Source organism: Mytilus galloprovincialis, chromosome 7 (genome assembly GCF_965363235.1).
Source record: "Mytilus galloprovincialis chromosome 7, xbMytGall1.hap1.1, whole genome shotgun sequence".
In the NCBI taxonomy this organism is placed as follows: domain Eukaryota; kingdom Metazoa; phylum Mollusca; class Bivalvia; order Mytilida; family Mytilidae; genus Mytilus; species Mytilus galloprovincialis.
This window is the reverse complement of record NC_134844.1, coordinates 33,549,896-33,694,074: the sequence shown is the minus strand read 5'-3', so window position 1 is coordinate 33,694,074 and position 144,179 is coordinate 33,549,896. Positions and strand designations below refer to the sequence as shown.

Genomic DNA, 144,179 nt, shown 5'->3' with positions numbered 1-144,179 from the left:
AAGCATAGTCCATGCATTGTGTGCGTATTTGATCATTTAAAGGAAAAGAATGTCTACATTGACAGTGAAACATAGGTAAATCATTTGAATGACTGCTTCGAACTAAATAAACATCATTCTTATACAGGTTAAACTGATGATTAAAATATATGTTTTTAATGAATGAAATTAAAAGAATCCGATTGCACGAGTTGCGCTATCTATTTATATCTTTATTTATGTTTATATTCCTTATAAGGATGGGCATAGGTGATCTGCGAGAGGTCAACTCGACAGTTAGTAGGATGGCGTCTAGACTAAAAAGTAAAATCACAAAAATACTGAACTCAGAGGAAAATCAATTCGGAAAGTCCATAATAACATGGCAAAATCAAACAACAAAACGCATAAAAAACGAATAGACAAGAACTGTAATATTCGGATTCCTGACTTGGTACAGGCATTTTCAAATGTAGAAATTACACACGAAACGAAGTTACATATTATTGACCTCTTGGCCTGTAAATTTAGACTTTTTAAAATTTGGATAAATGTTTTATATTATTTCAAAAAAAGATGTGAGAATTTGAGTCAAATCGGTGAACCTGAATTTGACAGCTAGAGCCCCTTTTATTACTATCACAATTCCATATAAATCTTCTTGTAATTGTCATGAAATACATCAAATGACATAGTATCAAAGTATCAAAGTTTTTAGATATTTACCTGTGACGTCACTTTTGTGGCGTTGATTCAGTCGTGTAAAAGACAGTTCGTGGTTTTTGTGTGATGTTCTATGTTGTTTTACGTATTCGTTTTATTCTGTGATTAGCATATCGAAATATACTTTTGTATTGTTTATTTGTGTATATCTCTGACTTGGATGTTCTAAGATATAGGAAGATGTGGTGTGAGTGCCAATGAGACAACTCTCTGAATGTTCTTGCATCTATTTGTACTGTATTCCTGTCATGTAATGTTGTCATTTTAGTGTTATATTTAACATTGCCATAAAAGTGCGAGTTCTGGCTAACAACAAAACCAGGTTCAACCAACCAGGAAAAAAGTCAGGAAAATGGCAGTTGTTATCTTATAGTTAGGTTCTGTGTGTTTTTGTCGTTTGATTTTTGTCACTTCAGTGTTTCTGTTGTTTCGTTGTTATCCTCTTATAGTTGATGTGTTTCCCTCGGTTTTAGTTAACCGGATTTGTTTTCTCTCGATCGATTTATGACTTTCGAACAGCGTTATACTACTGTTGCCTTTATTTGGATAAAGTACAGTTTCATATAGAACCCATGATCAATAACTTCCAGCCTGATAACTTGTCAACCTGCAAACGAAAAAGTCTTGACCTTAGGTAGAAGTGACGATTCCTCCAATACAGGAACAACTGCAGACAAAAATATTAAGGAGTACCTAAAACATTAGAAGCATTTAGATGTATTGAAGATGATAAAGCCTTCTCACAAGAAAGTTCTTACTTAACCAAAAAATAGAATCAATGTTATCTTTATCTTCAGAACGAAAATGATCATTAAATGTCGCAAGTACGGGGCGCCTTATGTGACTCTTGTGGTTTTGTACTCGAAACTCAATTTTGTACGGACAAAAGTGAGTTTTGTCCAACAAAAATGAGTCCAGTTTAACAAAATTTGTAGCATGCTACAAATTTAAATTTTATCATACAAAATTATCTTTCAGTGGATAAAAACTTTGGTCATGACAAAATTCATTTTTGTAACACAGACTATATTTTTGTTACCTAATTTGAAAATTGGGCGACAAAAGTCAAATTTGTATGCAAATTAGTTTAGTTTGGATTATGTGAACTAATTTGCATACAAAACTGAGATTTTGTCACGAAATTTAATTTTGTGTTTATTTTTGTGAAGACAAAATTGAGTTTTGTTAAACAGAAATGAAAATTTAACACAAACGTCGATTTTGTGCTACACAAGTCATTTTTGTCACACACGTCAATTTTGTCTACACAAAAATAAACACAAAATTCATGACAAAGTTCAATTTTGTGCTTTATATTTTTGTGCAGACAAAATTGACTTTTGTAACACAAAATTGACTTTTTGTCACAAAAGTCAGTTTTTTGTTCAATTTTCACTTCTGTCTTACAATACTCAATTTTGTCTACCCAAAAAATTATTTTAATTACAAAATCACAAGATGCTAATTTAATCAACATGCTAATTGCGTACAAATTCAATTTTGTCCTTAAATTTCCATATCAGGTAACAAAAGTCAATTTTGTATGCAAATAAGTTTATATTTGCATACCTATTTGAACAAAATTGAATTTTATCATGACAAAAATGAATTTTATCCACAGAAATGAATTTTGCCATCACAAAATTGAAGTTCTCATAAAATAAGTCTGTATCACATAGTTTTGTAAGACAAAAATGATTTTATTGTGACAGAATTAAATTTTGTGTACACAAAATTGATTTTGATTACAGAAAGTTTAAGTCCCATTCGGCGCCCCGAAGCAAGACCAAAACCACTTACTTTCAAAAATTTAGACTCTTTTGCCACAATCCTGTCATTAAAAGATCTAAAGAAACATATGGTTAGATGTGGGAAATTAGTATGTGACTTAATATCTTTTAAATCTCTCATACTAGTGTAAATAAAATCTCTATAAGATCCATCAAAGACGAAGGGGTATCTTCAGTCTCATGATCCTTTCTAAAATTGGTACAACACCAACCAATTTCAGAAGTAGAATGGCTAGAAAAAAGTAAAATCACAAAAATACCGAACTCAGAGGAAAATCAAATCGGAAAGTCCATAATCACATGGCAAAACCAAATGACAAAACACATCAAAAACGAATGGACAAGAACTGTCATATTCCTGACTTGGAGTCAGAAACAGAAACAGAAGGTTGTGGAACATGCTGAGAGCAATAAACTGAAGTATCGCCTTCTTCGACAGAAGAAAAACCTTCTTCCTCACTATCTTGGACCACTGATAAGCATCAAGAAACCAAATATTTCTGTATTAAATACCATATTTGTTTAAGTAAATAAACAATAGATATTAAATTTCTAATTTCAAATATGTTCATAAAATACTGGATTTTGTTTGACATTTAACATTTTGACAGCCTTTACAAAATGATTAATAAAGAAAGAACCGTCTGTTCAATAAATTAAGAACATACTAAATTAAAACATACTCGCAGATATTCAATAAACTAACTTTTTATCCGTTTTACACATTTTTTACACATTTATTCAGACATTTTCGGAAATTAATAAATTATTTATACGGTCGGAGAAGTTAATCGAAAGGGAAATTGGTTGGAACAATCCTGTATACATGTACATCTTAAAGTCAATAATTCGGTTTTGACATTATTTATAACATACTTTTTTTAAATTCATTGTTTTATTTATCACTAAATTATCAACTTCTTAGTAAGGTTTCAATTCCCTAAAGCAAAATTGACATCAGATGAAACAAGCTACGCTTAACATGTGCCTTTTGTTCTTATAGATCTAAGACAATTTACGTATTTACATATCCCTGGTTTTCAGGTGTATTTATTTGAGAGTTCTTGATGTAGGTATACCCAGTTAAGCAATTAGGAAGCATGCAATTCATAATTACAAAAACTGGGTTGATACCATCCCTGGAGGACTGTTTGTCCCGAATCTTCTTATCGGTTTTGTAGTCAGCGTTTTTGTGATGATAGTTTTTAATACATACCATTTTAAAATAACCTTATGTTTAAATAAATTAACTATGACTCAAGTTGTGATCCTTCTTCAAAGTTCATTGACCAGAAATGACATGTACATTGCCTTAACATGAAGAACAATGTGTCTTTTACATAGACGACCACCAAACTCCGCAGCCAAATCACTAAACCTGTTGCAATCTGAAACTGATTTTTATGTGAAATTCGATCTTGAAAATAAAAACTGGGTTGATACCATCCCTGGAGGACTGTTTGTCCCGAATCTTCTTATCGGTTTTGTAGTCAGCGTTTTTGTGATGATAGTTTTTAATACATACCATTTTAAAATAACCTTATGTTTAAATAAATTAACTATGACTCAAGTTGTGATCCTTCTTCAAAGTTCATTGACCAGAAATGACATGTACATTGCCTTAACATGAAGAACAATGTGTCTTTTACATAGACGACCACCAAACTCCGCAGCCAAATCACTAAACCTGTTGCAATCTGAAACTGATTTTTATGTGAAATTCGATCTTGAAAATAAAATGCACATTTCACCATTATATATATATATATATATATTAGACATCATATAAAACATGTGAATTTTTGAAGATTTAAGCATTTGCATTATGTATAATTCAATGTCTAATTTAATAAACGATCAAAATTAAAATTGAAATAATTGAGCATGAAAACTATGAAATCTATGAACCATTACTGGGGAGGAAAAATAATTTCCATGGAAATGAGATGTGCCAATACTTATACATTTTCATACTTAATATCATTGACCTCATCACAAACTAATTCATGTAAACTAATCAAAAGACTATTTCTGATCTGTAATTGTACACGACTACTTTTGATTCGGGTATTGATCTGAAAAAGTCTCATTGATATCTAACATGATGTATAAAAGAGGGACGAAAGATTCCAAAGGGACAGTCAAACTCATAAATCTAAAACAAACTGACAACGCCATGGCTAAAAATGAAAAAGACAAACAGAAAAACAATAGTACACATGACACAACATAGAAAACTAAAGAATAAACAACACGAACCCCACCAAAAACTAGGGGTGATCTCAGGTGCTCCGGAAGGGTAAGCAGATCCTGCTCCACATGTGGCACCCGTCGTGTTGCTTATGTGATTACAAATCTGGTAAATAGTCTAATTCGGTAGGTCACATTCATGAAAGGGAGGGGATTGTAGTTACGACGTAAGGAACATATCCGATATCATTTGTGAAACGGTTAAAGTTCAAATTATAATGATGAAAGCTTCTCAAGCTTTAGTCAGAAATCCCTCAAATTTGCCATGTTTGCATAATTATTGTTAGAACAGAATTCCTGTGTTTAGTGATTCCAAAACGTATTCAGAAATATCAGTTAATTTTGTTCAATGAATAAAGACAGACGTATACTGTGGTTCAATATTCATGAATCGATAAAGAGAAAATAAACCCGGGTCACAAAAAAAAACACAAAAAAACGAGGGAACACATCAACTATAAGAGGTCAACAACGGCACAACAGAAACATTTAGCTGCGACAAAAAAATCCAACATACACAGAGAAGAACTATTTGATAACAACTGCTATGTTTCTGACTGGGTACAGGACATTTTAAGAAAAAAATGGGGGGTGAGGGTAAATCTGGTTTAATGGCTAGCTAAATCTCCCCCTTATATGACAATACGAAAAATAACGCTATAATAACAACATAACGTGACAGGAATACAGTACAAATAAACGCAAGAACACCCAGGACAGTGAAATACATAATATCATAATATACATGTAATAGCACATTACAACATGCAAACCGCAGAATAACAACGGACACCTCCTATTAATGGTTATCAAAGTTACCAGGATTATTACTTAGTACGCAAGACGCACGTTTCGTCTACATAAGACTCATTAGTGACGCTAAGATCAAAATTGTTATAAAGTCAAACAAATTTACGACAGTACACCAGTACACCACAACAGATATATCAACAACTCTGCGTCACATCCATGTATCAAAGCTACAAAAAGTTACGTCACAGGTATATTTTAAAGAATAAAATATAACATTGAGATAAAGTTTGTAATGATGTTATTTCATATATTTTCTAACCATTAAAAGAATCATTAATAAATAATTGTGATAGAATTGGGTAATTATTTATATTTTCTAACTATGTCGATTTTTTTCCAAGTCAAAACTATGTAAAAACAAATAAATCCTGAAAAAAAAAGATGGGTGAATGGATCTCTTTAAATACAAAATCATTAAATAAATGAAATTGTTTATACTTTTCGCTCATTATAAGTTTTGATAACGCATTCATTGTGATGTCATTGGGACATTACCTCGTGTTAACAGTTCAAATGATCCAGACGAAGCCAAAATAGTGTCGCTTTGTGTCGAGCCGCCGATATTTTATTATATTTGAACGCCAAAAAACACGATAATTTTTAGAGTTCTTTTTTTTCTATCTTACTATTTACCGCTCCGCTAAACGAAAAAAAGCTTGAAAACGTTTCCTCGAATTTTATCAGACTTCGCTGGTTATTTCTACTCAACACATTGTGGCGTTGCTGACAAGCTCTGTTCACGTCTCAAAGCCGTCATTGCGCAGTAACTGAGCAAGATAATATAACCTTAGGAGAAAAAGAGGGGTCCATAAAATTACACATTCATATATTTCACTTCCAATGTAAACCACTTAACTGATATGTTTAATGGGCTTCAATGTTCGTTGTAAATTGTATAACAGCTCATTAGGTTGCAACTCTCTCTCGTCCTATATGATATTTAATTTAGAATTTGACTGTTTTTTGTTATATGTGAATTTTCAATGTACTTCGACATTTAGCTCTTTTCAGTGTTCATCAATTTTACATATATTATATAACGCACGTCAAGTTGTTTACCTAAGATATGATTAAGTTTCTGATTGTATTCAAAATCAAAAGGACAGTTCAAATCAAGTTTAGCAAATATCATACTATTATGAACCTAATTACAAAGCATATACCGTTTCCACCAGTGAAAAAATATCTGAAATCAGAAGTCTGGTATATAACAATAATATTTCAGCCTCTGAATGTTTTGAAAAATAAATATTCCAAATCGCCTGTGAGAATATACACACACTCGTCCCCACTCCATTCCACGACCGTCAACAACGTTGACATTTTATTGTTTGTGGACAGATTAAGTAAACATGGTCTAATTACAAATTAGCTCTCAGTTTAATCAAAACGGTTCTTATGTTTATTCACTAAACTGGAAAACATAATCTTTTTCATATTAACCTGTATATTTTCCAGACACAAGAAAGGTTACAGAAACGTTTAATTTCCGTGTGATTAATTCATGAAAAAATCATTTAGCCGAAGACTGTCACATATTGATTGTAATGTTGCTATAGTTTGATTTATACCTAGTTCACATGATAATCAATATCAAAACAAATACGAACTTTATTTTTATCATAAAAAGGTAAAGGGACATAATCATTGTATTTTTTTTCTAGCGTGGCATCCCGGTCCGATATAACTGCCCGTCGCAAGTAATGTATAGTAACAAGTTGAGCTAGGACACAGGCACTTTTTTCTCCAGGACATGGATTAAGTGGCAGCAGATGTACATCTCGTACAATGATTTCGGTCCCGATTGTTAGTAATTTTCTACTTTGGCCACTATATAAATATTAGTACAGATGAACTAAAATAACTCTATTATTATACTTGTTAACTTGTATATCCTTTAATTTTCCTTGACCACGTCAAATTTAGAGAATAGGTAAAATGCATACACACAAATACACCTTTGTGCCTCATTACCAGTTATCTTTCTTCGCCGGACTTTCAGCAGAGTAGAACAGGAATCCTGTGTTGTTTATTTGTTTTTCTTGGGGGTTATAGTGTTGTTCAAACTTTTGTTTTCTGTGTAGTGTATTGAGTATGTTGTATATTGTTTGTTTGTTCCAATCTTTGTTTTACCATGATGTTATATAACTTTGTTCAACTTATGGTTTTTTATTGGTGTCTTCTCTCCTTTAAAACAAATAGTTATAAACATCTGACAAAAAACTACGTAATAAACCAAACAGTTAGGAAATATACACGCACCAAATGTTAAGGCATCAATATGATAACAATTTCGATATCTGGTCGTATATTATTATTTATTCAAAATAATATTAATTTTTATGAAAGTCGAAAAATACAAATATATGTGTTAAATAAATGTAAATTAGTAAATGTAGCACTCGTTGCATATTGCTGCAGTTTATTGATTCGGTCAAGGAACAGTTGTTTTCATATTTTGTATATACTACCATAAGGAGGTCTAACTAGTTTAGCTCTTGGTGCCATAAAATAGTTAGGACGATATGAGTTGAAATAGTGCTCTGGCCAGTACCTAGGAGGTTGTGATCGAGGACGATCGTCATGTTCTGGACAGTAAGGAGGTAATGGTCGATAACGGTCATCGTGTTCTGGACAATAGCGACAACAATCACGGTTATGATCGGTTTGCGGCATCGAAGGCTTCTCACTGATGTCAGACACTAAGAAATTATAAAAACAAAACATACATTATTTATGTAACGTTGAAGTGAACTATCATGAGATTCAAAAGCCTTACTTAAATGAATTTAAATACAAATGATTGACAAAATATTAATAATACACATATTTAAAAAACAAAATAGTTACTAAATAAAAATTAAAATTTTGGTGATGTTGAATCGCCTTTTTGCTAGATTTTCTATCACAAAAATAGTCAGATACATTCTTACAAGCAAGTTGATTATTAATATCAAGAATGCTTTTAACTCGAATTGCCAAAAATATCCCAAGTCATTTTTTTTTCTTATTCAATACATGAAACATTATTACATAAAGAAATTAACTATCATTCATATACGACATACTTTCAAAAACTTCATACTGAGTGTATCAAGCAGTCTGGCATTACTTTTACTATGATTATGTCAATTGTAACCCGAATTTATATTTTCTCAATCGATTTATTGCTTTTGAACACCGTTATACTACTGCTGCCTTTATTTTCCATCATCAACAAAACAGTTGACATAATAGAAAAAATGATCCCTTTAGCAGCGGCTTATATTTCTTTCGGGTATTCTGAGGTTTTTCAGTTATTTAAATATAATATATACTATAATTACCATCGTCCTGCATTTGGAACTTTTCTTCAAACGGTGCTCTTTTCCAAGCTTCGATGGGATAAGCAAATTCTTGAAAAGCATCTGCATCAACACCTGGTCAAAAATGATTTTGAAGAAATTACAAATTAAGCTACTAACATGTGCAAGTTCAAGAATATTTTAACATAGAATATATATGTATATCAATGTGTTAACTAGTATGTTTCTTCTTTTCCCAAGTTTTAGTTTGCAGTTTTGTTTTCAAGTGAGTACTGATAAGAAGTTATTAAGAGCTCGTCTGCATTGAGTACTTTGTTTCTCTTGTTTTTTCATCTTCTATCGGTGGGTGGGAAATTATAAAAAACTGTGAAATTTCCCGGACATTGTTTGGTAAAAAAGAAAATACGTCTTGGACATTACAGACATAACATATCGTTTGATCATCTTCGTTTTAGATAAAATAGAATACTCTACAATTTCGCATAAATGTATATATTTCAGAGAAGATTTATGACTTTTGAACAGCGGTATATTACTGTTACCTTTATTTAAATGCGAAAAATAAATGTACTACCTTCACATTCTATATCCTTTTTTACTCTCAGTTTTCCACTTAGCAGCACAATCAGGAGAATAATTAGAACTAACACAAAACACCATGCCGTTATAACTATCGCTCCAATTAAATTCCATGCAAATATCTGGAAAAAATGTTAACTATTGTTTTATCTGTTCATTTTTTGGTTAACTCATAATTCTTTATTTTATACATTTCAAAATAATTATTATTTGTATTACAGCTGAGTATCTATTCTCTCAAATTATTACTAAGCTATTTTAATTTTTAAGAATTAACTATTCGGGTTTTTGTAAAACGAAACATTTTGCGACTTCGTGAACAATTTTATTTATAAATAAATACCTTTCTGGGTTGTGCTAAAATAATCAACAATTTATTTCTTTATTTTAGTTTAGGGGGAAGCTGAAACCCGTCTTCATGTGCAGAATTCGCTCACTGTATTGAAGACCTATTGGTGGCTTTCGGCTGTTTTCTACTCTTTAGTCGGTATGTTGTCTCTTCGACACATTCCCTATTTCGATTATTCTCAATTCATTCTTATTTGGAATACTGATATACAATACTGAAGTATTTATACTTACAAGGTATGGTGTCTCTTCGTAAGTCCCGTTAACTTTAGTCTGATAAGCTGCACCATATGTCCGTGAAAAAATAGCAGCGGCCAACACTCCCCAAAAGCCTGGACCAAAATGGACTGAAAAGAAAAAGGATAATTGCCTGTTTTCAATTTTGAAATGAATGCTTAACATAAACATTTTTTTATTTTTATTTTATTATCTTCTAAAATTTGAACTGCATTGAGTAGCTCGAATAAGACGAAAACAATGTCATAAAAGCTTAACAATTAAATATATCTAATAAAGAAATAACATAAAAATAGTCTGACACAGTTATTTAACAGTATTATCAATTATCGTATAAAAGACACAAAATATAGAACAAATGTATTTTAGAGTTTCTATATTCAATATATTCATACAGTTAATTAATTGGGTAATCAGTTTTATACAAGCGTAATATATTATATAACTTTTTCTACTGTTTCGATTTCCTGTAAAAATGAGGGGGATTGGTGTTTGTTTTGCCAATGAGAAAAATATCCACCAAAGTTCAAATGATGACATAAACGGTACCAATTTTTTGTACCATATGCGCATTTCGACTTTGAATGTATTTTCAGTGATGCTCGATGCTAACATATTTGAAAATGCAAAGATTATTTAAAAAAGGGCTCTCAAGAGCCTGAATCGCTTGCTGAACATTCTTGCTGTTTACAGTTTATATCTATCTATAATAATATTCAAGATAATAACAAAAAACTGCAAAATTTCCTTAAAACTACTAATTTAGTGGCAGCAACCCAACAATGGGTTGTTCGATTATTCTGAAAATTTAAGGGCTGATAGATCTTGACTAATTGAACAAGTTTACCCCATGTCAGATTTACTCTAAAAGCTTTAGTTTTTTTTAGATATAAGCCAAAAACTGCATTTGATTCGTATGTTCTATTTTTAGCCATAGTGGCCATGTTCGTAGATGGATCGAAACTTCGGATACATAGTATGAACTAGATACCCTAAGGAACATTAAGTTAAAGTTTGAAGGTATTTGGCCCATTAGGTTTAGAGGAGAAGATTTTTGAAATAGTTTACGACGACAGACGGGCCCCGTTGAGCTTAAGATGAAGAGCTTTAAACCAAAAAGGAAAAAAAAAAGTATTGTCGAAGCCGGACAAAGAATCAGAGCTTTGCATGAGTGAAACTGTAAGCAAGTATAGGCAACCATACGATATTCAACTATGAGAAAAAAACATACCGTTTGGTCGGCTGTAAAAGTTACCGACATGAGAATTGAATTGTGAAAACTAATGTTCTAATTTATAACAAAACAATGTATGAATTCCTATTTCAAAAACGGCAATTGATAAAATTACGTTTTTCTAGATCTTACTAAATTCCCAGTATATCAGTTCAACGTTTGTATGCTTTTAAAACACCTTTTGAAGTTTATTTATAGTAAAGTATTAACTAATACCTGCAAATGTCTCTGCTGGATCGTCAACCATACAAAGGTATACCACAAAGCTGTAGAACATATAGACAAGACCTCCTATCAAGCCAACAACGAATGATATATAAGGGTAGTAACTATCACACCCAGCGGCAACCGACACCTATAACAACGAGTCAGAAAAAAGACTTCCTTTAAAATTTAGCAATAACATTTTTTATACTGAAACAAATTTTGTTTATTTGAGGAAAAATCCTCAAAACACTTGAATTGTTTTGAAGATAATAGAGCAACCATCTGAAGAAGGAATAAAATTTGTTCTTTTCACGATTTTTTTTTACTTATTTCAGTCAAGCGGGAATTTCTACATTCTTGTAATTTCTGACATAAATTTCAATTTAGATTAGTTTTATACTGAAATATATTAAGTCAATCAAGGTAATACTCGTTGTGAATAGCACGACTCTAAAAAAGACTTTCTATTTAACAATATGAGATTTGTCCATTGCAACTTTTAATAAACAATATATGTAACCTTCTAATCAATTATGTATGTTGTCTTATTCTTTGTACAAAACAGGTCTTGAAGCAGTTGCCTTCAAACAGTCTGTTATTATAGACTGTCATATTTACATAGAAATTTGATCTTTATATGCTATAAAAATTCGAGTGAGAAAACAAGATATTTTATTCAAAACAACTATATTTCATATCATAAAACTTAAAAACAAACAGGTTAATGTTTCACTCGTGTGTTATCAATAACTTGAATGACGAATTATCATAATAATACCATGATTGTATTGGCTATAAGTAAATTGTTTAAACACTTCAAGTAAACAATCAGAGATCGACTTTGTACACCAGTACTGAACAACGACACTATAATCTACTCACAGAACCAACTAATGCAGCATTGACGACAGCTTGTATCATTGGCCAGTGGAATTTACTTTTCGACTGGAAAAAGGTTAAAACTGAAGGCTTTAGAATGGTTTATTTTTATGACATTAGAAAAACCTTCACGTTCCCAAACTCGACAGTATTTCTTGAAAATACAGTCATATTTGTTTATCCTTACTATCATTAAAATACTACATGTTCATATATAAAAAATACTAATGATTACAATAAACATGCATATACATATTCGTGGATCTACAATCTGTCGATACCTGTAACTTGGCATTGCACAAGGTCATGTTTTTTCTCTGGCTGTTTATGACGTCTTTACACTAAATCAATTGGATGTTGGATGTGTATGGATTGATAGTTTAGTCTTAGTTGCATGATTTTTGTATGAGTTGTTAGTGTCTTTGAACTAGCTGTCAAATAACTGCGAGTACTCTCAGATCTGTTCATTGTGTCTTTTTGTGTCGGGATGTATAAGTACCGGGCCACTTCCACTTGTATTTTTGTCCATCTGATGAGTTAAGCCTTTTTCAACTGATTTTTATAGTTCGTTCTTATGTTGTACTGTTATACCACTGTCCCAGGTTAGGGTCAGGGTTGGGATCCCGCTAACATGTTTAACCCCGCCACATTATCTATGTATGCGCCTGTCCCAAGTCAGGAGCCTGTAATTCAGTGGTTGTCGTTTGTTTATATGTTATATATTTGTTTTTCGTTCATTTTTTTTTTTACATAAACAAGGCCGTTAGTTTTCTCGTTTGAATTGTTTTACATTATCTTATCGGGGCCTATTATAGCTGACTATGCGGTATGGGCTTTGCTCATTGTTGAAGGCCGTACGGTGATCTATAGTTGTTAATGTCTGTGTCATTTTGGTCTTTTGTGGATAGTTGTCTCATTGGCAATCATACCACATCTTCTTTTTTATATTTACTATTTAAAAATATTTTTTGACAACTAGAATATTGTCTGCTATAGTGATTTGTTTTATTCCGATGTTTAAAACTCATTAATCGACTTACCATGTCGACGCATTCGGGTGTGTTTTTTTTTCCTTGTAGCATTCTCTTGATTTTTATTTTTACCTTATTTGTATCATATTAATGAATTCGTAAATTGTATATTGGCATTATAAAACCAGGTTCAATCCACCATTTTCTACATTTGAAAATGCCTGTTCCAAGTCATGAATATAGCAGTTGTTGTCTATTCGTTTGATGTGTTTTGTCATTTGGTTTTGCCATGTGATTAGGGACTTTCCGATTGAATTTTCCTCGGAGTTCAGTATTTTTGTGATTTTACTTTTAACACTACTGATGCCCTTAATTCAATCAGATTTTTTATAGATAAAATATTAGGAAGCTGCGTAGTTTACACAAAAAAGTGAGACCGGGTGCATTGAGGAAGTGAGTGTCTCCAGTTTTAAATGCACGATCCTCCATGCAAATTCACTTATTCAATACAATAGGAAATAAAACACAATTGGTAAATCTAAATATCAGACAACTGATTTTTTTATAAATAAAAAATTAGAAAGCCGCGTAATTTCCACAAAAAAGCGAGACCGGGTGCATTGAGGAGGTGAGTGTCTCCAGTTTTAAATGCACCATCATCCATGCAAATTCACTTATTCAATACAATAGGAAATAAAACACAATTGGTAAATATAAATATCAGACAACCATTCAGGTGTTTTAAGATCTAGGACCAGATAACCCCGTCTTTAATTGAGTTGAGTTAACAGACATGTTGTACATGTATATGTAAACCAATTCGATAATGATGTCCGTGAAACTTGTGTATGATTGTGTCGTTAATCTAAATAACACTTGTTAGGTGAGATTTTATGTTAGCACACACATGTTACTGAAGTCGTTATAATGTGAACACACACACACATGTGCAGCGTATCAATCGAGATACGAAAATTCCATATGAAGAGGCAGATGGTATGTTTTACTCAGAAATGGGAAGTTGACAATAACAAAACTCAATCATAGTTCCAAAATTGAAGTTGTTCATATGTGTCTATTTCTAGAGAGATATTTTGATATGAAGTTGATCTTCAAGTTTCTGAAGCATCCTTACCGTTCACTAGAATATGACAGAAGCAAACTCTTAGTGAAATGGGAATTATTGAGTGACAGGACATACCACTGAACGCTTATATTTGCAAAACACTCATTTGCAAATCCGGCGCCGCATTTGTAGATAATTAAATATGTATGGAAATATGAGAATCATTGAATACAAAGTTTTAAAGCTCATCATGAATATATAAAATCGTGAAATTAAAGACATTTGTAAAATGTTAATTTGTTTCCATTTTTTTGTCTTTAAGAAAGTGCATATGAAAACCAAAACAATTCCGAATTAGGTTTCACATTAAGTACCCATTGGAATATTAACTGTTTATTGGTCGATCAAAAATCCCTGCATTTTTATAATATGGTCTTTGGCGTATTTGATGTTGGAATTGGAATTAACTTTGTTCTTAACAAATTAAGATTTTTCGTGTTCTAAATCAAAACATTTGTATCTGCGATACCCAATTTTGTAAAAATAAAACATGCTTAATAGAGATATGTAATCGATCTTTCCATTGAGCATGAGACATATTCGTGAAGGGTGTAAAATATTTCTATTTCATTCCAAAATTCTAATGATTGGGATTGAAGATTTTTGGACAAATAGTAAAATAACAAAAATACCGAACTCCAATGGACATTCAAAACGTAAAATCATTTCAAAAATGGTTAAATCAAACGCTCAAAACATCTAATAAATAGAAAACAACTGTCTTATTCCTTACATGGTACAGTAAAATAACAAAAAATACCGAACTCCTAGGAAAATTCAAAACGGAAAGTTCTTAATCAAATGGCAAAATCAAAAGCGAATGGTTAACATCTGTCATACTCCTGACTTGGTACAGACATTTCGTTATGTAAGAAATGGTGGATTTGTCCTGTTTTTAAAGCTAGCTTAACCTCTCACTTATATGACAGTCGCAAAAAAATTCATCATATTGACAACAATGTGTGAACAATGTGTAGATTATTAAAACCTGCATGAACATCTGACAGTTTACTGAAAATAATATAGTGAAGACGATTTTTAATCGTAGAAAGAAAATTATTGACAATTTTGTGATAGATGGTTAGTTGAAAATATGAATTAGTCTTAATATATCGTTCATTAACGGATTTTTGTAAAGTTTTGGTATCTAATAAAATGAAGGTAGATTGTCATCGTCCTTTTTTATGAGAGGAGGGATTTGTATATAACTATAGTGAAATATATATATTTGTATATAAATATAGTGAAATATATATATTTGTAGATATATAATATTTGTATATATAATATAGTGAAGGGATTTGTATATAAATATAGTGAAATATATATATAATTTTATACATATAATATTTGCATATATAATATAGTGAAGACGATTTTTAATCGTAGAAAGAAAATTATTGACAATTTTGTGATAGATGGTTAGTTGAAAATATGAATTACTCTTAATATATCGTTCATTAACGGATTTTTGTAAAAGTTTTGGTGTCTAATAAAATGAAGGTAGATTGTCATCGTCCTTTTTTATGAGAGGAGGGATTTGTAATTTTCCAACAATCACTAGTGTGTATGATGAAGGCGTATAAGTAGAATTATGAGAGTTGTTTTTATCTCAAGTTATTTGGTTTTGAATCTACAGCCTCAAACTTCTTTTGATGTTTGCGCATAGTTCATCGTAGACTTTGAATGTGCTTATAAATGTAGGACTATAGCTTTGGTCCATTTAGATCAACTGTCTTGTGTAGGTTAATCTAGCCTTTTTCATGGTCTTAAACTTCATCCATCGGAAACCTAAAGTTCTTGTTTCCATCTGATACAATGGGGAACACAATATATCTCTTAAGTTGTTCTTAGTTTATGGTGCCAATGTACCCGGTTATATCATGACCGGCATTATTATACTGAATGTGGAAAATGAATAAAAGGAATTGGGAGGATATAAATTTCATTCTTTAACGAAAACAAAAATTCTGTGATAAAAGATTCAATAGTGATTTTCCTGTATATTATCATTGAAGTACAGGGAATAACTTTTAAACTTCTTCTACATTAAAGTGATGGTGTACATGAAATATTTTAAATAAAGGAAAATATGCCTTAATGATTGAAAACAAAGAACTTAATAAGTTGATTCGCAGTGCAAACATTCACTCGTAATTCAAAGTATTGGGAAACTGGATGTAGATAGGTGACAGATCAGATGTTACAAACACCTCTGTCAAACAGCTCACTAAATACTATTTTTTTTTTCTTTATGAGATAAAATTAGAAAGGAAATATATGTTGAACGTGAATACAACAAAGCCCCCAATGTGTAGTGTCGGTGTATAGTGAATTTTTTACTGATTATGATATGTGCTTTCATGTCTAGTGGACTTGTCTTACTGTTCAGCAACCATAATACATCTTTATTACTTGAATAAAGCTGGTAAGATAATTTATCTTAGCGACTATCTTCACATGTGGTATTTTGACTAGCGGCCTTTCAAAGTGATCAAGACTTCAATACTTAGTATTAAGATCCTACTTCCATTTGTCTATACAGAAAACAAATGCCAACAATAGCAACTTTTAAGCTTTAAATATATCGTATTAGGTCACTAACACATCATGTAACTAATAAAATAGTACAATGTATATGTTCGTGTTATCCAGTTAACCTAATAAGTATAAAATAATCTGTGGAATGGCAGTTGTACCTACCGAACTTTGGTTAAGGTTATTTAAAGCCCAAGTCAGCAGCAAAACCACGAATGAAGATCCTAAGCTAGCGACAAAATTATTGATGATAGCAATAGCTAACAAGTCTGAATTGGCCTGACTATTGGTTGCAATGACTCTGGTTAGCTGCAATGTTATCAAACCACAGTATATAACTATACCACCAAAGCCTGTCATCTACAATATATCAAACAGATGGGAATAGTTATTACTTCTACATTATTTCCTTTAGATAGGTACATTTACATAATATTTACTAAGTTATGTGCTTGTCATCAATTTGGTAAAAAAACGTGTCTGATTGTCAAGTGAAATTAACTTTAAAAATAATAAAACTGCACTTCATACATGAACCAATAACACTGACCGAAATAAAGTTAAGATTGTCCATTGTCAAGGATTTAGGATTAAAAAAATCAGGATGAACTTTTAAGGGTATGCGAAAGTAGTGTTTAAAATTTCAGTACAAACAAACTAAACATTTAAATCTTATATGTATAGTAAATTAGAAAAAAAAACTAGGCATTTTGGAGTACCTATACAGTTTTTTAATAATTTCATACCGGAGCTGAATGCGAATGCAAAATTTTAAAGGCAGACACTTTTCTGGTCCTTTCTTGTCGTGGTCTACAGAGTAAGGCGCCAACAAATCCAGATATTCCACCAGCTACATGTATAACACAGCTACCACCTGTATCCTGTAACAATTTAGTTTTTTAGTAATAAAATCTGTTTTATTTTCTTTTTCGTTGTTCTGTTGGTCCTTTTCAATTGAATAATATTCATTTACAAAAGTATAATGACAATGAGTTATAATTATTTTATAGCCATGGTAACCAATAACACTTCTGCTGACTATCTGGCAAAATCATTAGCTCATAATGGTATTTATTTCAATTTGGACCATGAACTTTAATACCATTAAAATTACATTATAGTCATGTTGGTTGGTACAACAGCATAGAAAACTGTTGTCTACATTTCAAAAACTATCAGTTTGCTTACATCTTTCATGAAAAATAAGTGTATATGGTTTGGCTGCTTTAACCTTGCTAACTGTGACGGGATTGCTTCCCTCGAATAATAGATACTAAGTCAGTCGTACGCGGTTGAGCTAATGCAGTTCTTCTTTAGCTCAGTCGGTTATAGCGTTGCTTTGTAATACAGAAAGGGGTTCTAATTCTGGATGAGACAAAGTGAATTCGTAATAAGATTTATGCTCTCCGGTTAAACAACTTTTAAGACTCCATGACCAAACTGATAGGGTAAAAGTGCAAAATTCATAGAATCCTTAAACTCTGTTCATCCAGTTGCTTCATTATGTATCCGTCAACTCGTGTTGAACTGTAGCTTATTATAAAAAATAAATAAAAAGAGAAATTATCTTTTTAACCTCGGGCACGGTAGATGTTCACGAGGACATAGTATATGATCGATTGAAGGCAAGCCTGCCAATATAAACACACACACAAACACAACACAAAAAATATCATGCTACAATAACATAAAAGATGGAAATTAATGGAAATAAAAAAATCCATAGATAGTGCAGAACGGTGCAATTAATGAGCACCGTTCTGCACTAAGATTTAATAAAGAGATTAATCTGGAACAGACAGATTATATGAACAATTCAACATGGCATAGTGATAACGAAATCATATTAACTATGATAATCGTTATCTTAATATGATTTGACGATATTGTATGATAGCTAACATATATATATGTTCCTTTGGGTTATTCAACTGGTGGAAATTCACATTGGATTTTAATTCTTACTTTTCTAATCATTTATAGGCGTATATTTCTATTTTTTCTCATTTTTTATGTCTTTCATTTATTGTTCCTGAGTTGTGTTAATTTCTCATATATATTAATGAGATCGAAATATCTTTTATCAGATCTGCCTACTACGAAATGTTAGTCTGACCTTGAAAACTACATCTGTTTTGTCTCGTAAATGAACTGTTTGTAACCATCCTTCCTCGTCCCAAGCCCAATGAACAACGACTGGATGAATGAAAACTAAACAAAAATAAACATTTGTATGATACGTATTATAGTATTATGTATTTCCTTCAAAACGTATCCAATACAGGTTATTTACTGAATATAAAATGTTTTAATTAAAACTTACGTCAAATTCTTATAAATATAAAGCATTTTTATCTAGGAAAAGTATGAACAAGTAGTTTGGTCATTTTTGCATATTGGTGTTGATATCCACCTAATGCAGTTCAAAATTCTGACCTAATTGCAATTTGTTTAATTAAGTTTTCAATCAAAACCTATAGTTGTTAACTTCGATATCATGTTGGTCTCTGAAGGAGAGTTGTCTCATTGGCAATCATACCACTTCTTATTATTTGTATAACCAACTGATGTAGAAGAAAGAAGTACAAAGTGATAAAATAATTTAAGTATATTAAAGTCATATGAAACCTCAAATTAAAAAAAAATATGCATATGTTTTTTAAAACTAAATGGATAGTTTTTATTATACAACTTATGTACATATACTTTTTTTCTGGGGAAAATTCTTTAATTTATCCACATTTAGAAGAAGTTTACTTATTTTTAATTGCTTGCTGCCAGGAAGCAATTCGCCGACATATTTTCCGTATGCATAGTGACCTAAGCGTGACCCTCTTCGTAAAAATCCGGTCATTAAAATAAACAATTACCTGATTGTATATGTTAAACACGTGCTAAATACCCATGCTTTTTGTTGATTATTTGCTATAAGGTGATGATCGGTAAACTTCGGCTTCAAAACACGGTATTTAATGAGTAGCCATATTTGTTAAATCATAACAGACAGAGATAAAAAACAAAAATTGACGATTATATATATTTGCGTAAAAAAATGATAAAATCGTGCACAGAGGACTAAGTTTATGATATATACATGCATTGGTTCAAGAATTGGATAAACATTATTTTTCACCAGTCACTCGTTTCTTATGACTTTAACAATCATCAAAGATATGTATTTCACTTCATGGTTACAGAAAGGGTTACGTACACTTATTAAGGAAGTATTTTTTTGTAATTGGTCATTTGAAATGTACGATAGTAATTTTGGAATTGCTAAACAAAATGTCCTACTTGAGGATTTGAATCATATGTCTTCTAAAATGTTGTTTTCTATACATATCTTTAAATTGAAATCTTTAATACGCGGTTCAAAGCTAAAACATCTTTTAAAGAGGCAATTGCTGTCAAATTCATTTTCACCGTCTCATATTTGATTATAACATACTTAACCGTGTATGCAAATTGTGAAAAGTTTAAAATAAACCATTTACAATGCATGGAGAATTTCGTCTGTATTTTGGTCTAGACGTCATAAAACTAACAATCGATATATGACATCAGGAGACTGCCGACGGTCATATAACCCAATACAAACATAAATATAGATATAAATAGATATATAGATAGATAGCAACATCGTGCAATGGGATTTTTCTAGGTCTGTTTGATTTTATATTATAGGTTAGTAATAAATGTTAATCGGAGTCTTTACCTTATAAGAAAGAGTTTTTGTGGATCAAATCAGTCAATCAAATGGTTAACCCTTGTTTCACTTTCAATGTTAACATTTCTTCCCTTTTAATAACTGGACATGTCTTATTCAGGCGCAACACTTCTAAAACTTAAGGGTTGAATTGAAGGTCACATGAATACGGATTCAATGAAGTCAAATTATTCACTTGCAAGTGAATAATACATTAGCAATGTTTCTTATCCTATTTTAATAAATTTGACCCATCTGGTTTCTAAGAGTTTCTTAAAATTTCACTCTCATTAGTTATTAATCAAAACAAATCATTTTTTTAATATCTCGTAGCTAATGCCATCATAATTGTGACTTCACAGATAATTTACTGAATATAACATGTTTTTGTTCAAACTTACGTCAAATTCTAATAAATATAGAAGAATTTTTAAAGGAATCGTATGAAAGCGTAGTTTGAACATTTTTGTAGCAATGTAAAAATAACCACCTCTCACCTTTCGAAAGACTCATTAGCAACAATTACACAAATCCATGAAGTGGAATTAAAATCGTAATTGATTGTAAATATGCTTTATGGGGATATGGATGAGAGTCCGTCGTTTCTGTATCCTTAATTTATGTCATTTATCTCTATTCTTTATATTTCTGCCCATCATTTTCTATTCTTTGCATTTGGATTCTCGTTATTCTCAATTCTTTATTTCAAACCTATTTTTCTCTACTATTTTATTCTGTACTTTTTGTCCATTATTATATGTTATTTTTATACCCCAACCAGACCCTCTTTTATTTTATTACTTGGCACTTAAATACAGTTAACAAATCATGTTATACAATAATTATTGGAAATAATAACGTGTCAATAATAATTAATCAAAAGTTCAAAGAATTGCAATGAATGAAATTAAAAATTATATTTCATTATCATTTCTAATGCACCCAGAAATGTTCGTTCTTATATTTCTATTTTTTTTATTTATTTTTTTTTTTTTTGGTTTTCTAAATTGAGATTCTATATAACTGGTTTTAAAAATGCTGAATTCAGAGTAGATTTTCTGTTTAAGTACTATATTTTTGGTGACGTACGACAATAGATGTGACGCAGGAATTACTATGCAAAGTGCCATGGAAGTATTATATTGATACTAAAATACTTCCGTGAAACTGCTATCTTAATGTTTTCATATCTAAATATATTGCATTTGCTTTCCAACTCTAAGTCATGAAAATAGCTAATGTGGGTTAATAAAAAAATGGTAAATTTAGATTCTGTAATTTTAACATCATATTCTATTTATAATTATACTCGTATCTTTATTAATAAGAATACGTACAGGCAAGAAACATTGATAACACAAAGTAGGTAATTGGTCTTCCTCGCTCTAGGATTCCTCCGCAAGCTATATTAGCTACAAACATCGTATAGCAGGCATGCAGTGCCCAAGGAATGTAATCCGTGGACACCATTTCTGATCCAAACCATTTCCTCCTATGTCCAATGAACTTATTGCCCGACATCCATGCAAAGGTGTAACCGACACCCCATACACAAAACAAAACTATGACTTTGAAAAACAATTAAAAAAATGCAAGGTTAATTTAAGTAGAAACGCGTTTATTCTAAGTTAAATCTGTAATTTCTTTAATGAAAGATTTAAAAATTTAAAGTAAATTAAGTTTAGTTATTAAAATAGTAAATATTTCATGCTCTAAGAGCATTTATACAAAACTATAACATGTCAAATGCAGAGAATAACATGTTAACTTCTAGCTGTGTGTCTGGTTTTTATTCTATTTCGGTCCATTGTATGTTTCGGTTCCAGTTGAAGCCCGATTTATAAGGATGCGAAATTTTCTTACTGTATCTCATTGGTCAAGATCTTGTCTCTTTTATGCATTCCCAGTTTCCATTCTTACACTTTTGTTCTTTGGTTGCTTTATTGTATTTTTCTCTTATTTTAAGTTTCTATTCCCTGTAATACTGTCCTTTTTGACACAGGAAATGTTTTAATATTTAAAAAGGGAGAATAAGGTCATTATCTAACCCTTGAATCATAAAATCAAAAACAGTATTATAATGATGCACGATAAAACTTACACATGTTGATAAAAACAGCAATGTATGGTGTCAACGCATTTCTGGCTCGGGATAAACCAGAGTAAAGCAATCCAAAACCACCTTGTGACACTGAAATAACAAACATGTCAAATAAACTCAAGATCTAAATTGGGTTTGGCCAGACAAATACCTTACAGTTCTAAATATACACGACAAATGTAAAATAAAGTTTGTCTGTATAGGCTGTATGTCTATCACTAGTATTTTATTAATCCATGTAACTGCAGTTGCAATATTGGCCAAGCGGCAGACAATTGCATTATTTCAAAATTAGCAATGATAAAAATGTAGATTTGGGACATCGTCTGCAGATTCAAAATGCAAACAAACTAGATTCTTATTCATCTTTTATTGTAAAGAAATAGTATTAGATATTTAGTATCAGTGAAAAGATGGATTTTTAAAAAAAGTGGCGAAAGATACCAAAGCGACATTCAAACTCATAATCCGCTAAAAACAGAAAAAGACCAACAGACGAACAAAACACAACATAAAAAAAACAAAAGAGTCATGAGCAACACGAACTTAATAAGACATTGACATGATATTGATTGATAAGATGTGTTCGGGCTGGATCTTTTCATAATGTTATTTTCGAAATGTTGGTCACAATAAATACCAGACGAGTTCATTACGTACTAATTAATCTGAATGGGGAATTTTTAGCATTAGCCTATGATAATGGAGCGATAATGAGTTCTTTAAGTAGCAATACAATACCGTCTCTTTTCATATACTTTTGTTATCGTTTTTCGAATAGAGACATCCGAAAGATGTATCAAAAAAATAAGCAAAGAATCCATTAAACCAAATTTATATATCGTTCTTTTCTATTAGATGAACAAATAATTCCTTATGATTATCTATGGAAGGTCAATTTGAACGAGTACTCGCGTAATCTCTTGGATGGCATATTTTCTTGGTGTAATGTCAATATTGGATAGTGGGTGCTGTAATTATTCTGAAGAGGACACTTAAAATAGATAATACCAAATGTGCAAATTGGTCAAAACAATTATTCAATAAGAATTCATCTCTTCTTAAGATTTGGAATTCAAAGAAATCATCATATATACATATACAAGAAAAAAGTCAGAAGACTAACTTTAAAGTCCAAGCCAGAATCGAAGCAACGAAGTAACTTTTTTAAATCACAACATTATCAAACTTATAATTGAGTTACAAACATGTTTAACTCCGCCACATTCTGTATGTATGTGTCTTTCCCAAGTCAGGAGATTGTAATTCAGTGGTTGTTAGTTGATGCTGTGCTACATATGTTAAATTTTTTTTGTACATAAATTAGTTTTCTCGTTTGAATTGTTTTACATTTGTGATTTCGGGGCCTGTCATAGCGGACTATGCGGTATGGCCTTGCTCATTGTTGAAGACCGTACGATGACCTATTGTTGTTAATTTCTGTGTTATTTGGTCTGTTGTGAAGAGTTGTCTCATTGGCAATCATACCACATCTTCTTTTTATATGAATCCCAGATTAATTACTTACAAATCATGAAGATGATGCTGATGATTTGAATGCCCTTTCTGGACTCCACGCTGAGAGCTAAAGACACCTCAGTTGATGTAGTATTGCTTAGCTGAGCAAGTACATCTAATAATGGTTGGTTAACCATGGCTAGTCTAAAAAAATATATGACAATTCTGTGATGTCATTAAATACATTGTTTACAATTTTGGTATCAGCTTCCGTGAGAATGCATATCAACCATTTCAGAACAAAAAAGCATGGTGTTAACAATCTATATATGTCTAGATATTTTCTGGTTTTAATTTCCTTCTTTCACATGCAAACCTTCTGCAAATCATATTTGTAGGTCTGCTAATAGTGGCCAGTTGTTATCACTTATGGTTCGTTTAAAAGGTTGTTTCAAAAGTTTATGGATTTATTATCATTAATAAGATTCCAGTAGCCGCTATAAAGCTTACATGGAACTTTGTTTTAAAATTAAAACTTCATAGGTTTATTCATTGTTGCTTCCTTTATGTCCAGTGGCAAATAGTACATACATATTTAGAAGAAAAGAAAAATAATTATTAATACCGTCATTAAAATTTAGACCCTGCACCGTACTGGAACCGGTTCGACCGTGATAAAGTGCAAAATAATAACTGACACTGGAGATTGAAGGTATGTTGACGGGTGCCACATGTGGAGCAGGATCTGCTTACCCTTCCGGAGCACCTGAGATCATCATTCGTTTTTGGTAGGGTTCGTGTTGCTTATTCTTTAGTTTTCTATGTTGTGTCATGTGTTCTATTGTTTGTCTGTTTGTCTTATTTCACTTTAGCCAGTCGTTGTCAGTTTATTTTCGATTTATGAGTTTGACTGTCCCTCTGATATCTTTCGTCCCTCCTTTGAATGTGGGCATACATGTTGTCTTGCAATAAGCAATCGCGAAGAGTTGTTTTAAAAAGGTCTTCAATAGTACCTCATAAGGAGTGTGCTCATCACAAGCTAGTCTCATTAACTTTGGTTGTAAGTTCAACAACGTATTCAAACGTAACATTATGGGAAATTGCCTCATAAATTCTAAATCTGCTGATTCGTGCATTCCCATGTACAAAGTACAAGAAGCACAACCAATCAGAACCATTAGTAGTGATTTTGAATAAATTTATTGTAGATTGCTTACCATTCAGTGGCAAATATTTCATGGTTATTTGAGACGATATGTTTATCAGAAAACAGGTGTAACGGATGAAGGCAAAATATATTCTTACAAGATGATGTTCAAAATTTGTTTCCCGTTACAGTACATGTAAAAACGACTAATGGATTGAACAAAATGCAGATCAATGAAGTAAAAAAAAATGCCAAATATCTGCTGTTTGGGCTAATAGAGCTCGTTCTAATAAAAAAAAAGTATCTCCCTTTGAAACATGTTCAAGTTTTATCTATTCACTATTCGGGTTGGGAACAACCCCTAAAATGAGTGGCAACCCCTCAATGTAATACCTATTCCTTTTATGAGGGGTACATTTCAAGTGATACCATTTTTGTTGTTGTTGTAAAAAACAAATTTTAGTACAAATGAGCACATATTTATATTATTTGAAGACATACTTCCCAAAGAACTATACATAAATCTGGTATTACATGGTCAACACATGTCCAAGAATTATGAAATAAATATTCCTGGACTTATGGATCTTCTTTATTGTTAAAAATAATGGGACCCCTATTTTAGAAAAGTCATTCAAAATATAACGAAGTTTACTCTTTTAAGTTAAAAAATCTATATATAAGTTTGTCTTTTTTTCTTTTCTGCAACAGCAAAATGACCCCTTGCCGAGGACAGTCCCTAATTGACCGGATATCCCACTTGAGGGATATTCCACATTTGGAAGGTTGTTCCCAAACTAGCTGTTATTTGGAAGTGCAATCGAAGCAATCGATCTATCAAGGTTATATGTTTAATAGCACAGTTGCACAGCAATAAAAATTAAAAACATAGCTGTGCACTATTACAAAAGTACATAGCAAAAGCAATAAATACCATAGAAGTTTTCCTGGAATCTTTGTTAAAGATAATGTCATGCTGTCTGTTTCTGTTGGAACAAATATTCAGTTTATAACAATTACTGTAAAATTGTAATATTTGTTCCAGTGCAAATAATATTCCAGAATATGTCTTCCATTTAGAATTGATATAATGAAATAACTTCTATTTGGTGACATATGGAACTTTATTTAATTTTATTTTTATTTTAATGTTCGAATAAAATATTGAGAAAGACTAAAGTAAAGGTCAATAGATGGAACAAAGAATTAATAATTTCATATCCTGGCTTTCAAAGAAATGAAGTTAACACGTTTGTAATTGTCACCTAAGATATTAAAGTGCAACAACTAGCCATGGTGTTCCTTACCTTTTATTGTAGCTTTTATAATAAACAAATCATTGTCATATGTTTGTGTACTAGTAGTGTGCCATTCCGTCAACTCGAATAATGAGATAACACAGGTGAGTTTGATTGGGTAAGATATACAGGGGCTCTCCGGAGGATAGGCCGGATCGAACGTGTTTTGCATATATATACATTTATGCCCGAGTTCTGACTAACATATTGCATTTTGTACTGTAACAATGTTGACAGATAAAAATATATATGAAAAATATACCCTGAAAAACCCTTGTAAAACGGTACTAAAGCTTATGGCATGGTTGGTGTACTTTGTTATTGCAAGGGTCTACACTAATAAAAGCAACACTTTTAAAATTTTATGCACATGGAACGCTTTTGTTTTATTGAATAACCTTCATCGAGATTCCCGGAACTCTCGGAAAGCTCAAACCAAATATCACGAAGCCATTGACAAAAATTTAAATTAAAGACGTGAAGAGCTATATGAGAAAAAGGAACCCCGTTATAACAGCTAATTTAACTCTATCTAAAGTCAACCATCTCACTGGTTCTGATTTCCATTACCAATTATGGGCATTGTGTTCTTCGGTTTGTTCGTTCGTTCGCCCGACTGTCCCACTTCATGTAAAAGTTTTTGGTCGAACTTTTTTTTTATGAAGTTAGAGGTCCAATTAACTTGAAGCTTAGTACAAATCAAATGTTTCCTATGCTATGATCTTTCTAATTTTAATGCCAAATTCGGGTTGACCACAAATTCACGGTCCATTGATCACAGAAAATGATAGTGCGAGTGGGCTTCCATTTACTATTGTCTACATTATGGTTTATTCCCATTTTAAAACAGTTGATATTTTTTCTCCATTACTTTATTTACTGCAGCAAATACAATGATCAGTCATACAATGTATATGGTAAGTATTCTGTATATACACACACAAAACACAACACGGGAAAAAAAGAAAAAGCAACACATAGCTCAACATAAGCTGACAGAAGATACGTAGAGAACCCATATCATAAATCAAAATGACAGGCAAGGCAATACTATTTCAAAAGGAAAAAGATAACACACACTTGAAAACGCTTCCTGGAAAAGTAAAGATCAAACAATTCGTTTTTCGGTAAAAGATCTCAACTCATTTACCATTGAAGCATATAATTTAGGTCAAGACATAACATATCTGAAATATTACAATTCCATTCTGAATTTTATTGACTCATCCCGAAATCTTTCTTCTTGATACCTGGAGCAAAAGAGTCTGTGTTGCTCATCTGATCCTACTTCAGTTTTCGAAATCATGTCAAAAAAGATATAATGATTGAGGCCAAATTTGGTTTAACATTGGTCCCTTAATTTAATTAAAAGCATAAGACTTTTTAAATGTTTATTGAAATTTCCAATGAATTTATTGAAATTGTAGAATGTGACTTTATAGGGACAATCACAAACAAGATGTCAATTGACAATTTTGCATATGTTGACTTATGTGTAGCTCTTCTTCTAGTCAGTGGTTCTCTTAAAGAAAACATGTATGTATTTCCCATAGGGTCCTATGTTAAACCTACTCACCCTGCTGGCAGCCATCTTAGATGACAAATTAGCTACAAAATAACAACACATGCAATTTTTCAGCCTCACAAACGAAACATACATACCATTTGTATATATTTCTCGTTTTCCAGAAGAAGACATATATTTCTTGTTAAACCAAGTCCCCTTGCTTGCAGCCATCTTGGTTGATGGATTTGCTAACAAAGTAACAACAATTGGTCAGCACCCCATAAAGAACATTTATATCATATTTGGTTTCATATTATTCAATGGTTCTTCAGAAGTAGACTTTTGTATGTTATGTCACATAGGGTCCATTGTTTAACTAAGTTCCCACTGACAGCCATCTTAGGTGATTTATTGACTACAAAGTAACAACAGTTTGTCAGCACCTCATAAGAAACATGAATGCCATGTTTGGTGTTATTCCATTCAGTGGTTTTCTAAAAGAAACCATTTGTATGTTTTTCCCATTGGGTCCTGTGTTAAACTTAGTTTCTGCAGGCAGCTTATCTTGGATGATTTATCAGCTTTAAAGTAACAACACCTCGTCAGCACCTCATAAAGAACATCCATGCCATGTTTTGTTATCATTCTATTCAATGGTTCTGTAAAAGAATACAGTTGTATGTACTGTCCATAGGGTCCTATGTTAATCTAAGCCCCCTGTTGGCGGCCATCTTTGAAAGTTCAAAATGTAACAAGAATGTGTCCATAGTACACAGATGCTCCACTTACACGATCATTTTATATGTCCTGTGGACCGTGAAACAGCTGCCAAAACTCTAATTTGGCATTTAAATTAGAAAGATCATATCATAGGGATCATGTGTACAAAGTTTCAAGTTGATTGGAAACAACTTCATCAAACACTTTCTTGACCAAAAAACCTTGCATACGGATAGACAGACAAACAGACGAGCGCACAGACCGAAAAACATATTGCCCCTAAGTAGGGCATCAAATGTTAAAGACAACAGACAATGACGAAGGACGCCAAGTGAAGAGAAAAGGTGGCCTGGCTATTTGGGTGAGCTAATCATGAGATCAATGTCAGACAATGACTAGATGGAGTATCTGCATGCAAATTGTGCAAAATTGGATAAGATAGTGAAGTAATTTTGCAATTGATTGAATGCCCCATCGAAATTAAAAGAAACTAATTCATATGTTTTCTCACATACTCCTTGTTTCACCACAGTCAAGACAATTAGCCATCAAAAATACAATACAGAAAATGACAAAAGTGTTGGTTTCTTTTTTTCTTTTTTTTTTTCTTTTTATGTCCTTTTTTCAGTGATGATTTTTATACTGAAAACAATTTGCAAGAGTTTCCCTGGAACCATGTGTCTCGCTTGTGGTTGCTGCTGTCAGTGTTAAAGTGCAATATTGTCCATCTATTAGAAAAATACTGACAATGAAAAAAAAACGTATTTCATATGTCTATGAAATGCCAAGATAATAAAATCCCAAATCATTTTTCTTATTAGGTTTTGTGAATTGTTGAAAGCAAAATCTTTTAATTTCTTTTAATAAATACCTACAAATTGATTCTTATTTTATTTTGCATAGAATGAATTCTTTCTTTTTCATCTATTTAAACAATATTATATTTGACGTTAAGATTCCCATTTTATGCATATCTAAATGTATAAACATTTGAAGAAAATTAAAGACACATGTATTCACCAGTTGTCTACCCTGTCTATCTAACTCAACATTTACTGTTTATAAGGATAATTTACAGTCTACAAGATGGTTGTGATATTCAATTTCAATTCTTGCTTTTTGGTACCTAATTTGGTGTAATTTATATTTGAAGTTAACCCTAACTAATATTTACAATATTTGCGCCTCGGTGGTCAAATTGTCTTAGTCTTTCATCAACAGTCATCTGTAGCCTGTTTTAATACATTGTGAGATTGTGAGTCTACATTCTGCTTGTGGCAAATATGTTTGACTCTGATCTTTATTGATGGAGATTGACAGTTTTCCTGTGTGGTTCTCTATGGGTATTCTGGCCTACTCAACCAAATACTGACAAGCCTCAGTGAAGCATGGTATAAAGCTAGAGTGCAGAAAGTGGTGTTTAACATTCCAAAGTAATAATAACTGGACCTCAAATTATAAGAGGTGACTAAAATACAGATTTCTCTCCTTTCATAACATCTATATGCACCATGCAATGTGAGTGCACTTGTTGCAATGTGATCATCAAGTCTTTCTGTTCTAAGAAATGAATAAAAATAATGCTGCAAAACTTTTTTAATTATTATGCATAATGAAGACTTACTACATGAGGACAATTACCATAGCAACAACAAGCAGTTATAATCTATCATACTAATGGAAAACAAATATGAAATAAATGCTGACAAAAAACGAAAATGAAAGTTTTTGCAGTAAAGTAAGTATTTATGCAGTTAATATTTAATACTATAGTAAATTCTGTAGTATAAGACTGACTTATAACTAATATGCAGAGTAGCATGAAAGAATCTATTGGTATCATAATCAATAATTGTATAATATAGCTTTATAATCTTGTGTCTTATATTATATATTTTTTTGTAATCCTTCACCAAATGATATAAGTAAAAATTTGACTTATATTTCAGATTTTATATATTTCTTACATAATGTAGACATATGACTTTGCTCCCAGTTAACCCATTCAATTTAAGGTTTTGGTCAATTGATAATATTATTGTACCCTTGTCAACATTTGGGCTTATATACATATAATAGATTTTGCCAAGCCAAGTAAAACAATTGTGTTACCAAGACTAGATTTTCATAAAAATTGTTACACAAATTGTAAATATGAAATACTTCTTATTTGAATGAAGCAATGCTTTACAAGGAACACGCTTTTCAATTTTACTTCCTCATTTAATCATAATATTCCCATCTTTTTTGAGAAATGTGTGGAATAGATTTCTTTTCTATCAGCCAATTAGCTATCTGTCATATAAAGTGTGGGTGTTTTTCTGTCTAAGAATTTAAATGAAACTTAAATTATATTATAAAGGTAATTTAAAGTAATTTTGTGAATGATATAGTGTTTTTTAACGAAAGGTCATGAATTAAATGTACAAGGTATTAAAAAAATATATATATCCTTGCATATCTTCATTCCTTAAAAGTCTATCTGTCTTCTTTTTAATAATTTTGTAAATAAAAAATATATAGCACTTTGATCTCTCTGTCAATACAGCACACCTTAACAGTAGAATTTAACAAACATAACAAACAAAACGATTGGAATGAAAATAAAAAGCAAACAAAAAAAACATACCATTGTAAAAACATGCTGATGTTATTGTTATTTACCAACAACAATACCACAAAATAAATCTTTTCTAAAATATCTTTTTAAAAAAAGATAATAATATGACGTAATAAAGGACAATGAAAGAAAAACTCTACATACTTTATGTTAGAAGGTACAACAGAGTTACAAATACAATTTTATTGCTTCTCCTTAGATGTACATGTAATATGAATACAAAACAGCAACAACTGACTAATTTCTGTAAAGTTGTTAGTGTTTCACTATGACAAATAATAGTATTTCTTTGTTTTATAAACAAAATTGTCAGTCTTTAAAAAAAAATTGTTAGGGAATTATAAATGATGTATATGATATTAATTGGTAAACTTGCTATGAAATTTAATTTCCTTAATTTTTAATAGTTTTTAAATCTAAAAAATAATTTTTCTGTAATTTTTTCCTAATTTTGAATCTGGCAGCCATTTTAATCCAATGTCTGATGCAAAGATGTGTATGAATACAGTGTCTTTAGTGCAACTTAATTAATACCAGTACATGTTTTACACAATTTTTTGAAATGAACACATAATATGAAAAATCTGACACAAATCATGCTTTATTTGTAGATTGACAATATTTTTTTAATTCTTAGCCAGTGGCTGTTCATTTTTCTTAATTGATGCATGTTTCATTTGTCCTCAACACCTTGTTTATTGCAACAGAAAGGTTCTCAAAGTTATCCTACATACTGTCTAAAATCACTAAATATTTTTACACTGTATCTTATGCTATACAATATTTCTTCACCTTCAACATTTAAATTTTCAAATATTTCTGTAGTTTGGCAAGTTATGGTTATTTAAAACGTCTAAAGTTAAAAAAATATTGATAGAATTTATACAAATCTATTTGAAATTCCTGTCAATACAATGGGATCCTAAGTTTAAAAGCTGAATAAATGTTGCCATAAAGTTTATTAATGAGAAGATGCATCATTTTGGTTTGTTTTAGAAAAAAATATATGTTCTGAAAAAGGTAAAAACAAAAATTAGACTGAAAGCAACAGTTATATACATCTAACAAAGATAACAGAAGGAAGACTCCCTGATATGGTTTCATGATTATGGATGACAACAAAATACAATAGTATCTTTTGAGGGAACATGACTACAGGTATATGAATGACATGCATAGATAACTCAAGGTCAAAAACCACTGTCCAATCAAAAACGCCAATGCAAAGAGGTTTGGTCATAAACACGTCCATGGTTTTTAAGAAAAGCAAGTCAACTGATAAAAGTTGATAAAGGCAATCAATGAAAAAACCGAAATATGAAAAAAATATAAACAACCTATCTTTCTAACCTCAACTAGAAATTTGAATATTAAATAAATATAAAATATTCATGGCAGAATATTGTGGTATTGACCTTTTGCTGACCTTGCATTAAAACCTATTTACATGTATATAAAGTATATAAAGAATCTAGCACTTATAAAATTGTATAACCTTATACTTTCTATGTCCACTTCAATGTGCCAATTGTAAAATATTAACCGACAAATCAAAATAATACTGTAGTCTTGGTTCAAGAGTTCGTCTTTCCCCCAACAGGAGGATAATAAGGGAAACAATTAGTGTTTATCTTAATTTCAAATTATATTTTGAAGTTCAAATTATAGGTTTGTCATAATTTTACCATTAACAGTGCATATATACACTGGTCATTTATTAAAAAAAAATATCTTGAAATGTGCATTTATTAATACTCTATAAAAAAATCTAGGTGGGTCCAAGTCTAAATACATGTAATACTTCAGTATAATAAAATTGAAATATTAAAGAAAGAAGTCAAACTTGATATTCACAGGCAACAACAAAATCTATTGTTGGGGTAAAATTTTATGGTAGGTCTGGAAATTTTAATCAAGTTTTTTATGTGACCTTAAGCAAACTAGGAATGTATCAATGAGACATACCCTTGCAAAAATTTATAAAATTATCATGAGAATTTAATTTAAGTATGTTCATCCCAATAAAATGTTATGGTGTAATAATAAGCATGATTGCTTACTTATGTAAGAAAAGATACAAACTACTTCTGACTAGGTTCCTGTTGGTTTTGATTTAAGACAGAGTTAATTAAAAAATCAACAATATATATGGTTAAAAACTTTTTTTTTTTAAATGTTACCCCTGGATGTGGATAGTACTGAATTCAAATTCACCAATTTCAGTAATTTTAATTAATGATGGTCATTTCTATAAAAATCTTTCCATAAATGCAAAATTTATAAATTTTTTTAAGAATCAAGAATTTCTTTTAAAAAAAAATTACAATATTTTTTATAAATACCAGCTGGGTCTCATAAAAATATGAACTGATATATATCATTTTTATAAACAAATTATTTCAATTTAAGCATGAGAGGGCTTTTTTGAAAAGAAATATATCATTGAAGCAAATAGGACATAGAAAACATCAGGTTTTATGGCCCATCGTATTGCAACAAAGCCCCTTAGATATAATTATGGCCTTTCTGTTCAAACACATAACAACATCCTACAACAACACAAATTCCTGACATGAATTAACAGCTTTATATATGTCTTGGGTTCAGAGCTTAAAAATAAAATTAACGTCCAATTTTCCTTAGTAGTAAATTTGTAAACATAACATAACATTTTCTTTTTACTGACAGGAACTTGGAAGAATCAATTTGAAAATTCTACATCTATTTAACACCTATAAAACATATCATGTATTCTTTGCTGGTGAGTCAGCCTTAGTTTTATCCTGATTTTCAACTTTTTGAACTTTTTTTTCCTGCTCTTGAATGTTATCATTTTTTTTATCAGAATCTTTAACTTCATCCTCATCATTTTCATCTTCTTCATCTACATCTTCTTCTTCCTCCATTAACTGTTTTGCTAATTTTACAGCTTGGAATTCATTATAATGCAGCTTTCTTTTCTGTTCAAATACTCTGCGTGTTGCTGAAATAGAATGAAAATATTTGTATATTTAAATTGCATTGAAGGATGTTTACTACTCTTTCAATATAACAAGCTTTTTAAAAGACTGTTATCAATTGATAGTATATAAATAAAGGTACTGAAAAAGTAGAAAATCGTTTAGGGTTCGTTTTTTTGTTTTTAAAATTAGAAGCCATTGAAAATGTTCCCCTTGCGTATAATGTTATAAAGTGGCATACCTGGAGAACAGTACAAATGATGCCACCAACATTCGAAATTGATATGTATTTTTGGTAAGTAAGCATTGTGTTAAACTGTAATAACTTTGGTTGAGGCAAACTCAAGTTAGAGAACAGAAACCAAATTTGGGACTTATGTTTGATTGAAGGATGGACAAGGTTAACACATAATTCCCACTCCCAGGAGGGACATTAAAAGTTAGAGATGATACTATAAGTGCAATCAAAAACTTAATATCCAAGAACAGTAGACATCATCATGGCAAACAGAACAAGTAGAACAGTCAGCTATTGCTCACTTATTATAACCTTAAATATTTGGTAAATAGGAAGCTTAAGAAAATGAATCTGGAAATGCATTACACAGTAATACAGAAGATGCTATTTGGGTTTGTTCAGTTTCTTCTTGTGTTGTGTTTTGCAACTGATATTTGGTAATAATTTATTATGCCTAGGAATACTACATTCAAATTTTTTAATATGCTATTTCTAAACAAATTTTATTCCAGGCATAGGTTTTGCTCATTGTGGAAGGCAGTATGTTGACCAATGGTGACTAACTTCTACACACTATTGTCTCTGATAGAGAGTGGTCTCATTGGCAATCAAACCATATCTTAATTATTTTTATTTGAAAATAAAATTCACAATTATATTCCTTCACTCCATATATTTGTCTACCTTTCATTTCCTCTGTTTCCATTTCTTCTTCCTCTTCCTCTGACGAGGATTCCTCTTCTTCCTTCGACACTTTAGCATGTAATTTGTTTCTATCTTCAACTGTCTGTAACCTGTAAAATAATATCTACATCATTCACTTTACTCCAAGAAAAATTAATATTCTTTGTTGATTATATCTTTAATTATTGTCTTATCTGATACCTACATGTATGTGGAAAGACCAAGTTGCTATTTGTTTGCTAAGTTTAATGTTTAATAAATGAATTTGAACAATTGTGTTTTACCTCAGTGTTTCAAGTTAAATTTTTGCAACCACAGGCTAAATGTTTTGGATATTTTTTAAAGATTCTAGTGGCCTGTATAATAAATTCTAACAGGTCTAATGTAATTCTTTAAATCTGGGCTGATAGGCATGTAGGCCATATGTAGCCACATACCTAGTTGCTATTGTCTCAGGGTTAACTCCTGGTTCTTCAGATACACTGTGTCGTCGACCACCTTCTTCATCGTCTTCTGCGTCTGATAATTTACTGTATGGGGTCTTTGGCTCATCTATTTTCATGTGACCATAGTCCTTATCTGCAGGATGATGGGTGGCTAATATGTTCATTTCATCCCATTTCATTTCTTTTGAATGAGGACTGAAAATAAATGAAATATTCAGTATTTACACTTAGATATTTGTAATCATGACTAAGGGCTATAAAGGCCATTTTTGGCCCCACCCCCAAATTTCATTTAATTTGCCATGTTGTAACTCAATACCACATACCTGAAGAAAATGATTGCATTTTGGGTCCATCTCGTATATTTTGGCGGAGTTAAATATGCTTAATATACAGCTAAAATCTATCTACATTTGAAATTGAATTTGTTTAGCATGTAGTGAACTTTTAACAAATACAGGTGTTCTTGCTCATCATTAATTGTTGGAAATCAAAAGCCTTTTGAACTTTAATAGTGCTCAATCACAACTAAAAGTTAATGTTTGTTTACATTGAAACAGGAAGCGGTACATTTTAGCCTTGAAGAAAGCTGACAATAATTATACACAATATAAATGATATAACATTCTCAATCATAACATATTTTATAAAACTAAATAAAAATTCAAATACATTGTGTACATTGTAAAGTGGAAGAGAATATTATATAATCATGAAAATGTATATCATACATCTTATTGCTGCTGGATATATATAACTCAACTCAGCCTATCACAAACTTGGACTATAACTAACTTGAACTATCATTATCTACATTGTATATGAAATACATGTTACTGTTGTAATTAGGTGAACGAACTCAGACTGATATTTAGATTGTGTTTTTAACTTTTTCTGGAAATGGCAACACATTGACCATTCTGGAATGGTAACGACATTTACCAATCTGGTGTGGCATCAGTATATTTTTTGGGGGGGTCATATGGATAGTCAACGCAGCAAATACACCTTATCGCTATTTGTCCCCCATTACTGGACATCACACAGGTTCCTATTAAATTTTGATGTCATAATACAAAATAACTTATGCCTCAATGGAAAAGTGATTGTTGTATGACGTCAATCAGAGCTTCAGATAAGAATTCACAAATTGGTTTTTTTTTTATGTAGTTGGGTTATAAAGTTTTTTAATTGAATTATCAATTCCAGTTCACCCCTCAGGCAAATACCAAATTGGGTTTTTCACCACCAAGCTCCTTAATGTATTGGTTTTTTTAATCAACAAGTCACAATATTGAATATTTATAATTAGGCATGTTATAATCACATTATATCAACCCCAAATGTTTTTCCATTTTAAATATGTTTCTTTCTTTGTATATGTGCTTGCTGTTTTATTTGGTTTGTTCACTGACGAGCAATTGCATGTTTAATTTGTGTCCCGTTTTCAAACTTCTGCCAGTTTTGTATTTTCTTACAACTTATATAAACTGCAGCTGATGTCACTAGTTGGACAGTAACTTTCTAGATCCCATATATGCATATGATCACCCTACTATACAGTTTAGTTGGGGTAGGTGTTGCCTAAATGTTTAGATTTGTTTGTAATACATGTATATGTGAAATTTAGGTGCTGTCAGAAAGTTTTGCCAGTCCTTTAACCTATTTGTCAGATCTACTTTTGAATAGAAATAATAATTAGTTCCCAGATTAAAGATATACCCCAAAACTTTTAGCAGATTTATAGAGTGGTTTAATGACGGAGACCATATTCAACTTAAATTTACAAATATATATATATTTTGTGCTGTTTTTAGACCCTTCTACAACGAAATTTGTTTTACATGCACACGTATAAAAATTGCGGTTTTTATCCAACGCAATCATAGGTTTGAACGTAGTTTTCAAGTTAGACTCGTTTATATTTTTTCGTTTGGGCTTGTGTCATATTTTCCCTCCGGTTTATATGATCCGTTCATCCTATATGGACTCTTAAAATTCAAGAGTTTATCTAAAAATGAGGGTACTTTTATATGGCCTTCCAAATACCGTTTCGATCCCTAACATCACTGAAGAGACATTTATTGTCGAAATCCGGATCTGGTGTACTAAAAATATATTGACACCGTATGTTTGTGGCATAACATCGTGGCCACAAGTTAAAAAATGTTCTGTTTAGTATTAAATTTATATTAAGATCCATTTTGTTACATCTTGTGATCAATTTTATTTGGCAATCACCAATGGCAGTCAGCAGGGTTAAAGAACATCAGTTGTTCGACCTGTTAGTCAAATGCGTTTTGTTTAAATATACTTTTTCACTTTTTTGGTCTTTTGAAAAATGTTGTTTGTGCTGTTTTTAGACCCTTCTACAACGAAATTTGTTTTACATGCACACGTATAAAAATTGCGGTTTTTATCCAACGCAATCATAGGTTTGAACGTAGTTTTCAATTTAGACTCGTATATATATATATAATTCCGTTGGAACTTTTCAACTAGTCACTTTGTTCCGATGGAACTTTTAAACTGGAGGAAGAACAAAGTAACTAGTTAATAAGTTCCTCTGGAACTTTTCGGCTAGTTAGTTCTTTCCGCCCGGAACTTTCCAACGTCGGAACAAAAGAGCATTTACATATATTCACTCATTAACTAAAATGAATTTTCCAAAAAAATATATCAACTAAAATTATACTTGAATTTTTTTGTTTAATTTAATCAACATAAATCTGGGTTAAGTTGTCCCATATTTGAACTTTTGGTTTCTGATGCTTTCCAAATACATATCATGTCATAATTGATTTTGCCTTTCACTTTTTCAACCGATTTCGTTCTTGACGAAACCCCATGTTTTAATATCGTTCTAGCAATGTTCTCGTTTAAGTACGCAAACACGCCCGTGCGTACAATAGACACTTCATAAAAACACTAGCTTGTCTTGTTATCATCATAACTTTCCCTCAGCTATCAAAAAGAAGCTGAAAACATGCTTCTATTCAATATTTTACCCGGACGTTTACTTTCGTTTCAATTCATTGTATATTATGATATTCAAGTCCCGAGCAATTTGAAATCAAAGAGCTGATTGCTCTGAGGTGGAAGAAGGTGAATAAAAGTTAACTTGAATTACCATAAAAGCAGCCCCACTAACCCAGCCTGCTTTGTTCAATTATCATTATGACATATTTTTTTTCTTCTAACAAGAATGGGTCATAAGTACATGGATTTCCCATCCGTACAATCATTTTCTATGTTCAGTGGACCGTGAAAATTAGGTAAAAGCTTTAATTTGGCAGTACAATTAAAAAGATCATATCATAAGGAACACATGTGTACTAAGTTTCAAGTTGATTGAACTTCAACTTCATCAAAAACTACCTCGACCATTAACTTTAACCTGAACAGAGGCGGATTTAGGGGGGGGGCCCCCCCTTTTTGGGAAAAAATTTGGCTGCTTATATAGGGAATCACTGAAGCGTGACTAGAGCGGGCCCCCTTTTAGGTCAGTCAGTGGGCCCCCACTTATGAAAATTTCTGGATCCGCCACTGCTGAAGCAGGACGGACGGACAGACCAGAAAACATAATGCCCATAAATGGGTCATAAAAATAGTAAGACTTGTTACATACCTGCCAACTTTTGAAAGTTCCCATGGTTTTTTTTACTGCGTGATAACAATTTTAAAGGTTACAATTTTTAGCGAAGTATTTTGCACGATCTTGATTGTCTAGAAAAAGTATCATATTTATATGACTTTTTCTTAAGTCTGTTTTTATGATTCTAGTTATTAAATCAGTAGAAAAGATGAAAATGTAGCTAGCAGACCAGGATTTATTTTCTTGTGTAAGGATATTAAATGCTTGTTGAAATTTCCAATTTTTAATTATTCACAAAGATGAACCTTTAACAGGTTGGGAACAACACTCCAAATGAGGGGAAACCTTCATTGGAAGAACATTACAACCCACTGTAAAAATGAGCACCTTTATATTCATATTATTTGATGAAACTTTCCCCCAAGAACTATGCATCTATCAAGTATTAAATGGTCAAAACATGTCAAAAGATTTTTGTGATGTTTCTGAACTTGTATCTTCTTTATTAATTTGACCCCTCATTTAGAAAAGTTGTTCCAAATATAACGAATTTTCCCACTTTTGAGTTAAAAATCTTTTAAAAAAATTCTTTCTTTTTTTTTCAACAGTAAAATGACCCCTTGTTTTAGGGACAGTCCCTACTATTTATTATCTTTATGGTAGTACTGCATCATTGAATTTTCAATCAGCCATGCTTTTATCCTTAAGCTGTGTAAGAACCTCCTTGTAGATGAAAATTCACCTGGCATGTACACCATTTTACAACTACATGTAGATGAAAACATCACAAGTTCAAAATCTAGAATGTTAGAATAATCTTCAGAGAAAACGTTTTTGATTGGCTTATTAATTTGATCATGAGAAACATTGAATTTGATTGGCTGAACACGATTGCCTTACCTTGGGAACAAAATAAGGAACAATCATATTTTTGTGATGATTTTCACAAATTCGTGTTTTAGAGGTTTTTTAACGATACCCTTTATATTAATATTTTTCAATAAATGCAAGGACGTTTTGTAAAACGTCCTTGATAAGAGTAAAGAGAATGAACACAGGGCGAACATACTATATGGACGAAAGAACTCAGGATGAACAGACCAAGGGCGAACATGTAAACAGGGCGAGTCGACCCGATACCAAATTCAGGAATGCATACTACAAATATCTACAATTAAAAACATCCAGTTACAAGTAAACAAATAATGTTCATGTAGATGAGATGAAATCTAATAATTTACATAAATAAAAGGGTATATATTTACGATAGTGATTGTTTTTCAATCTTTAATCACAAATTAAATGATTCAGATGCTTAACCATGTGTAAAAATCGGTGTCAAGAATAGGAAGTTGTTATGCAATTGTAATACACAGAAACGGATGCGGGATACAGAGGTGGTAACGAATCAATGATTTTACAGCCGGCATCATAGGCCTTCAAGTCTTTCAGAAGACTTGAAGTCTTCTTTTCAATCAAAAAATGTGATAACATGACGAATGCTAATTGGATAAACGCAGAGAAGATCGAAATGATTTCATAAACACGTGTAACTTTTGAGCAAAGGAAAATTCCAACAGGGACCCATTTCAGCTACTTGATGCAGGGTTTAGATAAGGGTAAACAATGCAAACGATAGCGAATCAAAGCGTTAAGAATTCATGGTTTTGGCATATAATTGGGTTTTCCTTTAAATCAATTGGGTTTTTGAACCCTGTAATGGGCAATATCATTGGGTTTTCAATTATCTGTATTGCGTGATCACGCAAATACACATTTTATCTGGAACTCTGGTCAATAATTCGAGCAGGACAGATGAGATTAGCGATAAGGTGTATTGTAATAAACTCCTAGCGATTAGGTGTATTGTAATAAAACCCTTAGTCCAAGATTACTCTGACGTCCAACGGCTGTTTTGCCAGACAAGCTGGGGCCGTGTGACGTCAGAGCTCGTCCCATATCAAAGAGTGGATATTTGCCCACCCAAAATAGATGTGCGGCTTCGTCGCTTCTGTTGCCGACTGAAGGCCTTGGAATTATATAAATCGGGCATCAATCTGTTCATTTTTCATTTATCTCTTCATTTCTGTAAGTTTCACCTACTTTTTGTACCTGCCAACCTTTATTTTTCCATATTTTAACAGTTTTCACAGAGACCCATCGATTTCGGCCTTTTGACACTCACATTCAAATGGACGTCAAGTTATGAGAGAGTTCGTGGCCTCGAGACTCAAATATGCAAATATTTATATTTTTTCACCTCCATTATAGGAGAACGATGTTTAACATTTAGTAGCCAACCACGATTTTTTACCTCCTTTACAGGAAATCGGTATTAAGCATTTAGTTTCGACCACGTAACATTGGAAGGTCTCTGACATTTACAATGTAGATAACTTGCATCGTAAATGAACGAGGTGTTAGTTACATTATGGTCATTTGCATAAATCATCACTGTTTTCTCGTGGTCACATGAAAACTGTCCAATTATGAGAAAATAAAGGTTGGCAGGTAGGTGAAACTTACATAAATGAAGAGATGAATGAAAAATTCGTAAAGGTTCCACGGAACCCAGTGTCTCACCTACTTTTGCTGTTAATCGCAGACTCAACAAAAATGAGGAAAAACATCAATAAAAATTTCCAACTCGATACTGTCTTTTGATTGAAAGAAGCTTCCAAGTTTGGTAAAAAAATCCAGGATAGTTTATGAATCTAATAAATGTTTTATAAACTTTAACTGCAGACTGTATGTAATGTTAACTGGAAGAAAAACTAAGTCCATTTATAAGTAAAATATGGAAAAAGTGAATTTTTCTTTTACAAAATTTACTTCTGAATAATATCTTATGATCAGAAACAAGCTTTTGTCTAAGTTTGGTAGAAATCCAAAATAGTTTAAGAACATTATAAAAATTTTAAAAACTTAAACCACAGAGTGAATGTTTTGTTTCTGGCAAAAAAACTAAGTCCATTTATAAGTAAAATACGGAAAAGTGGAAATTTATTTTTACAAAATTTTCTTCTTGATACTATCTTATGATCATAAACAAGCTTATGTCCAAGTTTGGTACAAATCAAGGATAGTTTATGAAAGTTATTAAAATTTTAAAAACTTTAACCACAGAGTGAATGTGATGTTTCCTCAGAGAAAAACTAAGTCCGTTTATAAGTAAAATACGGAAAAGTGGAAATTTATTTTTGCAAAATTTTCTTCTTGATACTATCTTATGATCATAAACAAGCTTCTGTCCAAGTTTGGTAGAAATTCAGTATAGTTTAAGAAAGTTATTAAAATTTCAAAAACTTTAACCACAGAGTGAATATTTGTGGACGCTGCCGACGACGCCGACAACATGTAGGATCGCTTAGTCTCGCTTTTTCGACTAAAGTCGAAGGCTCGACAAAAATGAACAGATTGATGCCCGATTTATATAATTCCAGGGCCTTCAGTCGGCACCAGAAGCGACGAAGCAGTGCATCTATTTTGGGTGGGCAAATATCCATTTTTTGATATGGGACAAGCTCTGATGTCCCACGGCCCCAGCTTGTCTGGCAAAACAGCCGTTGGACGGCAGAGTAACAGGTTAGGAACAAACCCCCTGTATGGTGATTATACCTGTATAGAGGGATAATCCTTCTTCAGAGAGATAAAATTATCCCTCTATAGAGGGGTATTTTTGTTTGCACTAGATTTAAAGCAAATTAGGGCAGAATGGCATTTTCTAGTTAAATTGGCTATAATCTCTAGCATTATGTGCATCAACATATGCACTTTACTAAAATTTGGGATAACCAGTTTTCTGCTAAAGTGACAAAACTTGCAACCTATTGTATACCTATCTGAACATCTGATCAACATCAAAAGGAATAGTTGACCTTTAAATTTCATGTTAAATTTAACAATAGAAATTCTGTTCAGTGAAGCATAAGTGAGTAGAATTTACCTGATCATCACAGCTTTCAATCATGGTGAACAAAAGATTTTATATTTAGTCAGATAAGCAGCAAACTGGACATGTGCATATTAAACTAAGTACACCAATTGGTGCATCAACTGTTGCAGGTTACTGCCAGAATAAGTAGAGAATGCCATTCTGCCCTATTTTGATTTAAATCCAACCTAAAGAAAAATACCCCTCTATAGAGGGATAATTTTATCCCTCTAGAGAAGGATTATCCCTCTATACAGGTATAATCACCATATAGAGGGTTTGTTCTCAACCTGAGTAATCTCGGACTACAAAACCCTTAGGTTGACAGTTGTAACAACAGCACAAAAAGTCATAAATGTGCAGATACAGTTGCACTCTCATTTTAAAAGATCATATCTCATATGACTTGTAGAACACACTTTTTTTTTTAAATAATGGGAGGTAACTCATGACGCCAAATATAAAAATATTCTGCCTTCATAAATCAGAAATGTTGACTTGTTTATGTCTAAGTTTTGGCTGTTAAATTTGTGTTTGTGATAAAGCTCATAGAGGAAAAAGACTATAAATTGATTATAATGAGTTTTGAGGTTCCATACTGTTGATGATCTGGTTTGTCAAAGCTAGAAGAGGCTTTCAAAATGCCTTTTGGCTTCTGCTTCACTTCTGAAGCCATTTTGTAAATTTTTGACACAGCAGGACTGCAGTGAATATTAATAATAGACAATTGATTTGTTATAAGTCTGACAATCTTTATCCATATGGAAATTAATATATCTTTAAATCTAAATCATTTTAAATTAGTCAAAGTAAGTTTCTAAATTAATATAATGTAAATATGTAAGTGTCCCGCAGAGTCGACTTCCTGTTTTGCAATTGTGAAACTGAAATCAAAACTCTCTGAAATGTAAAAAGAACTTCGGAAAATTGTGCATAGACACTTAGGTATTCACTAAAGTTACAGTGAACTATTTTCTATAATGCTAGGTCAACATTTACATTCTAATTTCATGCCATGACAAGTTTAAATTACATTTCTGTAAGTTGTAACAACAAACAGACAGAATGAGAAATTTCATCACTTTCAGTTTTAAGTTTCCTAAAATTCATCAATAGAAGGCAGGTATTACCTGTGGCCTTTGATCATGATGACAATTTTTTTTTTACCCATTTGGTCAAAATCATTCACAAAACACTAAACTTTAAAGTAAACATCTTTATATTCTTAGGGTGTCATCTTATTTTTAAAACAATGAAAAATCTTAATTTACTTTATTTTTTAGCGCACTACAACAAAATCGTTAAAATGGGTTAAACATGTATGCGAGTGAACATGAAAAGGGGCAAACAATCGGATTTTAAAAAATGGGTTTTGACTACAGAGTCCCAGGTTCTCAATCCTGTCTTTTAGGTAAAAGAAATTTCAGTACATTTAAATGACAATTCCCACCCTCCCACACATCTCTACATACCTTGTTCCATAGTTTAAACTAGAAATTCAAAAACTGTTTGTGTCGTATTATACGTTAGTTTATTTTCTATTCAATTTAAAATCAACTTCAAAATTGTTATTGAAAACTGCTTAATTTAACCCTTTCAACCCTATACATAGTATATGCTGCAATGACGTACGCCGTTCCCCACTGCTATTCGCGGCAGATGCAGCGATGACAAAGGATTCTTCTTAAGGACTCTAAACCATTCGGTTTTCAATTGGGTCTCTCTAATTTTTCCTCGTTTGAATCGAGGATATACAAGGTCTCATTTGCGCTTGAAATCCCGGCAATTTTTATTGTAAAATTATACAGTAGAAGGAAAATAAAAACAAATATTTTGACAAATGCAAATGGCGGAAATCGGAAACGAAGCTGTAAATATGGAAATATTTCAGCAGTTCTATGGCGAAACTAACAACGAGGATTAGTTAAAAGGTTTCTTGTTATCTCAATGTGTTATTACATTTAATTCGTGTGGGAAATATGATTTGATCAATCATTACGAGACGTAGAAAAAGGGGGGAAAATGGAGGTTGACTGAAATTTTTTAGGACAGAGCCATTTATTTGTGCCACGATTACATAAAACATTGTGTATGGTGCAATACGCTACGGAATCGAGCTACTGGTGTCTTCTTTATTATATGGCAGATAAAACAACAAAATAAATGAAGACTAAAAGTGGTTTTTATTCAAAATTCAATACAAATGTAATAAATTATACCTTTTACCTGGTAATTATCTGAAAATGCAGGTAACCTGATAAAAATTTTATTAAAATAATTGCCTAACATTACAGTTCATGCTCGGCTGAACATTGATCAACATTTTTCATGCAATAACTTTCTCTGTATCTCATATAATAAAAAAAATACAGCAGTCTGAAAAAGAATATACTGTTCTAATGAATGAACACAAAAAAAATGCAGCAGCAGCAGCCATTTTTCTATTTTTTTGTGTAGTGTTGAAAGGGTTAAAACCTCAAATCAGTACAAACAAAATTTAGTTCAGATCTACATACAATGTAGTACATTTCTTACTCCACTGATTGTGGTTTAATTTCATTTTCGTCCCCAGCTTAAAGCTAGGGGAGGCAAAGAAATAAGGGGTCAATTTATTAAGCACTCTCATGTGAACATTTTTTTTGTTGCACAAGTTGGAAAATAAATGCCAATAAATAGAAAATTTTTACCAGTACCGTTAATTATGACCTTGGAAATCTTGATAACTTATCATGGAAACTTTGCTTTGTTAGCGCTTTCATGTGTACAATTCTTGCCAGAAATTTATGAAACTTTTATCATAGGTTTATATCAGCGATGTCTGTGACACTTTCGAAATAAGTGACAATCAAATGTTTTACTAAAATGTTTTATGCCCCTTGGTAATATTAGTAAAAACAGAAATTGCATTGCATTGGCTCTGATTTTGAAGCTTTCATTTCTCTAAAATGTTTGTAAAAAAATAAAAGAAAAAAGAGTGTTTTTTGTATTGCCCTTGTACCTTGGATAAATACATGTAGAATATGTGCAACATGGCGGACATTAGAACTCAGATCTTATATTGTGTTTATTTCTTATGATTTTTATTGCCCTTCTTGGTACGATTGTATCATCTACATGTATCCTTTTTTATCAGTTTATGCAATACTTTTGAATATAAATAAATGCAGTGTTGCGCTCATTTCAGCTCCAGATGTTGAAATAAAAGGACTGCCTGACATAAGATGGAAAAAGCTTTATCAAGAAGACGTGAAGATTACAAAGTACTGTGTGGTACCTGTCCAGATGAACAGTGTCGTGCCAAACTGTTTTTCCCAGCTTATGATAAAAGTATAGAATGTACAAGTTGTGGTCAAAGACATGAAAAATCCACCCTTCAAAATATTGCTGAGGTGACAAATCCAAGTGTCGCCTTACATAATATCCTTAAAAATATTTTATTAGGAAATGTCAAACCCAAAAAAGGACCAGATAATGTCAAGGTGTTAGGGTTATCTAATTATGTCTGTAAACTTGTATCGCCTATATTAACAAGATATGGGATGTGTAAGAAGACAGGTAAAGCTCAGTTACTGACTGAACTTGGACAACCTCCTGTATTTGATTGTGGTAAAATTTTAGGTGATCGTGCTTTTGTTATTGATGAAGAGAATTTATCTATTACCGGCTATGGTAGAGATAAGTCTGGTAGCCAGAAATACTTATCTGGTACCCTGGATGTTATTAAAGATGTCAATGATGGAGAGGAGAGACTGGTAGCTATACATGCTGATGGAGATGGTCATTGTTTGGTCCATGCTGTGTCACGTGCCCTGGTTGGGAGGGAATTGTTCTGGCATGCCTTACGTGTCAACTTGATGAATCATTTCACAGAAAATTTAGACAAATATAAAGACTTGTTCAAAGACTTTGTAGACAGAGATGAATGGAATGACATTATTCAAGAATGTCATCCAGAATTTTGTCCACGAGATGGTGAACCTTTAGGTTTAAGGAACATACATGTGTTTGGATTAGCCAATGTACTGAGAAGACCAATTATATTGTTAGATTCTATAGAAGGAATGCAGAGCAGTGGGGACTATTCAGGTAAGTTGAATATGAAGTACCAGTAGACCTTTTCAATAAAATAGAAGTAGTCCTTTAAATTTTCAAAATGAAAAATTGGACATTTTCCATGTGAGAGTAATGATGATTCCAAGTTCATAAAAATTGTTATATTATTCTGTGAATTTTTCAAATTAGGTTAATAAGTAAAAAATTGTAAATATAAATCTATGGAACTTTGCATCATTCATCAACAAATACAAATGCAATTACAAATGAAATTACACAAAATATATTTAGTTTATGAAAAATTCAGTACATTCGTATCTTTTAAAAAGTGCAGTAAACATAAAATTACAGTTTGTGTACATCAAAAATTTTAAGAGCTCTCATGCCTACATCCATTTTTAGTGTGTTTTTAGGGAAATTTATTTCAAAGGTTTACATTGTAAATGAGCAGTTCAGAAAACATGAATTACCTTTTAACATGAAATTGAAAACTATTTGTGTTATTGCCCTTGGACATAAAATATGAGCATTGGAAAGCTGTTCTTATATTTATTTAATGTTTGAAAAGGAAGTTGCTGTGTCAAAATATTCTTCATTGATCATATGTTTCAACCATATTTGTAAGAAGATTTTGTTTCTCTATGATAAGTATAGATAGGTATTGAAAGTCCACTAACATATTTTATATCTATACATTGTTTTGATAAGATGTTTTTATGGTATGTCAAGCTTTTTTCATTTTCTCTTTACAGCTGTTTTTTTACCAGGACTTATAAAGCCTGAGGAATGTAAAAGTAAAGATGGAACTTTGAACAAACCAATTTGCATTGCCTGGAGTAGTGTAGGCAGAAATCATTATATATCTTTGGTTGGTATAAAAGGTAGGTGTTTTACCTTAGAATGAAGATCAATTATTTGGTTTATGACAGAATGAAGATCAGTACATACACATTGTTTGTATACATGAAAGATTGAAGATTAAAGACAATACAGATACATCGGTTTGTATATATGACTATAATTCATAGCATACTTCAGTTTAAGACAACTCTTGCTACTTGTTCAAAGTCCAGCCTGTACCAATTTATTTGGAAAGTGGGACACATCCTTCCTACATTTCATTGTTTGTTATATATTTAGGTTCAATTTGTGGTCTAAGTTTTTCAGACATCAATAATTTTGCTTTTAATAGATCAGAGACGTGTATTACAACTTAGTTTAGTTTGTTTCTAATATCTCTATTCAGTAACACACTCCATGATTGTTGATTGAATTCAAAAACTTGCTTGAAATGTTATTCCAAAAAATTAAACCGTTTGATCATACAACAGAAAAACAGATATACAAGGTGTGGGTCGTAAAGCTCTTATAATTATGTTTCCTCTTCATTTTATGAGCATCACCAGTCATTATGTATTTATGTCACTGCTGTTTTACGTTTTACTAGCATTCACTTAACAGCAGATTGATTATATTTTAAAGATTGTTTGTGGTAGCTGATAGATGAGAGAGAAATATTATCTTTATATGTACATGTTGAAAGTGGTATTTTATATGACAATTGAAAAAAACAAAAGAAAAAATAGTAAATTTAAATCTTATTTATTAACATAATTTCTGTCTTTATATATATTCTCTCTTTCTATATCTTCTAATATTTCTGTATAACAAAACTGTATTTGTTTATTTTTTTCAGGTAAACCACCACCTAAACTTCCTCGCTACATGATCCAGAAGACATGGGGCATGCCAAGTACACTGTTAGATAAATATATTGAGTTAGATGAGTATGGTCATTGTATAGTTGGAGGGGACAAATGTTTATCTGTAAGTTTATTTCCAAACAATAAGCAAGATAAAATTCACTGGAATATATCATAAGATATAAAAAGCTAAACTTTCCTCAAAAGCTGCACACAAGAATTATTTTTAGGTTAAACAATATTCCATGTGATATGGTCAATCTATTTGAGAAATTGCACCAAAGTACATTGTACAAAAGAAGAACGAAAGATACCAGAGGGACAGTCAAACTCATAAATCGAAAATAAACTGACAACACACAGGCTAAAAAATTAAAAGGACAAACAAACAAACAATAGTACACATGACACAACATAGAAAACTAAAGAATAAATAACACGAACCCCACCAAAAACTAGTGGTGATCTCAGGTGCTCACAACATAAAGATAGACTTGTACATTTTGCATATCTCAAATTATAGTTTTTGGCTTGTGACCCGCAATAGCAAACAGACAAGTCACAGGCAGTTTCATGTGCCTTTGTAGTGTCAATTACATATTAGTTATAGTCCTGAATAATAAGTAATAAAATTGAGAATGGAAATGGGGAACTACATGTAGCATAACTGTTGCTAGTATTCACATGTATCTCTTTATTTGCATAAAAAGTATTTGATAATAAAACTTGAAAGTGCTAGAATTTCAAAGTCACTAGCTTTTAAAAGAATTTTTTAATATTTGAAATATTTATTAAATTTTACAATATGTGATTTACCTCTTATTTGAAATTAACTATTAAACTAAGTTTCTTTTTGAATTGTCATAATATAATAGTTTTCATATATTTGTTTTATTTCAGGATAAATATCTGAGGCATCTTGTGTCTGCCATGGAAGAAGTTTACTTTGAAAAACATGGCGTGCATCAGCAACTTGTAGCAGACGTCCACCAGTTTATGTATAAAACTTCAGGTATGAAACATTATTTAACAGAATATTTGTGTTTAAAGAAAGATGGAAATTGACCTTGATACTTCAAGCTTTTTAACTGAATGCAACCCTTTCCATATTTTATTGATGAGCTGTTTAAGCTACTGAACAATTTGAAACAGTTCAAATTCAAATTCTTTATTAACTTTGAGTCTTACGACTCACCAGTGTATTAAAATACAGTGTATACATATTGCATATTACAAATGATATAAACAATATGTATGAATAACAATAAGTAAAACTTAAAAAGTTTCATGATTACAAAATATCTTTACAACAAGCTGTTTCTTAATTAAAAAGAGAAAATGTGCATCATGCTTTTTAACTGAACGCAACCTATCCAGAGCACCTGATAATATTATGGGTTTTGATGAGAGTTATTAATACTTAAGATATAAAATAAAAATCTGTTTCCTGTTCCTTTATCATTGTTTGATGTTGGTCAGTATACCTTGCTTGACGTGCATGTTGCTTTTTTCCCTTTGGTTTCTGTTACATTGTACCTGTTAATCCCAGATGTAAAAAATAAATTCAAACAGACAAGTAATCAATAATTCTGTATTTTGTAGGCATTGTTGGTGTACTTCCTGAAGAAGTGTTAAAGACAACTCAGAGAGCTGTAAGAGAGAAAAAGTTATACCGCTGTCTTACTTGTGATGGTGTGATGGAATATATACTGCCACCAGAATGGTTCCGCAAGGGAGGAAGTCTGTACAATATAGCAATAAAAACACAAGGAGCTCTCAAACCTGATAAAAAATATCAATTTCCAATGCAAGGTAAAATATTGTTTTACCATTAGATTTTGTAATAAATTTTTTAAATGTTGGTTAATTAAATTACTTATAACCAAATTTTAATTGCAAACATTTTTGTTTCTTTTTTATTAAAGATTTTTTTTGTTCTATAGACATATGAAACTTTCTTTGTGTCACTGATAACATGTTATATAGTGAAAAAAATGACATTATCCTTGTATTTACAGGAGTTGTATGTAATTATGATGCTGAAAACGATGTGCTGATACCTGATATGGCAAACAGTCAACTTAGTATCTGTTCCTTCTGTCAGGGGTAAGTTTGTCTTATTACCAGATATGGCAAACAGTCAACTTAGTATCTGTTCATTCTGTCAGGGGTAAATTTGTCTTATTACCAGATATGGCAAACAGTCAACTTAGTATCTGTTCATTCTGTCAGGGGCAAGTTTGTCTTATTACCAGATATGGCAAACAGTCAACTTAGTATCTGTTCATTCTGTCAGGGGTAAGTTTGTCTTATTACCAGATATGGCAAACAGTCAACTTAGTATCTGTTCATTCTGTCAGGGGTAAGTTTGTCTTATTACCAGATATGGCAAACAGTCAACTTAGTATCTGTTCATTCTGTCAGGGGTAAGTTTGTCTTATTACCAGATATGACAAACAGTCAACTTAGTATCTGTTCATTCTGTCAGGGGTAAGTTTGTCTTATTACCAGATATGACAAACAGTCAACTTAGTATCTGTTCATTCTGTCAGGGGTAAATTTGTCTTATTACCAGATATGGCAAACAGTCAAATAAGTATCTGTTCCTTCTGTCAGGGGTAAGTTTTACTTATTACCAGATATGACAAACAGTCAACTTAGTATCTGTTCATTCTGTCAGGGGTAAGTTTTACTTATTATCAGATATGCCAAAAAATATTTCTTCTCTTTAAACACCCAAGAAACATTTTCCAATGAAAAACCAAACCTAAACAAAAGGACAATCTTTGCCCAAATGTTCATTTTTTCATGAAAGATGCAAATTTGACACTTACAAACCTAAACCCTGTTAGGGTTCTTCATTTTGATAATAGCTGGAAGGTTATCAGTAATGAGAAAAAACAACTTTACAGCAAGGTTGTGACTGCTCCAAGTATATTTAAATAATGAAGTTCCTATTATATTTACAGTGCTCATGTGCGCCTAGTAAAAGGAGATGGAGGAGTAAAGTATGAGAATGGTGATCGTACAACAACACCAGCTCCCAGTGGTAGATGTACTTGTGGGTTTAAACATTACTGGGATGGCAGAGAATATGACAATCTACCAGAAATGTAAGTTAAATGAAGGGCTATCTTAGAACTAATGTTTTAAAGAGTCTGTTATCATTATAATTTGAAAAGAATTGGTTGAAATAGAATGAAAGAAATTAATTACAAAAAAAATAAAAGTTGGTGAAATTTAAATATATATGCTAATGCAAAAAATACAAATTTAAAAAACCGGTTGATTCTGGAAATTCTTTAGTAAAGAAGTTTAAGATTTTAGCTTTTTTAATCACTATACCTGAATTTGTAGGAAAAAAAATCTTTTGACAATAGTTTGAATACTTATTTCTAGAACAGCCATAAGGGGAATAACTCTTTACTACATTACAGTTACAATTCGGGAACCTTGATACTGGGATTATTTATACACATGATACGCTTGAAATGTGGATCATTGCATCTTAGTTTCACTAGTAAAATTTAAATGAAAAAAAGTCAAACAAACAAACAACAATCAACTGTTTAAAGTGTACAAAAAAATTAAAACTGATATATTGAGGATTTTTATGTGTAAAACTTAAAATTTAATACAGACGTATCAGTTGAAATTGGATGTAAGATGAAATATTTTATATATTCCCATTTGTTCCCATGAGTTAAATATCCCCAAAATAAAATAACTGTATAGCCATACATTTATATAAACACAGGAGGATACAAATATTTCCGATAATAAAATTATTCTGTTAGACAATGTATGCCTATGTGTAGCTATTGTTTTGATCAATGTTTTATGGTGTTTTAATCATACTCTTTGTAGATTCCCCATTAGTATGGAGTGGAATGGAGAGGTCGTGGCAGAAAAAGTTATGTGGTTTCAGTACGAATCTGATGACTCACTTAACAGTAATGTGTTTGCAGTAGCACAAAAACTAGTTCAAAAACATTTCCCAGGTAAATTATTCAAATAAGATTTTTCTCATATGTGTACACAAAAAAAAGTGTCAAAAAGGGCCAAGTGAGCCTTTCCCATCACTTGGCGTCTGGCGTCCGTCTTCGTCGTCCCTCGTCGTCCGTTGCCATGGCTAAAAATAGAACATAGGGGTAAAATGCAGTTTTTGGCTTATAACTCAAAAACCAAAGCATTTAGAGCAAATCTGACATGGGATAAAATTAATTATCAGGTCAAGATCTATCTGCCCTGAAATTTTCAGACAAATCGGACAACCTGTTGTTGGGTTGCTGCCCCCGAATTAGTAATTTTAAGGAAATTTTGCAGATTTTGGTTATTATCTTGAATATTATTATAGATAGAGATAAACTGTAAACAGCAATAATGTTCAGCAAAATAAGATCTACAAATAAGTCAACAAGACCAAAATTGTCAATTGACCCCTTAATGAGTTATTGCTCTTTATAGCCAATTGTTAACAATTTTCATAAATTTTTGTTAATTTTTGTAAATTTTTAGGAAATATTTTCCACTGTTATTACTGGGCCAAGTTCATTATAGATAGAGATAATTGTAGCAACAAGAATATTCAGTAAAGAAAGATCTACAAACACATCACCATCACCAAAACTCAATTTTGTCATGAATTTATCTGTGTTTATTGTTGATATGCACATAGACCAAGGTGAGCGACACAGGCTCTTGAGAGCCTCTAGGTATTCTAAACCTTAAGTAAATAGTGTCAATCTTTTTTGTTAATTAAAGGCTATATACAAAGAAATGTGTTGTGTATTGTAAATATAATTTTCAATTTTCTTTTATACCAACTCAGCTTTAATTCAGCAATCAGATTTGACTTGAAAATTGGTCTGATATGATAAGAAAAATTACATATCAAAAACATATCCTACAGGACTATTGAGAGTATCTGAAAAATATTCAGAATGACATCATTTATGATACCAAACATAATTATACAACCAATAAACTCTTCATTTCAAAATGTTAGAAATGAAATACTGTAAATTTAGAAATTATTGCAAAGTATGCGACAGGATTATAATGGAAATAATATAAACTTGCATTTTGAATTTTTAAATATGAATTAAACAGGATAGCATTTTAGTCAAAAATGAAAAAATTGCAATAATAAATGCATGCAATAATTTCTGAAATTACAGTATGCAGGGTTTCCCCTGGGTCAATTATTTTTTTCGTCACCTCTTTCGCCAAAACAATATATTTTTCGCCACTTTATAATTTTTTCACAAAGTAACATAAATATATTTTTCGTTTAAAATTTACCTTTCTTTCTACCCCCCCTTTCCCTTAAATAAGATGATTTTGACCCATTGTGTCTATGATTATTCTCTCAAACTTATTTTAGAGTCTATATTTTAATGAATAAACACTGAACATTTACTTTAAAACAACAGAATTTTTTTAACTTAAAAGGGAAAAATATTCGTTGTATTTTAAAAAACTTTTCTAAATGAGGGGGCCAATATACTTTTAATAATAAAGAAGATATCAGTATATCCTGGAATATAACAAAATTAATGGACATGTTTTGATCATATAATACCAGTATAGTTCGTAGGGAAAGTTTCTTTAAAAGAAAAATACTGATGTGCCATTTTGTACTAAGAATCCATTCGTTTGATGTGTTTGGACTTTTGATTTTGCCTTTTGATTTTTGATTTTCCTTTTTGAATTTTCCTCGGAGTTCAGTATTTTTGTGTTTTTACTTTTTTTTTTTTTTGTACTAAGAAGTGGGTTTTACAACAAAACAAAAGCTTTTATCACATGAAATTGATCCCTCATTTCATATCACATGAAATTGATCCCTCATTTCATGTGTAGTCATAATATTGAAGGGTTACTCTCATTCGAGGGGTTGTTCCCAACCTTTTGGATAGATTTCTTCATAATGACAGTTTTCTTTTCTTGACCATCGTATATGAAAAAGTTGAGACGTAAAACAATGCTTGAAACACGTGTGTCACTAAAACGACTTTAAAGTAGTCTCCCTAATCAATTACCTATATTAAAGTCAAAGGATAATTAAAGTTTTATGTCGGAAATTTTTCTTGCTTTTGAACATTTTTCGTCACAACAGCAGCTTTCTTTTCTAAACTATCTTTAAAAGGAGAGGAGACGTCAAAAGTTTGCTTCAAACACGATCGTCGCAAAGTGGTAAATAAATTCTGTATGTGACATTTAGCGGAAGCCATTTAACCATATCATTTTGTCAAACAATTCAATCAACACCTTTATTAATTAGTCATTTGTTGTCGATAGCTATAAAATGCAATCAGCTGATTATTGATTTTCTGTCCAAATCTTAATGAGGTCAAGGTGAATTCCGAGTATTGCCTGATCGGGTACAGTCCTAGAAACTCGAAAAAAAGTAAATAAACAAGATGGAGGAAAATAAATCGTTATATGTATTTCTTTCGCCAAATTCTTTCACAAATGACGAATTTTAATTGCCACAATTATTATTTTTTCGCAAATTGCGAAAATGCGACCGCCAGCGGAAACCCTGAGTATGCAATAACTGTTTGTTTTTAATCAGAATATATTACCTAATGATATTAATATTACAGGAGAGTTTGGGAGTGAACGACTTGTCCAACAGGTTGTGAATACAATTCTACGTCGTACTGCTGGGCAGAAAAAAGATCCAGAGAAATCTGTGGTCAATCCATATAGTGATGAAAACTTCTCAGCAGATACAGCATCTAAAATCATTCTTACTGGTCATGCAGTAAGTACTACGTATATGTCAGAATAAATCCAACAATAAGTACTAATATAGTATATAAAAATATTGACCTGTATAAAAAAAAGTCTTACACAGCATCTGAAATTAGTCTTAAAGTTGATGCAGTGTGCTCTGAAATTATCTGCAATCTGCCACTTAACCATCAATTAGAATTAATCTTAACATACTTTTACAGAATCTAAATTAAGTCTAACAGGACTGGCAGCATTGAAAATTTATAATTGATCATTTGAAAGTCTTTTTTGTAAACTCTTTAATTTGTTAAAGGCACAGTTCATTTAAAATTTTGAAATTTTATTGATCATAATTGTTTGAATACCAAAGTAGAATCCTGTATATGAGGTAAAAAGAAAACTCACTAGTACTATTTCTTATATATTAGAATCCTGGAAGTACATTGAAAAATATATATATTTTTGTATGTATTTATTTTCCCATTTTAGGCCAAGACACTGCATAAAGAAGAGCTGTGTAAGAGTGAAAAAGAAAAGCAGGTTAAGAAGAGGATAACATCAGAAGCCCAAAAACATCAGCAAAAGAAAACTGCAGAAATTGCTGCAACATCAACACAGAAATCTAGTCCTAAAAAGGTCAATATATATAAAGTCAATGTTCTACTTTAGTGAGAGATTTTATATTAATGGTAACATTCACTAACCCATCAACAGTTTATGACTTTATAATGTATAACTCTTATTGTTGTATGATGCCTCAGGAGTGAAAATACAGAATTTATTTCTATTGTTGTTCAGAAAAAAATCCATATTAGCCATGTAACTTCAGGGAAATTCCCTTATAATAGATATTTGATTTTTTAGTGGGAGAATGTTTCACATTTTTTTCCTGATTTCTTAACACTATAAGTAAAAGGAGCTGAGGGTAGGTCAAGAAAATAGAAACACAACAAGACCAATAAAAAAAGACATCAGCCTACAGTCTTCATCAATAGACATAGCATCTACACAACATGTCAAGCAGTAAATTGTTCCTAGTCTAAAACAAATGTCTGTGAAATTAACCAAGACTATCAAAAACCTATCATCAACACAAAATTTTGTTAATGACACAAACATTAAGATATATCTACCATCATTCATTAATGCTTCCAGACATGAGTAGGCACCTAAACATTAGCATTGTATATATAGTATTTGATTTAAAATAATCAGAATTTTGTTAGTACATTGTTGTTCATGTATATAAGAAATCCACTGTATATGGAAAAAGTTTGATCATGGTCCATCAGTGTGATTCTTTCCGTTTGCTACAAAGCAGCAATGTAATATTTGCATTAATACTTTTACACGAAATATTTGCCACTGAACCTTAAAAAACTAACAATCAATTTTTTTATTCCGTCATTAACATTCTTATGTTCATTAATCTTGATTTTGTAGTCCAAGTCATTAGACTCTGGCGTGCAATCAAAAACAACCACTGCTAGCACAGATATCACCATGACAACATCAAAACTAAGTTCACCGCGGCACACTGGTGAGAAAAAAGTAAAGATAGCTACATCTGATGGCAGACAGGTAAGTCAATACATAATGTAAGCTTTTCATTCTTATTATTTGAAGCTGATATACATTTATACTACTGCTATTTTAGGTAGGTGTGTTATCATCTTTCTCTTCTGAACACCTAAGTTTTTGTGTCAAAGAGTTCTTAAAACTAAACTTTATGAAAGTTAAATAAGATATACAATACAACAATAAATTTAAACAAAATGAAAATGTAGCTGTTTTAAAACCATATGCACAAATTTATTTATTTTTGAGAATTTGTTTATGAAAAATTTGTAACATATGAACTATATGCTCAGAAAAAAAGGAAATATCAGAATGCATAATTTTTGGCTTTATTTAAAAGCAACATTCTCATAAGATAGAATTGAATCAGGTTGTTAATTAGAAACTTTACTCTGGTCATATGTTATTGTTCTTCTTCAATTTCACTTTGCCAGTCTACATAGAATATATTAGAAAGTTCATTATGAAGTAAATTCCATAATTTAAACTAGATTTACAATTTGATATATATTTACTTGTAGACGATGTTGAATTTACCAGGGGAAGTTACTTATGACCAGTTAAAAAATCTGATAGCTGAGCAGGTTACTGTTCCTCCTGTACGACAGAGGCTCAGGATAGGATTTCCACCAAAAGAATTAAAACAACCTGAAAATGCAGAGCAAACCATACCGTTACTTCACGGTGATAAAATAAGTGTTGAAATATTGCCTGACAAATCTGTACCCATGGAAATTGATCGTAAAGTTTCTACGAGAGATAAGAGCAAAGTGAGTGAAGTACCTAGTGCTCACAGAAATTTTGGGGCTTGGAGCAGTTTTGAGGAAGATGCTCATGGTAGCACAGAAGAAGCATTGTTAAGGGCATTAAAAGCAACAGAAGGAGGTAAACACATTTTAGATAGGAGTTACTCTTCATTTGATGGACTTTACCCAGAAATAAAATGCATGCATAGATATTTTGACAAATTGCTTATACAATAATTGACATCAGAATGGTATTTTGCAATTTTTCTTCAATATAATTAGAACTAAAACTTTTAATTGAAGTTTGCGTTTTGTGACCATAGACAGGGAAACAAAGGAATTTCACCAGATTAAAGTTTGATAAGAGTTGGCACAATGCAATAATGAATAGGGAATAAACCCTGATGAGTGTCACATAAACTGTGGGAAGTTTTTCTATTCGTTTATGAAAGAAGCAAAAGATTGTGATAATACATATACATAATTTATATCTGGATGTTAATATTTATCTACTAAAACCGTTGATGCTTTTAGCAGAATATTAAAGTAGTTGAGCATTTATTTAATCTCATGTTCAAGAATTTTTTTTTTTCTGTTTTAGCAAGTGATAGTCTGGATTCCTCTATAGCTAGTCTTGCAATCATGTCCACTGTTACTGGCCGTGACCTTTGGACATATGTTCAAACTATGCCCCATCTTTTCTCAGTAGGAGGTCTGTTTTATAAACAAATGGAGAGAGATTTAGGTCTTGTTGATGGTAAACATTGTCAGCTACCTGCTTTACCAGGAAAAGTAAGTTTTAGAAAATCAGAAAAGTAGACAAATAATTTGAATAATGATTACTGATACAAATACTCTTAATACTCAGCCTTTAAATTAAACAGAGACTTTTAGAACAACTATAAAATATGGATATATGTTGTATGATTGTCAATGAGACAACTCTCCAACAGAGACCTAATGACCTAGAGGTTAACATTAATAAGTCACTGTACATCCTTCAACAAATATGCACTGGATATGTAGTTTGTGATAAGGAGCTTTTACAGATTGAATTAAAAGAAAAATGTAAATTGATATTAAATCTAAGCATTTATAGCAAGTGCAAATAAGAGAATATTTGATTATTTAAATTTTTTTCAGCATTGACTAAATATACACTGATAAATAAGTTATATGTTGAATTTTTCTTTCAGGTTTTTAGGTATAATGCCCATGACGACAGATTAGAACTCTGTTTAGAACCACATGGACATTTCCAAGTGGAACCAAGAATTGAAGAAAAGGTAAAAGAAATGGTGGATTCAGGCAAATTGGCAGAAGCACGATTTGGTAGTAGTGGAGCAGTTGGTCGACACAGTCCCAGAATGCAAGCATTTGCAGGTCAAGGTCATTCTATGAGGTCAGCTGATATTGAAAGAATGCCTGGTGATCTTCCAGAACCAGTAGGGCACAATCATCATCATAACCAAGTCCGAAAACTTCAGGTAAAGTAAAACAGTAAACCAGTTGTGATCCTTGAGGAAACCAATTGATTATTAGATAAAATTGAGAATGGAAATGGGGAATGTGCCAAAGAGACAACAACCTGACCATAGAACAGACAACAGAAGAAGGTCACCAACAGGTCTTCAATGCAGCAAGAGTTTAGCTAGTCTTTATATTACTCAAGCTGCAGAAAGTTATAAATTCCAGTCAAGCAAGACGAATAAGATTCTCTAATGACTTTGATGGAATTTTTTTAGTCCGAAGTGATTTCAAGGAAGTGAAAGTTTTGATCATACAAATTATACTGCACTTATACCTGCCTTTGAGAAACATTATGATAAATAGATGAATTGAGGGAATAGTTACCATCAATTAATTGTATCAATTATCTAACAATTATGCTTTAAAAATGATTTTTATTCATTCTAGAACCTTTGTGATCCTGATAGACATGAGGAATCCATTAGTGAGGAATCAGAAGAAATACTTGAAGATGCACCTGCAGTGCAGTCACCAGAGTACCAGAAACTTGGACCAGGATACAGTGTTATCAGTTCAGAAAATGTAAACCAATCAAATGAGAACTTTCAGTTGTTTAAAGACCTGGCCCAAAGCATTGAAGAGACAATGAATGAAGATATAGCTGATATTAATAAAGAGGTATTGTTAAATGTAGATTCTGCATCAAGAGAGACACAACATTTATTCATTCCGAACAATAAAATTGCTAAGCTTATTTATTGCACAGCATAATTCCCCAAAACTAAAGAAACAGTTATTTTATTGCTGTTCTTCATCATAAAATCACAATGAAGCCTTCACATAAGTTGCAAAACTCTTACCTAATTGCAAGATTATGACAATCCCCCCTAGATTCAGTGTGAGTTGAATTCTTTACCTACTGACAATCACGCCACAGCTTTGGAAAAAAAATTGTTCCATGCCTATTACTATTATATAAATGTTTTCAACACCTGATATAATCAATATCAAATCTATAGAATTGTTAACTGGATTTTCAAAACAAAAATCAATAATTGATGTTGGGATGTGCTGTTGGCAGAAGCATGTTTGGCTGCCAAACAGTGTCCATTCATTAACATAAAAAAGCTTTGATGAAATCTCATCATTTTATATAATCTGAATTTTATTAGGAGTGGCTTTTTTATTTGTTTCAGATGGAGAGAATAGACAGTGAAGAAAGAATGAAGTCCAGTGTATGTAGCAGTGATATGTTGTCTCATGTTCCGTCAATATCTTCTATGTCTGACACAGTGTTTGAATCAGAAATCGACAATCCAAGAGGTATAACATCTGAAGGTAGTAGTTGTGTCATTAATTCCACAGATAGTGATAAAATGGAGGTCAATATGGAGTGTTCTGATACTGGTGTGAAGAAGTTGGACAAAGAACAATGTGATGTCATTAGAATTGATAGTGCGTCTGCTGCGGCTTCTGTGAGTCAGCAGTTAGAGGACAAAAAGACAATTGATAAAATGGAAGAAAATTCAGGTTGTGCTGGATCTCTTTCAGATGATGAGAAAATAAAACCTGAAACTATTTCTGGTGATGAACAAGATGAGTCTGTATGTTCATCATCTGATCAGCAAGACATTGAACTAAAAATAGACGAAAGTAAATGCCAACCAGATTCTATGACACAAAATAAAAAACTAATTCCTGAAACAAAGCTGGAGAAAGATGTTGCCAAAACAGGCTTTTCTGCACAGACCAAAACTGACAGAGACAAAGAAATGGATACATCATAGCACATCTGTGCTGTATTATATGTAAATGATGTTAATGTATTATATGTAAATAACAATTATGTATTATATGTAAAAGTAAATGATATGTAAATGATGTTAAAGTATGTTAATTTATTGTAGATTTTGTATCTGTTTCAAGTCTCGGTAAATAATTATGTCAGAAATTGTTATTGTGTCAGATTTCAGAAAACTTCATCTTTTATTAACTTTCTATTAGAAAGTGTCAGAAAATCCCTGTGTAGATTTTTTTTTATAGTTGAATTCACTGTTTAAGTCTGGTGACACTTAAAAAAAAAATATTATTTTATGGATATAGATAGTGTTCTATGTTTCATGAATATGATGGTGCTCATTTGGGATGCCATGTTGCTAAGCCATATATTTCAGAAATGATAATTTAATTTAATGAACATCACATTAATGTGTATCATTCAAGAGAGTAAAAATTGTTTTTATGTTTTCAAATTTTGGATATATATATATATATATATATATATATAGATTTATCAGTTTTGTGTTACTTTATTTTTTGTCGTTTTTTAAACATCGAATAGATCACAAAATTAAGTACATGTAAGAGAAATATTTTGTAGAAGTTATGACAAATTTATTTTAATGCCTCATTTATGGGCATTTTGTTTTCTTATCTGTGTGTCTGTTTGTCCGTCCGACCGTTCCTACGTTTGTCTGTTCTTCCATTCGTCCTGCTTCCTGTTAAAGTTTTTGGCAAGGCAGTTTTTGATGAAGTTGAAGTCCAATCAACTTGAAACTTCGTATACATGTTCGTTATGATATGATCTTGATTATTTTGATGCCAAATTGAGTTTTCACCCCATTTTCACAATTCACTGAACATAGAAATGATAATGTGGATGGGCCATTCGTGTACTTGGGACACATTCTTGTTAAATCTTGCATTAATTGACAAAACTAAGATATCACTGTAAAATAATTTTCCATTTAAGGCATTTTAATTTTTATACCCATATATCTTACTCAAGATTTATTACAACTACCACTGTCATCTTTTTAAATATTTAAGCATCATCAAATATAAAATAAAACTTTGGTTTTGTTTTGAATGACTCAATGGTTACCATCTGTCTTCGCAAGGTCACCTCTCTCTAGTCAAATATAAGGTTATGGGCTTTTCAATATTTTTATTTATTATTTATTGAAGAATATAATTCTTTGTTCTAAATGTATCAGATATAAAATAATAACCATTTGAATATATCAATCAATAGGTGGCATGTTAACATAATAACAGACATTCAACTGCTTTAGATATATGTCAATAGGTGGCATGTTAACATAATAACAGACATTCAACTGCTTTAGATATATGTCAATAGGTGGCATGTTTTTGTTAACATAATAACAGACATTCAACTGCTTTAGATATATGTCAATAGGTAGCATGTTTTTGTTAACATAATAACAGACATTCAACTGCTTTAGATATATGTCAATAGGTGGCATGTTTTTGTTAACATAATAACAGACATTCAACTGCTTATATATATGTCAATAGGTAGCATGTTTTTGTTAACATAATAACAGACATTCAACTGCTTTAGATATATGTCAATAGGTGGCATGTTTTTGTTAACATAATAACAGACATTCAACTGCTTTAGATATATGTCAATAGGTGGCATGTTTTTGTTAACATAATAACAGACATTCAACTGCTTTAGATATATGTCAAAAGGTGGCATGTTTTTGTTAACATAATAACAGACATTCAACTGCTTTAGATATATGTCTTGTTACTTTTTCTCTATATTGACTTTTCATGGCATTTTTACCATGCTATGGTGTATTGTTTAACTTATTGCTGAAGGCTGTACTGTGACCTATAGTTGCTAACCTTCTACATCATTTGGTCTTTGGTGGAGACTTGTCTCATTGGCAATCATACTTTATCTTATTATTATATCCTTTTCTGAAATGGAATCAAGTTATGTAGTAGCAGTTTTCACAGCTGTCAGAAATCTAATTTATTAAGATAATCATACTTATACACATAAACTAAAGTTGACATATTATTCTACTTTGTATAGTTATTTATTGATATCCATGTATTAAATTGTTAAATTATTTCAACATTTCATTTTGCAAATTTTTAATGACTAACTAAATTATGATTTTGTCTTTCTTATATATCACTCAACTAAATAATATATAGAAAAGTATGCAAAAATAATCATTGATGAAAGATGTAACCAAAACATAACATGTGAGCGATTCAGGCTCTTGAGATCCTCTTGTTTCGTTTATATCTGCTATTTTTACTAGTTTACTGATTTATAAATTCATTACAGAAGAGAAGGAAGTGTGTCACCTTCACGCAAGAAAGATAACTTGAATTTTCAAACACAAATTATTATAACTTGAACATTTATTATTGCGATTGTTGAACGATGTACATATATTTTTGTTAGAAAGAATTGACGGTATTATGACATGGTTGTGTGATTAATTTTCCAATTTTTGTGATGTCAAAAGGGAAATGTTTTTTTCTTTCAATTATTTAGATGTTGAATGTACTGAATATTTTTGTCATTTTCAATGATATTTGTATTTTGAACAACACTGCAAATAAAAAGGGACAACTGGGTTGGAGTTGAAGTTTAAAAATAGATAATGCCTTCAAAAGAACGTCTAAATAAACTCTAAATGTATCTGTACAAATAAAATTGTAAAACTTTTTTTTGATTATTTTTGGGACAAGAAAAAAATCGGAATCTGTAAAGGGATGTTTTGTACAAAAAAAGATGATTTTTTTGGTGATAAAATGAAAATAATCTTTAATGTCATATTTTATGATCTCTTTGATATATGATAAGGCTTGATTTGCTTCAGCTCACAGTAAAGATATTGACAAAAATAATGGCTACCCATTTTAAATGAGCATAGAAAATGACCTGAAAGAGTTATTTAGTATTGGAAGATGTGTGTCCATTGCATTGTTAGAAGATTAAAGACTAGACTCTGTCAATAGATATAGCTCTTTCTGATTAAATTTTTTTTTTATTATATATTTCTAAAAAGGATTTATTGGAATGCTCAAATTTAATTTTCAAATTCTTTTATGATTAAGATTATCATTTTCAGACAGAATGCTACTTTAGTTAACCCTTAACATATTAATCAACCTGCATGCCAGTAAGCATTTTTCTTTTTATGAATAAACACAAACAATGTGAAAGTATGTAAGTTTAGTATAGCCCAACTTCATGGATGTAAATTTTGAAATTTTGCAATGTTTGAGTTATTGCGAAAATTGGGACAGGAAAGTTTTCTCAAAAATACATAATTGAATTTAAAATTTTGAAAGCATTGTTTTATGAAATTTTTTCAGAAATAGCAATAATTTATCTTGCAAAAATCTTGATAGTAGGTGCTTGCAAAATTTCTGAATTAACACTATTCAGTTTACCATTTTCTTATATATTACACAAGATATTATATGTTAATATTATTTGTTAATTTATGAAATTGAAGTTTACATTAATTGAAATTAGCTGGCAATTTTATTTATAACCAGAAGTTGTGCCATATTACTTTATGTGTTGTCTGTTTTGTATGGCTAGGCCATTTATGGTTTGGTTATGGCATGTATGTAAGATACTTTTCTCATCAGTTCCAAGACTGACCTGATATTAATCTAAAGAACAAGTGAAAACTTTTATGTCCTCTTGACATTGGTTATTAAGGCTTCGTTTATGCAAAGATTATCTTTTTAACTGAAAAAATGTTTCACACAAGTACTATATAAACCTATAATTACTTTTTAAAGCTTTATTGGAGATATCCACATCAGCCGTTTATTATACGACCGCAAAAATTTTAATTTTTTGGTCGTATATTGCTATCACGTTGGCGTCGTCGTCTGCGTCGTCGTCGTCGTCGTCCGAATACTTTTAGTTTTCGCACTCTAACTTTAGTAAAAGTGAATAGAAATCAATGAAATTTTAACACAAGGTTTATGACCACAAAAGGAAGGTTGGGATTGATTTTGGGAGTTTTGGTCCCAACATTTTAGGAATTAGGGGCCAAAAAGGGCCCAAATAAGCATTTTCTTGGTTTTCGCACTATAACTTTAGTTTAAGTGAATAGAAATCTATGAAATTTTGACACAAGGTTTATGACCACAAAAGGAAGGTTGGGATTGATTTTGGGAGTTTTGGTTCCAACAGTTTAGGAATTAAGGGCCAAAAAAGGGCCCAAATAAGCATTATTCTTGGTTTTCGCACAATAACTTTAGTATAAGTAAATAGAAATCAATGAAATTTTAACACAAGGTTTATGACCACAAAAGAAAGACTGGGATTGATTTTTGGAGTTGAGGTCACAACAGTTTATGAATTAGGGGCCAAAAAGGGCCCAAATAAGCATTTTCTTGGTTTTCGCACCATAACTTTAGTATAAGTAAATAGAAATCTATGAAATTTAAACACAAGGTTTATGACCATGAAAGGAAGGTTGGGTTTGATTTTGGGAGTTTTGGTCCTAACAGTTTAGGAATAAGGGGCCCAAAGGGTCCAAAATTGAACTTTGTGTGATTTCATCAAAAATTGAATAATTGGGGTTCTTTGATATGCCGAATCTAACTATGTATGTAGATTCTTAATTTTTGGTCCGTTTTCAAATTGGTCTACATTAAGGTCCAAAGGGTCCAAAATTAAACTTAGTTTGATTTTAACAAAAATTGAATCCTTGGGGTTCTTTGATATGCTGAATTTAAAAATGTACTTAGATTTTTAATTATTGGCCTAGTTTTCAAGTTGGTCCAAATGGGGGTCCAAAATTAAACTTTGTTTTATTTCATCAAAAATTGAATAAATGGGTTCTTTGATATGCCAAATGTAACTGTGTATGTAGATTCTTAATTTTTGGTCCAGTTTTCAAATTGGTCTACATTAAGGTCCAAAGGGTCCAAAATTAAACTAAGTTTGATTTTAACAAAAATTAAATTCTTGGGCTTATTTGATATGCTTTATCTAAATATGTACTTTGATTTTTGATTATGGGCCCAGTTTTCAAGTTGGTCCAAATCAGAATTCCATATCAAGTATTGTGCAATAGCAAGAAATTTTCAATTGCACAGTATTGCACAATAGCAAGAAATATCTAATTGCACAATATTGTGCAATAGCAATTAATTTTCAATTGGAGTTATCTTTCTTTGTATAGAATAGTAGTTGATAATATATGTTGGAAATTTGCCAGACATGACTATGATGTCATTTTCTATTTTTATTTGCCAATAACTTTATGTAAATAACTTCATTGGAAATTTGCCAATATAAAATGTTGCTGATGAAGTCTTTTTTCCTTATCTTATCTAAAATGTTTTTAGATAATGTATGTTGGACATTTGCCAGACATGACTATGATGTCATTTTCTATTTTTATTTGCCAATAACTTTATGTAAATAACTTCATTGGAAATTTGCCAATATAAAATGTTGCTGATGAAGTTTTTTTTATTGTTTTATACAATAAACAATGTATATTCACTTTTACTACCAACCAATCTTTACCATTCAGTGATAACAAGCACTTTATTTTACATTTTAATATTTTATGATGTATTTAAAAGAGTAGTTATTGTTGCAAACTCCATTAGAAATTTGAATTGATATCAGTTTTGGAAAAAGGGAAACGGGGATGTGAAAAAAAAGGGGGGGGTTAAATTTTTCTCATTTCAGATTTCATAAATAAAAAGAAAATTTCTTCAAACATTTTTTTGAGAGGATTAATATTCAACAGCATAGTGAATTGCTCAAAGGCAAAAAAAAACTTTTAAGTTCATTAGACTACATTCATTCTGTGTCAGAAACCTATGCTGTGTCAACTATTTAATTTTAGATTTAAAAAGTTTGAAGAAGAAATCTTTAATTGATTTAAATTTGTAAAATCTTGACATTTGTTTTGTGTAAAAAAAAACCATGTAATTTCAAAAATTTGATCACAATCCAAATTCAGAGCTGTATCACGCTTGAATGTTTTGTCCATACTTGCCCCAACTGTTCAGGGTTCGACCTCTGCGGTCGTATAAAGCTGCGCCCTGCGGAGCACCTGGTTAGGATTGAAACGGAGCAAGTTTCGGGTAGAATGTGAAATAAAAAAGGGATTTTACAATGAAAAATATTTGCAGGCTTTAGTTGAAACATATGAAAAACTTTGAATTATTTATAGCCTGTAACGTGAACTGCATTGTTACAGAATAGACAATATAGGCAACCATTTCCAAGCTTTAAACAGAATATTGGCATTTGAAAGGAGTACAGAAAGCTTAAATTGAGCTATTTGGCATAGTAAAGGTTATATGAAAATAACCCTTTACTACTGTCATGTATTGTAAGTCTGTGATGATTGTATTTCTGCAGCTTTACATGTAAATACATTAACCATATCAAATTTTTTTTTTTTGTTTAGTAACATGTATAAAAAGGAGAAAAATTTAGTTCAATTAAACAAACAATGTGTCACCATATTTTTTTTGGGATGTCATTTACAGTTATTAGTGCTTGTTGTTTATTTTTTAGTTTATTTTCATTATGTTGTTAATATATAAATTTGAAAACAGAATTAATATGTAAATCATTAGATGTTCACATGTATTGACTTAATGTGGCTTCTAATATTGAAATAAAAAAGTTCATCATGGAATTGTTTTGCATAGCTGAGTATTGATTTATTGTTGTACAAATGTATTACAATGAAAGATGTCAAAGGATAGTTTTGAAGATATTGTGCTACCTTAGCCTGTTTGACCAAAGACACATTTGAAGTCAGATTGGTAATATGAATAAGAAGATGTGGTATGAGTGCCAATGAATCAAAACTTCATCCAAGTCACAATGTATAAAAGGTTAACAATTATAGGCCAAAGTATGGGGACTGACCAGGAAAGGGCTGTATAGCCAGTCAATTTTGTTAAAAACTTCCATTTATTGTCTGAAGTATTGCCTTCAACATGGAGCCTTGTCTCACACCTGAAAGCAAATTATAAAGGCCACAAAATGACTAATGTAAAACAATGCAAACAGGAAAACCAACAGTCTAATCTGTATATAAAAATTGCTTTTGAAATTTAATTGAACAGATTTGGCAAATATTATGCTTTTATAAAATATGTTAAATTTTTTTTACATGTTTTTTTCTTCAAAAAATGAAGCTCTATTTTAATTTCTGACTGGATTTCTTATGCAAACTTAAGTTATAAATTTTTGGTAGTACAGCAGCTGTATCAGTGTGATAACTGGAAAACTGTTCAACCAATGCTTTACACTATAAAAATGAGTAGATGTGGTATAATTGCTTATAAGACAAGTGTCCAACAGAGTCAAAATGAATAGATAGTAGGCAATTATAGGTCACACTACAGCCCTTAACAATGAGAAAAACCCATACTCTATAGTCAGCTATACACAGCCCTGACATGAAAAATGTAAAACAATTGAAATCAAATAAGGAAACTGATAGTCTAGTTTATTACAAAACAAATATTACAGACATAAATTAACAATAACCACTGTACTACATGCTCCTCACTTTGGACCAATACATAAAGAATATGGACATATTAAACATGTTTGTGAGCACTCAACCCAAACTTACCTGGGACATTATGTAATAGCACAAGATAAGAACAAACTGTACAAACCAATTGTAATAGTCTCAAGTTTTAACATGTTGCTAATGATGGCAGAAGGATGTTATCGGTATGGTTGAAAATTTTGACTTTTGACATTCTGGAGTTATAGTCCTTGAATGATTTGGAAATGGCACTTTATTTTATTTCTGTCCAATATAAACTTAAGTACCTTTCAACCAATTGTTTCTGCATTGTTGTAACTGATGTTAAGATGGAAGTCAAATGAGTTATTGATGATTTTCACTTTTTCCTTGGTTGATTGGAAAATGCAGTGGCGGATCCAGGGGGAGGGTTCCGGGGGTTGGAACCCCCCCTTTTTTTTGGACGATCAATGCATTTGAATGGGGATATATAGTTGGAACCCCCCTTTTGTCCTGGATTGGGAACCCCCCTTTTTAAAATGGCTGGATCCACCCCTGAAATGATACTTTATGCTGATTTTGTTTGATAACTTGAGAAGGCTAGATTCTTTCCTTTTCAAATTTTAATACATCTGTCTTGTGTCTGGTGCTTCTGACAATTTTTATTTTTCTATTCAGGAGTTATGGTCCTTTATTACTTTAACAATGAATCTAACAAATTTAAGAAACCCAGATAACAGTCATTTTGATACCATTCATTGATTGATTTTATGTTGATAGTCCTATATATAAAGCTTAACTGCAAATATCACTTGAAATTAACATGATCCAATACAATGAGGCCAAGGTCAGATAATCCCAGAAATACATGTTCACCTTGCATTCATTCCATACACAAAATATAGTTGACCTATTGCTAATACTTTCTAAGGAACAAACATGAGCAGGAAAATTTAACAATAAACAATGGACCATGAAAATGAGGTAAAGGTCAGATGAACCATGCCAGAAGGACATATACAGCTTATTATCAATCTATGCATTAGGTATACCTGACCTACTGCTTAAAGTATCTAAGAAACAAACATAAACTAACATAAAATTTAACATTGACCAATGAACCATAAAAATGACGTCAAGGTCAGATAACCCAACAGACAACAAATACATCTTACGATCATTCCATACACCAAATATAGACAATCTATTGCTTATAGTTAAAGAAAAATATACCAAAACACAAAAACTTAACACTAAGCAATTAATCGTGAAAATGAGGTCATGATCAAATAAAACCTGCCGACTGACATGTTCATCTTAAAATATTGCCATACAATCAATACAGTTGATCAATTTCATAAAGTATTAGAATAAAAGATCAAAACACAAAAACTTAACTTTAACCACTGAACCATGAAATAAGGTTATGGTCATATGACATCTGCCAGTTGGACATGTTCACCTTACAGTTCATCCATACACCAAATATACTTTACTAGACCTATTGCTTATAGTATCTGAGATATGGACATTACTATGAAAAAGTAACAATGCTCACTGACCCCATGAAATGAGGTTGAGGTCAGATGAAATTTGTAAATAGTTATCCAGTTACGCATAAGAGAGAAATTAAAACTACAAAAAGTCACAACTTTTTTTTTTCAAGTACTGGTATTCACGTGCTGAACCATAAAAATGAGGTCAATGACAATGGACATATGACAGACAGAAACTTCATAACACAAGGCATATACATTGTATATACCAAGTATAAAGCATCCAAGTCTTACACTTTCTTAATTAGAGAAGCTTCTAAGAAGTAAGTTAACACTACAAAGCCGGATCACTAGCCTATGTCAAGCTTTCTTTGACAAAAGTTGCAGGATCACAAAAATGGCCAAAACACAGACCAGTACAGTGTCTTTATTGGTTTGATGTACAGCATATACTTCATCAGATTTTTATTGGTTTATTTTTCCTTTTCTATGTACCTTTATCAAAATCCATTTCTGAAATATGTCAAATAAATTTAATATAACATTTACTGTGTGTGAGTTACGAGGAACCCATATGGCTGTTGATCCCAGAAACTTCCATTCATGAATTCACCAGGCCCAAGGTGCACATTACTTGTGGTTCATTGTTTGTCTATTGTAGACTTTTTTTTTTAATCTGCCTTAGAGCCACTTGTTCAAAATAAGGTCATTATATTTTGGTATAATTGTAAGATGATCATGTCTGTTTCACTCATTTACATGGATTATTGATAATGATAAGTTTATGTGATACTTGTAGAAAAAACCTTATATTACAGATTTTCAACATAAATTCAGTCATGATGAGTACATTAGGGGAGACTTACTCTCTTGATGTTGTTGACAGTTTTTGTTCAGTTATCAAAAATTTGTCAAATATCTTCATTGACAGGAACCTGATGTTCAGTAGTTGTTCATAAATGTGTTTTCTTTCTGGCTTTTTTTATATAGATTAAATCTTGGTTTCCCTGTTTGAAGTCATAATAGCTTGCTGTTCAGTGTGAGGCAAGGCTCTATGCTGAAGACCGTACTTTGACCTATAATGGTTTACTTTTACAAATTGTGACATTGATGGAGAGCTGTCTCGCTGGCACTCATACCACATCTTCTTGTACCTAATAACTCCAAAGGGACGACATCAAAAGTTCAATGAAGGATAAAAAACTTAATTCACATAGTTTTTTCACTGACCCCCACACCCCCTCTCTTAACTTAATTTGGGAAAAATTGATTGACCAATAGGGATATATGTAAAATCGATTTTAGATTAACAAAACTTGCAGCAATGTTGACCCCCCACCCACAAACTATTTGATTTAAGTTTCTTATCCTACATCGATCTTTTGATGTTGTCCCTCAAGTAGTCAATAAATAGTGGTGTTCATGTTTGTATTTTTGTAGATCAAGTATTGCTGATTACTTTTCTTTGAATAGTTTACAGTTTTCAAATCTACATGTATTTGTTTTAGTGGGCTAAAGTCAGACATGAAACCTTTTTCCCCACTTCTGGAATTGTGTTGCATATGGAAGGGAACTGGGGGTAAAAAAATAAAATTTGTAACAATGAGCAGTTTATTCCAGTAAAAAACATAGCAAACAAATATACTACAGACAATTGTCATCTACTGACCATTAAATATTATTGTATAAATGCACTATACATTTCAGAGGAATGAGCACCAAAAGTGACTAAATATATTTACCCTATATCTCACTAAATAATATAATTAAAATAGTTACACACTATATAGCCATAACTTTTTTCCGTTCATGTTAAAGAATTTTAGTGAATTTACCCTATTTTTCATGTGTATCAAATTGCTCAATTAATATAACATTTCTGATGTAAAAAAAATCATTGTTTTTGTTTTTTATAATTAGCACATCCATTACTTCAACAATTTCATTTAAATAAATTAATTGTTCTTGCAAAAGACACAAAATATTATACTTTGCTTTAATCAACTGTTGAGTTATTTCAATTCTACAAAGACATTTAAAACAAGCTATCTGGTCACAGTTTTATCCTCTCTCACAAAGTGCATTTATACAATAAACAATGTATTCTTCTACTACACACATTCATCTTTATATAAAACAAAATCTATACTGAATAGCAAATCATTTGAAATGATAGGCATCAAATCTCTTTTAATCAAATACATACTACTCAAATATAACAGCACTGAATGTTGTTGGCATTATCTTTTATCATCATAAATCATAATACAAATGTTAAACTGGTACATGGAAATCGGTCAATCTAATCCTGCCACATATATGCAAAAATAAACAAACAAAAATAATAAACATTTACTTAAGAATTTTCAATCGGCAAGAAAAACTCAATTTCTCAAGGCAAAGAATGCAGGCTAGACAGGCTGTTATACCATTAACTTTTAACATGGTTTTACATAGTCATGTTCATACCATTTCATTTTATATATAAAAGACTGTTTACATGGATTTATATATTTATGACCCTACAATTTCATTATGTGTATAAAAGTATGTACAAATGAATTTAAAACATTGAAATCATTTTAATATAAAGGTGGTCTTTTTTCATGGAGTTAAAATTTTCACAATTTATAAAGGGAAACCGTTTATTGACACATTTTTCTCTAACTGGGGAAAATAACCCACTTTATGGTATAAACTTTAAATATATTTTGTAATTACAGCATATGGATATATGATAAAAATTAATGAAGCAGTCTGAAATGAGGTAATTATACTTATTAATTTGACATAATTATTGCACATTTTCTAATTATGGCTCCTAAAGTAACTTAGGCTGCATTCGTCGGACAACCTATGGTAGTTATAATGCCAATGACACTTCTCTTTAAAACCAAGAGCTAATGTGCATGAAGGTTGCTGGAATGACAATCAAGCTATGCATAATTAATTCTTAGATAAAACTAAGTATGTAAATAGGTAAAACCAATGCAATTTACAGTGATTTTTGGAAAGGAAACAATGATGTATTCAATCTTCATTTTACAACAGAATGATGAAACATAGCTTATTACCAAAAATGCAAAATACAATAAACCAAAGTAAATTTCCTTAGAGTGTAGTTTGAATATCTGAAAGCCATGAAACAACTTTTCCGTTATTTTTCTCAACACTATTAACTTATAATATCCAATAACATGTCGTCAATATTAATTGATAATAATGATCTTATATTACGTGCGACATATTGTATATTGCATGCATACAGAAAACCTAATTACAATTCACATGCCATCACTGAAATTTTACAGACGTGTCAAATAGAAATAAACTTTCTGCTAGTTTATCATATATAGTATAATTTGGTATGATACATACATAAAATTCTTAACTTAGGCGTCAATAATTTAACTTAAGTAAAAGTAATTTCCAAAGTAAGCATGCAACTTCTAATATGTTTGTAGATTGCAGTACATATATATGAGACATTTGTATAAACTTTATAATTTACTGGTTTTGTAAGTTGTAGTATTGGGATTTAATACAATTGTAATTCATTATTGGTTTTTTTTTAAAAATATATCATTTGTAAATATTACTGGATTTTCAACTTCATTGAAGTTCAACTATTTATGTCAGCCCACATCGGTATAAATTCTTCAGCTTGACTAGAGTATAATGATGCTGTCTTTTTCATGTATTATGCTTTTTTCAAAAGCACACTATATCACATAATCTTTGGTTCAAAGGTTAATATTTTTCACTTCCCTGAAGTCACATGGTTAGCATGATAAATACAAATATTGTTCCTCAAATTTGATCCTAGTTTCTAATTGAAGACTATTCTTAAAATTCATCATGTCTTGTTAGTGCTTCACCGAAATCTGTTGCTTGGCTTCCAACAAATGTGTCATAATGTTCAATTATTTCTTCTTTACTTAATTTACCATCCTGAAAAACAAAACAGGAAAATATAAAACACAATTTTAAAAATACAAAAATCACTAGTAGTTATTTCTGCATCAAAACAATACTCTACAAATGCAAGGTAACTATCATATTGTATTCAAACATTGATGGGTTCATAATTATGGAACTCTAACAGCAACTATTTTCTCCGTGTTAGCAAAATAGGGTTCATCACAATCTTAAAATAAAACAAATTGCCTGTGAACGCAATATCAACAGATGAAAACACTCTAGCCTATTGCTGGAAGATTGAAAACTAGACGTGTCAGTATGACACAAATTCCTCACCCTGCAGCCTGAATGGTAAAGGTCAGTCAACCAAAACAAAACAAAAATAATACACTGATGAACAAAAACTATATCTGGCTCTGCTGGCATGACAAGATAATTTTTTTCCAATCTAAAGATTATTCAACAATGGAATTTTAACAATTATACAGTACAAAATGATCTTTAAAAAACATTGAATTTTGAAGGCTGTACGGGTATGTAAAGTGTTGTTTTTTTTTAAGTCATTTGGTCTCTGGCAGAGAGTTGTCTCATTGACCATCATACCACATCTTCTTATTTCTTAATCTACATTTTTACTTTTGTATCTGTAATAATCAATTTCCAACTGACTTATACAATAGTCCTGATACTTACCAGAGATGCATGTGGCAAACAAATAAAATTTAAAGATTGTTTTTGTACGTCCAGTTTTCAATATTGAATGAAATATCAAGGTAAATTTATTATATGCCCTTTTCTTGAAAAAACGGAAAGTATTTGTGCTTAATTGTATATCAAATCGATTTTTCATCCATAGAAGACCAAAATATTTGTGAACTAAAGTATTTCAATTTAAGAATTTGCGTTCAAACATAAGTAGGTATGTCTAAATTGAAGTGAGGAAAATTCCATTTACAAAAAAGGGAATTAAGGGATCCAGAAATACTTTATGGATCAAAATATATAATGAATGTTGGGTTGTTAAAATACAATGTTCTTATCAAAGCTTATGAGAAAAGGTAATTTAAATCCAGACTCTTCTTGCCAATTCATACTAAGAACCTTATTTTCAAAGAACAGAAGTGTATCTATTACCAAATCCCTGAGATAATCTTCACCTTTAGATAGATTTAAATGAAGACTGTCTAAAAACAAATGTATAATGCAGGGCTCACACTACTTCAGAATTATAGGGAGAAGTGACTCTCTTTTTGAAACTGATAGGGAGAAGTGGTGAGATTTGAAAGAGAAGTGCTCATTCGCGCGGTGCGCTACAATGTTTGGATTTTACAATAGTATAAAGGGCCATATGTAAATAATGTTCTTTTTATATTGTTCAATTCATATCTGAGTAAAAAAATTACAATTAAATTAACATTTTAAATTAAAAGTTGTTTAAATTTTACTAAGGTTCTTGTGAGAAACTACCAACTAAATATCTAGCACTAAAAAAAATTTTAAAAATGTAAAGAAATTATAATATATCAATTACAATTTAATTAAAAATTATTTTGTTTATGAAATTCAGTGTTTCTCATAAAAAAATATAAAAGTTATTAAGCTGGGCCATAATATATTGATATTAGTATAATAGTCTCAGAGTTAAGCAATTTTAATCAATAGTTTGAAACAATCCATAAAAAATATAGGGAATTAAATACACCAATCAATTAGATGTAACCAAAAGTCTCTTAATGCGTGTGGAATGCGTAATTTTCCCTTTGGGATCAATATTCTTCTGTCAGCTGTTCCATCCGTGCGTCCGTAGTAATTATTGTAAAAGTACGGATTTCGGTCATAGCTGGTCCGGTTCAGATCCGTTGTTTAGAAATCGGTCAATGGCGGACGAATGCAAGAAAATTTACAAAAATAAACGATGTTTGACAAGTTATTTGGAAAGGAACATAACGTTTTTAATGCAATAAATGGATTAAACATTTACTGGAGGCAACTTTTATCACGTTTAAATGAAGTAACAAACTTATTTTGCCGCCGAAATTTAGGTTGATGTACGTTTTCGAGTAAGAACTTGCGGAAATGCACCAAGTGATAAAAAGTTGTATTTTTATCAAATAACCTGCTTCACATTGCGAAGACAATGCTTCAACCTCTTTTCTAAAGACAATGAATCGTTTATGTCTGAATTTCTTTAATTATCAATAAAAAATTGATGTTTCATCAACTTGGTAAAAATTGAAAATGTCCGATGACGGAAGCGACTGAAAGCGACTGAAAGCGAGTATCGTCAAGAACAGGGCGACTTGTTTTCGCTTTTGGGGGTCGGGGAAAGCGAAGTGACGATCGGGAAGGCGACTTCTTCGCCCAAGTCGCCTGGTAGCGTGAGCCCTGCAATGGTGTTGGTAAAAACAAAAACAAACCACATCATGCATATAATTGAAAATAGATATGTCTGAAGTCATTAAATCGGTAAGTATCCAGTACTACAACCACTTATCTAAATTCAATTGAAAATCAATTGTCTAATATTTATTTGAAAATCTGTAATGTTGAATGGGACCATATTTGCAATTAAATAACCAATATATCATTCATAAATATCAGCTGTTACAATATATAAATATACAATAAAGTTGATATTACTATTATGTAGGTATACAACATTTATATCCGAGACACAAATATTAATCTTTAACAGAAAACAGCTGACACTCATGACCATATTTTGTGACAATATCAGAAATGGAAAGTGTCATTAATCCAAAAGATAAATACATGCAAGCAAATGACCATCCCAAAGTAAAAGTTTTAGTCATGATGTGGAAACTATTGTATATAGACCAGACAGAAGAAGTGCAATCTATGTGTAAGGTTTATACATGAGACAGATCTAAAACTGACAAAACTAACTAAACACTGAAGATGAACTATATTTCTGTAAAATTTTGTGAAATAATTGTTTCTTTAGCAGTATTTAATATGAAATCATAGATGAAATCTTTCATTTATCAATAAAATGGAAAATATCTCTGATCTTGAGATGAGCAACACACCATTTCATTCAATATGAATTAAACACATCTTTTTTTATAAAAATTTCTGTAAAATAGTACATTTTGTCAATTTTTCAGTTCTGTATGTTGTGAAATATACTTAGCCTTACAAAAACAAAAAGGAATTAGTAGCATGAAATAATTAAGTCTAGTCTGTTTACAATAATTTCCAAACCATGTGACACATTTCAGCCAATAAGATTTGTGGTTACAAACCTTGTTGGTATCTGATTCATATATCAAGTGCTTGGATTCAGCATCAGTATGATCATAATCAGGGGGGATAATCCAGTCTTTAACCTCCTCGTGATCCATTTTGCCGTCAGAATTTTTATCACGATATGTATTAAACTGTTCCCTTTCACTTTTGACCCATTCAGGTTCTTCCCCATCTTTATTTGGCCACATGTCACCTACAAAGGTCAAAAAAGGTTAATATTAAGGTCACTCTCAACGAACCTTATTTTCATCAGCTGTGAAAACAAGATGCTGTGCTTCTGATTCACTATGATCGTAATCTTGTGGTATAATCCATTCCATCACTTCCTCAGCATTCAGTTTGCCATCTTTATCTTTGTCACGGTGGTTCTTGAACTGTACTTTTTCACTTTCCACCCAGTCTGGTTTTCCTTCGTGAGGATAGTCTTCATCCTCATCCTCTTCATCCTCGTCATAAACGTCAGCTAAATATCAAGCACAGTCAAGCAATCTACTGTTAAACTGAGTAAACTAGAAAGGTTTTTTCCTCTTTTATAGTAAATTTATACACTGTTAATTCATCTTTAATTCATTCTACTGAAATCCTGAATATTCAAAGAATAATCCATTTGTCCTTTTTGATCAATAAAATATGTTTAAACTAAACCTGAATATTTAACAGTTGTACAAACAAAAAATTGCACTCATTCAAAACTTACTACTGACTAGAAATTCAAAGAATCAGAAAACTGGAATAGGTATCTGACAGATCAAGAAAGGGCATAGACATGACTGTCATGATGCTGACAAAAAAATGTCATTTTATTTGGTCCTTTAAGGAAAGAGTAACTACAAATTTTAACTTTATTCAGCATAATGAAATTTAAAGAATCAGAAAACTAAAAGTGAAAAGTGTAAATACTTAACAACATATTTCTGTTAAGTTGGTGATAAAATAATGAAGTAATTCTTTTCAGTTCCCCTGAAGAAATTTTAAGTTCTTTCAACATATTGTTCCTTTGAGAGACACAAGAAACATTGCCTATATTTTGATGATATACGTCAATACTTTGCCTTCAACAGGCGTATATACCGGTAGTATGTGATCCCAGTTTCTTTGTCAAAGCCATTAATGTGGATTTTTAAGATTTTCATGGGTATTAATTTCCGCAGATTGAGATTTGATTTCGTTGTTCGATATCTCTCCAAACGAAGCCAAAATAAAAATTTGTAATTCCTTGAACATTTGAATTTGTGGTTCACCTGTATCAACAAAACCCACGAAACATGGTATCCAACAAAAGATAATGAATCCATAGTATTTCGACAAACCTATACCATCTGACATACAACACTGCAACATTATTATCATTAACTTTGTAAGATATTTGTTATGTTCTTACCGATATATTCTTCTAGACTGATATAACCATCTTTGTCCTTATCAATATCTTCCATGGTTTCCTGAATAAAAAAAAAAAACCACAATCAATTTAGTTTTATTAAAACAAACCAGATGCTCCACAGGGCACAGCTTTATACGACTGCAGAGTTGGAACCCTGAACAGTTGGGGAAAGTATGGACACATCATTCAAGCTTGATACAACTCTGAATTTGGATTGTGATCAAATAGTTGACACAACATAGGTTTCTGACACAGAATGAATGTGGTCTAAGAACTTAAACTTAAAAATTTTAAATTGGACATTTACCTATTATGGTCCAATATCCAAAATCTAAATACATGGTTAGATTCAGCATATTTCAAAGAACCCCATATATTCAATTTTTGTTGAAATCAAACAAAGTTTAATTTTGGACCCCGATTTGGACCAACTTAAAAACTGGGCCTGTAATCAAAAATCTAAATACATGTTTAGATTCAGCATATCAAAGAACCCCAAGGATTCAATTTTTGTTGTTATCAAACAAAGTTTAACTTGGACCACGATTTGGACCAACTTAAAAACTGGCCCCATAAGCAAAAATCTTAATACATGTTTAGATTCAACATATCAAAGAACCCCAAGAATTCATTTTTTGTTAAAATCAAACTTAGTTTAATTTTGGACCCTTTGGACTTTAATGTAGACCAATTTGAAAACGGGACCAAAAATTAAGAATCTACAGACACAGTTAGATTCGGCATATCAAAGAACCCCAATTATTCAATTTTTGATGAAATCAAACAAAGTTTAATTTTGGACCCTTTGGGCCCCTAATTCCTAAACTGTTGGGACCAAAACTCCCAAACCAATCCCAACCTTCCTTTTATGGTCATAAACCTTTTGTTAAAATTTCATAGATTTCTATTTACTTATACTAATGTTATGGTACGAAAAACAAGAAAAATGCTTATTTAGGCCCCTTTTTGGCCCCTTATTCCTAAACTGTTGGGACCAAAACTCCCAAAATCAATCCCAACCTTCCTTTGGTGTCGATGAACCTTGTGTTTAAATTTCATAGATTTCTATTTACTTATACTAAAGTTTTTGTGCGAAAACCAAGAATAATGCTTATTTGGGCCCTTTTTTGGCCCTTAATTCCTAAACTGTTGGGACCAGACTCCCAAAATCAATCCCAACCTTCCTTTTGTGGTCATAAACCTTGTGTTTAAATTTCATAGATTTCTATTAACTTCAATTAAAGTTATAGTGCGAAAACCTATGTGACAACGACGACGCCAACGTCATACCAATATACGACCACAAAATTTTTTTGCAGTTGTATAAAAACGATCAGCTTAGTTTAAAATATAACAATGTGTAATCTATCACATGAGGTTTTTCATTATGAATACTTAAAAGTAGAATAATGAGCTTTTGATAATATCACTTTAACATTAAAATTCAAAAGCTAGAAACCTTACTTTCAGCCTGATAAAACGTTTAAATCAATTTCATCATATCAAATATTAGTGACAATTGAAACAGTTTGGGTCAACTGCATTATGCAATATTTTTTAACATACTCTACAGAAGGGCTGTACCATATGAAACAGAAGGGCTGTAACATACTCTACAGAAGGGCTGTACCATATGAAACAGCTTTCATTTTGAAGTAAATAGTTATCACTCTTTTCTAAGAAAACTTTTGTTTTAAGATTTCATTACAATATTTTACCTGTACAACAATATCTCTCATATGTTCTGCTTCTTCTGGATGTAAAAAGTCTGAAAACTCTGTTTTGTCTAATTTTCCATCTTTATTTTTATCTGCAGCTTTCCATCTTCTCTCATCACGATTGATCATATCTTTGTAACTAAAGTTTGGTGAGTTTTCATCATTATGGTCTGTAAAAAAAATTTCAATAGTTCAAATAAATTATCACATTTATGAATAATATTACACATCCGACAAAATTATCTCTATTTACTTATATTGGTTAGAACAACACTTTGTGCTGATTTCATATTTCATAACTACAACTTAAAGCAATATGGGTAAAACAAAAAACAACAGATAATCAAGTCAATTTGTAAATAAACTAGCTTCGAGTGTGAAAAAAATTGTTTGTTTCATATGCTGTCACAGTGTGAATTAAAGGAGATTTGGTGATTAAATAAACATGAACATAAATGAGACAGCATTGGTCAGTCTATAATATTTAATACAGAAAGTATTGCTTTATCTAAATAGACATAACTACAAAAGGGATCAAAAGAGAAGTCTGTTATAGAGAAGATACCAGATAAAATCAATTCTTTTTTTTTTTAGGTTTGGAAGTACATGTATGCTAAGAACATTTATAAGCTATAGTTGAAAATATAATTGTAAATTATATAATATATATTAATTGGAATGCAAGTTTCTTTTTTGCCTACCAAATTGAAACCTGAGAAGTGCCTACAAAAATTTTCAACATAACATGAATGAACAATATATGAAAATCAACAGCATTTTAAAGAAAATTACTCATTACGGTAAAAAAGTTAGTTCATATATACTAGCAAAAGGTACATTTAGTTTTTTGTCTAAATATTAAAAGTATACTAGAAATCAAGTGAACACAAAAGGATAACCTCATGCAAATTGATTGTCTCCTCTAAACAATGTTTATTAGGGTGTTTAACACCACCGTAAGACCTTGGTTTGAAGCCAGTTTATGCTTGTGGAGGATGCCATAGTATGCTGAGTAAACCATTGACCTTTGAAAAAAGTGGTAATGCTTGTCCATTTAGATCAGGTTCCAAACAAACGTTGCCAAGAGAAGGGCTTTGAGCTTGCAACCTCAGAGTTTACAGGCAAGTGTTTTTGTAGATGAATTACTTAGGCCTCCTTAAAAGGCATAATCTTCCCTCAAACAAGTAGTTAAAAGTTCTGTAAATATCCCTTCACCCCCTTTTTGATTACAAAACGTACAAGAGACTATATATATTATTTCCTATATTTGTAGTTAGTAATTTGAGTTATCTCCCCTTCAACATAAAAGACAGGAATTATATACACATCATCAGATAGATTTCTACAATGTGTAAAGTTTAATCAATATAACTCTAGCTGATTAGGACTTGCTTTTACAATGCATATGGACAACAAGACATGATCCTTTATCCCCACCCCCTTATAAAAATTAGTTTATCTATCTTTCAGTTAAAATAATATGCACCCTATCCCATTGAACACATAACTCCACTTGCTAGAGTTAATATTGCTACAGAAGACCTACCATCTTCAAAACCATATGTTCTCTTTTTATATGCCTCCCATACGAGTGTGTCTCCCTGTATGTCATGATCTTTCCACATACGATCTGTGTCTGTTGTGATGTAACGTTTCTGTACATACTGTATCCATTCTCTCAATTCTTCTTCAGTTATTTCCCCATCTTTGTTTTTGTCAATTTTGTCAACTAAAATACTGTAAAATTACAAAAAACAAATATATAAAACTAAATATTGAAATGTGATCATCAGACATCAACATTTACATGTGACTGAAAAGTTGGTAAATTAAATTACATAGTTAAAATTGTATAAGTTTGGTTGTTGCTTTTTCATTAGCATATATATATATACCCTACATATTAAATGCTTCATACTAGATATATATCATATCTAATACAACATAATTCAATGCATAGTTTAACTAACATAAGTAAATATAAAATTGAATTTTTTATCTGTAATAACTGTTAACTTACGCTAGTCTTTCTTTACTCTCTTCTGGTGTTAATTGATCAAATGTTTTAGCTTCTTCACGTCCAAGGAATGCTTCATGGTCATAATCATTATTGTGTTCTCCTTCTTCTTCATGAAGGGACTCGCTTAATTTCTTAAAAAAAAAGGATAAAATGCATATATCTATACATGTTAGTAAATGTAGTATAATTAATCAAGAAATTTTGTTCAATCATTAGAGGATGAACATTAATGTTTTAATTATTATATTATTACGAAAATGTTCAAAAACAAAACTATCTTGTAAATTTTCATATATAAGGTACATCATATTTTTAACATGTATATAAGAACATATAAAAAAAATGTGTCGAAAGTACATGGATGCCCTACTTGCACTATCATTTTCCATGTTCAATGGACCGTGAAATTGGGTAAAAAATATAATTTGGCATTAAAATTAGAGAGATCATACCATAGGAACATGTGTACTAAGTTTCAAGTTGGTTGGACTTCAACTTCAACAAAAATTACCTTGACCAAACCTGAAACTGGCACTTCCATTTTCTATGTTCGGTGGACCGTGAAATTGGGGTCAAAAGTCTAATTTGGCTTTAAAATTAGAAAGATCATATCATGAGGAACATCTGTACTAAGTTTCAAGTTGATTGGACTGCAGCTTCATCAAAAACTACCTTGACCAAAAACTTTAAACTGAAGCAGGACAGACGGACGAACGAACGAACAGACGGACCAGAAAACATATGCCCCTCTACTATCGTAGGTAGGGCATAAAAAAGAGAAAGGTGATAAGATTGATATCATAATATGACAGTAACAAAAAAAAAACTGCATCAACCGCATGACCTGAATATAGGTATCAAAACCCCACAGTCATTTTCAAAACATATAAATTATTACTGGAATGCTTAAAATATGATTTATTTATATATATCTTGAAGCAATATAGTAAAGATGTACAACTGATGAAAGTCACACATGAAAACATTCATTGTAACTCTTAACCTATAGTATTTTCTCTGTAGGGCACATATTTTATGCGGTTTAATTTTTAACTGCACTTACCCTCTGTATTTAAAGTGTTTCCTCTCCATGAAATTTATTTTTATTTTCTATTGTAATAATAATTATTTACATGTAAAATTTCAACAAATGCGCCATAACATGTTTTTTCGTATCTACAAGAATCATAGTACCGTGTAGTAGTTCAGTGGAAACTTTTGTTCAAATTTTTTAATTTCACTAACCTACATGTATGAAGGTTCTTGGCACCGAATATGATGTAGGATTTTTTTAACAAGCTCCCCCCCACGAACAAATTTCCTTAATTCAGATGTTTCTGTTTATTTAAATAAACTTTTGTTCTTAAGAGTTGCCCTACCAGAATATTATAATTCTAATTTTGCCAAAAAATCCAACGTACTGTGGTTCTGATGTCAGATCAGAATTCCACCTACAATACATAAAAAAATGTATTTGTAAACTTATAATATAGTTGTCTACAGTAATGAAATCAATTTGTGTAAAAAAACTTTTTGTTTGTTACAAATGCATGAAAATTGTCTGATTTCACATTAATTCATAACCTGGTATTCACTTTTAATTGGACTTACATGTACTTTATTTCATAGCAAACCCCCACCCCCTTCTTGGTATTTTCACTCTCTCTTTAAAACATACATCTTTGGGTTGATATAGTATAGGAAATGGAAACTTGTAGCAACTTCAACCTTGTTTGGCGACTAGTAAAGACAAAACTAATCTTCATGTGAGTATATTGCTAGGAATACAATTGAAATTGTAAAGCTAGGGTTATCAGAAAAGTGATGCACTTTAACACCTCCCATCACAAGATAGACATTATGTTAAAACAAACTGTACTGTGATCAACAAAATAGGCAATGGAAAATCCTTACATATTTACCTTGTCATGAACTCGGTTTTTATGGTCGTCTTCTCCTGGCTTTGGTATAGCAGAACAGTATGAAACACTTAAAATTCCCAATACTACATAAATACTAGAGGCTTTCATTTTGAAATGCTGTAAATAAAAGAAGATTTAGATTGAAAGTTTTTACTGGATCAACCAAGTATGTCCTTGGACCAATTTCTTTTCAAATCTTCATATTTTATGTTCCATTTGAACATCAACAACAATATATTTTTTAAATTGGAAAAAGAAAACTTTGCAAATTTCAAGACCTTATACCACCTAGTAAATTTTGTATAATAACATGCACATGTATGTATATTCAGAGATTAATGTATGCAAATTTCAACAAGCCCTAGCTTGCAAATGTACAATGTAAAGTTGAGTTATTAATGTTAGCTTGACTTCAACCTATTTTAGGACACATCCTCTGGTGCTGGACAGAATGTTCACTCATTTGTTCATTCGAGGCATTTACAAAAAAACAAAGTTTAAATATATATCACATGTGTTATTTTTTTTTCTCTCTATCAAATTTATTATATATATATGTATGACCTTCAGAAGGAGTGTACTCATAAGTTTAATCACAAACACTGGCCATATTCTGATATCTTTACACACATAAAATTCAGATGTGGTTTGATTGTCATTAAGATAACTCTCCACAAGAGACCAAATGACACAAAAATTAACAACTATAGGTCACCTTCAACATGTATAATTAAAAAAGATTTTGTATATATATGCCTGTAAAGTTCACAATGTTGTTGCCTCTGTGATAATTTCTAGATAATGCTCATGTAAATGTATCTCAATAATTGATAAAGGATTAATGATATTTTTACCAACCTAGATTGTGGTTTTTAGTTCAGACTGCTATGGGGTATTTATTCATCTTTTTTTTTTTATTCTATGATCAAAATATTTCTTAAAAAAAAGCGTGTGGTGCCAATTTGATTTTTTTCATTGTGAATTTTTTACTTCATGTTCCAAGGTGTGGTTAAAATATCTCTTAGATGTCATTTCGGATTTCCCCCCTCACCCCCCCCCCCCCCCCTAACATCCCCTTTTTTTTATTCGCTGCTGGATAACTCGGACTAAAACAAAGTCGGACTATAACAAAATCGGACTATAACTAACTCGGACTATAACAAACTCGGCCTACCATTATTCATATGCAGAAATATATTGAACCAACTCGGACTACGATTAGAAGATTGTTTTTTTTTACTGTAATAAAAAAAAAATCTTATAATATATTAAAATTATATACAAATTTATGAGATTATAATGAATATTTATGAAAAAAAAAGATCGTATATAGAAATGATTAATATTTGTTACATCAGTTGAATTAGATATGTTTAAATGAGGGTAATTAACTTATACTTGAAATATTATTGTGATTTATGATGTTTATTGACAAAAGAAATTTTAATGATTGGCGTGTGTTCGTGTTTTTAGTGTGTTTAATCCTTGGTGTTTATGATTAGTAAATAAACAAAGACAAATTTGATTGACAGTGAATGGCTTCTTAACAATTTCACTAATCTGTAATGGATTCAGCAATTGAAAAGCAATTATATTCAAATGGTCACATCAAACAGATACAATGTTTTTAGAAAGGCAAGCCGAGGCAAACATTTATTATACATGTATCCAAAAATAGATTTGGAGTAAAATTGAAAAAAACAACACAGATTTCTTTGATCTTACCAAATACTTCTATAAAATAACATGAAAAAAAAATCCATTATCATTTTCAACATGGGTACCGACCACTGCGTCGAGTGTTCTAGAAAAGTTACAACAAAGCAACATGCCTTACAGTGTGATTCCTGTAGTTTGTGGCAACACAGAGTTTGCAATACTGGTAAGTGTTTCTATATATTATTCTTGTTCAGTAAGATACTTCTTCTTTGTATTAGCTTCCTATATGAACCCATTTTTTTTTATACTACAAAACTTATCGTATTTGTACATGTGTGTGTATAACATATTTCAACGACTATACTTGAAGTATTTTTAAAGTATATATGTTTTAACTCGCAGATATGTGGACAACACATGGCTATGCAACACCGTTTGGCATCCACGCAACTGGAATATCTTTCAGACCAGCATCAGGACCAATAATGATGTTGAAGGTATGTATTTTCTATTTTTATTTAACATAAGAATTTCATTTTCGTATCAAACTAATGGTATTATTATAGTGTAAAGAATATTATGAAATTAATATCTATGTAATCACATGACGTTACCAACAAGGATTACTGCAATATAAATTATATAGATATAGGAGGTTATGGTACGATTGCCAATGAGAGAACCCCAAGCAAGTCACAATTTATAGAGGTTAAACAATATAGTTATATATATATTAATAATAAATCATGTTGGTTTTTTTTTTGCTGTGATGAGGCAAATAGCTTATATATGTATGACAATACATCATTTCTTATAATTCAATTCTATTTAAGGTTGGCACACAAGAATCAACTCTGACATCGGGAAAGCTAATGCCGCCTTCTACATCTTAGTACCAGCACTTCATCGTGAAGCCAAGCTTGTGTCTCTTACAGTCCGCTTAGTTTCTGAAGAACAGGTCCTCAGGAACCAACGCACACGCTACAAGGAGCTGGAAGGTCGTCTTCATCAGCTATGGGACCAGTACACAGAAGGTGATATCACAGCATCCCGTCTACTTCGTGATTGTGGCAACATCTACGGTCCGTCCAATGACTAGCTGTTAATTGCTCCTGCCGATGTTTATACTCGTCTTGCCTTGACAATAACATTCATTTTTGCATGTTATCTCAGATATGACTCAGAATTCTGTATGTGCTATGTATGTTTTGTATGTGCTATGTGTGTTTTAAATGTGCTATGTATGCTTTAATTGTGCTTTGACAATGAACATTTATATCTGCATGCTTTCAGTCTTATAGATAATGACAAAATACCTTTGACTTTAAAATGTGCTTGTGTTTTATATATGCCTCATATTTTTCGTAAGAAATATTAGAGATTATTGAATGACGAAATCATTGTTATGTTTTAATTGTTTGTTGACATGAACATCTACTGAAATAAAATTTGTAAACCCTATGTTTTCTTTATTCTTAAAAATAGTATTACATTGTACAGATAAATCACACCAAGAGACCACCATACAAAATATGATCAGAAACCAGAAATGCTACAATTCACTGAATTGTCTTACAATAATTAACATAAGATGTGTAATAATAACAAAACAAAACTGAAGTCCGGTTATAGCCAATACAAGACAAGACACATTTAATTGGATATTTAGTATTTAGTTCCCAATTTCGTGTAATAACAGGTACTTGGGTGATTAGATAGGTGTCAACAGTACATGTGCCAGTTGTTTGTTAAACCTATGGTGATTTAAAAGGTGTCAACTATACACGTGGCATGATGTCATAATCAATTAAGATATGCATATAATAACAATTTATTCTGAGAGGGACATTATTACAATTAATAATACAAAGACAAATGAGTGGTAAATTTTCAATATATGATTTTTTTTTGTGTTTTTATTTTTAAATATATCTTGTAAACGTATTTTTTTTTATCCCCTTCAAAAATGTTCAAAAATAAATTATTTAATAAATTGAATATAAAAATTCATTTTAAATTAAGAATAGAAAATAAATTTCCAATAACAACAACAACCAACATTATACTTATATTCTTCTAGTAGTCCGAGTTTGGTATAGTCCGAGTTTGTTATAGTCCGATTTTGGGAGGCCGAGTTTGTTATAGTCCGATTTTGTTATAGTCCGATTTTGTTATAGGCCGAGATATCATGGATTCTTTTTATTGATGTTATGTGTTCAAGAATCTAAATAAATGTTATTTGTTGGAGAATCTAAATCAATGTTATTTGTTCATGAATCTTAATTGTTGTTATTTACGAATAATTCATAAAAAAATTAAATCCCATGGGTGCAACTCTTAATATTTATTTCATTTTCAAGTTTTTTAAAGCCCTTGCTCTTTCTCAGGTATTTTTTGTCAGTTTACTTTTTGCAATCTGAGCATTGTAAATGTAATAACAGCAAACATGCATCATCAAATTAGTATGTATACATCTACAAATGTAATTAATCAATTATATTTTTTTTTATCTGGCATCAAAGATAATATTAAAAGTAGTGATAAACAATGAATCGGATGATAAACAAAAACTGCAAAGTGCTATTCAGAAAAAAATAACCTTACCCATCTATTATAAAAATGAAATCCGAAACACACATTACTTTTTGATAATTAGGTTCTTGTGTTTTTGCCACTTTACAAAAAAATATAATTTTCGAAAATATTATATCGAAAAGTTTATAACAGCGATATAAAGCGATCACGAAAAGCCCTGAATTGGCTGAAACCAGAGGCAGAGACAGGCAAAATATCATAAACAATTACTTCTATGTAACAATAGGCTTACACCTTATAATTACATGTATATGTGTTTTCAAAAAAGCAGCTATAATTTGACAGATCAAATAACTAGTATAGTAAATGCAAACTTTACATTGTCGATTAGTCGATTTTAATTCGCGTCAATTACAGGAGATGTAAGCCACTTACCGTAATCGTTTATACACCTGATTATACAATATGACTTAACAATCAATATACAATGTACTTTTCACTACTTAACACATCTGTGCAACAAAAAAGTCGATTATTGTTGTTTTCATTTTATACTAACCTCTCAGCTAAGTGGAGATAACCCAAAGCTACACGTTGCAACTGAAGTTGTCCAATCAAAATAAGGAACATTGCACTTCGGTCCAGCCTGCTTGTGTACGCTGACGATAAAACCAATATTTTGATTGGTTTTCGCAGAATGAATTACATTCTTAGCATTTGCCAGCGTGGCAGAGAAATTTGATCCGCCGTCGCAGAAGGGGGGAAGCGTCTAATATTTTGAGAAAATGAAACAAAAATGTTCTCGAAAGTTCCTTTTCATAAATATATATTTCTAATCGCTCATTGTTTACAAATACATTCAGAGCGCAGTTGTCATGTATTACTTGTCACATTTAGAAACACATAGTCAGATTCAGGATGGGGAGGGGCTAGCTTTTGACAGACCCCCTTTCGTTGAAAATACGACAAATGGAAGTTTTTAACTACCTTGACTGGCTATACAGCCCTTGCACGGTCGGCGTGGAAAATATTTAGCCCGTTGATTATAAATATAGGGAATCACTGAAGCTTGGCCGACTTGAAGTAGGCCCATAGGGGTCAGTCGGTGCCCCCTTTTATAAAAAGTTCCGCCGGGTCCGCGGCCACTGATATAACGGTTTTTTTTTTTTTTTTTTTTTTAGTCTAGCATTTCTCCTTATTATAAGAGAAGTGAAAAGTTGACTATACAAACCTGTGCCAAGACACAAATGTTCACTGGCCTTCACTTGAGTTGTCCAGTGCAACCACATTTCTAAATGTTTTTTGAAACGGACAAAGATTGAAAAAACCAGGACTCAGTTTAAAAACTAAAAAAACTAACACTATAATAAATAAATTAGCACAATGATAGTCGCGGCCTTTCTTAATATAGTTCGCCCAGTCACAACTTTTGGTCTTTCTGTATATCACTGAACTTATTATTGATTTGTATTTCCTAAGGTGAACAGACGGATAAACCAGGCATTTTGAAGGGGACATCATTTAATTTTTGGAAAGTCATAGTATTGAAATTTCAGCCTGATATGGGTTGTATCTGGTATAAATAGCATAGGCAGATCCAAGGGGGGATTATAAAGGGAATCACCGAAGCATGACTGTAGCGGGTAGCCTCTTATTGCAGCCAGTGCATACCCCCTCCTGTATACCAAGTTCTTTATCCGCCTCTGAATGTTAGTTCCAGGAATATGTTTCATGTTGGTGGAGTTAAGATAATGTGCTGGTTGTAATACAGTAACTGTTTTCTTCAAATTATAGGCGTAGTCTACAAAATTCCAGTGACCATGCAGACACTTTTCTCGGAAAATTTCCTGCATACCTTAATATCATTGTTATATACTTATATTATGTATTTTTCACAGACCATTAAATGGCCCTTGTGCCCAACTACGGACAGGTTCTTGACTAAAGCTGATTAAGGAACCACAATACCGATAATTGCATGAAAGTTTAAAATGTTTTGATTCGTAAACTATATAATTTTTTAATGGGGATACTGAAAATGCATATTTACAACCCATATGCTTCTTTCCGTGTCCTCAAAAAAGCAACACAGTATACGTAATGCATAACTATGATGGATTAGGAGAATGATGCAGAACATGACACGTGTATAGTTAATGCCACGTGTAAACTTCTTACATCTGAATCATTTGACACACTTCCGATATATTCCACTTGATTGATATAAAAGTAAGTACATGTGCAACGGCTGTTGAAAACTACTGTTCCACTTGAAGTATTTTCCAATAAACGCTCCACGAAATTTCCCAAATATCTTGTGAATAAAAGCAAACATAACATTAAACATTTCCGCATATCAAATAAATGCTTAATAATATACAACGAAAAACGTCTCCTACAGAAAATTGCAAATAACATATACTAAGACTGAAAAATAATGGTAATTAAACATGACCAGAACAAATTTGGGCAAATAAAATATATGTGATATATATAATCTGTGTATTTTTTGTTTCATGATTTTGTTTATAATCATATTTATAGCAGTAGTGGAATATTGTATAACCATAACTATTATAGTTTAATTTTGTTAATAATTATAAGAATTAAAAAATGCAGGCTAGCTATCACGTACACTTTATTTAATATAGCGGACAACATTCTTTAGATGTATCGAGAGATGTATAATGCAAAATACCCAATTCAATGAAGCAGCTCTTGTTATGCTCCTGCGAAATAAAGTAAGATCATATTGTTATACTCCTGTCTGTCTGCCTGTCGCACAAACTAAGGGTATATGTATAATTTAAATAGAAGATGTATGTGGTATGATTGCCAATGAGACAACTCTTCACAAGAGACCAATGGTTTGTTTACGTACAGTTTTAAAACTGGGAATTTTGTACATGCAATATCTTATGATTGTTGGTCTATTTCAAAGTCTACGACTGGGAATATCTGTGTTTATCGTTCATATCAGAATGTTACTGAACGGTTATTTAATAATGCGCTGAGCATATTATGATCAATACGGCCTCTTAAAAATATGTGACGGAATAAGGCATGTCTTAAATGGGCACTAGCTACGAGATATATAAAATCTAATATATTATTTTTTTTTGCTCAATCATTAAAGGAATGAAAATAGTGAAATAATAATTCGCGTTTAGCAGTCAGTATGGTTTAATTATGTCAAAATAAGCTAAAAAAATTATCGATTATGAATTATTCACTTGCACGTGAATAATCGACCTCATTGAATCCGTATTCATGTGAATTTCTTTTTGACCCATTAGCTTGAGATGGATAACACGTGAATTGTATGTGTAAAATTATTTAAAGGAAAAGAATGCATGTCAACTTGGCATTGAAAGTGAAACAAAGGTAAACCATTTCAGTGATAGACTGATTCGATCCACAAAAAATCTTTCTTACACAGCTAAAAACGATGATAAACATTTTTTTCCATGCTAAAAGTGTACACAACAACTCCAAATACAAAAAAGGGTAACTATAAATGTAATTATTTATAAATATTTCGGATAACAGATATCCTTCCTCAGTGAGATCTGATGTTAAATGAATCATCTTTAAGTCTTCTTAGATTAAACTGTTACAATCTTGAAATTTATACAATAAAAAAGTCAAACCGAACATCAGTTAAGACGCTTGCACCATTCTAAAAATTTATAAACATAACATAGGTTGTATGGCTTATTACAACAGAGAGTTCAAATGTATGCTTTAAATACAAATAATAATGCATGATATGAACTAGCACAATTCTAAAACTTTAACGGGAACGACAATTATGATGGTACAAGAATGATTACGTCAATAAAATTCCCAAATAGACAGCACTGAACGATCTAAATTTATAAATATTTTAAATTGACAGAGTAAAGAAGCTGCAACAGACTCTGAGTATTTAAACATCGCGAACAAGCAGCCGTTAAAATGTAATAAAAAGTTTTGAATAGGTATAACTAGAAGAACGTGGTTGGTACTTATACATCCCTCAAAAAATTAAGCAATTTAAATGGGCATCTTCAACAAGTTTATTTAGTGGATGAGAAAGGTTAAGAAATAGAAACAGAAACTGTAATAATAAGTAATATAACCTAAATGTGAAGCACTACATGGAGTCGAACTACATCTTTTCATTTATCCCATTTGGTGCCAAAGTTGTTAATTTCCTTATCCAAAATCTTTCCCGAGCGAGTCTTTCCTCCTTAGACCCAGCAGAGTTGTGGTCAATGATTTTAATGGTCAGTCGATTGAGATCTGCCTTAGTGTGGCCAGGGGATCTCAAATGTCGACTGAGAGGGAGGTCTGGCTTGCATTGGTAGTCGCTACGATGGCCGTTCATTCGTCTGTGAAACGGCTGTTCTGACTCGCCAACATACTGTTTACCACATTTACACTGTAAGAGATACACAACATTTGAAGTCTTGCAATTAACATTGCAAAATATGGTGTATTCTGTACCAGTGGAGTGACTGTTAAAAGTCTATGTATCCAGTATTTGTTTGCAAGTCAGACATCGTTTATTTCCGCAACCCTTGCAAGAGCCCCCAGATGAAGAGCCTGCTTAAGAGGATAAGTCAGCTCTCACCAGCAAGTCTTTAAGGCTTTTGGGCCTACGGAAAGCCAGTACAGGTGGCTCGGGAAAGATCTTGGATAGTTTAGGATGTTTTTCGATCTCTTTCCCATTTTCGCGGATTAAGTGAGATAAGTTGTCAAATTTTTGATGGTAAGTCAACACAAAAGGCACCCTCTTGTTGACCTTTTTGTCTTATATTGTAAAAGCTCATCTCGGCTGATGTTGTTAGCACGAGAAAAACCTTTATCAATGTCTTTTCTTTTGTAGCCCAGATGTTTACGGTGACCGCGAAGTTCTTGTAGACGTTTTTTTTCGCAATATCGTTGGTGGAGCAAATCCTTTTTATTCGTATGGCCTGGCTGTAGGGAATACTCTTGGTGCAGTGTTTGGGATGACAACTCAAAGGAGATAGATATTGATGTTTGTCTGTGGGCTTGCAATACAGATCAGTAAATATGTTTCCATCCCTCAATTTCGTTGTAGTGTCAAGAAATGTGATCTTAGAGTCAGAGATTTCATATGTGAATTTGATTGAGGGATGGGCATCGTTGGCATGATGAATGAACAAATTTAGTTCTTGTTCAGTATTGTCCCACTTCATGTAAATATCGTCGATAAATCGGAACTAAGAGAGGGGTTGATGAAGAGATGAATTGAGAATTCTCTGTTCTAATTTCCCCATAAAAATATTGGCATAAGACGGAGCCATCTTTGTTCCCATTGCTGTTCCATTAACTTGGAGGAAGTGTTCACTATTGAATGTGAAGTTATTGCATTTTAATACCAATGTAAGAAGCTGGATGAGACATTCAGTTGGTGAATGTAAGGTGTTACGAGAGTTCCAGACTTCCCTACAGGCTTCAATACCATCGTCATGGGGGATGTTAGTATAGAGGGAGGTAACATCAAGCGAGACAAGGATCGTTTCAGGTGGGAGAGGGTTCAGAGATTCCATTTTCTTAAGATAGTGTGTTGTGTCTTGAATATAGAATGGTAAATTTTCTACATGTGATCTCAGATGAAAGTCAATAAATTCTGATATATTCTCTGTAGGGTGGTCATTGGCAGAAACAATTGGTCTACCTGGATTATTGACTTTATGTATTTTGGGCAGAAGATAGAAACGTCCAGGCTTTGATTTTTCAGGTTTTAGATATTCAAATGTGTCTTCATCAATATGTCCCTGTTCACACATGTTTTTCAGGTTTGTGGTGATGTCTTTGTTGAACTGAGGGGTGGGGTCAGAGTCTAATTTCTTATAAAATCTCTCATCAGAGTTGACGTTCTGCCTCTTGAATGTAGTCACATTTGTCCATGACGACAACAGCCTACCTTTATCAGCTGGTTTTATTATAATAAACTTGTTGAAGATGCCCATTTAAATTGCTTAATTTTTTTAGGGATGTATAAGTACCAAGCCACGTTCTTCTGGTTATACCTATTCAAAACTTTTTATTACATTTTAACAGCTGTTTGTTCGCGATGTTTAAATACTCAGAGTCTGTTGCAGCTACTTTACTCTGTCAATTTAAAATATTTATAAATTTAGATCGTTCAGTGCTGTCTATTTGGGAATTTTATTGACGTAATCATTCTTGTACCATCATAATTGTCGTTCCCGTTAAAGTTTTAGAATTGTGCTAGTTCATATCATGCATTATTATTTGTATTTAAAGCATACATTTAAACTCTCTGTTGTAATAAGCCATATAACCTATGTTATGTTTATAAATTTTTAGAATGGTGCAAGCGTCTTAACTGATGTTCGGTTTGACTTTTTTATTGTATAAATTTCAAGATTGTAACAGTTTAATCTAAGAAGACTTAAAGATGATTCATTTAACATCAGAATCTCACTGATGAAGGATATCTGTTATCCGAAATATTTATAAATAATTACATTTATAGTTACCCTTTTTTGTATTTGGAGTTGTTGTGTACACTTTTTTAGGCGTTTATATAATTTATTTATTGTGAACATGTATCGTTACTCGTAACGATCCAGAGCACTCGTGGGGAATATCGTTGACTACTATTCAGACGTTTTATATGAAATTAAATAGACCTAGAAAAAAATCCAACAGCACGAGTTTGCTTAATCTATTTATATCTATATTTATATTTACATCGCTTATAAGGTCATAGGATGACTTTAGAGGTTAACTCAATAGTTAATTAGATGGCCTTTAGACTGAAATACACATGAAACGAAGCTACGTATTTTCATGCCCGTGTTCTGTTCACTGTTTATATTATACCTTTAAAAGTTTGGATAAATGTTTTACATTGTTATCAGGGGCGTAGCTGCCGTTAGGCACTTTAGGCACGTGCCTACACATAAGTTTTTCACAAATATTTTTTTTTTATTAACGTTAAATTAAAAATAATTAACAACGTTATATATGTACATGAACTCCAGTGAAGTTGTCACAACTCTAATTATCGAATGTCATGTGTACACTAGTCTCTCGTCCTTAGTGAATGGAATATTGGATAGAATTAATGTTTTTTATGTGTGTACCTTTTATAGAAACTATAAACTAGAACTTTGGTTCAGATCATTTCAATTCTATCAACAAAAACTTGAATGAACCTCAACTTAGACACATGAATTTTTAATTAGTTGTTGTTAGTTTTCAACTAGCTTTCCACTTTGTCTTCACCCGACTTGCCAATGTTGGTCGTACGTTTGGCTGTGCAGGATTTATAAATACGTAATCACGTCTGGTCAGAATGGGGAAATTTAATATTATGCCTAGTTGTAGAGAGAATGCCACTCTTTGAGGAGTTCGTAGTTGGTCTACTGAAAGGCAAAGTTTCTGCTCCTATCCAATAATCCCTCATTTTCCAATGCATGGCATTTTCAAATTTCCAGACCTTCGTCCTATACAACACCTATTACAGGACTAAGCTCCCTGTTGTGTTTATTGTAAATAATCAATTTGGGTTTTTTTTTTGTTGTTCTAAACTTCCATAAATATTTTACACTGGATGTTTAAAAATCAATCTATCAAATAGCTTCCAGTAGTTTTGAGTACTCTCAGATCTACGTGTAATGACCACAATTATTCAAATTCCTAGGTAGGGATTTTACAGTACAGCGGGATCTAAAAAAATACGGTTTCTTGAATTTTGTTACGTTAGTATGAACGGAACAGAACTTTTGCATTAGGCATCGACTATGCGTGTTGTATGTGTTTGTGTGGCTAGGGTCAGTGGCGGATCCAAAGGGGGGGGGGGTCCGGGGGTTGGAACCCCCCCTTTTTTTGGGCCGATCAATGCATTTAAATGAGAGCATATAGTTGGACCCCCCTTTACTCTGTGTTGGGAACCCCCCCCCCGTTTTAAAATGGCTGGATCCGCCACTGAGGGTGAAGGTTTAAGAATCAAAAGATTGATGGTTGATGTCTTTCTAGCCAAAAGGATAGTGTTATTATATAGTAATATCAGTGTTTACGTGAACGTGCCTATCTTTTTAATGAAGGATCGTCCGGCAATATGTACTATCAATTAAGTTAAACGTATATATCGATCATAACGGAATAGATTTGAAAATACCAAACAGGGTGTACTGCTTAATTTAAAGGGATACGCGGATCTATGCTGGGCAGTACATATTGTGAAAAAAAATTTAATATTTGATTTTCCAATTGTACTGCGTTATGTAATTCACCATTCACCATTTACCTATTTAATTCACCATTTACCTATGGTAAACTATTCTTAATTCTTCAAACTTTTCATCGTGTATATTATAATTATCATGATTAAATAACCAGAAAATATAATATTTTTGTGCATAAAATTTTGCAGCCAAAACGCTGAAATCCGTTTCCCGTCTGGGGGCTTCGTCCCCCTGAACCTCCTTCCAGGGCTCTGCCCTGTACCTGCTGGGGGCCTTGAGGAGCCCCCAGACCCCTTGCCGATTTGTGCCTACAGTTGAATGAACACCTAGCTACGCCCCTGGTTATAAATCAAATACGAGAATTTGATTAAAATCGGTGAACATGAAATTGACAGTAAGTGTCCCTTTAAAAAAAATACCTCTAAAACACACAAACACACAACCACGACGTATGGTGGTAACTTCGCTTGTGTCGGAGTCTTTATATATCTGTAGGACTCTAAAATGCGATGGGGACACTAAAGTACGATGGTCACGCTAAAGTGCGATGGTCCACGCTAAAGTGCGATGCATCCATACGCTAAAGTCCGATGGTGAGCGAAAATATTGACGTTAGAAACGTAGTTCGATAATGACGTTAACAGTCGTTCATACAAACTAAACATGAACATGCCAGAAGAAATGGCGGATCCATTTTAAAAAGGGGGGTTCCCAACCCAGAGTTAAGGGGGGGGGTTCCAACTATATGCCCCCATTCAAATGCATTGATCGGTCAAAAAAACCAACCCCCGGAACACCCCCCCCCCTTTTAGATCCGCCACTGAGAAGGTAGATGAAGAATATTTGATTAACAATTTTTACACCAAATGTCCATTACTTACTAGTAATTGATTTAATTTAACCGTGTTCTTTGTCGGCTGAATCACAATGTTTATTTTTTTCGAGTGTTGGAAGAAGGACTACAGTAGACCCTTTTACTATATAAATACAATACAGTATACGCGCTATACGCATACCTATCCTGCTTCTATTTGAAGCAAACGGATACATTCGAATCATTGTTTATGTCAGTGGCAGTGTATATTTTGATCCCCGTTAAAATGCCGTCGATTTTAATGAAAAGTAACGTCGGTAAAATACAGATACATGTTTTCGTGCGTGATCTGTAAATTGTCTACTAAAACATTAGTTCGTACTGTACATTGCAGGAAAATAAAACATGTATTTGTACTCGTTACGAAAAAAAGAAGAAAGCTCGGCAAACATTGCAGTTCTCTCTCATTTAGATTAAAGCTTATACAAATAAATGTTGCATTTTCCGACAATGAACGAATTTTGCATTCAATGACAAATGTAAGAGAGGTTGTAACACTAGTGTGGACGGCAACCTACACCAATTATCTAAATATTCAATACGCTCCTAATTGTCAAAAAATCATTTTACATGAAAAATAATATTTTGCAAAACATAAATTAACTTAATAGGAATTATTACGCGGTCAGACTTGTTAATTTAGAAACAATCACTTCAGCCTACCCGGCGGTAAATTGTAAAGCCTATCACATATGTTGTACCGTTTAGCATAATAGCTTTTGCAAAAAGACTTTTTAAACCTCGATGTTTTAATACTTCGAATTTTACCCTTTGGACCATCGCACTTCAGCGTGATACACCATCGGAATTTAGCGAACAAACAACCATTGCACTTTAGCGTAAGACACCATCGTACTTTAGCGTAGACCATCGCACTTTAGCATGACCATCGCACTTTAGAGTACCATCGCAATTTAGAGTCCTACATATCTAAAATCTGTCAATATTCATTATTTCACTTATTTTCGGCAATTTCTCGAGAGGCGATTGATTTTGCATATATAATATATCCGAGTACCGTGGCTTGTAAGGTTGTGACCAGGCTGAAGGAATAGTTGTTCGCTAGCTTCTGCCTGATTATTTTGTATGCATGATACCTTCTTTTCAAGTGCTCTCTGTGGAAATATTATAGGGACACTAGCTACGAGATATGTAGCCCTTGTGATGTTTCTGTCAGTGTTAGTGTAGTATAAATGAAGCCGTTGGTTTTAAACTTTTAAATTGGTAACACTTTTTCATCCCGGATCCTTTGATATAAAATAATCTTTGGTCTTGGCAGTTGTCTTATTGAAAGTCGTATTAAATCTGCTTATGTCTATATTTGATCAATAAATGTATTATGAATATGTTTGCATATGCATATGTATATACATATGTACTGTCTTATGTGTCCATGATGTTTTGTAGGTAATTTTAGCAAACATTACAATAGCTGAAATGTTTATAAAGGTGAAAGGTGTTCTTGAAAATAGAAAGAAAATTTCAAAGGTTAATCCATAATATAAAAGTCCAATAAAATAGATAACACCATGGACGGTAAAAAAACGACAAGATAACAACAACATGCATAAAAAAACTTAAATCTGAACATCCGAAGCACAATAACAATCGGGTGTAGTCAGGTCCTCTGGAAGTATAAGTAGTATATCTCCTCAAAGACTGAAACCCGTAGTGTTTCTCATGAAAGTGAAACTTCGATAATATGTCGAATTCGGTTATGTCACAATCGTAGAGAAAGGAAAATGAGTTCTATGATCTTGAACGGCAGGTATTTTATTCTTATTTCAATCGATCCGGCCGCTTAGAATTCACCCAAGGTTTTTAATAATACATTTCAGCTGTCTTATGGATTGATATTCAAGAGGATTTTAGAAACATTGCAAATATCAATTAGATTAAAAATTGTTTTATAGTGAAGGAATTAGAACACAGTTTGTCGAAGTATATAGTTTTCATAATTATATGAATTTGAAAAATAATATTCATAGCTTAAAAATTGGAAGTTAAAACTTGAAAATTGATAGTTAATGCCACGTATAAACTTCTCACATCTGAATCATTAAACGCACTTCCTACATACATACCACTTAATTGATATTCATGTATAATTAAGTACTTGTGTGTACACGCCTGTTGAAAACTATCGTTTGGTGAAAAGTTTGACTTGGAATATTTCCCCATAAACTTTCCGCTAAATATTCCAAATGTCTATCGGAAAAGCAAATTATAAGCCATGATCCGTTAAAGGGAAATAAACTTCATGCAAAGGAGCATCAAATGTGATATGCCTCAGATTTTGCCGATGACATTTGGCAAACAACTATGGCTACTTTAAGTTTTTATGAACTGTACTAGCTAAGAAATTGACCGTCATTCATAAATGTGTAAAGACATAAAAGCATATGTGCTATGTGCTGAAAAAAGGAAAATATGACAATTAGTACAGAACATTGAAATTGGAAGATATAACAACTTACCTCGTACTGACTCGAAGACTATCATGCTAATGTTGTAATATGAAAACCGTTGAAAATGATTATCATTTTGTAATGATCTGTCTATAAGCCGAATTTTGCCTAAATATTTTAGTTCTTTGCCTAATATGTATCACTTATTCAAACATGTCCAAGAACTTTGGAAACTTTGTTGTTTGTTAAATGAAAACTGGAAAATACGGTAACAATTGATAAAGAAGATTATAAATTACTATATATAGGCCTATATTTGTTTAATAATTTTTATTTTTTTATGAATTTTTGTTTGCTTTATGTTTCTGTTTTCGTTACGGTATTAATATTTGTAATGTATTAAAGTTGTTGCATTTTCTTATAAATAATGCTGATTGCAATAAATTTATCACAATTCAGTAACACTGTGGGGAGCTAAATGGAGTTTTTATGCTAAGAATCATTTAGAAGAAGGTGGTTTTATAAGGGGGCCAACTGACTGACCTCAAAGGGTGGCAATGATAGACACTGACAAGTTTTTTTTTTTTTTTTTTTTTTTATATAATGTATGAGTTTTAAATAGCACATTTAGAATGCACATTATTCAAGTTACAATAATAAAAAATATATGTGTGACATGCAAAACTTTTGAAATATAATGCACATTTTGAATTTTTAAGTATATAAAATATCTCAATTCAAATGAGTGTGGGAATTTTTCAGTGATTTTTAACAAGTGTTTATAGTCTTCAACGCGATACCCTAGTGTGGTGTTCATAGTCTTCAACACGATACCCTAGTGTGGTGCTCCATTATTAATGTAGGAAATATATGAAACTGAACTGAAGTTTCTTTCCCCATTCCAATTAATGCCCCTTGATAGCTGACGAAATCCAAGAAAAATACTGTACAGGGTATGGATTTAGGTTTGTCGCAGAGATATTCAAAGTAAACCAACCATTAAACTTTTTGACAATCTTTTTTATCATACCCCGTTGGAAATTAAATATTCGGACAAATAATGAAAAAAAAAAAATACCCACCAATCCTAATTTTCTTTGTAGGACTTTATTTTGAATGTTGATACCCCTTGGTTAGATATTTTAGCCAAAACCTTTGTGTGCTTCCTAGATATTTTAGCCAAAACCTTTGTGTGCTTCCTCCCTTCAGGTTACAATTCTGTCCAATGACACCCTAGTGAATATTTCAAATTGCAAAACAGTCTCTGAAAACTCAAGTGTAGAAAGTCATGCTGGCCCAGTCAATCAAGAATAAAGAGTTCATTTCAAGTTTTCTTATACATGTAGTATTAACATTTTCATGTCCTGATATGAATTTTATCAATGCAATTGGACATTTCACATCAAATTGCCAACATTGAGAGCCTTGTTCATCTCCTTCATTTGTCCTTGGGACACACAGATTTGTAAAGAAATACAAATCCTTGTGAGGACAGAAAACAAAACTTGAACAGTAAAAAGACACTTTACTATTAAATGGAATTTGCAATATTGAATTGTAAAACTTATTTTTATCATGTATGTTACGAACCATGACACATGATAATACTCCACTTGTCATATAACACACAATTTCATTTTTTTCACATCTTGATTTAAATTAATTGGCTGATTAACTTTGTTAGTTCATTAGATATTATAAAAAAATAAACAGAATTCATGACCAAGTACATTTCCCCTCAATGGAATGTCATGTCTTGTAGCTATTCCCTGTGAGATGCTTTCCGTTCAAAAACCAGCACCAATCAACTAATTTTAAAAGAGTAATATATATATGTCTTGGAAATATTAACACTATGGAAGATTGTAAGTGCTCTCAGGTGTGCCAAATTTATATGAAATTTTTATCAAAGGTTATAACGGCATTGTTTCTGAAAATTTGAAACTTCATTTTAAAGAGTTATTCAATTAAAAAAATTAATTATACAAATAAACATGATAAATGCATTGTACAAATGTAAATGCTCTTATAAAGTCTTCATCTCTAAAATTTCATAAAAATTTATAAGACCATTCATTGTGATTTAAATGAAATTTTTTGTGTTTACAGAAATGGAATGAGAACAATTTGATTTAAACAGAACCATGTATGATAATGTTTCTGCAGAAGATTGGTAGAGTCACTGTCAGACTTGTACAGTTTGGTTGTGTTGTACATTGTATAGACAGATATGTGGGTTCTTTTGTGATGGTAAGTACATGCTAAATGGCATTGATGTAGCTAGGTACAATTCCGTTGTGGTGTACATTTTATAGACAGATATGTGGGTTCTTTTGTGATGGTAAGTACATGCTAAATGACATTGATGTAGCTAGGTACAATTCAGTTGTGGTGTACATTTTATTGACAGATATGTGGGTTCTTTTGTGAATGTAAGTTCATACTAAATGGCATTGGTGTAGCCATACAGATCAGTTGTGGTATACAATTGTAACATTGTATTGAGAGAAGTGTGGGTCCTTTTGTGATGGTAAGTTCAGGTTTAATGACATTGGTGTAGTCATGGTACAATTAGATGTGTTGTTCATTGAAAAGAACGATATTTTAATTGTTTATTGATGGTAAATCCTTGCTAAATGACATTGGTGTAGCCTGGTATAGTATAGTTGTGTTGTATATTGAATAAATATATATCTTAGACTCTCAGTTCTTTTGTGATGGTAAAAAAAAGGTAAGTCTATATTTATGGGCATTAGTGGAACAGTTTGGTTGTGTTGTACGTTATATTGAGAGATGTGTTGGTTATTTTCTAATGGTAAGTCCATATTTCTTTAATGGCATTGGTGTCGCCACATACAGTTTTAAGTTATGTGTGGGTTCTTTTGTGATTATAAATGAAAGTGTTGTTACAGTAGTCAAATGCATGCTCCTATTCATACAAAAGAAGGAGTTAAAATGTTACATTTTGTGATGAACTGTTCATTCTGTAAGCAAGAATTTTTCAATTTATACAACTGTTAAAAGGGAGATAACTTATGCTACTTAAAATGTTTTTCACCAAAACGCATTAGATTTGTCTCCCATTGGCAGCTGTTTTGCTAAACAAGTTAGCTTTACATATTATATATTCAATATAAATTCAAGACTTCATTTTGTTTTTAAATCTTATCTCTACATTAAAGCTTAAAAATATTTTTGGTTATGCAAACTATGAGATACATGTACTTTAATGTATGTCAGGTATTGTGCTTACTGGAAGTTTTTTGTTTGCCTTTCATTGTAAGAAGGAAAAGAATAACAGTCTGGTTCCTTTATTCTATAGCTCTAAAAAATATATACAGACATGAGTCACTGTAAGCAGAACAGGTATTTATCGGTAATTTGCACATTTGTCCTTTGATGTTACCAGCTAATATTTTTTTAGGATCCTCCAGAATAATTTGAAATTAGGCAATCCTGCCATGTATCAGTGCAGCAACATCAGATGTTCATGTCCATCTGAGTCTATTTATATATGAAATGTCCACAACTTAATTTGAAAAACAAAACAACTATAACAATATTTTCTACGTGTATAGATTTGCTTACTATTTCATTTTTAATCTTATTCTCTCTCAAAAAAAACCATTTTGTTAAGACAAAATTGCTGACCAAAAGAAAAAAGGCATTTTATTTTATTATCCTGACTTATTAGCTTGATCTTTCTTACTGTTCAGGATGATAAAGTCAGTATCAAAAAAAATAAATGCATTTAGTCTATATGTGTATTTTTAGAAACATTCATTGTACATTTTTCTAATCTCCTGTCTTTTTCTTGCAGTGTTGTGGAGATTCCATGGTTCCTACCTTATTTAATAATGATATTGTACTAGCAGAAAATATATCTGTGGCTTACAAAAAACTACAGAAGTAAGTGATTTTATGTTCTTATGTGAATGGAAATTAGAATATTAGACTCCCTTGGCTCCTAAAGTCAGTGCAAGGTAATATTTTGTAATTGAACTTAGCGCTTATCCTCTGATATGTTGTAACTTCAATCTGTCTGGAAAATGGACTTCTTGTCAAATCGTGATTCTAAAATATCAACTTTTAAATTTTCCTTCCCCTGAAACTACAAAGTCCAATCCGACAACCTAAATGTTCTAAAAAGTACAAAATTTCAAAGGTTTGTATGCAGAATTTTGCCAACCTGTGAAATCCAAAAATACAATGTTTCCTCAATCCATGTAAATTGGTACCTACGAAAGTAACTAAATCCACAGTAGATCAGGAAACCCTCAAAATGGAATTTCCCAAAACAATAAGCAAAACATAAAATGATTTCTTAAGGTGGTACCTACAGGGAGATAACTCTGTAAAGTCAGCTAAACGTTTTAATAACATTGTGTTGTAAAAGGAATATTAAGCTTCTCAAAGATCAAAATTGGTGTTTGTCAAACTGCTATATAACCAGTGTAATTTTTCTGACATAATGGTTGGTTCAAAATTTTTGAAATTTTTATATTTTTGTTAAAAGGTCAAAGTAAATAATTTGACAAATTTTTATGAAAATTAAACGAGCCAAGTTAATTTTGGTGAAAGTGTTGGGTACCACCTTAAAATTGTTTAGTCTTTAATAATTGAAGTTAGTTACAATATGCAAGCTTTAAATGGCCAATAACTAATGATTAATCTTTTAATAGCATTTGAAGATAATTGAATCACCAAATAATAATAATAAATTTTTTTTAAAAAAATCCTTCTATCTTTACAGGGGTGATATTGTGATAGCCAGATCACCAGCAGATCCTTACCAGTTTATTTGTAAACGATTGGTTGCCATGGAAGGTGACAGTGTTATTGACGACAATTCAGAAAGACAATATGTAAATATTCTACAATATTTTAATTTCAATTTACATGAATACAATCAGATAGAGTATTATGAAGTTCACACTAAAAAAATCAAAATCAAAATTAACATGATTACATCCATATTCTTCAAAAAATTTATAATTTTATTATGATTTTGATTTAAATTTTTAATTTGATATTTTATCAATTAAATTGAAAAAATTTATCTGATATTTTAGATTGATGTACCTGGGGTAAAATTTATTTGATTTGTAATCAGATATATTATTATGAGATAAACACTTAAGAAATGAAAAGCAAAATCAACATGCTTACACCCTTATTTTTCAAAATTTAATGAACATTACCGGTATATAATTTTGATATAGATTAATACTTTAGAGGGAAGAAAGTCTTCTACACTTAAGGAACTTTCATTCTGAAAAGAATGTAACATTACTTAATATTGTATTAGAAAAAGATGGGTTTTTAAAAAAATTAATTAAATCTTTGAAATACTTGTTTACATTGCAGGTTCCAAAAGGCCATGTGTGGTTAGAGGGAGATAATCATAGGAATTCTAATGATTCCCGCCATTATGGACCAGTGCCTGCTGGACTTCTTAATCGACGTGTGTTCTTTAGAGTAAGAGTCAATAAGACATGTATTTTAACTATATGATAAATTCTGTCAGAACTTTTTTAAAACAAATATCTTCATCCATCTCCAAAAACTCTTCAGCATTCTTCAAATGACATTCCTCTGTCCTATACTACAATGGTGTGTGACCTGGGCATATAAAATTGTGCAGTCTTGCTGACTTTCTCTCAGTATTATTATTTTGTTTCAAGAATTTAACTATTTTTATACGCCCGTCGTCTTTTAGACGGGACGTATTATGGTATACCGTTGTCCGTCCATCCATCTTACCGTCCGTCCGTCCGTCCGTCCGTCGTCCACACTTCGGACAATAACTCAAAAACACTTTCACCAATTTCCATGAAACTTAAGTGAATTGTTTATATCTATTGACTTAAGCTCCCTTTCGTTTTTTTTTTAATTTCAGAAAATAAGTTTTGGATTTATGGAGCTTTATTCATAAAAATGGGGGGATTTTCAACACTTCGGACAATAACTCAAAAAGGCTTTCACCAATGTCCATGAAACTTTGGTGAATTGTTTATATCTATTGATGTAAGCTCCCTTTCAATTTTTATAAATTTCAGATTTTAAGTTTTGGATTTATGGGGCTTTATTCATAAAAAAAAGGGGGATTTTCAACACTTCGGACAATAACTCAAAAAGGCTTTCACCAATGTCCATGAAACTTTGGTGAATTGTTTATATCTATTGATGTAAGCTCCCTTTTAATTTTTATAAATTTCAGATTTTAAGTTTTGGATTTATGGGGCTTTATTCATAAAAAAAGGGGGATTTTCAACACTTCGGACAATAACTCAAAAAGGCTTTCACCAATGTCCATGAAACTTTGGTGAACTGTTTATATCTATTGATGTAAGCTCCCTTTCAATTTTTATAAATTTCAGATTTTACATTTCCGTGTTATGAATTTTTATGCTTAAAAAAGGGGGGATTTTCGAATTTTGGGACAATAACTAACACTTTCACAAAATTTTATGCAACTTTAATAAATTGTTTATATCTATTGACATAAGCTCCCTTTCCATTTTTATAAATTTTAGATTTTACGTTTTCTTAAGTAATGAATTTTTATACCTAAAAAAGGAGGATTTTATGAAACTTTGGTGAATATATTAATGTAACATTCCTTTTGATTTGTATATATATTTCTAGTTGATCATATAAATTCATTTAAAGCATAAAAGACAAGTTAAAAGAGCAACGGGCGTATCATGCGCTAAAGCGCAGCCCTTTATTTTTCAACACAACCAAATTTTAAAAACACAACAGGATTATAATGCATAAATAACAATTATGGTAATGTATAGATATATAAATCACTGGGAATAATGTGGTAACATTTTAGTTTTGTTCAGAATAAGTCAGATAAGTATCAATCAGAAGGTTTTCTGCTTATTTATAATGTAAAATGTTACATAGAAGTCATTGTTTGGATTTTTAAGCAAGTAAGCACAATAAACTAATAATTAAAAAATTCCAAATTCTGCAGCTGATATTAATAGAATAAGATTCCTAATCGAAGAATTCAAACATAGAAAAATTTTCAACAAATGACCTAACAACACATTTATTCATGAAAATGAGTAGTCACTAGTGCGTAGCTAATTATCAGTGTTTTCGTCCAAGAGTTCAATTTTTTCAAGATTTTAATTCTTTGATTATTATATCTTTTAATTACATTTACGATGGGCTATTAAATAGAAATAAAGTATACTATGAGGAAGGATACCCTTTTCTACCTCATTAAATCTGTTTTAATGCCTACTTGTTCACAATGTCTTGACAGTTGTTGACAGTGTTGTGTGGTGTAAGAGGTGTGAAATTATTGGATTATTTCACATGGGAAATTCTCTCTTTTTATATCCCATTAAAATCATGGTATTTATTGCAACTAATTTCATAACTCACAATTATATATTAATACTTGATTTAGAAAAGTACTTTTCAGAATTGCTCATCCTAATATGAATAATAGTGTGTCTATGGTTTGAATTTGATGTGATAAGTTAGGGTCAAATCATTATGAAGCAAGAATGCGTCCATAGAACACAGATGCCCCATCTGCACTATCATTTTCTATGTTCAGTGGACCTTGAAATTGGGGAAAAAACTTTTAATTTGGCATTAAAATTAGGAAGATCATATCATAGGAATTATGTGTACTAAGTTCCAAGGTGATTGGACTTCAACTTCATAAAAAAAATACCTCGACCAAAAAACTTTAACCTGAAGCAGGACAGAAGGATGGACAAACGAATGAACAAACGGACGCACAGACCAGAAAACATAATGCCCATAAATGGAGTATAACAACATAATGCCCATAAATGGGGCATAAATAATAGAAATAAGGAGCATAAAGTATAAAGGTCCAATGTAAAATTAAATGGAAATTTAATAGTTTTTCATATGATTTGTAGTAGACCTATACAAATATTCATATTATTACATAAAAATAACAGTGAACCATAGCCTGTAAAATCTTCAATACAATAGGATCCCTAAAGTGGATATTTATATTGTTTTATTGAGTATGAAGGAAACAGTGTAACAACAAAATCAACATGTAAAAAGTAAAGAAATAAACATCTTTTTGTTTTTTGAATGTACAAGTACCCGGCCACTTCCATTTGTATTTTTGTCCATTTGATGAGTTAAGGGCATATATGATACACTTTTGACCCCGTATTTAGACCACATTCATTCTGTGTCAGAAACCTATGCTGTGTCAACTACATGTATTTAATCACAATCCATATTCACAGGTGTATCCAGCTTGAATGTTGTGTCCATATTTGTTATAGTTCGTTCTTATGTTGTACTGTTATACCACTGTCCCAGGTTAGGAGGAGGGTTGGGATCCAGCTTACATGTTTAACCCCGCCACATTCTGTATGTATGTGCCTGTCCCAAGTCAGGAGCCTGTAATTCAGTGGTTGTCGTTTGTTTATGTGTTACATATTTGTTTTTAGTTCAATTTTTGTACATAAATAAGGCCGTAAGTTTTCATGTTTGAATTGTTTTACATTTTCATTTCGGGGCCTTTTATAGACGACTATGCAGTATGGGCTTTGCTCATTGTTGAAGGCTTTACAGTGACCTATAGTTGTTTATTTCTGTATCATTTTGGTCTCTTGTGGAGAGTTGTCTCTTTGGCAATCATACCAAATCTTCTTTTTTTATTTGGACATAAAATATTTCAGCCTTTATTTGCTTTGATAACTAAGTTGAGATTGAAATTATTTTGGCTGTTACTGTTTTTAATTTGCTTTGATGACTTGCCACTAAAGCATAAATATAATTTATTTCAGGAAATAGAAAAAAAAATGTTTATAAATAATCATTTTTACATTTTAAATTTTTCAGGTATGGCCATTTTCTTATATGGGATATTTGAAACACCCAGCGGAGAGATGACACATATTGTAGTTAAATTCTCAGGGATTGTATTAGCCATACTGATGTGTTGACAAATGATGACTATGAATGAATGTTTTGACTTTTTATAAAAGAGACTTTCAAAGGTTTTATTTACATAGGTTTTTAAAGAAATAAAAATTTATATGATGCTATTATTTCTACTTTCAATCAATCTCAAGATATATTTTCTATTAGTCCATGTATGTTAACTCAGACTAAAATTGAAATTTATTCAATTTGATAAATGTTTACTATCTACATTAGTTTAAAAGTGTCTAAAGTAAGTCATTGACAAATATATTTAAGTTGTTTTATTCTATTTCATACAAATTTTCTAAATCCTAAAGTACTACTAGAAGTCCAGATTTAAATGCAGGGGTGGATCCAGGGGGGTTCCGGGGGTTAGAATGATTCTGAATCCCCTATTTTTGTGGGCCGATCAATGCATTTGAATTGGGGAAATCTAGTTGGAACATCCCCAATTTGTCCTGAGTTAGGAACCCCCCTTTTTAAAATGGCTGGATCAGCCCCTGAAATGATATAGTAATGTCTGATTATTTCTAGATATTTCTGTTTAATTTCGTGTTGGGATGCTGTGGCATACATCCTACATCTCTATTTATTCATGGGCTCTTTAAAAGCAAAGTGGTTGTTGACAGCATGTTTTATGGACACCGAACCTATCTTGTAATACTTGCTGCCAGTCTGCAAGGTTAGCCACTAGTCCGATGCCCCAGACTAGTGAAATTTTCTATGAACTAGTAAGTTATTTCAATACTTTGGTTGGACCAATAATAAAATGTTGGAATATTAGTTTTAGGACTAGTAGTTGAAAAAGCGTTTGGTGCAGACTGTGCTGTTGGGCATTAATAAATCCTCTTTTAATCAATCCCACTCATATTCTGTAAATTCTTATATCATTAGGTTTGTTGAACAATTGGCCAAAAAAGGAGATTTTGTTTTTCCAGAAAATAGTACATACAAAGGATGCCATCAAGATTTTAAAATGATTTCTTTTATTTTGTGAAATCAAGTGTGTCACAATTTTAACAATAAATAGAAACATACTATCAGACTATTGAATTGATCATTTCCAGTTAGATACATGAACATGATTATGAATTTACTATCATATATAATTTAATTATTTACAACACCCCCTCCTTTTCAGAACAGGACCCACTTCCTGATAAAAAAAAATAGATAGTGGTGTAACACCATTAATTTGGGCCCGGCCAGAAAGCACATACCAGAAAGTAGTACATATTTAACACAAAATAGTTCCTACGCATGAGTGTAACTTTCAAAATATGTAAGATATTTAGGTATTGTTGGCACTAAATGAAAGCTGAAGGACTTGTGATCACTGTAGAACACTTTTGGACTTTTAATTTAAATTATTAAAAAAACTGCACCAAATTTTAAAAAGAGGGTACATTTTGTCTGTTTGTCAGATCTGAAGTACCTGTTTTGGTACATCCAAAGTTCCGGGAACCAGTTCTTTCTTATATGCCATTAAAGGTATGTTGATTTTTTCAGTACAAGACACCATAAAGTGTTGCTTTGACATGTAATGATTGCCACTTTATTTGAACTTAAAATAAAAGAGGTGTGCGTACTTGAAATGGAGGAATTTAACATAGAAAGCAATGGGACCATGAATTAGTGGTGTACTTCCTATATCTACGTCCCAGCTTCTAATTTGAAATTAGGAATATGACATTCAATCTGTATGTTAGTAGATATAGGAAGATGTGGTGTGAGTGCCAATGAGACAACTCTCCATCCAATAGATATAGGAAGATGTGGTGTGAGTGCCAATGAGACAACTCTCCATCCAATAGATATAGGAAGATGTGGTGTGAGTGCCAATGAGACAACTCTCTATCCAACATGATAAAAAAGTCAAGTTCCTTGACAGAAAACAAAACTGAATTAATACAAAATAAATAAATTCTAAAAAATGCCTCTAAGGAAAAGATTTTGGATGTAAAACAACCATATGAAACACCAATAAATGAGGAATATTACATTAATTTTGGTTTCCATTACACTTGGTATATGGTGAACAGAACAGTTCAACTGAACATCTCTGACTTTAGCATACCAATAGAGCACCAACCATTGACTAAAGTAACAAAGTTTTGTATGCCTCTATAAGTAATGCAAGCATTTGAAATATCATATGAAGAAATCATTAAGAAATTTAATAAAAACACATGATGAAAACAAACAGATAAGACTGTCCACCTGAGCCCAAATGACGTCGAATTAATCAACTATAGGACACCATCTTCAAAAATGAACAAAACTGTCATCTTGTATCAAAGCTAGCAACGGAGCAATCACATCATGGCTCCTGACTTTGAACACATACAGGATGTGGCGAGAAAATCCGTAAAATAATACATAATCAGAAGAGAGTTAACAGGATGGCAAACAATTATTTGGCTTGAAACATAACAGCCTGTAAATTTAAACATTTCCACAGTTTTAAAGTCATATCCTCATGTGTCAATGATAATCTTGTGTAAGATTGATTGACTGATTGTTGTTTGCTTAACGTCCAGTGACTCTTTAAGAGAATGAGTCTTTTCTGATTTTGTTACTTTTCGAACTGTAATTTATTTTTTTAACTCTGGTCAGCTTCCTCTTTATTAAATTACTATATTACTTCAATTTAATTTCCTTCTCCTGGTTTTAGAGGGTGACACTTAAGAGAAAAGCCCTGTCAACAATTTGGTTCCGATTTTTCTTCAGGTCAAAACATTTTAGAACTGTTTACTTTTTGACATACGGTTGCCTGGTTTGCGTAGTTGTTAAGTGCCATTTTATGTTTAAGTTCATGCTCAGCAAGCGATATCCTTAGTACGTGCGTAAATAGAAGAATATGATTGTATACCTTAATGAATTGATCAATGCAACACACCTGTAATTAAACAGGTAAACACGGTTTCTCTTAATTGATTATTAGGTGCTTTCCAGTGCTATGACTATTGACACCAAAACCATTTTTTCGTGTATAATTATTTTCAACTATTTTTAAAACGCAAAAGGAACTACTGGCTCTCATTTATGAATACAAACCATAAAGATTACCAGTATGAGTATTGATTCGGATATAGCATAGTTATTTTCAATTAGAAAACTATGAAGAATCTGTTAAACTTAATTATTATTCAGGAATATAGATTTCTTTAAGTTAAAGAGGGATATTCAAAAACTAAAGATGTGATAATCAGTTTTACTATTTCCTGAAGTTGATCAACGTTTGGATATAGTCCACTACATGAACGTTTTATAGTATTATATTCCGGGTCAAGGAGTTTAGAAAAAAAAAATCGGCTACCAAATCTAATAGAAAGGTCTGTTTTTATGTAATATAACAAACATGTCTACATCAACAATAACAAGCATCACTCAGATTACAGCCGAAAGCAAAGTTGCAACGCTATCTTCACGCCCGGCACCTACTACGTTGGAAATCATGTTACCATCCATGTTACTCGTATTAGCTTGTGGAGTTGGTAAGTTTTTCTTTTAAAGAGATTTAAAAAATATTTATCGCTGTGGCACAAATGTTGATAAAAAAAACCTTTCTAAATGTATACAGAAAACTGAAAATGGAAACGGGGAATATGTCAAGGAGACAAGAACCCGACAAAGAGCAGAAAATAGAAGACAACCAATGGGTCTTCAACACAGCGAGGAATGTACAAGATGTATATATGTTATCCTACAGATTATTTTTCTTTATTTTTTATATCAATTTTTGATATGAGCGTCACTGATGAGTCTTATGTAGACGAAACGTGTGTCTGGCGTACTAAATTATAATCCTGGTACCTTTGATAACTTTTTACACCACTGGGTCGATGCCACTGCTGGTGGACGTTTCGTCCCCGAAGGTATCACCAGCCCAGTAGTCAACACTTCGGTGTTGACATGAATATCAATAATGTGGTAATTTTTATAAATTTCCTGTTAACAAAACTCTGAATTTTTTCGAGTTTTCTTATTCCAGGCATAGATTACCTTAGCCGTATTTCGCACAACTTTTTGGAATTTTGGATCCTCAATGCTCTTCAACTTTGTACTTGTTTGGCTTTATAAATATTTTGATATGAGCGTCACTGATGAGTCTTATGTAGACGAAACGCGCGTCTGGCGTACTAAATTATAATCCTGGTACCTTTGATAACTTTTAATTAATAAAAAAAAAAAAGATGTGGTGTGATTGCCAATGACAACTCTTTACAAGGGACCACTGCACTGAAACAGAAATTAACCACTAATGGTCACCACATGGCCTTCAACAATGAAACAAAGCCCCATACAGCCGAGTCACCTATAAAAGGTTCCGAAATCACAAATATAAAACAATTCAAACGAGAAAATGAACGGCCTAAGTTATTTACAAAATTAACGAAAAATAAATATGTAACACAGCAACAAACGACGACCACTGAATTACAGGCTCCTGACTTGGGACATGCAGATTCATACAGACTGTGGTGGAGTAAAACATGTAAGCGGTACCCCCAACCTCCCCGAAAGTTAGAACAGTGGTGAAACAGTACAAAATAAGAACGAACTTTAAAAATTAGATGAAATAGAAATATATTAAAAAAACCCAGAGTGGACGTGGTCGGGTACTTGTACATCTCAGGAACAAAAATACACTGTACAGATCTGAGAGTAGTCCATATGTGCATAGCACACAGGTTCCGGGAAGTGTTACACTCTAACCTAGGAGTCTATTCCTGTATTCGGAAGAAGAGTAATCAAGTACCTGGAGGCGGGCTAACCGCTTCAGGTGGCCCCTTAACACAAATGTGTACTATTTCATTAAAATGGACGTCATACTAATCTAGAAAACATATACATGAACCAAAATTAAAACACACAAGACTAACAAAGACAAGAGGTTATACTGACTTGGGACAGGCGTAAAAATACGGAAGATCAACAATTATTTGTCAGATCTTAACCAACCCCTATATCGCTATGTAGATTACACAAACACACATCAATACACAGCTTACATATAACTGAAGATAGTGATAATAACTTAAAATTTTAACTATGTCTTTTGTATAGGTATCATCTTAAAAACACTTCATGATCATTACAAGTGCCTAAGTAAGTTGCGTGCAAGGAGAAAAATTCAAATCGAGGACGAACTTCAATGGATGAGCGATGGCCCAGATATTATGTTCTACCAAGGAATAATTCAGGTCAAAAAGAACAGAAATACCAAAAAGGCATTCCTGTCGACCTTTGACCAAGAGGTCATGGAATCTATGAAAACGTTCAAACACTCGACAACAGAGTTCATTCAAATAAGTATACCAGCCTTAACCACGATGATCATTGGTCCTTTAATAATACTGATGTACCATTCAACAACAGAATTTTTCTGGTCTTTAACAGAATTTCCGTCGATGCCAAATATCAACCAATGCGTTTCTTGCTATCTAACTCCAGCAGGACTTGTGTATGCTTTGTCTTTCGGTTTTGCTTTTCAGCAAGCTCTTGCAAAGCAAAATGATGTATTAAACAAAATGACCACAGAAATAAGTTTTTTGGATCAAATAGCAACTCTGACTTGTAAGGTGAACTTCAGGACAGGCGGGATACGTGCAAACATTTACCGAGCTCTAAAATCTGAAGCCATATACATGATGACATTGGTTCAAAACAGAAAAGTAACCAGCTTCAACAGTAAACCAGACTGTGACATATCAAGTAAGTAAAGAATGCATTATTATTGCCATTTAGTTTATTTTCTTTTGTTTCCTATTCTGATATCGGACTCTGACTTCTCTTAAACTGAGTTTTACTGTGCGTACTGTTGTTCGTTTGGTTTTTCTACATTGGCTAGAGTCATAGGGGGAGGGTTGAGATATCAAAAAACATGTTTAACCCCGTCACATTTTTTCGCCTGTCCCAAGTCGGGAGCCTCTGGTCTTTTTAGTCATGTACTATTTTTAATTTTAGTTTCTTGTGTATAACTCGGAGTTTAGAATGACGTCCATTATCATTGAACTAGTATACATATTTGATTAGGGGCCAGCTGAAGGACGTCTCCGGGCGCGGGAGTTTCTCGCTGCATTGAAGACCCATTGGTGGCCTTTGACTGTTGCTCTATGGTCGGGTTGTTGTCTTTTTGACACATTCCCCATTTTCATTCTCAAATTTATTATTCGAGGAAACAGTTTCATTCTTTATCTCTTATGTAGAAATAAGAAGATATGGTATGCTAGTCAATGAGACAACTCTCCATAAGATATCAAATGAGACAGAAATTAACAACTATTGGCTACCGTACGGCCTTCAACAACGAATTAAAGGCATATTTATGATACTTTTTAAGTGCAAAATAAATATTTATTCAGCTCAGGTACAAAAGTCAATGCAAGTTATAGCACACTTTAAGCCTTTAAAATACAGTGACATCGTTGTTCAGAAATATGACAAACAAGTTAAAGAAACCCAGCCACATGAACCTGTTCTGTTTTTACAATTTTAATAACACTCATCTCACTTTGGCGGACCCCGGGGCGGAGAAAAGGGTGTGGGGTCCGGGAATTTAGACGATCATTGCATTTTAATGGGGACATATATTTGGAACCTCCATTTCTCCTTGCTTGGAACCCTCATTTACATACATGTTACAAATTAAGCTGTGATTATGCAAACATCTTTGAAAAATATGAAAATTACCCGTTTTTCAAACACAATTTGGTGGATAACTTCTTGTTCAACCTTTCAACGATTGTTTCTAATCTTTTCCATAGCAATATCTCCAGCCCTATCCAAAGTGTCTCGTATTTTAGTGTTATAAATAAAATCTTGACTATCCTTCTTGTTCATTTATTTTCCGAATCTATATCATTGATTAATTACATTGCCCTTTATCATAATTATTAAAATTGAGAAAGGAAATGGTGAATATGTCAAAGCGACAACCACCCGACCATAGAGCAAACAACAGCCGAAGGCAACCAATGGGTCTTCAATGTAGCGAGAATTCCCGCACCCGTAGGTGTCCTTCAGCTGGCCCCTAAAATATGCATAATAGTACAGTGATAATGGACGTCATACTAAACTCCGAATTATACACAAGAAACTAAAATTTAAAATCATACAAGACTAACAAAGGCCGGAGGCTCCTGACTTGGGACAGGCGCAAAATTGCGGCGGGGTTAAACATGTTTATGAGATCTCAACCCTCCCCCTATACCTCTAGCCAATGTAGAAAAGTAAAACAATAACAATACGCACATTAAAATTCAGTTCAAGAGAAGTCCGAGTCTGATGTCAAAAGATGTAACAAAAGAAAATAAATAAAATGACAATAATACATAAATAACAACAGACTACTAGCAGTTAACTGACATGCCAGCTCCAGACCTCAATTAAACTGATTGAAAGATTATATCTTCATCATATGAATATCAGGTACAATCCCTCCCGTTAGGGGTTTAGTATCATACTATCATAAAATATATGAGAAGAACATAACCCGTGTCATGCCAACAACTGTTTTTTTTAGAAATAAATGTGTTTAGTTCCGATGCAAAGACCCTATCAGTGAATCAATGTTAAAGCCAAAATATGCAATCTTTAATGACCTGACAACAGTATCGTAACTATACCCCCTTTTAATAAGTCTATTTAAAGGTTTTGTTAGTTTCTGAGGAGAATACTGACATTTTTGTGCTTTATAAAGAATATTTCCATAAAATTTTGGATGTGAAATACCTGAACGTATAAGATGTCTGCATGTTGAGTTATATTTACGAATTATTTCCTTATACCGGTGATAAAATTTAGTAAATGTTTTGACCAGTTTGTGATATCGAAAACCCTGGTGTAATAATTTTTCAGTAATACATAAATTTCTCTCGCTAAAATCTAATACATTGTTACATACACGAGCGAATCGTACAAGTTGAGATATATAAACACCATAAGATGGTGACAAGGGAACGTCACCATCTAAAAATGGATAATTAACAATAGGAAATGAAAAATCATCTCTTTTATCATAAATTTTTGTATTAAGCTTCCCGTTTATGATATAGATATCAAGATCGAGGAAAGGGCAGTGGTCATTGTTATCATTAGCTTTATTTAAAGTAAGTTCTACAGGGTAAATTTCTTTAGTATACATACTGAAGTCGTCATTATTTAGAGCCAATATATCATCCAAATATCTAAAAGTATTGTTAAATTTTTGTATCAAATGTTGTTTTGATGGGTCTTTGCTAATTTTAGTCATAAATTGTAACTCATAACAATACAAAAACAGGTCCGCAATAAGTGGTGCACAGTTAGTCCCCATTGGAATTCCAATAACTTGACGATATACGGAATCTCCAAAGCGAACAAAAATGTTATCAAGTAAAAATTCAAGTGCATAAATAGTATCAAAGCATGTCCAATTGACATAGTTCTTTTGTTTATTGCTACTAAAAAATGATCTAAAAGAGTTTGAACATATGTACTCGCATTCCGACTTTTTAAATGCCCAGTTAATTAGGGATGTGAATTTTTTCTTAATAAGAATATGAGGCAAAGTGGTATATAGGGTAGAAAAATCAAAACTTTGAACAGATTCAAAATCACCAATATATGCATGCAATTTATCAAGTACTTCCAACGAGTTTTTGACACTCCAAAAGTAATTAATTCCACTATTTTCAAAGGCCTTATTTGAACAATTTATTATCAGGTTTTTTATTGTACCAAGTGTACTAGTAAGTAAAACAGACAATTTAGTAGTTGAACAATGGCTGGAAGATGAAATAAATCTATATTTGTAAGGTTTTTTGTGCAGCTTCGGAAGCCAGTACATAGTTGGGACTTTCATATTGAAGACTTTGTGTAACTTAATACTAAACAAACGGGAACAATTAAACAAATTTCTATGTGAAATACCTTGTCTTGTTTAATGTGATCAGTATCATATCAATTTATTGTCAAACAAAACTAAGCATACTATAATGTCTCTTTTCTTAATAAAAGAATCCTTTTTAGATATTGACCAACATAATTAAACAGTCAATAACTTCGGTAAGATATCATCATAGCTGCCAGTTTGCAATCGAATAATTTTCTCATGATCTCTTAATTAACAGAATATTTCTGATTAATACGTAGATTTCTTGGAAACAATAGTCATGCTACTAAAATCTACTAGAACAACTGGGCGTGGTGGTAGGGGTTGACGTAGAGGCAGAGGGAGCTCTTTTAGTAACGAATTATGATGAAGCAGAGATTTCGGACCGACCAATCCAACCTAAATTACAACCTATTGCTGGTCCATAAAGATCAAATGACGATATATAAGTGAATAATAGTAGAGATGACACAGATTTGTCAATAGATATAGAAATATGTGGTATAAGTGCCAATGAGACAACTCTCCATCCAAGTATAACCATTCATAAAAGTAAACCATTATAGGCCAAGGTACGGCCTTCAACACGGTGCTTTGGCTCACACCGAACAGCAAGCTATAAGGGGCCCCAAAAATTACTAGAGCAAAAGCCTTTCCAAAGGTAAAACCGACTGTCTATAGATAAGCTAGAGGCATGGGTGTGCCGTTAGAGAAAATGGACAAGAAGTCCTAATTACATACAAACAAAAGTTGGAGAGATTTAATATATTTTATGTGAAAATGACAATGAGAATGATGGTCGTAGTATGAACGTAGTCAGGTCGTAAAAAGAGCATAATGAGGACGGCAACGGCGTGCTAGAATCGTACTGTAGTCGTGAACAGCGTGGTGTAAATGTGGTATAGTCGTAGGGGAAGCGTAGTTGGGTCGTGGTGAGAACGTCATGGTCGTAGTGAAGTCGTTATAACGTCGCTGTGAGGTCGTAGCGCAGTCTCTCCGAATAGAATCACGCTTTCGCTACGCTCTCGCTACGATGGCACAGCGACCTTTGCGATCTTACTACGACCTTATTGAGCTCTCACTACGCTTCTACTACGACCCGATTTCGCCACGACAGCACCACGATTGTTTTGAACATGTTAAAAGTCGGCCACACTCATCACGATCTTGAAGACCTCACCACGACCGTGATACGACCTCACTGCGATCTACACGATCGTACTACGATCATCAAAATTTGCATTTTTTTCACAGATCGTAGTGCGATCGTGGCCTAGTGGGACTGCGGTATTAACGTCCAGTGCACAGGCACTCGTCTCAGAATTTTGTTTCCCTTTATACCTTTATATAACACAAGGTACTTAACTCGCGATTTAGAAAAATCATCAGGCGGTGACGAAATCCCGTTATATGCCGTGTTATATAAAGGTTTATAGGGGAAACAAATTCTGAGAATGAGTGCATGTGATCCAGTGAATTAAAAAAAAAATCAATCTCATATATGTATGCAAAAATATATACAATCCATTTTCTACAATTAGCATATACAACGCCCCTTCCAAATTTTTAAGTTAACACATGTATAAATAGCCTGGCTTTGAATTTTCACAGCATACTACTGTTCTTATTAAAATACGACATAGAATTGTTAAACAGACTTTCGCATAAGTCTTATTAACACTTACGATTTTTTTTAATATTTTTACAACAAAAGATTCGTGCATTTCTTTGCATTGACTTTCGAATGATTAAAAAATTCCTGCACATATCTTTTAAGAGTATAGTTAAAAGGCTTTAGAGTTATTAATACCGGAAGGTCTCCAAGAACCAGTCTTCTTCTCTTCTTCTTCCAATAATTTGCATACCACCTCTGCAAAGTGAAGAGTCAAAATACATTTACAGCAAATATTGCCACGATCTAAGAATATTTCCGACCGAATTAATGTCAACAAAAAGAGAACCGTCACATGCAGATAAATACAAGAGATGTCAAGAATAATTCAAATTTTAGAGAACATTGAATTCCTTTTTATCTATTTAACTGTAAAAAACCAACTCAAACAAACTATAGGCCATTTTACTGCAGATTCGCCAACAAAAAGCAATGTCTTGTATTAAATTATCCCACTACGGTCTGAAAAAGTTTCTAATTCCACTAATAGAAAATTCAATATTGATAAACTAAGTAACTTTCAGGGCGGGATAGTATTCATAACAACAATTCAAGTGCACATTATATTTGAAAAAAAACTCGCTTGAAAGTCAAAACTTACAAAGTGTAGACGCTATATAAAGACACTTTCTTCTAAGAAGTAATAAGTATCGGTTGAGTTAAAAATAATATGAAATAAATTCGCTGTTTTAATAATAATATATAAAAAAAGAGTGCTTGATTGGTTGTTAGTTGCTGAACGTCCAATGGCAAATATTTCATGCATGTTCGGGACGATATAAAAAAAAAGAAGAACCAGGTATAATTTTGTGTTGAAATATTCCATTCATTTATTTCCAATTGGTTGCTAAGTACTGTGTATTTTGACATCACACATAACCAAACAGACATATTGAAAAACTGCACAGTCTTTGTGAGTCAAGAGAGTTTGGCAGCATGATACTACCATAAATTTACCTCTTCGACATGAAGCGACTCCGTATTTATCCATCCCGCACAGTTAAATGGACCTTTGACGAGCTTAATGACCACAATAAAAAGTCCTTAGCAAAAATAAAGGCAACAGTAGTATACCGCTGTTCGAAATTCATAAATCGATTGAGAAAAAAACGAATCCGGGTTACAAACTAAAACTGAGGGAAACGCATCAAATATAAGAGGAGAACTACGTCACAACAGAAACGCAACATTAAAATGTAAAACACACAGAAACAAACTATAGTATAACAATGGCCATTTTCCTAACTTGGTACAGGACATTTTAAGAAAAAATGGTGGGTTGAACCTGGTTAGTGGCATGCCAAACTTCCCGCTTTTATTGCAATGTAAAATATAACATTAAAAGGACAACATTACATGACAGGACTACAATAAAAATAAATGGGAGAACATACAGGACAGAGAAACACACGAACAATAGCTAACAAAAGGTAACGGGTTTAAAATTTAATACGCCAGACGTGCGTTTCGTCCACTCAAGACCAACCAGTGACGTTCAGATGAAAAAAGCTCGAAAGCCAAAACAAGTACAAAGTTGAAGAGCACCATGGACCAAAAGTTCCAAAACGTCGTGACCAATACGGCTAGGGTTTTCTGCCTGGGATAAGAACATCCTAATTATTTAGAATAATACATAATTTTGCAAACAGTAAATCTTATAAAATGATTATATAATAGATATACATGATAAAACCGAAGTGGTATAAACTAACTAGTGTCAGATGTGGCTGCGCATGTAACGGCCAAAAGTTAACGTCCTCAACCAGTTTAGACGCGCGGCTGCTTATTCATCAATCCCACACAGTGAAATGGACCTTTGGTCAGAGTTATTGCCTTTAATTAAAAAGAAAAAAAAATGAGAAATATGGCAATCTTTTTTTTTCTCCGACCGGACATTTCAACCGTTGCGAGAGTGAGCCGTTCGTCAGTTTTACTGCGCAGGATATATAAATTCGCAGTCACGTCCGATCAGAGAAGGAGTGTTTAGCCCGATGCCTCTTGTATAGAGAGTGCCATGTTCTCTGTGCATGAAAGAACCACAGTAAAAACTTTTTGAGGAGATCCACAGGTGGCCTTTTAAATGCACAAAGTCTTTTCCTATCTTTCAAGTGGCAGTCCAAATTGCATACCTGTTGTATCACCTTACAAAACCTACATGTTGCATAAATAGTTTAAAGTTTCTCGTCCTGATTATGCAGGAAAAAATTGCCACTGGACGTTTGTGCAAGCAACAATCAATCTAACTCTTATAGAGCAAATACTAATTATAACAACTTGCTCTTTTCATCATAAATGTCATTAGAAATATAAAATTGATCTAATTTCGTTTTTGAATTATACAAATGTTGTATGTTTTATTATTTACAGTAGATATATGGAATTTGTTAGATCTACTGAGAGAGACCAATAGAACAACCGAACATTATGTCGATAGTATTATGGTTCGATACATCATCGATTATACCTCTATTCTCAATAGTGTATGTTCTGATCAGATCGGTATATTACACTCCAGAATTAATTGGATATTGTAAGTAATTCTCATATGACGTAATGACAGATCGATTCTGAATTATTTAAGGAATGACTGTAATATTTTTTCTGTCTATGAAGAAATAACATAAAAATGTGGTGCACACTGAATAACGCGCGTATAGCGGGTTATTTAACAGTGTGCACCACATTTTTTATGTTATTTCGAATAGACAGAAAAAATATTACAGTCATTTCTTATAATTTAATTCTAAATTCTATTTTAAACCGTAGAAAACCTTGAAAAAACGTTGATGACGTCACGGTCACATGATTAAATTATGTCTATGGGCTCATAACAAAATAACGTCAGCCAATCAGAAGACGTGTTACATCCAAAATTAAATTATTATAAAATAGAAAAATCTTAGGCAGGAAAAATAACCCAATTTTTTTGTGATGTTATTTTTGCGCTCAAAAAGATTTCTATATTTTCTTTTTAAAATTCCTTGATAACTAACATATGTTGCTTGAATTAGCTAGATACAATGGAAAAAAAATCAATGTTTTGCCTTTGCAGCAAATGGCGATTCTCTTAGGTATTTTTTGTTTCTGTTCATTTATTTTCTATAAATTTATTGCGAATCCGATGATATATATTTATACATTTTTAAAAGGGATATTTTCCCAAACCAATTTAACCCCGCCACATTATTTATGTATGTGCCTGTCCCAAGTCAGGAGCCTGTAATTCAGTGTTACATATTTGTTTTTCGTTCATTTTTTTTACATAAATAAGGCCGTTAGTTTTCTCGTTTGAATTGTTTTACATTGTCTTATAGGGGCCTATTATAGCTGACTATGCGGTATAGGCTTTTCTCATTGTTGAAGGCCGTACGGTGACCTATAGTTGTTAATGTCTGTGTCATTTTGGTCTTTTGTGGATAGTTGTCTCATTGGCATTCATATCACATCTTCTTTTTTATAATACTTGTAACCTATATATGGTTAGAATTGCGATGTTATTTTTAAAAAAAATCTATATAGCAGAATGCATCATTGTGAACATTAAATATACTGCATATATATTCTCTTAAAAGCCATCAATAACTCTATAATGTTTAGAATTCCGATGTTGTTTATAAAATCTATTAATAAGAGTTGTTATTTTTTCAGATGGACTTTTCTTGTAACTCTAGGATTGTTCTCACTATATGGTGTCATAATGATACAAGCTTTCTCCTACAAGATGGAGCTCATGCTGTGTACTCTGACATTGTTTTCTATTGGCATGCTGTGTTACATTGTAGCGGACTTAGATTCTCCATTTACGGGTATATTTCGTATTGATTTGTCTATTCTGATTGATGTCATTCGACGCATTGAAATTATGTGCACATTGGAGGAATCAGGGCGAACGGATCTTGTTTATTATCCAGACAGTTCTTATTTTAACAACACTGAATAAACAATTAAAATTGCTATAAAGAATGTACATTGACATAAATCTCCATGAGCTAAAGTCTTGTAGCAACACATTAAACGAAAATGTATGAGTGTTTTGATTTATCATTTGATCACGTGTCTGTCAAAAGTCGGGAAAATCGCCAGTAGTTGTCTTGTGTAAGATATCTTAATATTTTTGGTTATTTGGAGAAGTCAGTATGATAAGAAATCTTTCAGTATGATGACAGATCTCTGCTGGTTTCTGTTTAAAAAGTAAAATAACAAACAAAAAAAGAAGCATAAGGAAAATTTTAAATGGTAAGTCTAAAATCAAAAGCTGAAACACGTCAAACAAATGGAAAACAACTGCTAAATTATTTAGTACAGGCATTTCCTTATGTAGAAAATGGTGGATTAAACCTGGTTTTATAGTTAGCTAAACCGCTCATCTGTATGATAGTCGCATACAATTCCATTAAATAGACAATATGATGTACAGTAGTTGTCGTTTGTTTATGTAATTTATACGTGTTTCTCGTTTCTCGTTTTTTTTTTATATAGATAAGACCGTTGGTTTTCCCGTTTGAATGGTTTTACACTAGTATTTTATGGGGCCCTTTATGGCTTGTTGTTCGTGATGAAGGCCGTACCTTGACCTATGATACTTTACTTTTATAAATTGTTATATGGATGGAGAGTTGTCTCATTGGCACTCATACCTGTACCACATCTTCCTATATCTAGTACATTTAATTATTCACGAATGTTTTTGAATCTGCAAAATGTTGATTTTACACATTGTATATGCTTGTTTTTTGTTACAGATTGCATTTGATTGTATTTTGATTATTTTGTTACGTTGGGTTGCTGCCTCATTGACATTTACCCAATGCTTATTTTATTCATAATCATAAAAGTGATAAATACATATGTACATCAATTAGAACTTGAGAAAGATAATACTAGTAACTATAGGATTTTGGATGTTAGGTTTGTTCCGTTCAGAAACGTGTTTATCCAACATTTAACTTTGTAAAAAAAAAAAAAAATATCGCTGTAAATTGGTAATAGTTATCAAAGGTACCAGGATTATAATTTAATATGCCAGACGTGCGTTTCATCTACATAAGACTCATCAGTGACGCTCATATCAAAATAGTTATAAAGCCAAACTAACAAGTACAAAGTTGAAGAACATTGAAGACCCAAAATTCCAAAAGGTTGTGCCAAATACGGATAAGGTAATTTATTCCTGGGAATACAAAAAGTTAAAACCACATAAGAATTTAACAAATGTATCACAACTTTTTGTTTTCGGCACACAAGCAGCAACATGAAGAGCTGTGAACAAAATACAAGTCATATATATAATATAATCAATGAAAACAGACAGCCATTTTCTGAAATAGATTGTTTTACTTGAAGAGCTTAGGGTCAAATCAAATCGTTAAGCGTGTTTTCTATACCCTTTCCCATATACAGTGTTCAATACTTTTTTTTTTTATATATAAAACAGTTTTCTATACCCTTTCCATACACTGAGTTTGATATACCCTTTTCGATATGTATAACGCAAAGCTGTCAAATAAGCGTTCATCGATGTTACTTCAACATGTTAATTTGACCTCTCGTTCGGTTATCTGCTACCTACCGACACTGAGCCGTTAGGGTTCATGTTATAAAAGATCTAGTATCTCATTTGGCTATGTACTATTTTTCTTTTGATAGTCATCATTTCTTATTTTAGGAACCAGTTCATTTTGTATATATTTTCTGACACTTTCTATTGAGTTAATCTTTTCGTGTTTGACATCTTTTCTGAATCCAGTGTCAAGTTGACGAATCTTTTTGTATGTACCCATTTTTTTACCCTGAATTCCTTGTTTCCACAATTCGTGAGAATATTTTGAACAATCTGTTCTCCAAATTTGTGACATAAAATCTGATGATACCGAATGAAATGTTTGAACTTTATCCGATTTAAACCAACAATCAAACTGAAATTTTGTATACGTGTTAAAAGTAGGAAGGTATGTCACTTTATATCCAAGATGATACAGACACATCCCAATATAAACATCTTCTAGCTGGAAAAAAGGCACATCTCGCGCTATCCGCACAATATCGTTGATGACATCTCGTCGCAATATGTAAGAAGGTCCTGCACAGAAAGCTGGGAAATTAGAATATGGATAAGTTTTGGGTGATATATAATATTTACTTGCTGGGTGTCGTATAGGTTGCCCGTTGAAATGACATTCTCCTCCGACATGCTGAAAGGGAACATTAGTTTGTAGTGATTTCAACAACTCCGGTGCATTAAGCCAGACATCGTCATCTATTTTAAGAACATATCTTGCGTTTCTGCAATTTTGAGATATCCAGTTAAAGCCATTTAAAGTTTTTAAAGTCAAATTCAGGTATGCATCTGTAAAATTGAATTTTAAAATATCACGAAAGTGTTTATTTTCATCCTTCATCATTGTATTTTCTCGAATATCGTTGCTGTTCCCAATAACAAACAAAAAACGCAGATGGGGATTCTGACGTCTGAAGGGTTTGAGATATGTATTCCTTATAGTTATTCTTCTATTAATGTTTGAAGGTGAAGAAAATATAAGTACAAATAGGTGAAATTTTCCAAGGTCACAAACATTGTTACTTATGGTTACGACATGTTGGAAGTTGAAACATTTTTCACATTTTGGCCTTTTAGAAAAGTCTGGAAAATTTATGTTTATCAACTGGTACTGTTGTGATAGGTCTACAAGAGATATTTCAGTAAAGTTTTGCCTCCCGTTGCACTTGTTTCTCTGTATGATATCAAAGAAAGGCGGCGGTATTTGATGGTAAGTAAACACGTCATCCGATTTGTAGTAACATTCATGTCTGTATCCATCATTTTTATGGAACTTTGGGTTATGTGTAACGGTATAATTCAATGTCTGTATACATAAACCTATAAAAACGTCTTCTATATGTAAAAAAGGTAGATAATCAGCCACAATACTAACGTCTTCTGTAGTTTGCATGGTCATTATATAAGATGGACCGTTACAATATGGCGGGAATTTTTCGCCTTGGTATTCTTGCTCTGATACAAAATGTTTGTGTTGTGTTTCTCTCACCGGTTCAGCATCGTTGTAACAAAACCCTCCTATATAATTGATGAAGGGAGATGATTCAGATGCGCGTAATAAAGCACCTGTATTTATCCAAACGTCATCGTCAACTTTCAGAACAAAACGCGCATGCTCACAATTCCATACTGCCCATTTGAATGCCATTACCGATTTTATTGTTAAGTTCTCGTAACTGTCGAAGAAATCGAATTTCACAATGTCATTATAAAAATCACTTTCTTGCTTAATATATTCTTCCATCCTTGGATCCTCCGTTTTACCAAGCACAAACACATGTTTTAAAGGTTTCTTTCTAAGATCAGTCAGGTATGTATTCCGGATAGTCTTACGCTGTATCACATTTGTGGGTGTACTCATAATCATAATTAATATCTGAAGCTTGTTGTCTGGCATGTACAGACATCTTCCCGTATTCAACAGTGTTTTGAAATCAAACTTCTTACAGCCTATACAATCGGTGATTCCTAAAGTATTCAACACTTCCGTTTTCCGGGCATTCCTTTTTTCGTTGTTTTGTAAATATTCGTCAACTATGGCTATAATGGTGTCCTTATCGTCCACTTCTCGTTCTTTGTTGATGTTTTCCTTGTCAATTAAGACAACCAAATTCTGATTTTCTACAATTTCATTTGGCATCCTTGTTAAAAACATAGTTGGCAAGATGACACACAGCCATTGTATCACAAGAAAGCCTAAAATCAGCCATAATAAGTGTTTTTCAGTAATGGCCATTTCTATATTTAAACATTATTTGTTTTAAGTTTTACAAATAAAGGTCCTACTTTTTAAACCATTGTACATTTGGCTATTTAAATACGGTACATACAGCGAGAAATTACATCAATCGGTGAACAAAACCATTAAACTATGTATATATACCGTATTATAACGGCTATTTGTTTGTGTACTACTGTGTTCTGTGATCCGAAATATAGATTTAACTTTTCAATAGGAATATTTTGTTCGTATATACTCGAATAACCGAGTCGGTCAAAGTCCTTTCGAGGATTAATCGGAGGAGATCGAAATATATTGCATGGATGGTTTATTAGTATATCGTCTCAACAAAAGGCTCATTGTCGAAGGCCACACAGCACATCAATAAGTGCTTGCGCTGCCGGGACTCATTTGCAAGCATACCACACATCTATATGTATACGTACATTGTGAAAAAGTTCAAGCTGATAGATGTATGTAACGAATACCTTTGATATCGTAGGTTCTTTGGATGAATTTGCACGATGATTTCATAGGATTTTTTTTTATGCCCCACCTACGATAGTAGAGGGGCATTATGTTTTCTGGTCTGTACGTCCGTTCGTCCGTCCGTCCGTCCGTTCGTCCGTCCGTCTGTCTGTTCGTTCGTCCGTCTGTCCCGCTTCAGGTTAAAGTTTTTGGTCAAGGTAGTTTTTGATGAAGTTGAAGTCCAATCAACTTGAAACTTAGTATACATGTGCCCTATGATATGATCTTTCTAATTTAAATGCCAAATTAGAGTTTTGACCCCAATTTTACGGTTCACTGAACATAGAAAATGATAGTGCAAATTTCAGGTTAAAGTTTTTGGTCAAGGTAGTTTTTGATAAAGTAGAAGTCCAATCAACTTGAAACTTAGTATACATGTTCCCTTTGATAAGATCATTCTAATTTTAATGCCAAATTAGAGAATTTATTCTAATTTCACGGTCCACTAAACATAGAAAATGATAGTGCGAGTGGGGCATCCGTGTACTGTGGACACATTCTTGTTATTTCTATTATTTGCTTGTTATTTGTTTTTATTATAATGTTTTTGCCTTAATTTGAAGAATGTAGCTGTTTGTTTAGAATTAAGAGAAAAGTTAAAAAAAAAAAAAAAAAAAAAAAAAAAAAAAACAACCAAAAGAGGCCATGGGTTATAATTTAGGTAAATGACACAACATATAGCTGCAATCTGTAAAAGTTATATTTGACTCCTTGTTTCAAAACAGAAATAAATCATTGTGGTTGTATGGGTTTACCATTAAAGACATATTAAGCACATAACTGCACGATGGCTAATGTTCTCATTCTGCTTTAATACATTTTGTTGAACTCCTGTATTGGAGAACTTTTTGGCAAGATTTTGCAAGACAAACTTAACTGAATATAACAGAATGTATTGAAATGGCCGTTATTCGACTATGTCATCTACATAAATGGAAACAGTAACTACTTTAGAGGACTTTAAACTTAAACTGTCGAAGTTTTATGACTTATATTTTTCCTATTCACTAATTTTCGACTACTAATATACCATCATTTTCCCCCATACATTCAAATATCGAAACCTTTTATGTTATTTTCTTTAGTTTTCAAAGTTAATAGCCATTCATTGGAAAAACTAGCAAAATTTCTCGATGGTCAAATAAGAAACGATTTTCTTTTGTTTGCATTCGACAAGTAAAAAACACCATCAAACTCTATATTTTATATGAAATATCGAATCTTTCTAAAAGCCCTTATAGTCCAGAGTGTTGTGTTGTCAATCAATAGGCATTACTCAATACGTATATATGCGTAGTTGAAACACTTCTATCTAAACAACAGAAGATCACAAAGAAATATCAAATATAATAAGTGATACACATCTTTAAACTCTATCTTCGTAGTGTTCCTATGTTACAATTATCATTTCCGCGAGTAAACAATTTTTGTTTCAAAGCAATGTCGTCAGGCAGAACGTTTAATCTATTAATTAAGACAGTCTTTACTCTGAGTATTTTTAAGAGAGTCAGTAGTTATAAAAAGGAAACGATTTAGAGTCCACAAAACAAGATTAATATTAGAATGTTCACTGCTAAGAAATTTTGCTGAGCATCATATTCAATGAACTATGGGCTCTCTTTTCAAGAAGGAAAGTGTTTATGGACAATTACGCCCACAAGATATGACAAAAGTTCCTTCATAATGAAATATTGCACTTACCGGTTAAGTTAATCTGCAAAAACAGTGTAATCAAATCATTACTATTTCTATAGGGAGTAGTTTTTAAATTTTAATTGATGTAATATAAACTTGCAAGGCAATACTAGAACAGATTTTGATTTTGAATATTATAAGTCATCTGTAAAATTTTGTCTTTTAAGGCGTTCTTGTAGATTTTCCAAACCATTTTCTAAATGGCATTATTAATAGCTTATGTCTTCAAACAGCAGTTTTCAAGATAATAGACAATGTAAGATAATAAAACAATATTGTTTAACCCCGCCGCATTTATGTCTGTCCCAAATCAAGAACCTCTAGCCTTTTTGAATCTTATATGTATGTTGTTGTTTTTTTTTTTTAGATTTGGTTCATTTGTAATGTGTATGTTAAGTAAACGAGCACTAGCACAGATAAGTTGAACATAAACTTTAAAAACATATCAAAACAGAAAGGCATGCTATAGATAACTTTGAATCTTTTGCGATGTATAAAGATGAGAGAAATGCCGATGGAAATAAAAAGATGTAAAATATAGTTTCTCCCTATCATCAATGTTAATGTCACTTGGTTTTCGACCGTCATCAAGGCCATTTATTATTGAGGAAAACAGATAGTAATCACCAAAAAGACCTTGAAGTAAATAAACCCAATGCATTAACTGATAAGAAACAAACGTAATCAAATGGCTCAAAGCTACCTAAAGCTATATAAATATAAGGGAAATATCATATATTATAAACGTGACAAATCTAGCTCGGATTTCCAAACCTTCTTAGAGTAATATTATTCAGACAGACACTTTTGTGCAAACTGTAAAATATAACCATTTTCAACTGTTTAGACTAGCTAACTGAGATAATGCTGAAAACTGACTGATGATCGTTCACCTAATCTGACCCAGTCAATTGATAACCTGAGAGCGCCAAGAAATGGTCTTGTCTACGCTGTTAAGATAATGATTCTAAGTAGAACGACATATCATTGTTCCTTCTATAATTTTAAAAAACCTAAATGTTCCTTAAAACACATCTCTGTTTTCTCTGAATAGAGATTTACAAATAAGTAGTTAGTACACAGGGGCGTGTTTTTTTGTTCTTCGGTAGTGAGCCAGAAGAGGTCCATTTCTATTTTTTTGCATTGGGAAGATCTTCTGGCTCTCTTCCACCTCTTCTTTTTAAATAGGTGGTTTAGACAGCAGAAGCACAAAACAAACATGGCGTCGTTTAGTCTAAATGACATTCATAAATTAATGAATGAAGATATACTTGAATGTGAGCTTTGTTATAAACGTTTTTATGGTATGACAGCCTTTGTAGGACATATCTGTAGGACGATAAGCTGGATGAATATAAGAACTACACGGACAGTAACAGTTAAGGGACAACTATTTGAAATTCTAGAGATGGAATTTTGATTCTTCTTTAGGTACAGAAAACCATCAACGTTTTGAAGATTACTTTCCGGCGTATGCCTGATTGAGGTTGCTAGTTTATTTCAATTTTTCTTTTATTTATTAAACTTTACAATTTTATTGAACTTTTAATTTTTTACATTTTTTTTATTATATTTTCATTAGTGATTAACGCTAATTTCAATACTCATGATTGGGCTAGTAGTCATTTTAAATCAATAGATGAGGAATGAAAAAGGAAAGAGGACATCATTATTCATTTTAATTTGTCGCTAATCATGCCTATTTTTGTTTTGCTCTTACCAGGCAACCATATTCATAAACGAAAATCTCCTGTCCCCCATCCCAACAAATAAATAAATATCAGATGTTTTTTTCTTATCTAACACAAGTTTAAATTGATGCTAATTTTTAACGCCCAGTGACAAATATTTCATGCATGTTCAGGAAAACACGAGAGAAAAAGTCGGGTATATAATATTAAAACGAAGAGATGTGATATGATTGCTGATGACGCAACTATCATAATATGAAGTAGTTGATGGAAGCAATAATAGGAAACCGTAAGGCCTTCAACAATAAATTAAACCCGATACTGTAAAGCCGTTTATAAAACGCCATGAAAGTGTGAAACAATTCAAACGATAAAACTAATATGGTCTAATTATACAAAACAAAACAATTTGAAAAAATACCAAATATGAGTTGAGACATGAACCAACGACAAACACTAAACTACATACTCCTGACTTGGGACAGGTTCATAAAGAATATGGCAGAAGTTGATCATATAAAAACGAAGATGTGGTATGGTTGCCAATGAGACAACTCTTCACAAGAGACCAAATGATACAAAAATTAACAGCCATAGGTCACCCGACCATATGGCTTTTAACAATAAGCAAAGCCAATACAACATAGTGAGCTATAAAAGCCCCCGAAATCACAAATGTAAAACAATTCAAAGGAGAAAACTAACGGCCTAATTAATGTATAAAATAAAGTGAACGAAAAACAAAGAAGTAACACAGCAACAAACGGCAACCACCGAGTTCCTGTCCCAAGTCAGTAGCCTGTAAGTCACTGACTTACAGGCTACTAACTTGGGACAGGCACATACATACAGAATGTGGTGGGATTAAACATAGTAGCGGGATCCCAACCATTTCGTAACCAGGGACAGTGATTTAACAGTACAACAACTAGTTTGTGAGAGCTCGATCCTCCTCGAAGCTGAAACAGTAGTGTAGCAGTACCATATAAGAACAACCTGTGCAAATCAGTTGCAATTAACTGAAAAGGTCGGTACGAGATACTCAAAAGAAACCGGCCAACTGACATAAGACCATAGACTCAAAACATCAAACTAAGAGTATTTGCAATTACTGGAAGTGTTCAAAGCTAGTTGCAACTAGTTCTAAAATAAATCTTGTTCTCCCAGACTGAAGTATCAATCAGTACACAACCAACTGATAAAATTTATTAAAAAGAAAAGTATAGGAAACGTCTGGTTTACGTTGCATACTAACATATGGATCGGTATATAATGAAAGCATTTGAAAAGTGGTAGTCCGAAGGTTTTGTCCATCGAAATTTTGCATTAGAAATAATAGTTAGGACCGGATAAGATTTTCTTCAAGGACCGGTACCACCAGAAAAAAATGATTTTGAGAACTTTCTGAAAGCTTTGCTTTATACAAAAATAATCCAGTTCGGTTACTTTAAAAAATAAATAGATAGACTAAGATGTCCTTTTTGTAAATTTATCCGAGTCATTTTCCAGACAAATATTAACGAATTCTTGTGCAGGATAAGATTATTCTTAAAAATCAAATAGTGGGGGATAAAGCCTGATTTGTTTAGCAACATTGAATTGAAGAAAAGCATAAAGAAAATTGTAACGAACAGAGTACAATTTTACAGTCCTTCTACTCTACATGGTCTACTGTACTGGACGTATCTTAATTTTCTAAAAAAAAATCGTAAACTTAATTCAATTCATCCTACATAACAAGAACCTGCTGTATTCGACGGCAATTTAATTTTTTATTTTATTGATCTTCCGTAGAATATCTCCAGAAGAGGTCCAGATTCATTTTTTTGAACTCTTCAACAGAAGACATTCTGGTGATGTACAGAAGAGACCAATAAAACACGCCCCAGATTAAATATTTGATTATATATAGTCTCACAACAAACAATCTCACCATGGACGAACACTATAGTCGTATAAATGAAAATATTTCAACGCCTCAATGTTTTGCAGCATCACAACAAATATTCTAAAAGCAGATGTGCCATTCATAGGTTCATTCAACAGCCGTGCTCTATGGTCATTCAACCCGACCATAGAGCACGGCTGTTGTCTGCTCTATGGTCATTCAACCCGACCATAGAGCACGGCTGTTGTCTGCTCTATGGTCATTCAACCCGACCATAGAGCACGGCTGTTGTCTGCTCTATGGTCATTCAACCCGACCATAAAGCACGGCTGTTGTCTGCTCTATGGTCGGGTTCTGGTCGCTTTGACAAATTCCCCGTTTCGTTTCTCAATTTTAGTGTATATTTAAGATTTTGATATAAAAAGAATTTTAAATGAGTATGTGAGAAACCTGATGCTTTATCAATAAAGGTAATAACGACGTATGACAAAGTTTTTTCCCCTTCGTATTTAATTATTACAAAAGGTTTGGCAAACATTTTTCCTTCTTTATATCAGTTTTCAAGCATATCAAATAACATTAACTTATAGTTATTTAATTCTCTGAATAATGAAATATCAGGTTTTTATTTGTATTGGTTTTGTCAGAGACATATATACACATGTGTATATATGTCTCTGGTTTTGTTCATCACGTATAGTTGTTATTTGATATTTAAACAAAAGTGTAACAAATTTTATTTGATATTGCGTGATTCTGAACATTTTCGTGTTAAATTCAATGTTTTCATTTTCTTGTGTTCGCAAGACTGGTTAATTATTGTACAATAGAATTTATTGCTAGCTAATGCCTATAAGGTCAATTTATTTACTGACAATACCATTTCTTTAGAAAATCAAGTCAGGTGTTAAAATGACATTCAAATTTAATCTGACAATCTTCAAATATTTAATGATGTAAGTCAGTCGGTAGTTTTCCATAGTCATTTTACGACACAGAAATAAGATAAATATTATAATAGGGTATTAGCTTGATGAAATATTTGTTATAATCATGGTTTGTTTACAAACACGAACACTGACTTCACTCTCCAAACCCCTTTAAAATTGTTTTAAGCTAATTTTTATTTTAAAGTTTGTATGAAATGCATCATACAAACATGTAGACATTCAAAATGAAATTGCGCGAAAGGACAAGGTACGATAAGGCCTGTTTTTGGCCCCCTATTTTCTCATTTTTCAAATTCTGTTTTGGAAAGCTACTTATTATGGTAAAATATTCCCTGAGGTTTAAAGTTTGTTTGGATGAACTTCAAAACCACTAATTTTAGCATCTGGGTCAGGTGAGGGAATATTTTAACGTGATAAGTAGCTTTCCAAAACAAAACAAGAAAATGAGAAAACAGTGTGGGGGAGAGGGGGGTGTTGCGGGCAAAAACGTACCTTATCTTACCTTGTCCTTTCTCAGTACAATGTTTAATTATGTGTGTGTATTAATCCCCTCCCCTTCATTTTTATTTAACCATAGTTTTATGATCGTTTACAAGTGACTTCTTAAATCTTAAAACTAGTGAAACACTGTTTTTTGAAAATGCATAGCTGTTTTCAAAAATAAATAAAGTTTTAACATTTATTTCGTGAAAAGCTTTCTACATTTGTGAATATACTTTTTATTATGAATATTTCAATGTCACCATTGAAAGCTGATATGACCTTTTAATAGGATTTCTTTATTAGAATAGTGCCTTTAAATTCTTCCTATATACAGTGGAGCATTGTATGGCTCCGTACAAATATTTGCTTTAAAAGACCTATAAATGTGAAATATAGATATACTTATGTCATTCATTTGCAAATTATAATTCATAAACATAAGAGAAGTGTACTTTATGATTTTTTGTCAACTCCATGTTTATTACACACCTGCTGTTAACAGATTTATCATTTTCATCTAAAATTTGAAAGTTTTTAAACTTATAGAAAACCAGTTTGACTGACCTCCGTGGGCGACATAGTAACACTATATATACCGATATAGTAACAGTCGAGTACATTTAGCTACGCAGTTGAGTATACATTTAGCTACGGCGATCTGACATAGAAGGTTATAACTTGAAGGTCTTCGGTAAAAAATAAAAATGATGAAGCTGACTATTGTAGTGGTTCTTTTTCTCGGTGCAGCAACAGGATATTCATTGAATCATGTAAGAAATCAAGAGGAACCCATGGTACACCAAAAGGCAAATGTTGCTAAAAGGACTGGTAAGTATGCTATGATTATAGGGATATGATACAATTTTAAAAGCAGTTTTCTAAAATAGTACCAGAGACATATGATATAATTGTATCATATATCTCTGACAGTACCAATGCTAGAAAAGATGCAAAAATAAATTATTATCTTATACTTTATTTGAATAATTGTTAATAAAAAGTAGGATTTGTATTAAATATTGAACTTTTTTATGTGGAGTAATATTTTTTTAAAGTAATTTGCAACTTAATTAAAAGTATTGTTGATCGGAGCATTCTACAAACAATTTTCATTCAATTTTGATCTGGTGGCAAAATTGAACCGATAAGTTGCAAGCAGTCGATGGAATTTTAGTGGCACATTGTTGCAATAAAAAACATATATGTGTGAAATAACATTTACAGAATTTTTCTGAAATGCATGGCAAATTTTATTCAATCTTGGCATGAATGATGTTTGGAAAGGTTTTATTTTACAAACGATATATGTTTTTTTCTTATTGTATTCTGTTTAAACAAACAAAATGAAAACTACAAGCAACCACTGTTTTTTTTTTTCAAAGTACCAACAATCTTAGACTTAAAGAGAAATGTTTTGAAATTTAGTAGGAATCGTGATTGTACGGAGCCCCGGTAGGGACATGCAAAGAAAACAAATTATATTGTGTGCGCACAAAATAATATATTGTGCGTACAATTTAAATATATTGTGCGCACAACTTAAATATATTAAATAGACCCAGGGTTGCGTTCAATATCGTAGAGGCTATATAGGGCTACGTAGATTTATGACTATTGAATTTGTAGCTAGCCTAGCTGCTACACTGATATTGCCCATGATAGCAGCTAGGCTAGCTACTCGTTCAGTTGACAAAAATCTACGTAGCACTACATAGCCGTTACGATATTGAACGCAACCCTGGCAGATAGTGTTACTAGTATATATGCTCTCTTGTACGGAGACACATTTAGGATCTCTCAAAAAGATAATTCGAATCGATATCTCGAATTAAATCTTAATCACGAAATTATAGAATTTGGTATCACGAATTAAGTTCACGAATGTCTGTAATTTGATATCACATTTATTTTGTAATTCGGGGTTACTGATTAAGATTGTGAAAACAGATCAAATTGAATTTGCTGTCCATTTTTTTTTTTATAATTCGTTATCGTACTAACGAATGTAAAAACCGTTATAACTAATTCCAGAAATTCTTAATCACAAATTTAATCTGTTAGGGCGAATTAATTCGTTATTTTTAACGTTATTTTTAATTAAAATTTAGGTAAAGGGACTGGAAGGTCCTAAATTGGCTTCCGTACTCTGGCATCTCTAGTTTACTTTTATATTTTTTTTTTATCTGAAAGAATAACTATAGTTACCTTAAATTCGTGTTTATTACCCCAAATATATTTTTGGACAAATTGAAATAAAACCACTGGACAAGTCTAAATAACGAGTAAGTTTGGCAATGAACCCCCCCCACCCCCCCCCATCCCCCCGGCCTGAATCTGGAACTTAGAATATTGATACAGAATATGTTAGTAGGAGGACAGAAATTTATTCAATTCACAAATGTATCAGTACAAGAGTGCACACGCTGAAATGTCTCGCCTTCTTTACTAATCATTGATATTATGTTGATTGTCCTAAATATAAAGCTTTATTACAACTGTCACATAAACTCAACATTAACCAAAATAACTAAACATTGGCCAATGAACCATGAAAATGAGGTCAATGTCAGATGAACCATGCCAGGCAGACATGTACAGCTAACGATTCTTCCATACAACAAATATAGTTGATCTATTGCTTATAAATTAAGAAAAACAGACCAAAACACAAGTACTAAACACTGAGCAATGAATCGTGAAAATGAGGTCAAGGTCAAATAAAACCTGTGCGACTGACATATAGATCATAAAATATTTCCATACAGTATTGGAAAAATAGACCAAAACTCAAAAACTTAACTCTAACCACTGAACCATAAAAATGAGGTCAAGGTCAGATGACACCTGTCAGCTAGACATGTACACCTTACAATCATTCCATACACCAAATATAGCAGACCTATTGCATACAGTATAAGAAAAACAGACCAAAAACACAAAAACTTAACTATAACCACTAAACCATGACAAGGAGGTCAAGATCAGATGACACCTGCCAGTTGGACATGTACACCTTACAGTCCTTCCATACACCGAATATACTAGACCTATTGCTTACAGTATCTGAGATATAGACTTGACCACCAAAACTTAACCTTTTTCACTGATCCATGACATGAGGTTGAGGTCAAGTAAAAACTGTCTGACGGGCATTAGGACCTTGCAAGGTACGCACATACCAAATATAGTTATTCTTTTACTTATAATAAGAGAGAATTTAACATTACAAAAAATCTGAACTTTTTCTTCAAGTAGTCACTGAACCATTAAAATGAGGTCAAGGACATTGGACATGTGACTGACGGAAAGTTCGTAACATGAGGCATCTTTTTTCAAAGTATGAAGCATCCAGGTCTTCCACCTTCTAAAATATAAAGCTTTTAAGAAGTTAGCTAACACCGCCGCCGCCGCCACCGCCCCCGCCGGATCACTATCCTTATGTCGAGCAAAAGTTGCAGGCTCGACAATAATATACCTCTATCCATATAGTGTTAAAGTGTTTCCAAATATTTAAACTTGCTTAAACAAGCTTCACAAGTTGTCAAAGTATTTTTAGGGCGTTCTTGGTTATTTTCTTTTCATTTTAGATTCCTGTACGCGTGATGATGTGATGCAGCCAGTTGCCTGCCATGGTATGGATACAACCATGGAAATTTGCACTAGTTCAACCTATTCACAACTTCGCGACATGTGCTGCAATTATTGTGCTGGAAAAGGTAAATGTTTTGATAATAATATAACCAAAGAATATGTACATGACAAAAAATCAGTACATGCATAGCAGAAAAAAAACACACACACACACATTCACAAAAAGCAGGAACAGCGCTTTGATTGCTGTTCTTCATCCAAAGGACACAACGAGCCTTTAACACGGAGCAAACAATATCTCACCTCAATGCAAGGAATGTTTTATCGGCAAGAATTTCAAGTACCTGTCTTTGTAAAAATTATTAGACATGTGCTCTAAACCTGTTTCATTGTACCATGTGACTTTACTCATTTAAATAACTCTGGTCATGTGTGCATGCTTTTGTATTTCTCATTGAATACAGAAAGCTCAGTAATCACATGACCAGAGTTATTTAAATGAGTAAAGTCACATGGTACAATGAAACAGGTTTAGAGCACATGTCTAATGTTTTTGTTTTGAATGGAAGGCTGTTACACTACTCATACGTACTCCATTGAGTATTTTATATTAAAATAAATTGAAGTAACATAGAGACCTAATGAGTAACTTTCTTGATTATAGGTTTAAAATTATGATATTCATAGTCAGAGTTCGTATATATCATACATTAACATACATGAAGAAAAAAAATATTTATCTTTAAAAATGAATTTTTAAGAATTATTTTTTGAAGATTTATAGAAGTCAAACGGACTATAATGAAGACCAGGATATTAATGTTTCACAAATAAAACAAAAATGTTATCCCTTCCCTCGTATGTTTACACTTAGGCCTCTTTTGTGAACTCTATTTTCTCTGTTGCCTTAAATATCTTTCAAGTATCAAAGATTGGTATTTGGAATTGTTTGCTGGGATTTAACATATATCATACTTTATTGTTTGTTGTTCATGCTATATATGTGGATGCAGTAGAATGTGTCCCCATGCTGGTGGTGTATGTATGCCCTTATAAATGGTTTTACAATAGAATTTGTTTTGGGCATTAATAGCTTGCTGTTCGGTATGAGCCAAGGTTGTTGAAGTATTGAAGACCGTACCTTGACCTACAATGGTTTACTTTTATAAATTGTGACTTGGATGGAGAATTGTCTCATTTGCACTCATACCACATCTTCCTATATCTATTTATAACTTAAGAATAATATACTTTACAAAAGACAACATCTAAGCGTTTTTTACACAGGCACTTGTCTCAGATTTTCCCCCCTATATATATATATATATAAGTCTGAAAATTACTCCAAACAGTGTTAGAGTTAGATTTTCTATTGACAATTTTTTGTTCGTCCCTCAGCGGGATTCGAACTCACACCTTTGATACACTACAGCACCAATCGCTTAGCCTCATGTCCAGCGCTCTAGACCACTCGACCACATCCGCTATATAAAAATATAACTTCAATAGTCGTAGTGTTACCTTGTCACGGAAGGCTAATCTAGAGATAGACATGAGACACGTGTTTTTTTTTTTTTTTTTTTTTTTTTTAAGCGTGTGTAGATGTTATATATATATATATATATATATATATTAAGGTATGTAGGGGGGATTCTGAGACAAGTGCCTGTCAGTGTTATATTAAAGTATGCAGGGGGGATCTGAGACAAGTGCCTGTGGAGAGAAGGCTGTAGATACCTTGGAATATAAACAGTTATAACATAGTAAAAGACAGACAGACAAGGTCATATTACAAACGGAAGCAAGGATAAGGGATGCAGTACCGAAAAACAAGAATGTATTTCCATTACATATTCATAAATAAACAAAAGTGACTGTAGCATAGAATTAAAAACTCAAAATAATTCAGCTGTTCCGAAAAAATAAACAGGTATTTCTGTGCATGCATTCATTGTGGTATATTCTATGGTGTATGCAGACACACATTGATTTAATACAGGTAAAGAAAAGTGGCTGTTATGTCAGTATTTGTAAAATAATGATTTTTCTTTCCATCCCAATTAATGATTTTTCTTCTGTTTTTCAGAAACAAGGGAGATTGTTGCCTTGTTGAAAAAGATGTTAGCTGAGGATGAGACAAAAGAATAAATAAACACAAACTGTAAAATCAACAAACTGTTCACATGTAACCTCTAGATATACATGTAATTGTTTTCTATATTTGACACCACTTATTTGTTTTAATATTAAATATTTTTCATTTATTTTTGTCTATATGCACTAAATGGCAAGTTGCGGCGTTAAAAATGCAGTATGCGCAATTATACTATAAATCCATTAATCTGGGTTTTTGGGAGGGATAGTGGCAAATTTATATATGTTATTTCATTTTCTTTCTGTCAAACTTTTTTTCATGTTTGCAATCTCAAATGCAATCAGTTATACATTATAAGTCAGAAAATTCCTTTGATTTGACTCCAACTTGAGACTCCTAAATGTAGTAAGCAAATCCGAGTCTCATTACTTGATTCGTACATAAGAAACATAGGCGCAGAAATGATAATATAGACTTACCTCAAACCATGGAATTATCTTTTATCCTACCTCCTATACATTTCTAAGAATATGATTGGTTAAAAGCGTCCGCCAAGAGACCGTGTATATTTCATATTAGGTTAGTAGGGAGGCGTGGCTTATCAGAAATGATATATAGACTTGCCTCAAACCATGGAAGTATTATATTGACTCAAACCAATTGAGTTATAATGAAGATTAAGTAATCATGAGGAAAATGTCTAAATTAAAATTCATGCTAGAAAGCAAAATAGAAAACTATGGTTAAATACATTGAGTTCGTCTTTCTAACTTCGTTCGTTTGAGAAAACTACAAGGACATTAGCTCTTTGTATAAGGCTCTTCAGAATCTGAAACAAATCTTGAGAGTTAATGACAGTAAATATCAGATACTAGTAGTTTGATTACACACTGCCTTTACTGTGATACCTACAAGTGAGAGGTTAAGCTAGATATAAAACTAGGTTTAAGCAAACATTTTATATATACATGTAGATGGAGAGTTGTCTCAATGGCACTCATATCACATCTTCGTAAGGAAATGCCTGTTCAATGCCAGGAATATGACAGTTGTTTTCGGCTTTCGTTTGATGTGTATGAGCTTTTGATCTGTAATCAATAAGGAAGTTCAGTATTTTAGTTGATTTACTTATAAGAAGTTATCTTATTATATAAAGGCAAAGTAATGTAATGGTTTTGGTCAAATTGAATTAACAGACAACCATATACTACCGTGTTGTACACGAAATGCATTTGGAAAATGAAAAAAATACTGATGTTTGAAAAGTTCTCCATACGAGATTGTCTTGTAATTTTACTGAAGTTGTCGTGTTTTAATAAACCAAATAAATACAACAGCAGTTTATACATATATTTTAATTGGTTTGCGAAATTATACCTTACGTACCAAAATGAGCCTTTTTGGTTTATGACTGCATACAAAGGACAATGACAATATGTATTTTAAATTATATATGTCATGGTAAGTATAGGGAGATAGAACAGTTCATGAGAGAAAACGAATGGTATACCAGCAAAGATAAACAAATTCAAGGGGCGATATTCAATGGTGTACATGACATGTGATAGATCAAGAAATAATGTATTGACAATTTAAAATTTTATTTTAACCTCAAATGTTTTGTAAGATTTTGAATTTAAAGATAACATTTGCATAACAGAGACATCCTATTAAAACTGTTTTAAGTATTGAAAAGATCTTCCCTTTGTATTCTAAACCGAATAAAAAATTAAAAAAAGATAGTTATAAACACGCAGTCCCTATATTTTTTTTCTTTATAGATATATTTAAACGGGTCAATGTACATTTAAAATTTTTTTATGTAAACTAGAAAATAATTTTGTTAGTCCAAATGGTAACCCATGATTGAAATAATTGTCTTTTTGGGTTTTGACCCTCTAGTTGTCGCATTACTGAACGACGTTACTTTCTTGAAAACATAACAAAAATGCGTCGACAAGTTCACAAATTCCTTCGATATTCATAATCTTATGCGTTGAAAGGGAAAATATTTGTCTATAAATGCAGCCATTAAGACAAAAACTTTCGCTCTTTTTTACTTATTATATGACTTATTTACTAGCTTCGCTTTTATTACACCTGAAACACCAATCGTGTTCTTCCGACAAGCTTAAATCAATTTTCTCATGTTGCATGATTACACATAGAGTGAAGAAAAAAGGCGGGAGTTACCGGCATAGGGATATTAAAACTCATAAATATACTGCAAACATGTCTCTAACATTATAATGATAGCACATGCAATGACTGCTTTGTGAAATGTTGCCATATAGCTAACACGTCTTTTTCGAATTCTGATCTGGAGTTCTTCAATTCTCACATTCGCATATATATATATATATATGGCACTAACAAGTTTCCTTCCATAAAGATTTGATAATCAAGGTTTTTCGTAAGCTTTTCAGATATAAAAAAAAAAGAAGATGTGGTATAATTGCCAATGAGTCAACTCTCCAACAGAGACCAAAATAACACAGAAATGAACAAATATAGGTCTTCAAAAATGAGCAATGCCCATACTGCCTAGTCAGCTATAAAAGGTCCCGAAATGACAATTCAAATGAGAAAACTAACGGCCTAATTTATGTTATCTCAATATATATCTTTCCATATAATGCCTAATAGTATTTTCCCTTTATCAAAATCAAATCGAACTGTGACCATTATTTATCAGAAGGAAATCTTACAAAAGGAAATCTTACAAATGAAATATGACTGATGTATATGTGGCATGCCTGGAGTGCTATTTTGTAATGTTTATGTTGTCGCTTCTTAGATTAGAGACCAATGTTTTCACTCATATTTTTCTTTTGTGTTCTTACAAGTATTGCTTTGTATAACCATGCATTAATACTATTCTGTTAGCACTAAATATTTACAGTTTGATTATAGACATTTTTTGTTACACCATATTCCATCTACATAACAGCTTGATATGCAAAATCAGACGCAAAAATTACAATCTCGGTTGACTTAAAAATAGATACAAAATACGCACAGACGTAGATAACCGATACCATATCCCTAAAGATTACCGAGAAAGAGGCAGATAATACCAATTTGACATTTAGGGAGCAACCATTAAGTTTTTCGACACTGTTAATCAAATTATTTTTTTCTTCAAAATTTAACACTATAAGGTATGGGGAAAATCTGGATTCAGAATATTGTTTTTTGTCATCTGCTTGACCACAATATATTTTTCATCAAATTGGGGATCAGAATAAATTTTTTTTGAAAGAAAACATAATCACTCACCCCCTGAAGTTAAATGGTAGTTCCCATAAAACTCATAGGTTGAACAAAAACTTACATCTTCATTGCACAAAAACAAAACACGAAAAACGACGAAGTTATGTGTATATCATCATAGTGATAAAATCTGGAAAATTGATAAATATCTTTGACCCAAAAAGTGTATACTAGTATTTCAAGGGCAAGAACTCATGCAAAAATAGTTGACCTATTTTACTGATATTGTCAGAGTTCATGGATCCCGTTGTGTTGGTAATTACTAATGAACC

General features: G+C 32.0%; 7 protein-coding genes and 2 long non-coding RNA genes across 16 annotated transcripts; 5 read left to right on the top strand and 4 right to left on the bottom strand.

The window, feature by feature from the left end:
• Window positions 1-7,854: 7,854 nt before the first annotated feature.
• On the bottom strand, window positions 7,855-26,790 carry LOC143082827 (putative ammonium transporter 1). 2 transcript variants are annotated; one of them, XM_076258703.1, is made up of 13 exons: window positions 26,699-26,790; window positions 24,315-24,448; window positions 22,787-22,876; window positions 22,023-22,253; window positions 19,096-19,190; window positions 17,726-17,860; window positions 17,145-17,339; window positions 12,348-12,410; window positions 11,475-11,613; window positions 10,022-10,134; window positions 9,435-9,561; window positions 8,882-8,974; window positions 7,855-8,257 (listed from the first exon to the last, which is right to left on the bottom strand). In XM_076258703.1, the coding sequence occupies exons 2-13, from the start codon at window positions 24,439-24,441 to the stop codon at window positions 8,007-8,009; spliced, it is 1,659 nt and encodes a 552-aa protein (XP_076114818.1). In that variant the 5' UTR covers window positions 24,442-24,448; window positions 26,699-26,790; the 3' UTR covers window positions 7,855-8,006. The 2 variants fall into 2 exon arrangements, with proteins under 2 accessions (XP_076114818.1, XP_076114819.1); XM_076258704.1 differs by lacking the exon at window positions 26,699-26,790 and adding an exon at window positions 26,326-26,345.
• A 3,704-nt stretch (window positions 26,791-30,494) lies between these two features.
• Window positions 30,495-44,110, bottom strand: LOC143082826 (protein phosphatase inhibitor 2-like). The gene is made up of 4 exons (XM_076258702.1): window positions 43,993-44,110; window positions 35,856-36,059; window positions 35,419-35,528; window positions 30,495-34,519 (listed from the first exon to the last, which is right to left on the bottom strand). The coding sequence occupies exons 1-4, from the start codon at window positions 44,067-44,069 to the stop codon at window positions 34,281-34,283; spliced, it is 630 nt and encodes a 209-aa protein (XP_076114817.1). The 5' UTR covers window positions 44,070-44,110; the 3' UTR covers window positions 30,495-34,280.
• Window positions 44,111-44,244: 134 nt separating this feature from the next.
• LOC143082823 (deubiquitinating protein VCPIP1-like) lies at window positions 44,245-68,155 on the top strand. 2 transcript variants are annotated; one of them, XM_076258693.1, is made up of 17 exons: window positions 44,245-44,338; window positions 46,578-47,479; window positions 48,199-48,327; window positions 49,143-49,273; window positions 50,050-50,161; window positions 50,752-50,961; window positions 51,168-51,255; window positions 52,119-52,262; window positions 53,017-53,150; window positions 55,758-55,918; window positions 56,380-56,526; window positions 57,334-57,471; window positions 57,990-58,353; window positions 58,816-59,006; window positions 59,411-59,701; window positions 60,132-60,362; window positions 60,881-68,155. In XM_076258693.1, the coding sequence occupies exons 2-17, from the start codon at window positions 46,615-46,617 to the stop codon at window positions 61,469-61,471; spliced, it is 3,927 nt and encodes a 1,308-aa protein (XP_076114808.1). In that variant the 5' UTR covers window positions 44,245-44,338; window positions 46,578-46,614; the 3' UTR covers window positions 61,472-68,155. The 2 variants fall into 2 exon arrangements, with proteins under 2 accessions (XP_076114808.1, XP_076114809.1); XM_076258694.1 differs by having other exon boundaries at window positions 44,281-44,432.
• A 3,938-nt stretch (window positions 68,156-72,093) lies between these two features.
• On the bottom strand, window positions 72,094-89,611 carry LOC143082825 (calumenin-like). 4 transcript variants are annotated; one of them, XM_076258699.1, is made up of 8 exons: window positions 89,489-89,611; window positions 84,736-84,852; window positions 82,814-82,944; window positions 82,340-82,530; window positions 80,794-80,963; window positions 79,073-79,133; window positions 77,931-78,154; window positions 72,094-74,451 (listed from the first exon to the last, which is right to left on the bottom strand). In XM_076258699.1, exons 2-8 carry the CDS (start codon window positions 84,841-84,843, stop codon window positions 74,347-74,349), a joined length of 990 nt encoding a protein of 329 aa, XP_076114814.1. In that variant the 5' UTR covers window positions 84,844-84,852; window positions 89,489-89,611; the 3' UTR covers window positions 72,094-74,346. The 4 variants fall into 4 exon arrangements, with proteins under 4 accessions (XP_076114814.1, XP_076114811.1, XP_076114812.1 ...); XM_076258696.1 differs by having other exon boundaries at window positions 84,736-84,854; window positions 89,493-89,550; XM_076258697.1 differs by lacking the exon at window positions 77,931-78,154 and adding an exon at window positions 77,688-77,884 and having other exon boundaries at window positions 84,736-84,854; window positions 89,493-89,541.
• On the top strand, window positions 86,794-87,853 carry LOC143081643 (uncharacterized). The gene is made up of 2 exons (XR_012980005.1): window positions 86,794-86,891; window positions 87,228-87,853. It is a non-coding gene; the product is annotated as an uncharacterized LOC143081643 (long non-coding RNA).
• An 11,659-nt stretch (window positions 89,612-101,270) lies between the features above and the next one.
• LOC143082810 (mitochondrial inner membrane protease subunit 1-like) lies at window positions 101,271-109,510 on the top strand. Of its 3 annotated transcripts, none has more exons than XM_076258664.1 (6): window positions 101,271-101,392; window positions 102,549-102,689; window positions 104,260-104,348; window positions 105,193-105,304; window positions 105,807-105,917; window positions 109,302-109,510. In XM_076258664.1, exons 2-6 carry the CDS (start codon window positions 102,588-102,590, stop codon window positions 109,350-109,352), a joined length of 465 nt encoding a protein of 154 aa, XP_076114779.1. In that variant the 5' UTR covers window positions 101,271-101,392; window positions 102,549-102,587; the 3' UTR covers window positions 109,353-109,510. The 3 variants fall into 3 exon arrangements, with proteins under 3 accessions (XP_076114779.1, XP_076114780.1, XP_076114781.1); XM_076258665.1 differs by having other exon boundaries at window positions 101,324-101,426; XM_076258666.1 differs by having other exon boundaries at window positions 101,327-101,404.
• A 2,906-nt stretch (window positions 109,511-112,416) lies between these two features.
• On the top strand, window positions 112,417-123,964 carry LOC143081642 (uncharacterized). The gene is made up of 4 exons (XM_076257410.1): window positions 112,417-112,882; window positions 114,456-115,103; window positions 122,303-122,465; window positions 123,584-123,964. Exons 1-4 carry the CDS (start codon window positions 112,747-112,749, stop codon window positions 123,873-123,875), a joined length of 1,239 nt encoding a protein of 412 aa, XP_076113525.1. The 5' UTR covers window positions 112,417-112,746; the 3' UTR covers window positions 123,876-123,964.
• Window positions 123,965-125,134: 1,170 nt separating this feature from the next.
• Window positions 125,135-127,834, bottom strand: LOC143082824 (uncharacterized). The gene has a single exon (XM_076258695.1). The coding sequence runs from the start codon at window positions 127,726-127,728 to the stop codon at window positions 125,557-125,559; it is 2,172 nt and encodes a 723-aa protein (XP_076114810.1). The 5' UTR covers window positions 127,729-127,834; the 3' UTR covers window positions 125,135-125,556.
• A 7,687-nt stretch (window positions 127,835-135,521) lies between these two features.
• Window positions 135,522-140,803, top strand: LOC143082822 (uncharacterized). The gene is made up of 3 exons (XR_012980480.1): window positions 135,522-135,776; window positions 138,536-138,664; window positions 140,626-140,803. It is a non-coding gene; the product is annotated as an uncharacterized LOC143082822 (long non-coding RNA).
• The last annotated feature ends 3,376 nt before the right edge of the window (window positions 140,804-144,179 follow it).

Coding starts and splice junctions, on each gene's coding strand:
- LOC143082827 (XM_076258703.1), bottom strand. CDS start 24,441: ATGGTTAACCAACCATTATTAGATGTACTTGCTCAGCTAAGCAATACT. Junction 12,411..17,144: donor ATAACCTTAACCAAAGTTCG/GTAGGTACAACT, acceptor ACCTTTTTCCAG/TCGAAAAGTAAATTCCACTG. Junction 8,258..8,881: donor GTTCCAAATGCAGGACGATG/GTAATTATAGTA, acceptor ATAATTTCTTAG/TGTCTGACATCAGTGAGAAG.
- LOC143082826 (XM_076258702.1), bottom strand. CDS start 44,069: ATGGCTTCAGAAGTGAAGCAGAAGCCAAAAGGCATTTTGAAAGCCTCT. Junction 35,529..35,855: donor CCTGAGACAATAGCAACTAG/GTATGTGGCTAC, acceptor ATTATTTTACAG/GTTACAGACAGTTGAAGATA. Junction 34,520..35,418: donor GGAAACAGAGGAAATGAAAG/GTAGACAAATAT, acceptor ATTCTATTTCAG/CAACACGCAGAGTATTTGAA.
- LOC143082823 (XM_076258693.1), top strand. CDS start 46,615: ATGGAAAAAGCTTTATCAAGAAGACGTGAAGATTACAAAGTACTGTGT. Junction 47,480..48,198: donor GAGCAGTGGGGACTATTCAG/GTAAGTTGAATA, acceptor TTCTCTTTACAG/CTGTTTTTTTACCAGGACTT. Junction 50,962..51,167: donor ATATCAATTTCCAATGCAAG/GTAAAATATTGT, acceptor TTGTATTTACAG/GAGTTGTATGTAATTATGAT.
- LOC143082825 (XM_076258699.1), bottom strand. CDS start 84,843: ATGAAAGCCTCTAGTATTTATGTAGTATTGGGAATTTTAAGTGTTTCA. Junction 82,531..82,813: donor GAGAGTAAAGAAAGACTAGC/GTAAGTTAACAG, acceptor GTAATTTTACAG/TATTTTAGTTGACAAAATTG. Junction 80,964..82,339: donor AACATATGGTTTTGAAGATG/GTAGGTCTTCTG, acceptor TTTTTTTTACAG/ACCATAATGATGAAAACTCA.
- LOC143082810 (XM_076258664.1), top strand. CDS start 102,588: ATGATAATGTTTCTGCAGAAGATTGGTAGAGTCACTGTCAGACTTGTA. Junction 102,690..104,259: donor ATGTGGGTTCTTTTGTGATG/GTAAGTACATGC, acceptor TTTTTCTTGCAG/TGTTGTGGAGATTCCATGGT. Junction 104,349..105,192: donor GCTTACAAAAAACTACAGAA/GTAAGTGATTTT, acceptor CTATCTTTACAG/GGGTGATATTGTGATAGCCA.
- LOC143081642 (XM_076257410.1), top strand. CDS start 112,747: ATGTCTACATCAACAATAACAAGCATCACTCAGATTACAGCCGAAAGC. Junction 112,883..114,455: donor CGTATTAGCTTGTGGAGTTG/GTAAGTTTTTCT, acceptor TCTTTTGTATAG/GTATCATCTTAAAAACACTT. Junction 122,466..123,583: donor TCCAGAATTAATTGGATATT/GTAAGTAATTCT, acceptor TTATTTTTTCAG/ATGGACTTTTCTTGTAACTC.
- LOC143082824 (XM_076258695.1), bottom strand. CDS start 127,728: ATGGCCATTACTGAAAAACACTTATTATGGCTGATTTTAGGCTTTCTT.